This window comes from Homalodisca vitripennis, chromosome 5, assembly GCF_021130785.1.
Source record: "Homalodisca vitripennis isolate AUS2020 chromosome 5, UT_GWSS_2.1, whole genome shotgun sequence".
Classification (NCBI taxonomy): domain Eukaryota; kingdom Metazoa; phylum Arthropoda; class Insecta; order Hemiptera; family Cicadellidae; genus Homalodisca; species Homalodisca vitripennis.
Genome location: NC_060211.1, coordinates 1,208,653 through 1,352,831, shown reverse-complemented (window position 1 = coordinate 1,352,831; position 144,179 = coordinate 1,208,653). Strand labels below are relative to the sequence as shown.

General features: G+C 34.0%; 1 protein-coding gene across 1 annotated transcript; it reads right to left on the bottom strand.

Annotated features, from left to right (window-relative positions):
• Positions 1-78,381: 78,381 nt before the first annotated feature.
• On the bottom strand, positions 78,382-137,931 carry LOC124361718 (laccase-6-like). Its single transcript, XM_046815644.1, has 12 exons — positions 137,779-137,931; positions 136,733-136,763; positions 128,539-128,753; positions 127,346-127,556; positions 126,349-126,476; positions 124,579-124,737; positions 116,911-117,034; positions 115,168-115,379; positions 97,403-97,556; positions 96,476-96,691; positions 84,470-84,688; positions 78,382-80,002 (listed from the first exon to the last, which is right to left on the bottom strand). The coding sequence occupies exons 1-12, from the start codon at positions 137,851-137,853 to the stop codon at positions 79,755-79,757; spliced, it is 1,992 nt and encodes a 663-aa protein (XP_046671600.1). The 5' UTR covers positions 137,854-137,931; the 3' UTR covers positions 78,382-79,754.
• Positions 137,932-144,179: the final 6,248 nt, after the last annotated feature.

Sequence of the window (144,179 nt, the reverse complement as noted above, 5' to 3'; positions counted from 1 at the left end):
AGAAGGACAGACCCTCATAAGGCAATTAGTATAAGCCTACAGAGTGATCAGTTCAAAACTGCAAATCTATAGCACATTTCATTCTTGACAGCTAGAAGGACAGACCCTCATAAGGCAATTAGTGTAAGCCTACAGAGTGATCAGTTCAAAACTGCAAATCTATAGCACATTTCATTCTTGACAGCTAGAAGGACAGACCCTCATAAGGCAATTAGTGTAAGCCTACAGAGTGATCAGTTCAAAACTGCAAATCTATAGCACATTTCATTCTTGACAGCTAGAAGGACAGACCGTCATAAGGCAATTAGTGTAAGCCTACAGAGTGATCAGTTCAAAACTGCAAATCTATAGCACATTTCATTCTTGACAGCTAGAAGGACAGACCGTCATAAGGCAATTAGTATAAGCCTACAGAGTGATCAGTTCAAAACTGCAAATCTATAGCACATTTCATTCTTGACAGCTAGAAGGACAGACCGTCATAAGGCAATTAGTGTAAGCCTACAGAGTGATCAGTTCAAAACTGCAAATCTATAGCACATTAAATTCTTGACAGCTAGAAGGACAGACCCTCATAAGGCAATTAGTGTAAGCCTACAGAGTGATCAGTTCAAAACTGCAAATCTATAACACATTTCATTCTTGACAGCTAGAAGGACAGGCCGTCATAAGGCAATTAGTATAAGCCTACAGAGTGATCAGTTCAAAACTGCAAATCTATAGCACATTTCATTCTTGACAGCTAGAAGGACAGACCGTCATAAGGCAATTAGTGTAAGCCTACAGAGTGATCAGTTCAAAACTGCAAATCTATAGCACATTTCATTCTTGACAGCTAGAAGGACAGACCGTCATAAGGCAATTAGTGTAAGCCTACAGAGTGATCAGTTCAAAACTGCAAATCTATAACACATTTCATTCTTGACAGCTAGAAGGACAGGCCGTCATAAGGCAATTAGTGTAAGCCTACAGAGTGATCAGTTCAAAACTGCAAATCTATAGCACATTTCATTCTTGACAGCTAGAAGGACAGACCCTCATAAGGCAATTAGTGTAAGCCTACAGAGTGATCAGTTCAAAACTGCAAATCTATAGCACATTTCATTCTTGACAGCTAGAAGGACAGACCCTCATAAGGCAATTAGTGTAAGCCTACAGAGTGATCCGTTCAAAACTGCAAATCTATAGCACATTTCATTCTTGACAGCTAGAAGGACAGACCCTCATAAGGCAATTAGTGTAAGCCTACAGAGTGATCAGTTCAAAACTGCAAATCTATAGCACATTTCGTTCTTGACAGCTAGAAGGACAGACCCTCATAAGGCAATTAGTATAAGCCTACAGAGTGATCAGTTCAAAACTGCAAATCTATAGCACATTTCATTCTTGACAGCTAGAAGGACAGGCCGTCATAAGGCAATTAGTGTAAGCCTACAGAGTGATTAGTTCAAAACTGCAAATCTATAGCACATTTCATTCTTGACAGCTAGAAGGACAGACCGTCATAAGGCAATTAGTGTAAGCCTACAGAGTGATCAGTTCAAAACTGCAAATCTATAGCACATTTCATTCTTGACAGCTAGAAGGACAGACCCTCATAAGGCAATTAGTGTAAGCCTACAGAGTGATCAGTTCAAAACTGCAAATCTATAACACATTTCATTCTTGACAGCTAGAAGGACAGACCGTCATAAGGCAATTAGTGTAAGCCTACAGAGTGATCAGTTCAAAACTGCAAATCTATAGCACATTTCATTCTTGACAGCTAGAAGGACAGACCGTCATAAGGCAATTAGTGTAAGCCTACAGAGTGATCAGTTCAAAACTGCAAATCTATAGCACATTTCATTCTTGACAGCTAGAAGGACAGACCGTCATAAGGCAATTAGTATAAGCCTACAGAGTGATCAGTTCAAAACTGCAAATCTATAACACATTTCATTCTTGACAGCTAGAAGGACAGACCGTCATAAGGCAATTAGTGTAAGCCTACAGAGTGATCAGTTCAAAACTGCAAATCTATAGCACATTTCATTCTTGACAGCTAGAAGGACAGACCGTCATAAGGCAATTAGTGTAAGCCTACAGAGTGATCAGTTCAAAACTGCAAATCTATAACACATTTCATTCTTGACAGCTAGAAGGACAGGCCGTCATAAGGCAAGAGTGATAGATTTCAACGACGCTCAGCCAAATTCCGAATCAACACCATATAACTCAATATTGTATATTTAACTTCAATCTGCAGATGGAATCTTTCTCCAAATATCTTGCCAAATGATACATCTATTTTTTTCTTTAAATTGGATTTAATTTCAGTGCTTAAAATAGTTTACACACAAAGTTACTATAAAATGATGTTAGATTCGCTGGAATAATTAGGTTTAATTTTTTTTATATGCCAAACATTAACACTTTCACTGCCACCTCCTACTAATTTTGACAACTTTCTTACAATGCCGCCCGATTTCATGATTTTTTAAATATAACTTGTTAAGTAATTAAGAGAAACCCATGGACTTACATTTGTTTAAAGCTGAGTTCTTCCTCTTTCTACGCAAACGCTCGTGCATAAATATTTTCAAACAGAAATTTTTGTTTTAAGTTTACCAAAAAAACTCACCATATACTAGTCTATAACATAAATATATTTCTCATTATTTTTGCCTGTAGCTAAAATCATTTACAATTAAAAACCACTTATGTTTAAATATTCTTAGTGTGGGGGCCTAACCCAGTTGTTCCAATGCCATCATCAAAATCTTTATCAAAAGCTTAAAATAAATAAAAACTATACAATTCTGTAATAAACCAATTATTTGTAAAACCAGAATAAAATGTTTCATTACTATTATAGTGATATTTGTTTTTTGAGTAAAAAACAATGTCAACAAGTCCATCGGTAGTAAAATCAGGGTCATTATATAAATCATCTTGTAATAAATCATCACTTTCACTGTCACTTGGAAATCTGATTGACTCTTCTAGCACTTGATTGCCTCCAATACTGTCACGATTCATTTTATTTAGTCACAAAACAAACGTTGTAAAATAAAGTACCATCAAGCAAAACAATAACAATGCAGACAACGAATTAGCAGAACGATAACAAACGGTATTGTCAGCAGCGAAAGTGAATTCTCTAAAGATTATACTATTTTTGTTTACAAATTTATTTATTTAGCTATTTTCTCATTGGCATCATGGTTACCCATAAAACCAATATAAAAATTTACGCTAACGCTCAGCGAAATTCCTTGAAGTGATTTAAAACTATAGTTCAGTTCTTTTTGAATATTTAATACAAACAGGTATACAGATAAACAAAAATTAAATGTTTACCAGTTTGGAGGAATCGTAAGGTCGGAGCCAAACTGAGAGCACCTATGATGGAATCTGATAGAGCCATGCGATAATTTTAAAAATCAGAAGGAATAATTGAGTTAGATATTTCAGTTTTTATGTAATGTGCCAACACATTCTTACATAGTACTTTTTGTACAGAACCATATATATAAATCGTATCAGTTCTTTCGTTCAGCGTTTGAATTATTCATACATAGATTTTATTGACCTTATCTGTATCAGATCCTTCAGTCATTTTAATGCTAATGAAAGTTACAAAAGTGATTGTAAAAAAGTAAAGTACATATTGATTATTTAGCAGTCGAATTTAGGACTAAAAAGCCCTTTCTAACACTTAACATTGGGTCCAGCGGCTTAAAGGTGACATTAGAACCAATGACCGGGCTTTCAAGGACAGGATCGTTCAGCGCTCATCCATCTAAGCATCGCGTTTCTTGATCTGGTTATCTTGCGATAACCGTTGTACCCGTTGTACACTGCGCCAATGGCAACTGTAATAATAACTTATATTTCTTATAGTAATAAATGTAATATAGTACAGGTATTACTAAAATAAACTTTCCGATAATGTAAAATAAAGTTCCTGCAACTGTTTTTTAAAATATTTTTACGTAGACGAGTGAAAAGTATTTTCCTCCTAGTAATTCTTTTTAATCATATTGGAAAATATTTATTTTTTTTATAAAATTGGGCATGTAATATTTAAATTAAAAAATATATAATCTATAAGAATTAACAAAGACGTTGTGGTCAGTGGCTGGACGCATCTTCCAATTCTTTGGAATGTGTTCATGGACATGTGTTCGCCTGCTATCAGGTTATTTTTTAACGTCACTGTAAAAAAATAAGTTAATTTTTTTGGTTGATTTACATTAAAGTACATTAATATTAAAAAATAAATTTTTGTTTCATTCAAATGACGACGAAAGATTGAATACTTTTTACTTTAGGGGCCGCAACACTTGTCGCGCGTACCAGGATTCGCCGAGGAAGCACAGGTATACAAAATATCAAGTCCATAGCTACATGAGTGTGTTTTTTTTTTTTTTTTTTTTTTTTTTTTTTAAAAAAAAGGAGAGGCCGATCTCCTTGTAAGCCTTATTCTGTCCGCCCTCATGGGCCACGTGAGGATCTTATCAAACAGAAGAAGGGGGAGAGTCGATACAGTACAAGGCCAATGGTACTGATAAAAAGTGCAATGGTCACAGACAGGATTTGAACCTACGTTATCTCTAACTCAGACCCAAAGTCCAACGACTTAGACCGCTCGGCCATCGGCACTCCCAAAAAAAAAACCTAACCTAACGGCACTCCCTCGACACATGTTGAAATATCACACGATTATACTCGGTTTGTTACAAATATATTTATTTTACCATTCCCTCTCATTTCTTACATCGTAGCATATAATACCAATTTTAAAATGTTCGCAAGTGCTCAGCCAAATCCCATGGACCATAACAAAGTCGATTATAATAGTGACAGAACAAATCGAATAAGGTGCACCATTCACATAGTCTTACAATTTTTGTAGCAGTTTCAAAAATAGGTCTCAAAAAGTTATTGTTGATGGGAATAACCCTCTTTTTGTGTATTTCACATAGTATTATCACAAATAAAACTCTTTCCGAGTTATTTTGCAAAAAATATTAAGTTCAATACGAACTAAATTATTTAGTTTACGTACATGTTGCAACTTATTAATGTCACTCCAAATTGAAAAATCATTACACTGTCTGTTATGAAGAGGTCTTTTAGAATATAGTAACTGGTATATCATTTCACAATTCTGAAAAATTCTAGATTGACAATAAATAGCTCTGGAACCTCTTCTCTTAACTAATTTAATATCTATTGTGCCGCGCAACTCAATTACCCTTTCATCCACCGTCTAATTATAGCCTCTACATCACGTTTTCCTATAATTAGCTCAGGTTCTTCTCAATGGAATAATAATTGTCAATAAGTTCTGCAGGGCAATCGTATTATACAAGCTCTAAAATATACAATACTAGCAGTTACCGGCGGCTTCGCAAGCGATTTCATAGGTTTTGCACTTGCACGAGCATTTCCGATTAGAGTACATTATATTTTCAACGCCAATATTGAATTTGAATTCTTCCCATGATCAAGGAAATATGTTGAAAGGTGTATATTTATTGCCATTTTAATTTACTCCGGTCTTACTATTTTTTTTTCCAAAGGTGATTTTGCCTCTCTTCCAACGAAAAAAATATATATTCCTCTGAGAAGCTTACTTTTGTCAAAATACAATTTATATAAGATTCATAACACTCTTTAAATGTATATTAAAAGTTAGACTACATTTTTTCTGGTATCTGAACTGCTAGCAGTTACTCGCTTCTTTCCACTCAATTTAGTAGGCTTTGCACGTGTATGACCACTGATGGTTCTAGTAAATTATATTTCCGACGCCAATTTTGAGTTTGCCTTGTTGCCTGGACCAATTAAATACGTCAAAAAGTTTAAATTACGCCCATTATAATTTACTTCGGTCTTAGTATGTTTTATCCGTAATTGATATGGTTTTGGTTTTCGTTCAATAAAATATAAATATCACGGATCAGAGAAGCCTACTTCTGTCAAAAGAGAACTAAGATGGGGTTTATATGTCTTTAAATTTATGGTAACAGTTTATATTTTTATTTTAGGACACTTAGAGCTGACACGAAATTTCATCTAGCATAGTTCTTGTCGACTGCTTGAAAGGGAGTCGTTGGAGTCAAATTCTAACTTTCTTATATGTTAGGACATTTTATAATGTAGATTAGTAATGTACCTAATAGCTGAGATCTAAAGTTAAAGAATTAGGGCTCTGCTTAGACAGTGTGCTCACTATAAATGTTACCTGAGACGCCCCAGGGCATTGCTGGACGACTTTACCTAGGCACTTCACTCATTTAGACTTGCCATCTATCCTCAACACCGTCGACTAAGTTATAACGTCTTTATTGTTCATGGACTTGACTCCAATAACTACTTCAGCAAACGTATCATTCTCCCCCAGCACTAAAATTTATGCTAAAATGCACTGATACTTCTGTTCTCCAGTAGTCATTAGGACATGTGTTTCAGAAGCTGCTCCGAGGAGAACCACCCCGTCTTCCATGGTTCAGTTCAGTTCACTCGTTATAAATGCAAACAAATGTAAATAACAAAACAATGTTTACACATAACATTTGATTCCATTTTACAGACCCATCCAATTAATATTACACAACTTCAGAGAACAATGTGGCATTTTTCGCTGCTTTAATAACAAGTGAGGCGTATCCCGGAGGGATTTGCAAAATATGAACAGGCATATATTTATCCCGGGACCATAAGAATGTCCATCTAAAATGTCAGTACAATCGGTTGAGTAGTTTACGCGTGAACGAAAATCAAACATATAATGCCTCTTGTACGTTTCTAATATGGTTAGGATTCAGACGTGTTCTTAACACTTATTGGCTGACCTATAGAGAAGCCTTTTAGTCGTAGGGCTGGAAAAATTTCTATCTGGTTGTCTGTCTTTCTGTTTGTCTGTCTATCTGTGTGTCTGTCAAGATGATGTCTTGAAAGCGAATTGCAATAGACTTTAAAGTTTGCAAGACGCCTCATTTATATACGAGGAAAACAGGTTTTATGACGGTAGATATGTGATTCCATGGGACTTAACTGAGCGTTAGTGAATATTTTTACATTCGTCTTGTGGATAACCATGTCTATCCGTCTGCAGAATGAAATGAACTATATAGGTTTGAAATGTGGATGCAAGCATAGCTTTACATTCGTCTTGTGGATAACCATGTCTATCCGTCTGCAGAATGAAATGAACTATATAGGTTTGAAATGTGGATGCAAGCATAGCTTTACATTCGTCATGTGGATAACCATGTCTATCCGTCTGCAGAATGAAATGAGCTATATAGGTTTGAAATGTGGATGCAAGCATAGCTTTACATTCGTCATGTGGATAACCATGTCTATCCGTCTGCAGAATGAAATGAGCTATATATGTTTGAAATGTGGATGCAAGCATAACTTTACATTCGTCTTGTGGATAACCATGTCTATCCGTCTGCAGAATGAAATGAGCTATATAGGTTTGAAATGTGGATGCAAGCATAGCTTTACATTCGTCATGTGGATAACCATGTCTATCCGTCTGCAGAATGAAATGAGCTATATAGGTTTGAAATGTGGATGCAAGCATAGCTTTACATTCGTCATGTGGATAACCATGTCTATCCGTCTGCAGAATGAAATGAGCTATATAGGTTTGAAATGTGGATGCAAGCATAGCTTTACATTCGTCTTGTGGATAACCATGTCTATCCGTCTGCAGAATGAAATGAGCTATATAGGTTTGAAATGTGGATGCAAGCATAGCTTTACATTCGTCTTGTGGATAACCATGTCTATCCGTCTGCAGAATGAAATGAGCTATATATGTTTGAAATTTGGATGCAAGCATAGCTTTACATTCGTCTTGTGGATAACCATGTCTATCCGTCTGCAGAATGAAATGAGCTATATATGTTTGAAATTTGGATGCAAGCATAGTGAAGACTGCCATGTAATACGTTGTGTGGCGTACTCGTACTCTCTTTATTTGAAAATTGAGTAAAACTATATTTCAGATACTAAACAACTCTACACTGAAAAAATAAATGTTCTTGCTCACATGACAATAAAAGATTATATATAAAATTATTACGTTATTGGCTGAACAATAGCGAAGCCTATCCAATCAAGGGTCGGAAAACTTCATTTATGTCTTTATTACTGTCTGTCTTTCTGTTTAACGACATAATAGCTGTAGAACGAACTGACACATAGATTTTAAATTTTGAATGGAGTTTAATTGATATAAGCCTCATCGATTTCTAATATGGCGCATGTCACTCCACGAGATTTTATTGAGCGTAAAAAATATTTGTCTTACGGGCGACCATGATGGCAACGATATAATCACAGAATAAATTAATTATGCTAAAAACTGAGTACAATCAAAAGACACTGTATATTGTGATTAAAGATAATTTAAAACGTCACTAATTTAAAATTTAGAGTAGAAACAACATTGTAACCACTGTGTACGAGAGTTGTGAGAACGGTCGCCCAAGGAACCTAGGTGAATAGATTACCGGAATTATAAGAAACATCCAATTCCTTTCCAGCTGTGGCATCGAATAATTGAAATAATGCACGAAAAACCATTGAGATTTTGCACAATTTATCTTACCCTTCTTTAAATGGGTTTGCCAAGTCTCTCAATAGCTGGCAACATTCAGTAATCAAATTACTACATTTAGCGAGAGCAATAACTAACAAACCAAATGACTATTCTAAATCACATGAGGAAAATACACTTGAAATAGTATCATTTGATCTTACGTACCAATTTCGGATGTGGCAAATTCGAAGTGATCTTTTTCGACCATAAAATGTTAAATTATACAAGGGTAAATTTGGTATAAGGTTTTAGAGCTACATTGCATATAAATATTTCAATAATATTTAATCCTTTCAAATTATTGTAATAAATATAATATTACATACATTTTACACAAATTCGATACTTTTATATTTAAAAAATATAGATTATTTACATTCAGAAGATTCTTCAAAAGCAATTAAATTCCTAATGCCATCCCAAACAACCATAGCTACTCATAATTTAATGTGATTAGCCCTAAAAATGAATGTTTTGAAACAATTAAAGCAGTAGTAACAGTATTATAGTGGAGGTTTAAGCTATGTGTTTAAGCGAATTTATTTTAAAGTGATTAAAAAATACTTTTTATTATAATTTTACCACATTGGGGATCTTATACTGATTAAGACATTGTAAGTTTCATTATTTCATTTTTTAAAGCAAAATTAAGATATATTTGTGTATCTTTCTGAAATAGTTCATTCTTTTATTTTCATACATATTAGTTTTTAGACCTTTAACATGGTGTTATTACAGGTTTATTTTTTCTCACAGCTCTCCAATTTTGGCACATGCAGTATTTTAAAATAAATGTCTATTTAATGTATCATATACACCACTTTTAGCATGTTTTTAAATATAATATATAATTATTATATTTTTAATACACTATATTTATGAGTGTAAACGAATAAATATGTATATTATTTTTAATATATTTAAGATCAAAAAAGGGACAAAACTATTAATATGATATCAAATAATTTTGTATTTAGTTTTCTAAATTAAGTTTGGAAATTCTACATGTCACGGTCCATCGATCAGGCACATGTCGGAACATGTATGGAATTTCCACTAATAAACAGTTTGCCGCATGTTCTTTTACAGGGATATTGGCTGCATAAAAAGTACAATACAAAAAGTTGAAACTATTACTGTATTTATTGAATAATTTATATTAAACAATAAATTGTAATTTTAACCATCACCTTGGTTAAGACGGTATGAGTACTTGGTTGTACTTACTACTTGTTGTTTTTATGTTTCACTACCACTTTCTTCTGTGGACAAAGTAGAAAATAATAGATATAACTGTATGTATTATTCTGTATTAAAATTACACTACCATTAATGAAAATATTTAGTCTCCGACATTATAACTTTGATAAGCTGTACTAATGTCTGTTCATGAGTAATCAATGTCAAGGCCGCTTATAACTCTCGTCTCCTGCAATTAAACCGATATTGTTACATTGCAGTATACATGCAGCTATACATGCTCTGATAAGCTGTACCTGTTCATGAGTAATCAATGTCTTATAAGATATGTTACATTGCAGTATACATGATTGCTCGCCTAACTATTAACTGTTGGAACAATATAGTCTCCGACATTATAACTTTGATAAGCTGTACTAATGTCTGTTCATGAGTAATCAATGTCAAGGCCGCTTATAACTCTCGTCTCCTGCAATTAAACCGATATTGTTACATTGCAGTATACATGCTCTGCCCTGATAGCTCGGTTAACTATTAACTGTTGGAACAATATAGTCTCCGACATTATAACTTTGATAAGCTGTACTAATGTATGTTCATGAGTAATCAATGTCAAGGCCGCTTATAACTCTCGTCTCCTGCAATTAAACCGATATTGTTACATTGCAGTATACATGCTCTGCCCTGATAGCTCGGTTAACTATTAACTGTTGGAACAATATAGTCTCCGACATTATAACTTTGATAAGCTGTACTAATGTATGTTCATGAGTAATCAATGTCAGGGCCGCTTATAACTCTCGTCTCCTGCAATTAAACCGATATTGTTACATTGCAGTATACATGCTCTGCCCTGATTGCTCGCCTAACTATTAACTGTTGGAACAATATAGTCTCCGAAATTATAACTTTTATAAGCTGTACTAATGTCTGTTCATGAGTAATCAATGTCAAGGCCGCTTATAACTCTCGTCTCCTGCAATTAAACCGATATTGTTACATTGCAGTATACATGCTCTGCCCTGATAGCTCGGTTAACTATTAACTGTTGGAACAATATAGTCTCCGACATTATAACTTTGATAAGCTGTACTAATGTCTGTTCATGAGTAATCAATGTCAAGGCCGCTTATAACTCTCGTCTCCTGCAATTAAACCGATATTGTTACATTGCAGTATACATGCTCTGCCCTGATTGCTCGCCTAACTATTAACTGTTGGAACAATATAGTCTCCGACATTATAACTTTGATAAGCTGTACTAATGTCTGTTCATGAGTAATCAATGTCAAGGCCGCTTATAACTCTTGTCTCCTGCAATTAAACCGATATTGTTACATTGCAGTATACATGCTCTGCCCTGATTGCTCGCCTAACTATTAACTGTTGGAACAATATAGTCTCCGACATTATAACTTTGATAAGCTGTACTAATGTCTGTTCATGAGTAATCAATGTCAAGGCCGCTTATAACTCTCGTCTCCTGCAATTAAACCGATATTGTTACATTGCAGTATACATGCTCTGCCCTGATAGCTCGGTTAACTATTAACTGTTGGAACAATATAGTCTCCGACATTATAACTTTGATAAGCTGTACTAATGTATGTTCATGAGTAATCAATGTCAAGGCCGCTTATAACTCTCGTCTCCTGCAATTAAACCGATATTGTTACATTGCAGTATACATGCTCTGCCCTGATAGCTCGGTTAACTATTAACTGTTGGAACAATATAGTCTCCGACATTATAACTTTGATAAGCTGTACTAATGTATGTTCATGAGTAATCAATGTCAGGGCCGCTTATAACTCTCGTCTCCTGCAATTAAACCGATATTGTTACATTGCAGTATACATGCTCTGCCCTGATTGCTCGCCTAACTATTAACTGTTGGAACAATATAGTCTCCGAAATTATAACTTTTATAAGCTGTACTAATGTCTGTTCATGAGTAATCAATGTCAAGGCCGCTTATAACTCTCGTCTCCTGCAATTAAACCGATATTGTTACATTGCAGTATACATGCTCTGCCCTGATAGCTCGGTTAACTATTAACTGTTGGAACAATATAGTCTCCGACATTATAACTTTGATAAGCTGTACTAATGTATGTTCATGAGTAATCAATGTCAAGGCCGCTTATAACTCTCGTCTCCTGCAATTAAACTGATATTGTTTCATTGCAGTATACATGCTCTGCCCTGATTGCTCGCCTAACTATTAACTGTTGGAACAATATATTCTCCGACATTATAACTTTGATAAGCTGTACTAATCTCTGTTCATGAGTAATCAATGTCAAGGCCGCTTATAACTCTCGTCTCCTGCAATTAAACCGATATTGTTACATTGCAGTATACATGCTCTGCCCTGATTGCTCGCCTAACTACTAACTGTTGGAACAATATAGTCTCCGACATTATAACTTTGATAAGACACCTTTATTGTGTCTAGCTTATATTTACAGCATGTATCCTCATCGGTTAGACATATTTCATCAATTCTAAACTGTTCATCAAATTCCTTAATAAATTTATTTTCTATTTGATGAAGGTATTTACTTCTTCAAAAGTTATGTTCCCCATTTATATAAGAAAATTTTACTTCATGTTTCCGTTTCATTTTTTAATTTATTAACGTATTTATTATTTTTAGGTTTTTTTAATTGTATATTTGTAAGTTAAATTAAGAGTTCATAATCCGTAGTATTCTTTCCAAATTTTATCACATAATTCGTTAAATTTATGAAAATAATATCACATACATCATTATTTTAATTTTCGCTTAGTATAGTGATCGTATTCTTTAAAAGTACATGACATATAAATTATTTCTTATAACTTGCTTATCAACCTTTGAAAAACATTGGGAAGATAAATACAAGATATATTTTTATTACGAGGCATAACGAAATATTATTTTTTAACATCTTGACTTTCTAAAATACAATCATCGAAAACGATTAGAGAATTCGGAGTACATTCGCTTAATGAAGCAATATCCTCAGGAGCATTAAGCAATGTTATATCGTTATGCTTAAATTTTCTCAATATTTTCAATCTATTGTAGATTAAATTCAATAATAAAGTTGTTTTTCAACATCCGGTTGAACCAAAAATTAATAATCTGAATGGTTGATCTCTCTTTTTTTTCTTTAAACGTTTGCAGTTTTCTTTGATCCTTATCCTTTAAAAATTTATCCATTTAAATGAAAAGATTTTTTCTAACATCGCTCAGCGGAAATGAAACTATTCAAATTGAATTGAGAAAATTGTAAATTAGTTTTAAACTTAGAATATCCTATTCATTTATATGAAAAATCGAATTATTTTATTGATTTAAATTGTTTTTATTCTGATAGTATTGTAACAAATATTAGTACAGATGTTTCTTATTGTATAGGATTTAATGAAAAAACATAACAATATATTTTATCCGTTTTAATAACGGATTTTATACTTTCGATCGAATAAAAATGCCTTTATGAATTAACAGGAAAATTTTAAACCCTTAGATCATTCTTTTTAATTTAATAAAAACGACCTCCTATTGAACACAGTTTTCAGTAAAAATTAAAAGAAAATCATTTGCTGCAATTATTTTATTGTCAGTTAGAATTAAGCTAGCAACAATTGAACCTAATCGAACATATTTATAAAATAAAACTGCAAAGCTTAGACTATTCAAGTAATTACTAGACTATTCTATGTAATTTAAATACATTGTAATCGAGCCAAGTTTTGAAAATCATTTGCTGCAATTATTTTATTGTCAGTTAGAATTAAGCTAGCAACAATTGAACCTTTATGCAAAGCTTAGACTATTCTATGTAATTTAAATACATTGTAATCTTATCGTCATTGCTGCAATTATTTTATTGTCAGTTAGAATTAAGCTAGCAACAATTGAACCTAATCGAACATATTTATAAAATAAAACTGCAAAGCTTAGACTATTCTATGTAATTTAAATACATTGTAATCTTATCGAGCCAAGTTTTGAAAATCATTTGAATTATTTTATTGTCAGTTAGAATTAAGCTAGCAAACATTGAACCTAATCGAACATATTTATAAAATAAAACTGCAAAGCTTAGACTATTCTATGTAATTTAAATACATTGTAATCTTATCGAGCCAAGTTTTGAAAATCATTTGCTGCAATTATTTTATTGTCAGTTAGAATTAAGCTAGCAACAATTGAACCTAATCGAACATATTTATAAAATAAAACTGCAAAGCTTAGACTATTCTATGTAATTTAAATACATTGTAATCTTATCGAGCCAAGTTTTGAAAATCATTTGCTGCAATTATTTTATTGTCAGTTAGAATTAAGCTAGCAACAATTGAACCTAATCGAACATATTTATAAAATAAAACTGCAAAGCTTAGACTATTCTATGTAATTTAAATACATTGTAATCTTATCGAGCCAAGTTTTGAAAATCATTCTGTTCATTTACGTAATAAATTTGAAATTGTATACGTTTTATTTCCAAACGTAGCATATGCTTCAAAACTTAGTGAGAAACCAAATGAAAACGATTACATTCCAATTAAAAAGAATATTAAAAGAACTCAAAAAATTGTTCTGACTATTCAATACTCAAGGAAATTTGTTAATATCTACAGTAATACCACAATTTATTTAAGATTGAAGAGAGAGTACTATTTTAGTACAAAGTTTTAAATATAAAGAAGGAGTTAAATAGCCCCTCTCCACTCCTCAAAGCAAAAACAAAGAACATATTTTACTAGAACGAGTATATTTTCAATGTCAATCCATAAAATTCTTCTATAACTCCGCTATTGAATTCATCTTTGAATTTTTCTGCCACTTTCTTCTTTTTATTAGTGAAGCATTCATGATTTTTTGGATAAAATATTGTTCCAAAATCATTTATATTTATATATACATTTTTCTACATTTCAATTAAATGACTGTCAGTATCCTATACTGATTCAATTCTTGATCAACTTTCTTTAAGTTATCATAATAAAACTCATTCATAACAATTTTTTATAGATCGAGAACTGATAATGCAATATAAATTGGTTTGTTAAAATTAAACTTTTGTTTTGTTAAACATTTGTCATATGTACATGCAATAAAATTTTTATCAAATAGAAAGTATGATATCGAATTTATTTTGCACATTTTCCATGCTTTTTCAAAAAACTGAGTTGTTCGTTAACTTATAAAAATCTTTCTCAAAATCACTTGTAGCTTTCGTTCTCATATTTGTATTTATATCCATTCATGAAAGATTTCTGATTTTATCAAGTGCAATATATTCACATGCTTTAACACCATTCCTTGTTACAGATAATATTTCAAATTTCAAGAATAAACAAATTTCAGTTTTATCAAAGAAAGTCATGCACAGATTTTTTTTATAATGTTGTGGAGAAAGAGGTAAATATTTATGATTTTCATGTAAATTTGTTGAATATGGAGGTTAACTTCGAGAATGTAACCATAATCTTCTCCTGTAAGTTCTAAAACTGTATCTTGTATTTATTATTGGCTTTTACATTGGGTAACTTCACATCTGATTCTTTTTTCAATCATTAAATGCATGTTATAATCAATAATCAATTGAAATTCTATATTTGTTCATTTTAGCATTGCATCATAAGCAAGACTTGGAGCAGACAAGTAATGTGGTGGATCAATTTTATAACAATTTAAGCAAGTGTTTCTGCAATTTTCAAATATTTCAGCAAGCAATAGAACATCTTAAATATTTTATAAATCAGAGCAATTTACTAGATATTTCTAATTTAATTTGTACCATACATTTAAGTAACTTTGACAATCTTTGTAAGATATTTTTTTGTCTGTCAAGAGTGTATATAAATCGTTATTTTTAAATTCTTTGAAATCTAGTTTATCAATTATATCGATAAATTCATAAGGAAATATACCTTTACCTGATAGAATTTGACAAATTTCTTCGTTGTAATCTGAATGCCTTTCTATAATTTAATTCCATATTCGTCCATCTTGTATAAAATGATTTGTATGTTTGAAATCTTTCTTGAGATTTTTAGCTAACATTTCAATAGATGATGCCATAACTCTAAATGTATTTACAAATGACAACTTTACAAATTTATTTGGATTATCATTGTCAAATTCATAACCATATCCAAAAATTACTGGATATTTTATATATTTTTCATCTGTGTTTGCAATCAAATCAACATTTCTATATTGTTTTTCTAATTCTTTTATGTACAAATGAGTATCATAATTTGACATATTATGGCAGAAAACAAATATTCTGTGGACTTTTCAGATTCAGATTACAAATTCTATGAGCTGCTTCTCGAACTTTTCCTCTTAAATGGCAATGATCTCTACATTTCTTGTACCAATCATCTGGAATAAAACCTAAGATTTTTGTGTTTGTTGATACACAAAAAATCACATTTGCTGTTGTTACATTTTATGTATTTCTTCACAAAAGTGACAAAGATCTGATTTTTTACACATAACCTCTCCCTCTTCAGATAAATTCATAGTCTTCTTGTTCTTTGAATGATATTTTTAGCCGTATATTTTGATAATTGAGCTCTTCAAATAGCTCTTCTGGAAAAGATTGGTAATCCTTCTTCATTATTTTCTCTATAATATATCGGTTTGCACATTTTATTTGTTACATTTGACACTAAATAAAGAGTAAAACCTTAAGGGATATGCTTCTGAATCTTAGTTCTAGTATATTTTTGTGGATTGTTCTAATATATTGGGATTTTCTCTAATATGCTTTAAAAATCCATGTAAATAACAAGGATGAGGAAATTCTTTTTCATAATTATTATATTTAGTGGTTTGACCTGGATATACCATAATTGGTTTACAAAACTTCATGTTGCTTACAAATTCCTAAATAATCTGTTAAATCTCCAGATTTGTTAAAAAATTATAAACATCTTCTACAAAACAATTTTGTTTCTTTATGTGTAGATAACTGAAAACTCACTAATCTATTTAAATATGTTATTAAAACATAATGAGATTCATCATCTTTTTTCAAATACAATTTAATTTAACATCATAAAATTCTGATATTTACTTTGGAATAATACGAAATTTTTCATCATAAGTAAATATTTATAGACATTTTCAGATATTTATATTTTGTATCAAAATCTCTTTTTTCAAAAGCCTTCACATCTATTAATGAAAATGGATATTCAAACCCATAAAATATTTCATCTCTTAAATAAATATGATACTTTTTAATTCTATCTAAATCGGCAACTTAATATATTATCCAGCATTCCGATAATTATGTTTGTTAAGTCTTAAAATGCTTTGATTGCATCCCATCAAAGTCCATCCAGATCCTTTATTTGGTTGATTATTTCGTTCAAGACATATCAATTTTTCAAATTTACTCGGAATAAATCATCAACATTAAAGACATCCCCAGCCTTCAATTTAAAATACATTGTTGTAGTTTGTGTATCTTCATTTACTAATTTTCTATCAAATTCACACTCTAAACATAACTGACCCTTTATATTTGTATTATCTTTCAACATGTGCTTAATTAAATTTTTAATGTAATCTCTTCAAAATTCTAAATGTAAATAATGTCAACAATTGTTTAATCTAAATTAGATAGAATAAAGTATTTAAAATGTCCTTTAACGGATAACGATGCTTCATCATTAATAATATTTCCTTTGGTTGTGAAAATTTCTTATGGAATTGAAAGCGATCGTATAATTCATCAATCAATTGTTTTCGAGATTTTGTAGAAATCATCAAACCATTCTCAAGTGTAAAATCTGGAATATATCTATTACTTCTCAAGCCAACACGATCTCAATGTTTCTAAACTTTTTAATGTGCTTTATCAAACACTTGGTTGTGAAATATTAAAACGTAGTATCAAAAAAAGCAAAGCGTGTTAGAATGAGCAAAGGCTGTTGTGAGAAGATTTAAATAGTAGGTTCGATTGGCCTACACCCTCAAATGAACCCCCAACACATATTTTATTTGTAATAGCATCTCATTATATTGACTTAATTTTCAAATAACAATGAATATCATCAACAGACATATTGAACACAAAACTTTAATACCAATCATGAATTATGTTTAATATTAAATTATTAATTACAATTCGTGTTTAATTTATTTTTTCTATAACATTTATTAGTAAATATTGTAGTGTTTCAATAATTATGTATCCATGAATTAAACGTGAGAAAACATTCTTTTAAAATATCTAAACATTTACATAAAATTACATGATTAAAACAAATGAGTGACTTTTCCACATGAAAAACATTTGCATAAAATAAATGGAATAGGAAAATTTGAATTTCAATATTAAACTATTAATTTGATTTCCATATATGATACCCTTTTCTTTTTATCACTTTAGGTACAGGCACCTTGGAATTTTAAATGAGACATATTACAATGATTAATGGGCCCTGATATATAATAATTTTTAAAATTAAATACAAGATTTTCTTAACTTACATTTTGTTTGCACTAGACACTATTTCGTCTAAAAGTTTTTTCCCCGCACTGGCACTCCCGAAACGTGGCATCCCGAATCTACTCTCTGACTTTTCTCCTCTCCCTCGTTGCTCCTGATTTTTTAAGTTTCCCCCGCCAGCTCTCTGACCACGCCTATGCCAAATCTCTCAATTGTAATTGGTGAGTACCAATTTTTGATTTCAGCATGGCTGTCTCTTAAATCGTCAATGATTTTTAGAAAAAGCATTTCCGCTGCTTAAACAAGCATTTCTTGCTTGTTCACCATCGGTCTCTGGGCGGATGTGCGTATCCACTTACATCCGAGGATGTTTGTTTCGAATTGTAATAGAAGACTTCCTTTCCAGCAACTATCTGTACATTGAATCTATGAATTTTGTTATACTAATAATTACGTATGTCTTACATACATTATCGACTTTTCCAATTGAAAGTTTGTTGGTAATACCTTTTTGTTGAGGAGAAATCTTATTTCCTTTAAAATATTTCTTTAAATCCTTGAATTTTTTCTATTTAGTTTTTCATAGCTATAAATTTGATTTTCCTTTGAGATTCCCAATCTCTCAAATAATTAAATTCAACAGGTATTTTTTATTTTAGAGATGCTTCTTAGTTTTAGTGTCCATTATAATTTTTTTTAAGATGTTGATTGCAATATGAATGGTTAATTTTTCCTTGGTCTTTTATTATAAAATAATGTGATTGAAAAATATTTAGTAAAATATCTTTTTATTTAAGAAAAATAATTTGCTAAATTCATGATATTTTCCAGTTTTTCATACTTCCTAATATTTCAAAAACATACTCTTTCGCTGATGAAAATCCAGATTTCTTCCGTTGTAGTCTTTATAATCATACTAGCCTAAACCCGCGGCTCCGCTCGCGTGGCAGTAGAGAGGGCTACATCAATCAAGCATCGAAAAGAAATACTAATTTTATTATACGTTTTTCCAATTAATTTATTGCTCTACTAATAAATCGTAGCATATCATAAAATCTATTATAAAAGTTTTTTGTTTATTTTAATGCGTTTTGGTAAACAACGTTATTAGTTGTATTATTTGGAGCATAAATATGACGGCTTAAAGCACTTTTTTTTCTTGGCGGCATTATGTTATTTTCCAATAAAATTCGTCAAAAAACTGCTCAAAGGAATTCTGTAAAAAAAAATGTTGAGAAAAACATTCTTCAAAGAATATTTACATGAGAAAACAAAAATACTTGCCTATTTTTTTAAACCTTTTACTGATGGAAAATAACACTGTTCTTGGAAATTGTAAAAAAGATATCAAATCACGTTTATCAAAAATTTGACATTTGTGACACGTTGTAAATGTCAAAAAATGTTTGTTTACATAGAAACGTCAAAAATATTTATGTTTACTTAGTTACTGTCAAAAATAACAACAATTTTTTGTCGCATTATATATGTTTACAAAGAACAGCTGATTAAAAATTTGAAAAGACTCTTTCACTTAATAACATATGTTTGCTGCAATGCATTTCTTACGGGTATTTCTGTAACCAGTGGGGCGGAATCCTGAATCGGGAAAGGGATAAAAAGTATCCTATAACCTTCTACAGATCAAGACGAACAAATTAAAAAAAAATTAGGCGAATCCGTCCAGCCGTTTGTGAGTGATGCTGTTACACACGAACAGTTTCATTTTTATATATATAAGAAGATACATAATAGCCCAAATTGTTTTATAATAAAGCGAAATCATTTTTATTTATATCAGTTGTTGAAATATATACATACACATTTGTACTTAGAAGATGTAGTTCTATAGTTTCTCTTTCCATTTAAAGTAACAATTTATTAAATAAATGAATAAATTATTACAAACTGTTGTAAATTTTCCAATAGAGGAGAAATTATTAATCAAAGATATTACTTTTCTACAAATTGTAACTTAATATTTTATGATAAAAAGGTTAAAAAATGTCGAAATAAATTAACACATTTGAATAATCTGCTTAAATAATTGAAATATGAAGGTGAATACAAACACATTTTATAAAATAATTTAGAATAAAGAATGAACATTTGTAATTATCTCATGAAAACATTAAAAACATCAATGTGCTTTTCAAAAAATACATTATATTTGTAGGTATCAATACATACATTTATTATAAGAAGATACTACCTGTTTTTTTTTCATTATCTGAATTTGTTTATGATTTTAAAACAGAAATCCTCGATGATTTTATAGTTCATTTAGAGGAAAAATTTAATGAATATCTTGATGAAACCAATACTTTTTTTGAATAGTTTTAAACTTCCTTTTCTATTAATTGCACTACATTCTCTAATTTTAATAAAGAAAAAATTAATTAAAATAAAATTATCTTTATTGTAACATAAATCATTAATAATAGTAAAATCACGATTCTGAATAAATTTAGAAAACTGTTTGTGAAATTAAATATCTTAAATAAAAAAAATTCCATGTTAAATAGTCGAGGTTGCCCAATAATGAACTTGCCAAGCTCTTTAAAATTTCTAGCTTTTAAAGAATGTTTAAAAATTATATAAAAGAATTTAATGAATTTCTAAAATATGTTAAACAACAGTTAAAATCTTCCTTAAGTAACAAAGCATATGTAGAGCTTATTGATTCAATTTATATGCCATTAAAACTGAGGTAAAAGACAGATATAGGGTTGAAACATACAACCAATGACAAATGAGTAGGATCAATTTATTGGTAGATATTTCAGAAATAGTTTTAAAGATATTGAAAGTAACATAAAAATTCAACAGTCAGAAGAATTCCATAAATTATTTATGAATGTTTTGATGCGTCTGTTAACTAAGACTTACTTGAGATTTTTTGTGACAGGTTTTGTCAACAAAATTAATTAAAGAACACCATGAAATCCTCATATTCGAAAAGAAAGAGAAGCTTTTTCTTAAACAATTATTGATTTATTTAACAATCCATGTGAGTCCGAGATGGCATTTAGAGGAAACATATGACCGTTATGATTTTAAAAACCTATTTTATTCCTGAATATTTAATTTTACTACACTCTTTGGCCTAAATTTATTCAGAATCATGATTTTTTTACAAAATTCTAAATCACTTGTGAAAAGTACAATCTTAATTTGACATAAAATAAGAAAATGTTATTTCAATTAAGTTTTCTTATACAGTATGTAAATGGAGTTCTTGAAATAGTTAAACAAGGTTGGTGAATTTAAGTTTAAATAAATACAAAATTTTAAATTTAGAAAGAATAAATGATAAATTTTGATTAAAAATAATTGCAGAAGTTAAGGATTTTAAAAATTCATTTACCACATAGATTTTTTAATAAATATTGGATGATAAAAAATCAAATAAATTAACAAAGAAGATAACATACATTCAAGATTTATTGCAACGAAAAATATTCAAGAAAAAGAATGTAATATGGTTAATATAGTAGAGTGAAGATTTTCATTAAACAGGTTAATAATATTAAAAACAAACTTTGCGAATCTGTATCAACATCTAATTATTTCCATTTGAATTTTTTATTGTATCTGAAATTGTTTAAATGTTTGTCTTTGTAGAGCTATTATAGCTTTTACATGATATTTTCATTCGTTTTGGCTTGTTTCTCAATTTGACCATCTGGCTCTTAAAGTGGCCTAGCATCCACAAATACATACATTCCTGTTTCCTTCATCTCTCTGCCTGTCTGTCCACAAGGTATCACAACAAACTTACCTACAGACTTTATACAAAGCTTCATTCGTATGTATGTATAATCGAGTTCGGTGGTTGGTGAAGTCACTCCATAGGATTTGTCTGAGCGTTAGTGAACATGTTTACAATTCCCTTATGGCTATCTTATCTTAATCTTATTATGACAAAAAATGTAACTGTAAATTTCTTTACGGAAGTGTTTCTTTCATGGGAGATCTAAGAATTCTTCCACTTTAGTCCAAATGAGTTTAGTAAAATGTAGATTCAGTTTCTTATTCAATTCTTCTACAAGAGCCAAAACATCTATTAATATCGTACACGATAACTTGAAATCAAAGAATAAACAATGAACCAAAACTGTGAAGTTTCATTTAGAAATAAAGTGTTGCTTAAGACCGAATTTCCCCAACAGAAATGGGGAAGGGAAAAGCTAAATGTGTTTAGTGATTTAAACAAACGACCGTTTTACTTAACTTGATTTTTAGTTAAAAAAAGTTTAATTAAACGTACTTCAACAATTTACTGAACAATTTTAAATATAGTACTTATTAATTATATCCGGCGTATCAGTATCACTGTATCAACTACCAGTAGCTTGCATCGTCTATATAAATGAACACTATAGAAATGCCATTATTAACCAACTCCAACAACACAGTGGGTCGTTTCTCCTGCTTTTTCCACGTACAATCATAGTACATAAACAAAGCAGCTTTTTCAAATCGCATTACTTCCATGATCAATAGAATATAACAACACAGCAAAGCCATTATTAACAAACTTGAACATCTCAGTAGACCTGGTCGTTTAACCTCCTTTGATTACATGGATTCACACAGTACGTAAACATAACAACTAAGCGCTTTTTCAAATCGCATTACTTCCATGGTCAATAGAATATAACAACACAGCAATGCCATTATTAACAAACTTGAACATCTCAGTAGACCTGGTTGTTTACCCTCCTTTGATTACATGGATTCACACAGTACGTAAACATAGCAACTAAGCGCTTTTTCAAATCGCATTAGTTTCTTTTTCTATGGAATACCATACAGCAATGCCATTATTAACAAACTTGAACATCTCAGTAGACCTGCTCGTTTACCCTCCTTTGATTACATGAATTCACACAGTACGTATAAACATAGCAACTAAGCGCTTTTTCAAATCGCATTAGTTTCTTTATCTATGGAATACAACACAGCAAAACTTGCTTTTTCAAATCGCATTAGTTTCTTTTTCTATGGAATACAATACAGCAATGCCATTATTAACAAACTTGAACATCTCAGTAGACCTGCTCGTTTACCCTCCTTTGATTACATGGATTCACACAGTACCTAAACAAATAACTAAGCGCTTTTTCACATCGCACTAGTTAAGATCTATAAAAGACTTTACAGCAATTTCTAATGAACTAAAGTAAAACAGGAGGCTTAAACGGTTGTTCTGATATAACATACTCGTACCACAGCACCAGATTTAAGTAACCTCACTCTCTTTTCAACCGTCATTAGATAACATCAACTATTGCGATGAACAATATAACGACTGTAATTATTAATCTAATCTAAAAACATTGTGCATAAGGTTAAGCATTAATTACATTTTTCAAATATCAATCCTTCTTACTAAGCACAACTAGGTCGATAAACAAAACATTCTGATTTATTAAAACGTTTTAATTATTGATATAGTGAGATCATATTTTACAGGTGAAGTTAGAGATGAAACACTCTCTATACGTGACTTCCGAACCACCACCAAGCAGATGGCTGGCTAATTGCAATACTGTAGGCCGCTATCCAAGGAACAGCCATACTCAACGTTTTTTACACGATTATCTTCCGATAAACACTTAGACTGGTCCCCTATTGGCGACAATTAATACTGACGAATACAATGATTATGTGAGGGAATCTTTACTTAAATAATCTGAAACATTTCCTCCACGTCACGTTATTATTGTCGTGGAAACCTCTATTTTGACCACTATGCATATCTAATTGATCGTTTTAAAATTTGTATGAAAGTGGGACTTGTATTTGGAAACGTATTTTATTATTTATTGAAACTACTATAAATTTTCCAACGAAATACTGTATTTACCTGATATTATCAATATTTTTATGTTTGAATAAAACTGCCTTTAGCTTAAATACTATTAATACTGTATTAGTAATAAGAATTATATAACACACATACTTAGTAAATTATTTTGTCTGCAATACTTTTGAATGTTAAACAGATTTATCAACATTCCATTTTACATTAGGACTGGTACATTATTATAAACTATAGTGATAAACTAAGGAAATAGGATCTGTTCCATGTAACATATGTACCAAAGATGCTAGTAGAGATCCCTGAAATAATAGGGAGCATTTCATCAACCAAGTTATAATAATAATAATAATAATATTCTTTATTATAGGAAACAATAATTGCATTGCAAGCGTCATACAAAAATAAAAGTCCTGATATAATAACCGACACAATTTAATTATAAGATTATAAGTAAAAATAATAGATAAATATCAAAATAAATTATTTTATGGATACGTGACACCTGTCACAGGTTCCTCTATTGTAAAATAAAAGTCCTGATATAATAACTGACACAATTTAATTATAAGATTATAAGTAAAAATAATAGATAAATATCAAAATAAATTATTTTATGGATACGTGACACCTGTCACAGGTTCCTCTATTGTAAAATAAAAGTCCTGATATAATAACTGACACAATTTAATTATAAGATTATAAGTAAAAATAATAGATAAATATCAAAATAAATTATTTTATGGATACGTGACACCTGTCACAGGTTCCTCTATTGTGGCCAAATTTAATTGCATATCAGAAGGGGAGTTAGAAAAATTATTTTTTAAATTAATAAGCTAAATACTACAAAATGTTCAATGAACAGAATTTTACCAAATTGGGTAAGATGTTAATGCATGGAGCAACCTTTGAACAGACACTATCAATATAATCGTTCCATGTCAATCCTCGATCAAGATGTATCCCAAGAATCTTGGCGGATTCTTCTTCCTCTATTATGGTTCCATCCACCATCACAAATGGTTGGATTTCGAACACAGCTTGACCATAACTGGTGTTAAGAGTGTTTCTTGATGCACACAGTCGAAGGCCTTTGAGAGGTCGAGAAATATGCTAAGCACATGTTCCCGACTCTCCAAACCATCGGCAATAGAATCAATTAGACACGTGACAGCATCAATAGTCGATTTGTTTTTTTCTAAATCCTAACTGTTCATGACAAATAACTTCAAAGCTCTTTAAGAAATCTTATAATCGTCGAAGGAAGGAGTTTTCGAAAATTTTGATGAGGACCGGAAAATGGAAATAGGACGATAGTTACTTAAGAAATAAGGACCCTCCTTTTTAAAAATTGGAATGACTTTCACTGTCTTCAAAGTGGACGGGAAGACGCATTTGGCGAACGGCAAGTTAATCAATTTTGAATATTACTAAAATGTGCTTAAACAGCGCTTAATTAACCACACAGACATCCCGTTGATGTCACCAGACTTTTCCGACTTCAGCTTCCGCTCTATACGGACCTAGTCCGCCTCGCTTACAGGAGAGATATCCCGAGCCTTAGCGGCTTTTATTTCTTTGCGGTAATTCAGCTTGTATGCTTGAAAGAAATTTCAGAATTCTTCATTTGTCGATTCAATGTAAATTGATCGATAAAACTTTAGCGTTCTTTTCTTAAATTGAGAATGATTTGATTAATCCAAGTGTTTTACTTTTTCCGACCGCTCTTTGAATGGTTTACAGGGGCAAGTGAAGTTCAACTAAAAGTTCAAACGGTCTTGAAACGCAGAAAATGCTTCCTCTGCATGACTGCATGATCGAAACTATCTAAGTTAAGAGAAATATATTAAATACGGCCGCTTCATAGTATGCGACCAATTTTTTTCGATTTTGGTATAATTTATTAAGAGAGCTGAAAAAATATATTATCCTAATCGATTTATGAAGAAACATATATTATAGTAATCTCTGTGAGCCATTTTACAATATTTACCATCAGTCACCATTAGGCCTACGTCCGGAGTGTGCTAGCGCCTGCAATCTCTTTAACGGACTTTATTGTTATTTTGGACTTGCGTCTAATACTCTGTAGGCATTAATGAATTAATTAACTTTTTGACATTCTAGTGTTATAGTGCAACAAATCAGCAAACATTATAACTATGATAATTGCTAAATTGTATCTACTAGGGATAGAACAAAATCTCTCCCTCAACTTATTGAGGATATTCTTTGTGATTCTTTAAATTGGGCGATATAACTGAGGAGCTAGTTGCTGATTTGTCTGTTGATAATAAATGGCCTCCAGCCTCCAAGACTCACTCGAAGCCTGCCTACGAGAGATGGTCGAACTTCTGTCTTGACGAGTAGCCACGGAGAATCTCGAACTTCAACGGTTCTGTTACTGCTCAGGATTTGATTAGCGAAGAAAATTACTGTTTAACTCATAAAAATAAATGTCTGAAATCTAGTATAGACTCTTTTAGGGATAAACTTAATGCAATAGAATCTAATAACACACATAAGAGAGTTTTATCTTGGATCATAAACGCTGGTTAAATTGAGTTAAGGTCTCTTCACTCTGGTTTAAAGCTCAGCTTAGAAATATTGAAGAGAAGTCATGTCTGAGAGGCACATGGTTAGATGACAAGATACTCGATTCTTATTTTGATTGTTTTGGCAGTGGTTTGATGAGTAAGAATTCTGAAACTCTTTTTCGGCCCATTTATCTCACAAATTTTAATTTTGGTAGTGACAATGATGTCTTGTTGGCCCTAGAGCAGCTTTCATTTAGAAAGTCAAACTATGCCCTTTTCTGCGTAGATAATAATCAAGATGTAACTAAAAGTGATTCAGGTGATCGCTGGAGTTTGCTATTTGTAGATTTTATGGCCAGACAGGCTTACCATTTTGACTCGCTAGGCAGACATAATCTCTCTAGTTAAAAACTTGTCATCGACAGTTGCTTTTGCTATTTATTATTGACATTCATCAAAGTGTTAATGACTTTAACTTATTTTTGTTTGCGGATGATACTTCCCTCGTCATCTCTAATAGCAATCGAGTCAGCTCGAGGTCCAGACCTTTATCAAAGGTAGCTCTTTGTTGCAGTGGTTAAGTTATAATTCTTTGTTTGTAAATAGTGCTAAAACAAATTTGCCTGATTTTGGTTTAAGAAAGTCTTTCATAAGTTCAAGTATTGTTATAGGTGATTCTGAAATCTTTCCTTTCCAAAACGTGAATTATCTGGGAATTGTACCTGATCCTAAATTAAACTGCTTTGATCATATTAGCAAAGTTTTAACAAAATTAAGCAGCTGCTTATTTTTAATTTACAGACTGACTCGTGCTAGTGAGAAAATTCTTTACTCACCTATTATGGATGTTTGAATCCTTACCTTAATTAAAGATTGCTATATGAGGAACTGAGAGTACAAAACCTCAATACATCTTCTGTTAGAAAAAGAAACTATAATGATCGTTGTTAAATTAAGTCGTGCGCATTCATGTAAAAATGTCTCTTGCTAAACCAATATGACCTTACCGTCTATTTACATTTTTCAATGTCTTCCCTTTAAAAAAAAAGTATCCATAAAATTTAACTGTCACCGACACTGCTAATCATAATTACCATTTAAGGATTATAAATGGCCTTATCTTACCTCGCCACAAAAAAAATCAATTTGAAAATCAGAGCTTTATACCTGCATTCGTCTTTTTAACTCTTTTTACTTGAAAAGTGTTGCTAATGACAAGGAATTCCTGAATAAAGATAGTTCATTATTTTAAAAGAATACTACTGTGCTCGAGAATACATAGAAGAGAAAATATGTATATCTCCATAATTATTTTACCTTATTTTAAGTTACATTGGTAATTCTGTTTTGATTTATTACTTTTATAATTATATCACATCGTATATACGTCTATTTTGATGATTTTCCACGCATTTCATGTTTTATAACAATAAACTACTTGAGTTGAGTGAACTTTTTAGTCACTGTTACAACTATGCCCATTTCCCCAAAATGGGATTTTATAAATGTATCAAAATTAAATGTTAAGACCCATTAGATGACACTTCATTTGAAAGGTCTTGATAAGAGAAGAAGAACAGTGGAAACTAGAGCTCCATATCTCAACCTATTACAAAATGTCAACTCATTGAAATTAATTAAGTTAAGAGCATGGCCTTCAATGGACAAAGGTAGAAGACTGAAACTCAGGACACCCCTCTGGAAAATAAAACCGAACCATTTCTAAAAAATGGACGTTTTGGGGGCAGTTTATACATTTTTTTAAATTAAAGTCACAGTAGCACTTGTAATTACAATTATATTAAGCAATAAAACTGCTAAAACTTGATAACCTGTGTTTGGTATATCAGATATTCAAACTGCTGTCCCAGAACAGTTTCACAATGTCAAAGTCAGTTGTTGAAACTTTAAACGGCACGCAGAATTGCTTAAAGGGGGGTTTTTGAATTTCCAATAAACAAAACTGGTCATTAATGTACTGGGGTTTCGTTTTATAGACGGTTTCTTTTAATTGCATCCCACACAAAATAGTCAATTGGAGATAGATCTGACAATCTTGGTGGCCACTCGATACTTTCTCGTCTGCCTATCCAGCGATTTGGATAAATTTTGACTAATAAAAGTTACTAAAAAGTTCAATTCTATTTCCTATAAAAGTGTTCAGATTTCCAAATTTCCATCTATATCGATCAAAAGCTAATTATTGTGTATCCATACTTTAATCCTACACTGTATAGTAATAGTTCCACCCACTGTCTGTTAGTCTTCATTCCCTTGTGGTGAAATTAATTTATGAATTTTTTACGTGGCTAGTACATTTTAGCGAAGTAGTATTTCCGTGGAAAAGAAAACTATCTAATAAGTGTTTATTTATATGTAACTGATTCCAACCAAACTTAACTGAAAATATCTTTGTCTAAAAAAAGAAAATATCTAAAAAATATTTACCTGAGGATGTCGCTCTCGTGTTTAGTTAGTAATACCTTGAACAGAAATCAAAAGAATATTTCCTACTAAAATCACGTTGTAGACTAATGTGATGGAACAATGCCTTGAGTCGCTTGGGAAATTCGTTGAAACAAGTCGAACGAAATTTTAACATGAAAGAGTACATCAATGTTTGCAAACGTGTATTTTTGAGTTCCATGATAACAATAATCCTTTTATTGTAAAGGGACAGTTACACCATTGCACTGCAACCATAATTATACTGAATGGGCCATAAATATACATCATCATAACGAATGAAACTGCAATCATTATTACATATTAATATAGTTACACCTGCGTTTACATCATGATTATGCACCCAAACCTATTATTTTCTATGTGCTCGTTATAACAAACAGGTTTACATTTTTCTTATTCGTTATTTGTTTGCTTTTTATATGATTGCTCGTGATATGATTTTATTATTAAATTCCTTTAGAGGCCTTATTTATCCGTCAATTCTGTGTTCCGCAAGCTTTGCTTATGTGCTCAAGTTGTCATCCTACTTTAATTGATTATTCAGGGTCACTTACAAGATGAGGTGATCTATAGAAACACATGACAAAACCGATAACTGCAACTCCCTCGAAGCATTTCTACACGGCTATATGTTGAATTTGACAGTTAATAATTTCGAAACCTTTTTCCCAAATTGAATAATCTATTGAGCGTATTCAAAGCACACTTAACACTGTGCCTTGAGGCAGACTAAGTTAGCAACACGCATTATCTTTAAATATCAAATATAAAAAGTGATATTTCATCACAACTGCAAGCTTTACTTCATCACTCAAAGGACTCCTACATATACTTCTTGGCTACTCTACTTAAATACATGAAGATTGTTGCATTGTTCTAAAGTCCTTTACTCATACCCCTCATGCGGCAGCGAAGATTTTATAACAGATGAACTTGTTTTTTTAATTATTTATTTTTATGTCCTCTATTTCACGTTTTCTTACTAAATGAAATATTGATAATATTATAACTGGACTCTTTTAATGTATTTTTAAATAATTTATATACACATATAACTATTAAAATTCATTCACTTTTCATTCTTGGTAGCCATAAAAAATATAGCCTTAATATAAAACAGGTTCATCATTCAATCACGTGCAATGGGCTTTACAAGATCACTAAAGATGGTTAGAAATGTTGAGGATGATATACATTCGAATAATATCAAAACTCAGTGTGTTAAGGCTTTAATATCTTATAGAATAATATATAAAAGATAACAACAAAATAATTTAATGTTTATATCATGTGATCTAAAATAATTTATCTGTATTACAAACTTTGAAAGTTGGTGCATGAATATAACATTGGGAAGTGCTTTAAATTAATAATTAATTTTTTAACTAAAAATTTTTTTAACTTAAATTATTTGCAAAGTTGCAAGTTGGTATTAATAATTAATTAACTCTAATAAAATTGATAATAATAAAAGTAAAAGATTTTCAGTTTATTATTGGCCAATCAAATCAAATCTTTTATTGCTCGTAACAACTGCACATTGTATAGCAAACGGCATAATTTATTCTAAATTTTAAACTCTCACACCACATTATCACCACTTCCAACCTTACGCCATTGTTCATACATTCAAGTCTCATTCATCCTTCGCCAATCTCAACCCACATACAGCGCTGGAATCAGTCACCGAAATGGGCGATCTCCCAGTTAGATGCCAGAAACTCGTCAACGATGTAGAATGCATTTGACACCAGAGAGCCCTTCAAACGAGATTTGACACCTTGGGCGTTCGGGCCTTTTTCATATAATTGGGCAATTTGTTCATGAAATGAACACCTGCCTGCGAAGGTGTTCATAAGCCACTGTTATGTATCTTCCAATACGGTAGTTATCTCTGCCTCAAGTCTCATACCAGTGTATTTCGCGTCCCCTGGTTAGGACACATTTAAAAAAACAGAACAAAGTTGTTTCACAATGTAAAGACTGGGCAAAGTCAACAGTTGCCAATTTGTTAATGCTGTCCTGCACGACTCTCTGAAATTCAAATTTGCGATAGTACGAATCTTTTTTTTACAATTTGAACACCCTCAGAAAATTATTGATTGGACAGGCCCACAACAACACCACTCAATAGGAAAGGTGTGGTGAATTAGCCCATATTTTGTCGCAATCAGAACCTGACTAGGGCAGAATCGGGTCAAGGACCTTAAAACATATATTGCTGAGGACACCTTAGCACACACACGGTCAATGTAATTATTCCATGTCAACCATCGATCGAAGAATATTCTAAGGAATTTCGAGGAGTAGACTTCTTCCTATATAGAATCTGCAATATGATGGCTGGCCCATATGGGGAGTCCACTGAGGGCAGTGCAAAATTTAGCACGTTGGATTTTGAAGAATTTGTTTGACGGTTGAGGCTATTGAAGTATTAAACACAATATTTGAGATCGACAAGGGTTTGTTGCTCCAAACTTCTTGTGAGTTATCTCTGAAACAGAGATTCGTGTCATCAGCATAATGCACGATTTACCATGCAACAGCGATAAATGTACATCGTTGACGTATAACAAAAAAAGGATTGGATGAGTATTTAAAAAAATTTGCTTGAGATCTGAACCACTTGAGGTCTCTGAATTAAAATTTATCTAATCAATAAGAGCTGCACCGCTCGGATGCCATGAGATTCTAGTTTGGTAAACATTATTTTATGGTTACACACTTAATCTGTGATCCTGACGTTCTAATGGTGCTAATCTCTCGACGTCCATATCAACCAGTCTCAGCACTGCGTCTTTCATCGATTTATTTCCCCTGAGTCCAAATTGGTGTTCAGAAAGCTGGTTGTGTTTATTTAAGAAGTAAAGCATTGTCGTCAGAATGCGTTTTTTGAGTATGTTGCTCAAAACAGGCAAAATTGAACGGGATAATAGTTATTTTCTTGAAAATTGTATTCACTTTTGTAATTTTTGGTATAGAGGGAAAAAATCGTGAGTTAATAGACAAATTGACCAATTGAGTCAACTGTTGAACATTTTTATTGTAACCACATGGATCTCAATTGTAGATCATTTGATTTTTTTTCTGGGAGTTGAACGACTCGATCGTACTCTTCCTCAACTACGGAAGTCAGAGCTATTAAGGCTATTGGACTCTTTCTACACGATGGATTCCCCTGTTGCAGTGAAGGACTGTAGGTCCACGCCTAGTTTTGGCGAGGGAGGCTGAAGTCCACACCCGTGGACTAACTGTCCTATTTTTCAAAACTGACCTGGCCGTGCCTTAGTTTTTTTACCTGTACTTATTCTACATTCTGATCAGTGATGCTTCCACTACATTAGCATAGCGTACTTCTAAAGCAGTAAATATTAACAACAGTTTACAGTTTACGTATGAAGTGGATTTCTAATTGGGATTATATCTAAACGAATTCCACATAGCATTATATTACTATCTGATCAATTCGGCACTATCCTAATGAATCATAAACATCTACATTAAGTTAGTATTAATTAGTCCTTATCTTGATCCCTCGCTTGTATAATACTGTATATGCGAGTGGACACGTTACTCTTAGTGAACGTTAATGGATGGTTTATTGTTTTATTACCACTGTTAATAATTGAAACAACTATTTACTTCATATCTAATATATGACGTTTATAGTTGTATCAAATTAAGTTAAAGAGAAGAAAAAATATGTTATCACCTTAAATAGTGGCTCTTGGCATATAAACCAAAACTTAAACGAAACTAATCTGCCTACTAACTTACTAATGACACTAACCTACATAATTATAGACCATATGCCGCTAACGATAGGTTGTTAATATCACTCAAACAGCAATTCGATGAAGACATACAGAATTTATCTAGTTTCATTCTAACTTCCAGTTGCTATTCATCGCTATATCCCGCTGCGACATAGTGTAAAGTTAATTCAAATAGTGATTCCGGAACGACATGAGATAATATGTACTAGCAGTTACCAGTGACTTCGAACGCAACAAATTCTTAAATAAATCCTTAAACACTGTTAGTTTAATTTCCCCTTAAAATAAACCGTTAACCATAAAATTTGGAGTTTAGTTAATAAAAAAACACAAATTCTGTAAGGGTTTTAAAAGGTACACGGTTCATGTTAAAACTAGTATTTCCCAGTGGTTTCGCACGCAATGTCGTAGGCTTTCGTATGAGCATTTCTTGTTCGAGTGAATTATATATCTGACACCAATATATAATCACAAAAATATATACATAAAAAGGCTGAGAAGCCTACTTCTGTCAAAAGTTAACCGGACTTTGAGTTTTATAACAAACTTTAAATTTATAGTCAAAGTTATATAGTAATTTTCTCTTTGATTTCCTGCATTACAGTACTCACCAACCATTGCACACTTATTATTTGCTCAAATGCAGAATTAAAAGCAGAGTTTTGCTAAAAACTTTTATTTTCTTATTTGAATATTTTTCTTACTCTGTTCTCAAAAACGGGTGCGGAAAAGGTTGAAATAAGAAATTTTGTTATTACCAAGCTTACTCTATGCTTTCAAAACCAAATGTTAAACAATTTTTTCTTCTTTTTTAAGCCTCAGCTGAACTATGTCGGCTTCAATGGTTTATTTTTCAAAGTACACACACACACACACACACACACTGTTTCGTGTCTATACACTCCCGGGGGTTTGAACCCGTGATCTCTAAGTAAGAGAGCCGAGACTATAACCATTAGTATACGGAGGAGGACGTAAAACATTTAAAATAGTGGTTAAATTAATTACATATATGATTGTGCTACCATAAAACAATGTTTACACAAAACACTATTACTATTACTATTATTATACTATTATAAAAAAGTCTTGTTCTCTTTACTTAATTTGTTCCGTGCATGTTTACGATACTTTAATCATTGTTCTACTAGTCGGGGCAAACACGTACATAATAAAGCAAAGACCATTATAATCGTTACAGCCCCTCTTAAGTTGAAATGGTGTAACCAACCCGACTTTGTTTTATTTATGCAGATTCTGTTTAATTCTTTCTGTACCTATCTTCTTCTGTCGCCTACTGAAAAATATGGCAATAGATCTCGGAACATGCCTTCAAGTCTTGCAGAGTGAGTATGACGATCCCTTGTCAACCCCTTGTCAAAAGAAACCCGTGAGTCGGACAGTGGGTTCCAGGCCGGGACTGTGGACCCATTTTCCACTCCTTAAGAAGTAGGTAAGAAATGGTCCCGACAGTTCTACGATGTGGACCTACAATCCGTTTACCGCGAAGGACGAGGGCCCCGTCCACAAGCGATATACACAAAAAATCCGTTAAACTCGTCGGCTACCCTAGAAGTATCACTGACAAGTGTATCCCCATTTTCGACTTGATTTGCTTGAATTCTTGATTCGTATAACTAGCAGTTTTGTATACGTTTTTGAGAAAAAAATGATTTTGAGACATCGCTTTCACAGCTTAGATCACCTTTATCTAAACTTTTTTATACTTTCGGACAAACAAATTTTAAACTGTTCATTGGCTGTTTTTCTGTTCATTTCGAAGAAAAAATTGGGTTCTTCTCTCGAAAACATAAAGCCTTTGGTAATCCAAGTATTGTTTGCCTTCTTTAGACAAACTTTGATTGTTTTTGTAGGGCAGCAGGTGTTGAGATAGAAATTCAAACATTCATTGAACATTCGAAATTGCCGCTGTACGGGATGGGACAAATTTAAAAAATTACACTTTTTTTAAGGGAAGCGTTGAGGAGAGCAATATTTTCTGGCCTTGTATCTCTTATTGTTTTGGTACTTTTTGACTCACTTGAGATTAGTTTTCCACTAATGACAGCTTCTTGGCCTGAGTGGTCCAAGATTGCTATGTTGATCACCCACACAGTGACATTTTCAACGTTCGTGATGATGTTGTCAATAGCCGACTGTGTTGTAGCCGTCACTCTCGTTAGAGTTTTCACCAACAGTTAAAGGCTAAATGACCTCAGCAGATCGACTAGTCGCTTGGTGGATAGATGATTGCTGTCCATCGCATTTATACGTTGAGATCTCCCATCAAGACGTAATCGTATTGATGGTTTTTCAGGTCAGTGAGTAACGCTTCGAATTTTGAAATGAACTGATCTTCATTTCCACTGGGAGACCTGTGAATCCCTATCACAATTAATGTTGGTCTGTTTGTTTCGACTTCGATCTCAACTGCTTCGAAATCTTTTCTGTTTCTTTGATTGAACATTTTGTGAAAAACTAAATTTTCTTCAGAAAATTTGCTACAAAACCTTCCTTTGAGACCTTGGCGACATTACGCACCTTCCAAGTTGTAATTTGGAATTTTTCAAAGTTCAAGGTTTTCTATGTTAAAACCGTTCTCGGTTACAATGAGAATGTCTTATTTCAGCTCCTCACATAATATGCTCAATTCCATCCAATTGGTTCGTTGCGTACTGAGTATTTTGGTGGAGTACTCTTAGTATAATGTAGTACCAAAAAAGCTTCGTAAAAATTCTTGCTTAAATTTCTAAATTAACATTTATTCTACCTAACAGAATAATATATAAGTTATATGTCCTATATCATACTCTATACCAGATTATATTAAACTTGTTTTGACTGTTATCGTTCCCACGAATATTATATAATACTGGAATTGAGGTATATTTATGAAAATTATTAGTTAATTCTAAATTATACATTTGATAATGATTCCAATAGTCTTTTCAATATATCCAATCTACTAAATCACAAGGTAACTTGACTTAGACGGAAATGTGGCTATTATATATACGTAAAAGAGTACACTGATGCAGTATGTATAAAAAATCAGTTTAGTAGTTTAAAATCTTGAATATTTATCGTCAATACTAGAACTGCTGATTTCATTTTTATTTATTAACCAGTGATAACAAAGAGTAACTGTTTTAGGCCCTATCAAATACAATACATAATTCAAAAGCGCCATACACATTATTTGTCGATAATAAATAAACTAGTTAACTCTTTGATCTTTCGTTGACAGTCATATTGGAAGTGAGCAGCATATTCTGTCCAACATAACTTCCCTGCAGCATTAATCGAACATTTCATTAATTGCAATAGGACTAAAAACGTAATTTTGCATCTGGTAGTTCTATTTGCTGATGTGTGAAACAGGGATATTCGTAAAATATGTAATCATAAGTTTTGTAACAAGAAAGATTAAAATAACTAATTACTACATACCATTAATATAAATAACTAGCTGTTTCCCGCGGCTTCGCACGCGTCTCTTAAGCTTTGCCCGTATATTTCTTTGCCTTCAAATAGTGTTTGGATATTTTAATATACGTAACTACTGTGTTGTAATTGCAGTTTATAATGTGCAGGCGCTTTGATAACTTTTATATCTTGCAGTACAGCCTGGTGGTTAGTTACATCAATGGGCATTGCGTATAAACCTTCTACATAGAAAAATACAAATTTTCATAGTGATCGGTCCAATAGTTTCTGAGTCTATAAAGGACAAACACACAAACATTCATTTTTATATATTATGATTGCAGAAACAGTTTAAACAAAATTTGTCGTTTCTCTTAAGCTTACTCTATGCTTTAAAACTATAAGTGTAAAGAAATTTATATATAAATATATTTTTTGTCGCATTATATATGTTTACAAAGAACAGCTGATTAAAAATTTGAAAAGACTCTTTCACTTAATAACATATGTTTGCTGCAATGCATTTCTTACGGGTATTTCTGTAACCAGTGGGGCGGAATCCTGAATCGGGAAAGGGATAAAAAGTATCCTATAACCTTCTACAGATCAAGACGAACAAATTAAAAAAAAAAATTAGGCGAATCCGTCCAGCCGTTTGTGAGTGATGCTGTTACACACGAACAGTTTCATTTTTATATATATAGATGTAGTAATACTCATAATAATAATAACTTCCACATACAGTACATATAGGGTTTTAAAATACATATTTTTTAACCCTTTAAGTGGCAAGAAACCGAGGTTCATAAAATGTTATATTTTTAAGTGTAATATTAATGTGATACCTTATGTTACCACTAATACATTATAGTTTTAAAAATATTTTTACGTTTTTTGAGATTTTTAGGGTGGGAAATTATTATCCCAATGTATCTCTGGGCAATGAGTATTTTTTTGTCTTGCCTTGTATTCACTGGGATAATATATTCCCACTTCAAAGGGTTTGTAAATAAACACACATAAATGTAAAAGGATCATAGTGAATGTTTATTACATACAGTATAAATACTATGGAAAATATTATTCCTAGAATAGCATGGTTGGGATAACAATTCTTGTCAAATCAATATGAAACAACATTGTAGATACTAACCTAATCTAATACAAGTGAAAACAATAACACTCACTTTACTTATTCACATGAAACAAAACATACAAAACACTCAGTTTTACACGTATGTTGTTGCAAAATGGTCAAAGGTTACATGGTCTTGTGGAATAAGGAAAAGCAGCCCTTGCATAGTGCGACTTTACAGCCACTACAAATCATATCGTTTCGTTTTTCTGTGGTTTTAGTGGAGCAGTGCGCACATCTTCTGTATGTGTCTATCTTTTGTGGAAGGTGATCTTCAACATTAGTAAGGCGTAGACTGTTTTCCACAGTTGGTTTTCTAAACAGACTGTTTCGTTTCCTGGCTCTAGACTTTCCGGAAGTGTAGCCAACTTTTTTTCTTGATGTAAAAGTGCCTATCAACTGATTGACCAACTTTGACCTAAAAGTCAAATGCGACATTGGTTTTGATGCAGCGTCCTTACAATCTTTACTGTAAAATATGAAACTATTGACAATAGCTGATTCAAAAAAGAAATAAAAAAGCTTCATCCACCAGCGTGTAGACTTTTGTGCTAGATTGCAGCTAGACATGTGTTGATCAAAGCGATCTACTCCACCCATGTACTTGTTGTACTCGGCTACTGCTTCTGGGCAAGTGACTTCTCGATCTCCTTTACCATTTGACTGCATGACTGTGGCTTTTTTGAGGAATTGGACATTGTGGATGTTACTGACACACACTTTTTCCCTATACGCCCATTTCACAACACTTATATCACCACTCTGAGTGATATTGTTTATTATATCTTTATTGTTTTATTATATATCACTTCCTGTTGTATAACCTTCCTGTTTCATAATATTTTCAATTATGCCTTATTCGTGTTGAATAACACAATAGCTCAAACAGTAACCTAACTTTTACAAGACTGCCAGAGTAACATCCAAATAACTGCTTTGCCAGAACATGGACAAAATAGTTTATTACTAATAAAAAAAGAGTAAGTTTTTGTTGTTATTTATAAATATAAATCTCTCAAGCAAATATAAAATTTCTATTTTTTATATTTTTTGAAAAAAGCATTACATTTTTAGCTTGTAGCTCAAAATGCTACATTTTGATTAATAGAAATTTTTACATTGCAAAATACAATGTGCTTAACAACTCAGCTGTAAAAATGTTTTACTTTTGCATCATATTGTGTAACAGTCGAGATAAAATTTTGACACAAATGCCAACGGCCACCATCTTGAAACTGATTAGTGAATAATACTTTTTCTAAAGTAAGTCTTAAAAAGGCCTATTATTATGTATATTTATCAAAACTTTATATGAAATCCATTTTGAAATCTTAGAATATATAGCATAAATTTATGGACGACAATTTTATAAAATCGTATCGTGTCTAAAACATCGTAGTGCATACAAATGTGCACCTAATGACACAATGACATGATTACAGTTTTTTTTTTAATCTAGGTGTACGTGATGTAGAAATGACGCAAAATGTTCGTTTTGCACTTGTTTGTTCTCAACTTATTTATGATCCTTTCACATGGACGTAGAGACATAGCGTCTGATTTCAAACGCTGCATTAAGTAGAAGTGAGCTGAACTCAACATATTGTGTTTTCTCAACATATCAAAATTGAATTGAAAATATATTTGTCGTTTATCAAGTTAATATAATATAGACGTTTTGCAGGTAGCCATTACGCATCTATACATCATACTCAGCGCACAGATGGTGCCATTATTTACTGTTGGCTGCTTCTTGTACAAGAGGTGATGTATTTATACTCTAGTTTTTCAAATATAACCTTCCTAATCTTGTAGTATTAACACATAAATATAAATATGATGAAAGCTATAAGCTTCGTAGTTAATGCACGGTCAGTCTGTAAAAGTAAATAAAACATCTAAAAATAAAAATACATGATGGAGATAATTCAAAATAATCTATACAATATGTGGGTATGTTCGTGTGTATTTTACCCGATTACGTAAAAACTACCTAAGTAATTGTAGTTAAATTTTACATGTCCATTCTTAGGGTTCCTAGTATAGACGTATTCTCATTTCAAAATCACTCTGGGCTACGCGCTACTAGTCTATAAAGTTACAAAAAATTCTATCTTGGTCTCTAAATTTGTAATAGGGCAAAAATAAATTAATTGAGAGAGTTCGTTAAATGTAATCAACTGTTCTGTGTAAACATTGTATTATAGTAGCTAAATCATGTGCTTCATTAATTTAACTACTTTCAATTTGCTTACATTCATAGTCATGAAAGCATGAATAAGCTTTACTATGAAGTAAAAATACTTCTAATTTTAACCTTAACTGCAACCGCTATTGAGCACAGAGTAAGAAATTTTTTAGAGAGAAAGTATTATCTGTAAATTTGAATAAAATTAAATGCAGAACTTGGCTAGTACTGTGATGCAGATTCCAAATAAAAAGTTACTATCTAATTTTTACTTTAAATGTAAAGACTATTATAAAATCCATTACAGATGAAGTCTTCTCATACCTGTATATGTATATTGTGTAAATATGTATATACACGTGTGTGCGTTTTTTATAGAGTTTGGAGAAAAATACTGTTACGTGGGTACGTAATTGTAGGATCAGTCGTTTGGCCTGGGTAAGTCGAACTCAGGTGTCAATACCGACTAAGAACGTCCTCTTTCTCTGGCCTGTGTATCCCCGCGAAACCTGCCGCTAGGTACTACTCCACGGGTAAAAGATATAGATCAGCAGCTCCTGCTTCAGGTAGTTCAAATGACTTCTTCCATGTCTTTGGATCTTTTTCTTTCGATGAACCGCAGCTCCTTAAGAACTTCCGTGGCGAAAGTACTGATCGCGTTCCAGGCAGCCTTCGATCCCAGCATCGCTTCTACTAGGCTTTCTGGTTGTAATGTCCGGTTGAGGTCCATTTCCAAGTCATTACGCTGTAAACTGAAGCGTGGACATGTAAGGAACACGTGCTCCACGTCTTCGCTAACTCCGGGACAGGACGGACACTCTGCGGAGTTATCGTGTTTGAAACGATGACAGTACGCCCTGGAGCATCCATGTCCTGACAGCATCTGTGTGAGGTAGTAGTTGATCTCACCATGATCTCTATTCATCCAAGCATCCACTTATTGTATTAGTCGGTGCGTCTACCTACCTTTATCTGCAGCATCCCACTGCGTTTGCCATCGACGCATGCTATGCTGCCGTTCTTCAGTGCGAAGTTCATCCGGATTCCGGCGATAACGCACACCGCTTCTTCATATATTGTACGAAAAGCACAGTTACTCTTCCTGAATTGGATAGACCGTCAGCCCAGATGGAAGTTCCACAGGTCAGCACTGAAGTGACTATTGATGAGAGAAATTTCCTCCTGCTGTGTGTGTGTGTGTGTGTGTGTGTGTGTGTGTGTGTGTGTGTGTGTGTGTGTGTTTATATTGCAATGCCCATAAATATAAATTTTTATACATATTCTCCTGGTCGTGGTAACAATGAAAACGCGTTGCCGTCGGAAATACTGCTCACTCGAACTAGAAGTGCTCATAATAAGCATGGTTGTCTGCAGGAACACTTAATTGTTTTCAATGCTAAATTCTGTACACATTAGATTTATTATCACTTGATTTTCATTTGAATAAGCAGTAACAACACGTCAGGATATTAAATGTTTGAGAGCTTCTTGTATAACACGATTTCCTCGCAGACGTTATTAGCAATTATCACTCCATTGAGAAGAACCTGAGCTAATTATAGGAAAACGTGATTTAGAGGCTATAATTAGGTCAGCAGCGTTGGATGAAAGGGTAATTGAGTTGCGCGGCACAATAGACATTAAATTAGTTAAGGAATGAGGTTCCAAAGCTATTTATTGTTGATCTAGAATTTCACAGATTGTAAAATGTAATAACACATATTGTATTTTAAAATACCTGTACCTATTAACCGATAGTATAATTATTTATTTATATTTGGAGTTTTTTATGCGTTTCAACTTATACGTAAGGTACGAAAATGTATGAATCTATCTCTCTGAACTATAGACTTGAAATTTTGCAAGAAGCTTCATTTCTCTATAAGCAGCATCGAGTTTTTAATTCTTAACCGATTCCAAACTAAGTACAATTAAATGGAATTTTAACGTGTGTCATAGTATCACATGTAGCCTAATGAAACGATTTATAGAAACAAACGCTGCACGCAGTCTCAGCGATGCCTGTTGCGACACGTCGTGTAGCTCGTTAAGTTAAGTATGTTTTTTTCAACTTCTCCATTAATAAAAGCTTTTTAAAAATAAAAGCAGTTAAATTTTCAGAAACGCCCTAAGATAATTTTATTTTTTGGTAATACTAATGCAGTAGAACATTCAAAATACGTGTATTTAAAATGAATAGGACACTTCAGGTTCTTACACAGTGAGTGCACTGAAAACGTTCAAAATGTCATTTCTACAAACATTTACAAATACCACGTGTGAGTATTCTAACTGGTTGAATCTTTGGCATTATAACATGTTCAAGTAAACATTCAACCTCTTTCTTCTTTAAAATACCTCCTACGTTAACATTTACTGAAATTTAAATTTGATCATATCGTTGATGGTCTATTATTATCTTAGAATTACACTTATGAGGAGAAATATGTTACTGGGTAAAACTTAAATGTAAAGATATTTCCAGTATAGGAATGTGCAGCTCCATTTTACCATTCGCATATTGGTGCGTCTGAAATCTGGCTCTGTTGCAGACTTGACTCATGGAATATGGAGTCAGCGTCATTCTAAAGAGATCCAAGAAAAGCCAGAAAATATGAATGTCCCAACGAAATCCTTACGACGTTTCAAAATGTGAGGCACCTGGACTAAAATATGTAAACCATATGAAGGGGATTTCTCATTGTCTCATCAAGTGCACAATTGAGTGCTCATTTAGATGATGAGAACACTTATACTGTGTATGAGCACTACAATGAGCTACGTTATGTGTATTCCCAGTACACTTTGGTTAAAAATACAGTTTGCTATCGACTTCTACATATGTATAATAATACATTATACTCCAGATAAATGTGTTTTAGATATATCGTTTGGATAGAAACAACCGAATACAGATAGACATAAAGTTTTGTTATTATCACCTGAGATATGTATTTCCAATATAAAAATTAAATGTTCTTTACAAGATGAACAACGAATACAATTTTTTTTATAAAAATCTATCATTAATTGTATTTGTCGTCTCAACTTTTCTAATTAGTTGAATTTGAATTTAATTATGTTTCGTAAACATGTTTTCATCAAAAGTTAGGCATTTCAAACCAAGTAATTTTGCATTTAAAACAGTAATGTAAATTACAAATCTACATGCAGTTAACAGTCGATCACTACACAACTAGGCGAAGAAACATAGCATTTATGTATCTATTCTTTAAAATGATTTTAGCAATGGTATGATTTCGCTGAAAATTCTTGTTTTAATTCCCAAAAAGGTACGCTAGATGCTTTATAAACGTAGATTTCGGAACATGGCTTATCAATTTAAATATTTTTGTTTAACTTTTTAAAATTGATAAATATACTTTCATTATAACATCAACCGTTCAATACAGTCAAAAACACAGGGATTATTTTCTGTTTTAGATAGAAAATATGAATACATAAACATTAATCAACACATATGAGGGTAAACAGTATACATATAAAACCCTTCGGACGAAACACAAACAAAGAAATGCCTTTGCGTCGGTTGAATTGGTTCTAATCCATCAAAAAGAGGGTATTTTGCTTCTGGTACTGTGCAATAAACTGAGCTGTATCTAATTTTGGGCAACCAATAAATTTGTGACGTAATATCATAACAATCGTGTGAAATATCTGCTGGTGTACCTGATTGTGCTAATTATTTCAAGCTAAGTTTGTTAGACGAGCATTAGCATCGCAATTAACACAACTGTTTCCATCAGGTAAAACTTTCTTTCACAACATTGCAATTTAATTTGTGACGTAATATCATAACAATCGTGTGAAATATCTGCTGGTGTACCTGATTGTTCTCATTATTTCAAGCTAAGTTTGTTAGACGAGCATTAGCATCGCAATTAACACAACTGTTTCCATCAGGTAAAACTTTCTTTCACAACATTGTAATTTAATTTTTATAAACCGGACTTTTAACAAAGTTTCATTCAACTTTATATTTTTACTTAGTTTAAAGATGTGTTTTTTATTTAAAACCGTAAATATAAAGACAGACGGTAAACAAGCGAGATAGGACTATACTTTATATGATATTTGTTACTTATGTTGATCTGGCTATCCAAATTTTAATGTTTAGCCCTTACAGGTAGGCCCTACTAATTTTTATATATATATATATATATATATATATATATATATATATATATATACATATAATTTTTTCCTAAAAGAAAATAAATAGGTACACTATGCGAGATAGGACAGTACGTTATAAGACATCGTTTTGAAGTAATGAAGTAAATTTAAAAGTTTGATAGTGTAATTTATGAACAACTTTTATAGATATTAATTTACATACATGTACCAAATTCTATTATTCGAATAAGTCGAATAAAGAATATATTTTAGAATCTGTATTCAGATGATGATAGATAAATAAGAGGAGGTGTAGAATTATGTGATACTCACCAGAACTGAGTCTCACTGTAACTTTGTCACTTGTCTTTGGTAAAGACATGCAAATTAATTATCGTGTACTACAGTATAACGGAGAAAAATTAATCAGTTTCATGTCCTTTCCAAGAAGAGATGTGTAAGAAACATTAAATTTAACACCTATTGGTGGTTTGGGGTGGTTATTTATGTTAACATTTCCCATCAACTAGACCTTTTATTCTCATGGTGCTCAAGTACGGAAATAATTTCAGTTTGAGCCTGGCTATTGCATCTAGTCCAACTATGTCGAGTCATATTTTCAATGTTCTCAGTATTTGTTGCAGCTGTAAAAAATTAATCATTTTTTTTCCTTTTATGCTATTTATGCTTCTAGGACTTACACCGTCACAGATTTGAGCTCTTTAGTCTGGTGCCCACAACCGTCTTCATATAGAGTTCATTGAATTTCTGCTGGGTGATCGAGACGGAGCTTTTCTGTGTCTCTTATGTCGAAACCATGTAAAACGAAAATAACTAAGAACTCATTATGCTGCCTAGAGTACATTTTGAGTACTGAAATTATGAAAGGTATAAAGTAGTATCACCAAAGTACTTTACTGTTTTAGTCGTCACTCCAGATTCCAGGAATCAAATCTGTGGTAGTGTGAAATCTCGGGTCCTGTATTAGGTGAAAGGTGAAATGGAGCTAAAATGGAATCAAAATTTCCCGCATGTGTAACGTAGAGACCATCTGGTTAACTAGTGGTAGGGTAATTTATCTCATTAGTATGTATCTATGTATGTAGTAGTGTAGTGGTATTATAGTATGTAGTAGTATGTATCTATGTAGCCCATTAGTCATTTTGAAACAAGCTGTGAACTACCTAGCTCCTGAAAGCCTCTGATTTCTGAAAGTTCAGAATACCATTCTGGGTCAACTTTTTTATGTATAAACTTTAAGCTACATAAAAGAGAACACATGAGATAAATTATGACAGATTGGTAAGTGGTTAACCACAATACCCTAGATCGATCCGAGGAAGAAGGCTCAAGATTTACCCTGAAACACAGTAACTGCTATATAGGCCTACATAACAGTAAAGTGCCGTATAAGTTACACTTCTTACTATCTTGCGTATCCATATTCTAATAAGACCTGTATATAAAAGCAAACAAGACAAAACAGCCGTGTTCACAAGTACTAAGTTTTACTCGAAGACTGATTGATCTGGATATAAATTCTTGAGAGATATAGTTGGTGTCATAGTAAAACAACCAGCAGTATAGTGTACCATCGTCATGCTGTACTGCACAACAGAGGAACAGACTTTATTGTGGTTGTTTCGTACCATGCCATCTACTTATAGTAAGGAATATGTTTGTCTGTCATCAGTGTACCACCGCCATGCTGTACTGCACAACAGAGGAACAGACTTTATTGTGGTTTTTTCGTACCATGCCATCTACTTATAGTAAGGAATATGTTTGTCTGTCATCAGTGTACCACCGCCATGCTGTACTGCACAATAGAGGAACAGACTTTATTGTGGTTGTTTCGTACCATACCATCTACTTATAGTAAGGAATATGTTTGTCTGCCATCAGTGTACCACCGCCATGCTGTACTGCACAATACAGGAACAGACTTTATTGTGGTTTTTTCGTACCATGCCATCTACTTATAGTAAGGAATATGTTTGTATGTCACAATAGAGGAACAGACTTTATTGTGGTTGTTTCGTACCATGCCATCTACTTATAGTAAGGAATATGTTTGTCTGTCATCAGTGTACCACCGCCATGCTGTACTGCACAACAGAGGAACAGACTTTATTGTGGTTGTTTCGTACCATACCATCTATTTATAGTAAGGAATATGTTTGTCTGCCATCAGTGTACCACCGCCATGATGTACTGCACAACAGAGGAACAGACTTTATTGTGGTTGTTTCGTACCATGCCATCTACTTATAGTAAGGAATATGTTTGTCTGTCATCAGTGTACCACCGCCATGCTGTACTGCACAACAGAGGAACAGACTTTATTGTGGTTGTTTCGTACCATGCCATCTACTTATAGTAAGGAATATGTTTGTCTGTCATCAGTGTACCACCGCCATGCTGTACTGCACAACAGAGGAACAGACTTTATTGTGGTTGTTTCGTACCATGCCATCTATTTATAGTAAGGAATATGTTTGTCTGCCATCAGTGTATCACCGCCATGCTGTACTGCACAATAGAGGAACAGACTTTATTGTAGTTGTTTCGTACCATACCATCTACTTATAGTAAGGAATATGTTTGTCTGTCATCAGTGTACCACCGCCATTCTGTAATGCACAACAGAGGAACAGACTTTATTGTGGTTTTTTCGTACCATGCCATCTACTTATAGTAAGGAATATGTTTGTCTGTCATCAGTGTACCACCGCCATTCTGTACTGCACAACAGAGGAACAGACTTTATTGTGGTTTTTTCGTACCATGCCATCTACTTATAGTAAGGAATATGTTTGTCTGTCATCAGTGTACCACCGCCATTCTGTAATGCACAACAGAGGAACAGACTTTATTGTGGTTGTTTCGTACCATGCCATCTACTTATAGTAAGGAATATGTTTGTCTGTCATCAGTGTACCACCGCCATGCTGTACTGCACAACAGAGGAACAGACTTTATTGTGGTTGTTTCGTACCATACCATCTACTTATAGTAAGGAATATGTTTGTCTGTCATCAGTGTACCACCGCCATTCTGTACTGCACAACAGAGGAACAGACTTTATTGTGGTTTTTTCGTACCATGCCATATCTACTTATAGTAAGGAATATGTTTGTCTGCCATCAGTGTACCACCGCCATGCTGTACTGCACAATAGAGGAACAGACTTTATTGTGGTTGTTTCGTACCATACCATCCACTTATAGTAAGGAATATGTTTGTCTGCCATCAGTGTACCACCGCCATTCTGTACTGCACAACAGAGGAACAGACTTTATTGTGGTTGTTTCGTACCATGCCATCTACTTATAGTAAGGAATATGTTTGTCTGTCATCAGTGTACCACCGCCATTCTGTACTGCACAACAGAGGGACAGACTTTATTGTGGTTGTTTCGTACCATACCATCTACTTATAGTAAGGAAAATGTTTTTCTGTCATCAGTGTACCACCGCCATGCTGTACTGCACAATAGAGGAACAGACTTTATTGTGGTTGTTTCGTACCATACCATCTACTTGTAGTAAGGAATATGTTTGTCTGCCATCAGTGTACCACCGCCATGCTGTACTGCACAACAGAGGAACAGACTTTATTGTGGTTGTTTCGTACCATACCATCTACTTATAGTAAGGAATATGTTTGTCTGCCATCAGTGTACCATCGCCATGCTGTACTGCACAACAGAGGAACAGACTTTATTGTGGTTGTTTCGTACCATTCCATCTACTTATAGTAAGGAATATGTTTGTCTGTCATCAGTGTACCACCGCCATTCTGTACTGCACAACAGAGGAACAGACTTTATTGTGGTAGTTTCGTTCCATGTCATCTACTTATAGTAAGGAAAATGTTTGTCTGTCATCAGTGTACCACCGCCATTCTGTACTGCACAACAGAGGAACAGACTTTATTGTGTTGTTTCGTACCATACCATCTACTTATAGTAAGAATATGTTTGTCTGTCATCAGTAATTTTAGTTATTGTTTCAAACTCTTTATTTTACAAGATTGTAGATAATCTTCTATTGGTTGCGATAAAGCAATTAGCACACGAATAAACTAAAGTCTTAACTATAAAAGAAAAAATGGCATATTCCTTCTTCATTGCGGCATTTAGTGGCATTAACTAAGCACAATTAGAAATGAAATAACACTTATAATCAATCCTCTGGGTTATGTGCTGCAAAAAAATAATCAGAATTTCACAAGTATAACTATAGTATCATATATAGAGACTTTTGTTATGTAATTGAACAATCGATGCATCCTATCCTATTGTCTTGTTTAATTTTTATAAATATCAGTATATACCCTAAGTTTTTTTCCTTAAAGTTGTTTATTGAATTACTATACATAATGAAAAATCTAGATAAACATAACTTGAAATAAACATTGTATTTCGTAGTTATGATGACGAAATTTCTCCTGGAACTTAAAACTTAAAGCAAAAAGGTAAAACTATGTTTAACTGATACCGTTTTCACTGATGAAATGCCTATATAAAATAATTGTCTACCCATGTCTGTGCCAAGAAACCCAAAACTTTTTTTATTTCAAATTATTTTTGGCTTTAAAAGCTGGCACCTTTACTACACTACATTTTTATTGTAATAAACTCAAATATTTTGTTTGACCACCACGAAAAGTTATATTTGTGTCAAAACACAACTAAACGTTTATCAGCCAATTCACACAGAAACGTCCATTCAAGAACCTTTAACTGCCGACATACTCGTATAAGCATGATATGAAATTCGGCAAAAATGTAACTTTAATCAAATCAATATCAATTTATAGCAATTTTCAGGGTTTTACCCAATTTATCGCCTATAGATTAATATAAATTACTCGTATTTACACGAAACCAGTTGACAATGTACTGTATTGTACAATACGCTTATGGACAGAAAACAGCTTATTATATAATTTTGTACTCAACCCATTACGGGAAACGCAGGGTTCTACTAGTATAATATATTGGTTGCATTTATAAATTTAAACACTATGTACAGATAAATAAAACTCGTTGAGCTTTCTCTGCAACTATCTTATAATCCTTAGTAGTATGTGGCTAAAATTATTAAATGTTACATTGTAGACTTTTTTATATCCATTTTTTTGCTTTTTTTTAATGTGCTAACACAGATTTTTAATCTATGAGAACATATTTTAAGACAGTTAATCAAATAAAACTAATTTAACTACCTATAATTTTCCAAACTTTCAGACTGTATACCACAAATTAGATCATTATTAATAACGTTTTTAAAATAAATCTATTCATAGTTGTTTTCCCGAGCGAATGATTATCAACAAATCCTTCCGAATTTATTTATGTAGTTTATTTAAATAGCAAGTATGGTATCCATTGTGACATAACATATTTACTACAATCTATATGTCCAAATAAGTCATCAAATAAAAAATTGAAAAGTTTGTTCTGTAGATACTCGGCCGTTTGATACCTTAACTTAATATTTATAATAGAGATCAGTGTATATAAATGTCTGAACAATACCGTAAACATTATAAGATACCCGACTGAGTCTGAGTTTGACTAATAGTACGGGGAGCCACACAATAAAAGTCACAAAATTCTACCCTTTGTTGCTTCTGTGATTCACAGCCTCAAGGAAGAGTTACGACGACACTCTGAATACGTGTTTACTATCTTTATTTATACAGAATCGTATATCTTCTGAGTATCTTCTCAATCTTTGCTTATCCAATCAGTTGTTTATTGGATCAGCAGTGTAAACCTCCGAGTATAAAGCAATACCTCACTTCAATCAATTACCAGTGCCAGTGTCAGCGTTAACTGGTTCATATAAGTTATGATATTTATTACATTTTATTATTTAAAAGAGCCCATCTACCGGAAATCAAATTCTGATACAGTACATTATCAATTATATACATATTACTATCCGACAACAAACACAGGAGATATACAATTTATATTTTCTTTTTAAGCCAATTTTTCAATCTGCTCATTCCAGAATATAAAATATAGAGGTATTATGGCTGAAATAAAATGTTTCAAACAGCAATATCTTGGCATACCAATTATTGTACTTGTTTAATTATTTAGCAACTTGTGTAAAACAATCTCTTGGGACTAACGTGGGGGCCTCTAACTCCGGAAGTAGACAATAAGACATCCCCCTCAAAGGATTTTGCGACGTCTAGATTCTCTCTTCACAAAGGCTTAGTATTTCTACAGTTATTCATTTGTACCACATCACTTTGTTTTAAATAGATCTTCGTTCGGAATAGCAGGCTATATTGTTCCGAGTATTCAAAATTCTTATTGAATACTCTTCATAACAATTCTTAGGTTGAGTTGTAACTTTGCGAGCAATTTCCTGACAGACCATGACTTGATATACTTCAGGGTTTTCTAGCGATGTTACAGTGACTATTTTATGTCATCTTTTATCACACTATTTGGGACATGATATAGAACTAATGCACACCTAAATCATTATTTAGTGATTTTATATTGTTTTCATTTGTTGAATGTACGCCCTTATTCATCGAACTAATGTGCCAAGTGTTTTTATAGAAAAACACACACCTCATATGACTCAATACGCGTGGGTTATGTCACTCTAATACGACCATGAAGAGACCTCCATAGATTATAACAGCTCCAGCAGTAGTAAGAAATCAAAGATTTCTCAAGCAGAGCAGGCACACAATAATTAGAGTCTAAGGTATTTCTGTATAATACTCGTGGGTTATGTCAGTCTAACACGACCATGAAGACCTCCATAGATTATAACAGCTCCAGCAGTAGTAAGAAATCAAAGATTTCTCAAGTACAGCAGGCACACGATAATTAGAGTCTAAGGTATTTCTGTATAATACACGTGGGTTATGTCAGTCTGACACGATGATGAAGACCTCCAGAGATTATAACAGCTCAAGCAGAAGTAAGAAATCAAAGATTTCTCAAGCAGAGCAGGCACACAATAATTAGAGTCTAAGGTATTTCTGTATAATACTCGTGGGTTATGTCAGTCTAACACGACCATGAAGACCTCCATAGATTATAACAGCTCCAGCAGTAGTAAGAAATCAAAGATTTCTCAAGTACAGCAGGCACACAATAATTAGAGTCTAAGGTATTTCTGAATAATACACGTGGGTTATGTCAGTCTGACACGATGATGAAGACCTCCAGAGATTATAACAGCTCAAGCAGTAGTAAGAAATCAAAGATTTCTCAAGCAGAGCAGGCACACAATAATTAGAGTCTAAGGTATTTCTGTATAATACTCGTGGGTTATGTCAGTCTAACACGACCATGAAGACCTCCATAGATTATAACAGCTCCAGCAGTAGTAAGAAATCAAAGATTTCTCAAGTACAGCAGGCACACAATAATTAGAGTCGAAGGTATTTCTGTGTAATACACGTGGGTTATGTCAGTCTGACACGATGATGAAGACCTCCAGAGATTATAACAGCTCCAGCAGTAGTAAGAAATCAAAGATTTCTCAAGTACAGTAGGCACACAATAATTAGAGTCTAAGGTATTTCTGTATAATACACGTGGGTTATGTCAGTCTGACACGATGATGAAGACCTCCAGAGATTATGACAGCTCCAGCAGTAGTAGGAAATCAAAGATTTCTCAAGTACAGCAGGCACACAATAATTAGAGTCTAAGGTATTTCTGTATAATACACGTAAGTTATGTCAGTCTAACACGACCATGAAGACCTCCATAGATTATAACAGCTCCAGCAGTAGTAAGAAATCAAAGATTTCTCAAGTACAGCAGGCACACAATAATTAGAGTCTAAGGTATTTCTGTATAATACACGTGGGTTATGTCAGTCTGACACGACCATGAAGACCTCCATAGATTATAACAGCTCCAGCAGTAGTAAGAAATCAAAGATTTCTTAAGCAGAGCAGGCACACAATAATTAGAGTCTAAGGTATTTCTGTATAGTACACGTGGGTTATATCAGTCTGACACGACCATGAAGACCTCCATAGATTATAACAGCTCCAGCAGTAGTAGGAAATCAAAGATTTCTCAAGTACAGTAGGCACACAATAATTAGAGTCTAAGGTATTTCTGAATAATACACGTGGGTTATGTCAGTCTGACACGATGATGAAGACCTCCAGAGATTATAACAGCTCAAGCAGTAGTAAGAAATCAAAGATTTCTCAAGCAGAGCAGGCACACAATAATTAGAGTCTAAGGTATTTCTGTATAATACTCGTGGGTTATGTCAGTCTAACACGACCATGAAGACCTCCATAGATTATAACAGCTCCAGCAGTAGTAAGAAATCAAAGATTTCTCAAGTACAGCAGGCACACAATAATTAGAGTCGAAGGTATTTCTGTATAATACACGTGGGTTATGTCAGTCTGACACGATGATGAAGACCTCCAGAGATTATAACAGCTCCAGCAGTAGTAAGAAATCAAAGATTTCTCAAGTACAGTAGGCACACAATAATTAGAGTCTAAGGTATTTCTGTATAATACACGTGGGTTATGTCAGTCTGACACGATGATGAAGACCTCCAGAGATTATGACAGCTCCAGCAGTAGTAGGAAATCAAAGATTTCTCAAGTACAGCAGGCACACAATAATTAGAGTCTAAGGTATTTCTGTATAATACACGTAAGTTATGTCAGTCTAACACGACCATGAAGACCTCCATAGATTATAACAGCTCCAGCAGTAGTAAGAAATCAAAGATTTCTCAAGTACAGCAGGCACACAATAATTAGAGTCTAAGGTATTTCTGTATAATACACGTGGGTTATGTCAGTCTGACACGACCATGAAGACCTCCATAGATTATAACAGCTCCAGCAGTAGTAAGAAATCAAAGATTTCTTAAGCAGAGCAGGCACACAATAATTAGAGTCTAAGGTATTTCTGTATAGTACACGTGGGTTATATCAGTCTGACACGACCATGAAGACCTCCATAGATTATAACAGCTCCAGCAGTAGTAGGAAATCAAAGATTTCTCAAGTACAGTAGGCACACAATAATTAGAGTCTAAGGTGTTTCTGTATAATACATGTGGGTTATGTCGGTCTGACACGATGATGAAGACCTCAAGAGATTATGACAGCTCCAGCAGTAGTAAGAAATCAAAGATTTCTCAAGCAGAGCAGGCACAAAATAATTAGAGTTTAAGGTATTTCTGTATAATACACGTGGGTTATGTCAGTCTGACACGACCATGAAGACCTCCATAGATTATAACAGCTCCAGCAGTAGTAAGAAATCAAAGATTTCTCAAGCAGAGCAGGCACAAAATAATTAGAGTTTAAGGTATTTCTGTATAATACACGTGGGTTATGTCAGTCTGACACGACCATGAAGACCTCCATAGATTATAACAGCTCCAGCAGTAGTAGGAAATCAAAGATTTCTCAAGTACAGTAGGCACACAATAATTAGAGTCTAAGGTATTTCTGTATAATACACGTGGGTTATGTCAGTCTGACACGATGATGAAGACCTCCAGAGATTATAACAGCTCAAGCAGTAGTAAGAAATCAAAGATTTCTCAAGCAGAGCAGGCACAAAATAATTAGAGTTTAAGGTATTTCTGTATAATACACGTGGGTTATGTCAGTCTGACACGATGATGAAGACCTCCATAGATTATAACAGCTCCAGCAGTAGTAAGAAATCAAAGATTTCTCAAGTACAGCAGGCACACAATAATTAGAGTCTAAGGTATTTCTGTATAATACACGTGGGTTATGTCAGTCTGACACGATGATGAAGACCTCCAGAGATTATGAGAGCTCCAGTAGTAGTAAGAAATCGAAGATTTCTCATGTACAGCAGGCACACAATAATTAGAGTCTAACGTATTTCTGTATAATACACGTGGGTTATGTCAGTCTGACACGACCATGAAGACCTCCATAGATTATAACAGCTCCAGCAGTAGTAAGAAATCAAAGATTTCTTAAGCAGAGCAGGCACACAATAATTAGAGTCTAAGGTATTTCTGTATAATACACGTGGGTTATATCAGTCTGACACGACCATGAAGACCTCCATAGATTATAACAGCTCCAGCAGTAGTAGGAAATCAAAGATTTCTCATGTACAGTAGGCACACAATAATTAGAGTCTAAGGTATTTCTGTATAATACACGTGGGTTATGTCAGTCTGACACGATGAAGAAGACCTGCAGAGATTATAACAGCTCCAGCAGTAGTAAGAAATCAAAGATTTCTCAAGCAGAGCAGGCACAAAATAATTAGAGTCTAAGGTATTTCTGTACAATACAGGTGGGTTATTTCAGTCTGACACGATGATGAAGACCTCCAGAGACTATCACAGGTCCAGCAGTAGTAAGAAATCAAAGATTTCTCAAGCAGAGCAGGCACAAAATAATTAGAGTCTAAGGTATTTGTGTACAATACAGGTGGTTTATGTCAGTCTGACACGATGATGAAGACCTCCAGAGACTATCACAGCTGCGGTGCTAGTAAGAAACCAAAGATTTCTCAAGCATAGCAGGCACAAAATAATTAGATTCTAAGGTATTTCTGTACAATACAGGTGGGTTATGTTAGTCTGACACGATGATGAAGACCTCCACAGACTATCACAGCTGCGGTGCTAGTAAGAAACCAAAGATTTCTCAAGCAGAGCAGGCACACAATAATTGGAGCCTAAGGTATTTCTGTACAATACAGGTGGGTTATGTCAGTCTGACACGATTATGAAGACCTCCAGAGACTATCACAGCTGCGGTGCTAGTAAGAAATCAAAGATTTCTCAAGCAGAGCAGGCACACATTAATTAGAGTTTAAGGCATTGCTGTACAATACACGTGGATTATGTCAGTCTGACACGATGATGAAGACCTCCAGAGATTATCACAGCTGCGGTGGTAGTAAAAAACCAAAGATTTCTCAAGCAAAGCAGGCACACAATAATTAGAGTCTAAGGTATTGCTGTACAATACACGTGGATTATGTCAGTCTGACACGATGATGAAGACCTCCACAGATTATCACAGCTGCGGTGGTAGTAAGAAATCAAAGATTTCTCAAGCAGAGCAGGCACACAATAATTGGAGCCTAAGGTATTTCTGTATAATACACGTGGGTTATGTCAGTCTGACACGACCATGAAGACCTCCATATATTATAACAGCTCCAGCAGTAGTAAGAAATCAAAGATTTCTTAAGCAGAGCAGGCACACAATAATTAGAGTCTAAGGTATTTCTGTACAATACAGGTGGGTTATGTCAGTCTGACACGATTATGAAGACCTCCAGAGACTATCACAGCTGCGGTGCTAGTAAGAAATCAAAGATTTCTCAAGCAGAGCAGGCACACATTAATTAGAGTTTAAGGCATTGCTGTACAATACACGTGGATTATGTCAGTCTGACACGATGATGAAGACCTCCAGAGATTATCACAGCTGCGGTGGTAGTAAAAAACCAAAGATTTCTCAAGCAAAGCAGGCACACAATAATTAGAGTCTAAGGTATTGCTGTACAATACACGTGGATTATGTCAGTCTGACACGATGATGAAGACCTCCATAAATTATCACAGCTGCGGTGGTAGTAAGAAATCAAAGATTTCTCAAGCAGAGCAGGCACACAATAATTAGAGTCGAAGGTATTGCTGTACAATACACGTGGATTATATCAGTCTGACACGATGATGAAGACCTCCAGATACTATCACAGCTGCGGTGGTAGTAAGAAACCAAAGATTTCTCAAGCAGAGCAGGCACACAATAATTAGAGTCGAAGGTATTGCTGTACAATTCACGTGGATTATGTCAGTCTGACACGATGATGAAGACCTCCAGAGACTATCACAGCAGCGGTGGTAGTAAGAAACCAAAGATTTCTCAAGCAGAGCAGGCACACAATAATTAGAGTCGAAGGTATTGCTGTACAATACACGTGGGTTATGTCAGTCTGACACGATGATGAAGACCTCCAGAGACTATCACAGGTCCAGCAGTAGTAAGAAATCAAAGATTTCTCAAGTACAGCAGGCACACAATAATTAGAGTCTAAGGTATTTCTGTATAATACACGTGGGTTATGTCAGTCTGACACGATGATGAAGACCTCCAGAGATTATGAGAGCTCCAGCAGTAGTAAGAAATCGAAGATTTCTCATGTACAGCAGGCACACAATAATTAGAGTCTAACGTATTTCTGTATAATACACGTGGGTTATGTCAGTCTGACACGACCATGAAGACCTCCATAGATTATAACAGCTCCAGCAGTAGTAAGAAATCAAAGATTTCTTAAGCAGAGCAGGCACACAATAATTAGAGTCTAAGGTATTTCTGTATAATACACGTGGGTTATATCAGTCTGACACGACCATGAAGACCTCCATAGATTATAACAGCTCCAGCAGTAGTAGGAAATCAAAGATTTCTCATGTACAGTAGGCACACAATAATTAGAGTCTAAGGTATTTCTGTATAATACACGTGGGTTATGTCAGTCTGACACGATGAAGAAGACCTGCAGAGATTATAACAGCTCCAGCAGTAGTAAGAAATCAAAGATTTCTCAAGCAGAGCAGGCACAAAATAATTAGAGTCTAAGGTATTTCTGTACAATACAGGTGGGTTATTTCAGTCTGACACGATGATGAAGACCTCCAGAGACTATCACAGGTCCAGCAGTAGTAAGAAATCAAAGATTTCTCAAGCAGAGCAGGCACAAAATAATTAGAGTCTAAGGTATTTGTGTACAATACAGGTGGGTTATGTCAGTCTGACACGATGATGAAGACCTCCAGAGACTATCACAGCTGCGGTGCTAGTAAGAAACCAAAGATTTCTCAAGCATAGCAGGCACAAAATAATTAGATTCTAAGGTATTTCTGTACAATACAGGTGGGTTATGTCAGTCTGACACGATGATGAAGACCTCCAGAGATTATAACAGCTCCAGCAGTAGTAAGAAATCAAAGATTTCTCAAGTACAGTAGGCACACAATAATTAGAGTCTAAGGTATTTCTGTACAATACAGGTGGGTTATGTTAGTCTGACACGATGATGAAGACCTCCACAGACTATCACAGCTGCGGTGCTAGTAAGAAACCAAAGATTTCTCAAGCAGAGCAGGCACACAATAATTGGAGCCTAAGGTATTTCTGTATAATACACGTGGGTTATGTCAGTCTGACACGACCATGAAGACCTCCATATATTATAACAGCTCCAGCAGTAGTAAGAAATCAAAGATTTCTTAAGCAGAGCAGGCACACAATAATTAGAGTCTAAGGTATTTCTGTACAATACAGGTGGGTTATGTCAGTCTGACACGATTATGAAGACCTCCAGAGACTATCACAGCTGCGGTGCTAGTAAGAAATCCAAAGATTTCTCAAGCAGAGCAGGCACACATTAATTAGAGTTTAAGGCATTGCTGTACAATACACGTGGATTATGTCAGTCTGACACGATGATGAAGACCTCCAGAGATTATCACAGCTGCGGTGGTAGTAAAAAACCAAAGATTTCTCAAGCAAAGCAGGCACACAATAATTAGAGTCTAAGGTATTGCTGTACAATACACGTGGGTTATGTCAGTCTGACACGATGATGAAGACCTCCATAAATTATCACAGCTGCGGTGGTAGTAAAAAACCAAAGATTTCTCAAGCAGAGCAGGCACACAATAATTAGAGTCTAAGGTATTGCTGTACAATACACGTGGATTATGTCAGTCTGACACGATGATGAAGACCTCCAGAGATTATCACAGCTGCGGTGGTAGTAAAAAACCAAAGATTTCTCAAGCAAAGCAGGCACACAATAATTAGAGTCTAAGGTATTGCTGTACAATACACGTGGATTATGTCAGTCTGACACGATGATGAAGACCTCCATAAATTATCACAGCTGCGGTGGTAGTAAGAAATCAAAGATTTCTCAAGCAGAGCAGGCACACAATAATTAGAGTCGAAGGTATTGCTGTACAATACACGTGGATTATATCAGTCTGACACGATGATGAAGACCTCCAGATACTATCACAGCTGCGGTGGTAGTAAGAAACCAAAGATTTCTCAAGCAGAGCAGGCACACAATAATTAGAGTCGAAGGTATTGCTGTACAATTCACGTGGATTATGTCAGTCTGACACGATGATGAAGACCTCCAGAGACTATCACAGCTGCGGTGGTAGTAAGAAACCAAAGATTTCTCAAGCAGAGCAGGCACACAATAATTAGAGTCGAAGGTATTGCTGTACAATACACGTGGATTATATCAGTCTGACACGATGATGAAGACCTCCAGAGACTATCACAGCTGCGGTGGTAGTAAGAAACCAAAGATTTCTCATGCAGAGCAGACACACAATAATTAGAGTCGAAGGTATTGCTGTACAATACACGTGGATTATGTCAGTCTGACACGATGATGAAGACCTCCAGAGACTATCACAGCAGCGGTGGTAGTAAGAAACCAAAGATTTCTCAAGCAGAGCAGGCACACAATAATTAGAGTCGAAGGTATTGCTGTACAATACACGTGGGTTATGTCAGTCTTAGTTTAATGATGATGGATCTTTCTCGTTGGCATTTGCTTGAGCGTTAGCGAATATTTTTACATTTGTGTTTTGGGTAACCATAATTTAACAAGATAACTCGGAATAGACCTATATAAAGAAACTGAGTTCAATCATTTTAACCTGTGGCATAGCAGTAGACGAAAATATGGTGAGGCGTATTTATCATATTACTGCCATTATTATTGACACATTATCGCTTTTAAACAGAAAATTAATATTAATTTGTTACGAATAAACTTATAGCCCAAAATTTGATGTGGAAGGACAGTAAATAATAACTAAGAGGTGGTACCATCTTTGTTATTGTTATTTCGCTTAGTACCATCAAATGCGAATTTTTCGGCTAAATATACCTGGTAAGCAAAGTTCCCACCTTAAAATATTTTCTAACTCCGATAAACTGGTTTAATGCCTATAAACTATCCTTGGATCAACGCCCTAGCTACAAGTTAGTTTCTTCTATTAATTCCAGCTGATTGATAAATATTACTTACCTTCAGGTATAATATAGCTGTTATAGTCATGGAGCCGAAAGCTGTTTGCATTGTATAAGTACACAGTCTGGTTTTGTTCAAATCGATAGTTATATTAAGGTGACAGTTCAAATATTTATGCTTCGACCATACAAACAATATTTTTATTGCAGATTTTCACTTATACTTTTTTAATTTGCTGTTCAGATAATACAAATATTTGTTTGAAACAATTTTTGGTGAATTACTCAAAATAATTATTTTCATAAATTAAAACAAAAACAATTTTAAAGAGGTTTGTAAAAAACATAACGTGTTACTCATTTTGCAGTAGTAGTCTTTAAATTAAAATTACACAAATATTTTCCTTCTTTTTATTCCAGTAGCAATAGCATCGAATTTAATTTATATATAGTCTTCTGTATTCGATATGTTAATGTTAACTAACAGGTCCTAGGTAAAGCCTATCTGTTAAACATTCATCAGGTTTTTTTTATATCCTCAATAAAAAGACCCTCAATCCCTTATCCATTTTATGGAATATTGCTCACAAATTTTACAAGGAAAACGTTTAGTATAATGAATCTTATCCATGACGGAAGAAAGGAGAAAGTTATGCTTTGGAGAAGATCAAATAATCTATTTGAATGAAGAGACTCATGTTTCATGCAAAAAACAAGAAAATAATAACATTTACTCTATTGACATTCGTCCTGTTGCTTTCAACATTGTATTACGAACGGTGAACATATTTATTAACAATTAGTGAAATATTTGTCATTCATCTGATTCAACAAATGAGGTAATATTTATTCGTTCAAGTAAACTATACTTACGGTAGATTTCTTTATAAATACTTTACAATATAAGATAAGGATAACTGCTCATTTGCTAACGGTTATCAAGAATCTAAAAACACAACTTTGTTTCGAAAACATATATTCCATTCCCTCCACTACTTCATCATGATTTTGAAGTAAAACATAGGCGGCTTCCAATTTTCCATTATCATTTGTAAAATTGTTAAGATATTTCAGTATTACAAATAAAGTTTAAAAAAGTATGATTTTTAAGGTTAAATCCAAATCACTTCGGCATTTCTTACATTTAATGTTATAAAATCTCTGATAAGTCATTTTAAATGTTGTTTTAACGATAGTAAATAGATTAAGTTCATTCTATCGTTTAATTTAATTAACCTATTAAATCTTATATTATTTTTAAAATGTTATAAAACATCAAATGTAATATATGGTCATGAAAACAATCGTAAATATTTGTAATGTCGCAACAGCAGATAAGGTTTATGTATAATCTGTAACAGGAGAGAAAATATGTTGGCAGCTACTGGATCTAAAAGGCAGGATAAAAGCCCATTTACGACGACGAATGTTTTTGGCATGGATTTCCTTTAGCAAGCGTGTTCAAGATGACGCATCAGAGATCTGTATTTGAAAACATGTGATACAGACGAGTTATATATAGTTTCCTGAGGTCATATACAAAATATTCATGATAATAAATTGTTACTTTTTACTATAAAATTATTGAAACCCATTCCGTCAACTGTAAAATATGTTAGAAATGTTTTAACACATCCGATAAAATATAAAAGGAGTTAAAATGGCAAATATTTTATTTCTTTTTATTTCTCGTTTGACACTGATCGATTACTATGCTATGGAATATTTTCGTTGCAACTGTATAAAACATACATCATAAAATATTATGGTTATGTACAGACACTAGCGCATTCGACCAAATATTCAATGGGGAAATCTTTTGTGCACTTGATAAATCTGTTCTTGTACTTTGTGTAATGATTATATAAGTAAGTAATATGTTTTGTTATATTGGCTCATATTTTCGTTGAAATTAAATACCTGATAGCAGCCGACCCATTTATTCTAGCATTTCTGTCGATCTACAACAAAACATACCGCAAACATTAATTACTTTTTTGCTCCCTTTAGAGTGCAAGTCACACTCAAGACGCAGTCTCTTACGACGCAAGACCACGAAGGAAGCTCACGAAGCAAGCCCATGAAGCAGTCTCTCTCGAAGCAGTCTCTCACGAAACAAGACCACGAAGGAAGCTCACGAAGCAAGACCACGAAGGAAGCTCACGAAGCAAGCCCACGAAGCAGTCTCTTACGAAGCAAGACCACGAATGAAGCTGACGAAGCAAGCCCACGAAGCAGTCTCTCATGAAGCAAGACCACGAAGCAGTCTCTTACGAAGTAAGACCACGAAGGAAGCTCACGAAGCAAGCCCACGAAGCAGTCTCTTACGAAGCAAGACCACGAAGGAAGCTCACTAAGCAAGCCCACGAAGCAGTCTCTCACGAAGCAAGACCACGAAGGAAGCTCACGAAGCAATGAACTATCTATTAAAAATAATGTAAAATCTGCTTGAAATCAATGTAAAATCTGTTTGGAAGCCATGTATAATATATTAGAAATATTGTCAAATCCTCTTCGAATCAATGTAAAATATACTAGAAATGTAGTCTAATCTACTTATAATCAATGTAAAATCTATTGGAAATTATTTTAAATCGGAAATGTTGTCGAATCTATTAGAAATTTTGTCAAATCTATTGGAAATGTTGTCAAATCTACTGAAAATGTTGTCCATCGAAAATGTTGTTGATTTTCTCTTACTCCACAACCGTATTTTGGTCTAAATCTATATTTAAACAGTAGGCATCCAGAAATATTTTGTAACTCATCTATATCAATTGTGCTATTGATAATCTTTTTGACAATATCAGATTTTTTTCTTCATCTTCTGTATCGAATGTAAATGAATCTGATTCTGCATTGTTTAATGTGTGTACAGTACTCTTACCATTTTTGAACTGTATCTCTACAAGCTCTGGTTTAAATTTGTCGTCTAGAAGATTGTATAAGTTTATTCTCAAATTCTTAAAGTTTGCTTCTGCATTTGGTATTAATTCTAAGATTTTTATTTCTATCTTCTTCTATTTTTTTCAGTTTCGCTTTTAAGTAATGTTATTTCACTAGCTATTTATTTAAGAAAAATATTAACAAATTTAGTGATCTATTTAAAATTTTAAGTTTTCTCCTATAAAATAACCTGATTCTCTATATTGTTTTAACAGATTTATAGCTTGATTGGTATGTAATTGTGCGCGTCTGTGATCAAGACTGTTATCGTTTTTGTCATAAAATTCCAGGCCTTTGTTATCATTTTTATTTTTCTAATACCGATTTAATCGTTTTTTATTTATACATTTTTATAAGATGATTTATAAGTTCAAAGCAGACATAAGAACACTGACAATATACTTTACATTGATTCGAAGCGGATTTGACAATATTTCCCATTTATTATACATTGCTTCCAAACAGATTTTACATAATTTTTAATAGATATTTCATTGCTTCATGAGCTTGCTTCGAGACTGCTTCGTGAGCTGGCTTCGTGGGCTTGCTTCGTAATCTTGATTCGTGGGCTTGCTTCTTGGTCTGGCTTCGTTGTCTGGCTGTGTGGGCTTGCCTCGTGGGCTTTCTTCGTGGTCTGGATTCGTGAGAGACTGTTTCGTGAGAGACTGCTTCGTGAGCATGCTTAGTGATTTTGCTTCGTGAGCTGGCTTCGAAAAATTAAATCTGAAATAAAATAATATAATTTGTTCGTTGTAAATCGCACTGTTACAAGAGTTGAATAAGGTTGGTGATTTAGAGTTCAAAGAATATAAGAAATATATAATTTTGAAATTGGAGAGAGTTAAAGATAAATTCGGGTTTACAATAATTGCAGAATTGGAAGAATGTAAAGTACACTTACCGAACAGATTTTTTTACTGTTTTGGATGAAAAAAAAAGAATTAAATAAAAATGAAAAATTTCAGTCCGTTATTACTGGAAAGAAGACAATAAAAGATAAAGAATGTGTTACAATTAACTTCAAAGAATAAAGATTTTTAATTGAGATTTCGAAGATTTTCATTAAAACCATCGAAGAAATTAGAAGCAAACATCTATATATATTCGGTTATTTTTCATTCGTCATTTATGGTACACTGAACAAGAATTTACATTGAATTTCTGTTGCACCCAAAATTGAGCTAGAAACCCCATATTTATATCGTGTATGTACGTTTTTTTATTTAAAATAAATAAATATATAAATATATATATATATATATATATATATATATATATATATATATATATATATATATATATATAGAAAGAGAGAGAGAGAGAGAGAGAATACGTGTGGTGTGTGTGTGTCCTGCTATTTTCCCCTTTTGTAACATGCTTTCTACTTGATTTAGTATATGTTCCCAAATGAGCCTGATCACCTCATTAGAATATCTAGTTAAAGAGCTAGCCTTTAACGTTTGGACGAAATACTCAAGCCTGGAAGTGTTGCATTTTGCCTAACCTACCATAAGGGCGCAGGAGAAATTCATTTTGCGAGTGAAGGACATCGGCTACTGCTAACAGTAGGTCAACAGCTGTTTACCGGTAGGGCAGGCTGTTGATAGTGATATTGACATTGGTAGATTGATAGCGGCATCCCTGTTTAGACATGCTTACCAGTAAGGAACATTCTAGTGGCTTCTGGGCATTGATGATACGACATCGGGACTAGATGAACCCTCTACACTACGGTGGATTACTTTGGTTTTCAGAAGAACATTTTAGAGGTAAGCAGGTGTCCTTATTAATAATATGTATAATCATGGACAGAATATCCATTACCGATTTTATAAATTCAAGCCCCAACCATAATTAAAGTATCTGTAATATTTTGAGTAAAGGGTCGATTGGCCGTAGTAGGCGGAAGCGTCACCTCGTGGCGTTGCCGAAAATATTTTCATGTCTGGAAAAGATAACTATATATTCACAAAATATATCCCAATAATTTCATAAAGGTGTAAAAATTCATTTATATAATAGTTTTTTATATAATTTATATAATTGTTGATTTCTGTATGTAAATTATTAATGATTATGTACGTTGCCTTGTTAATTATGGATGTTATAATATTTTCCCATTGTGGCCTAAGCAATTTAAAGCCTAATAAAATTAGATAATTTTATCTTGATCGCCAAAATTTAGAAAAGATAGTTTCTGTTCATATAATTTTATTATTTTACTGAAAGCCTCCCATTACTTCATGTAACTGCCCTACTTCAGTAGGTTAAAAATAATTCATCATGGTTGTAATAATTCATTTTACTTCTAGTATAAAATCCATTTCAAATGTTATAAAGAAATCATAATGAATACAATTAATCAGTCATGATAATTACAAAAATGTTTGTCTAACCTAATTAATTATATAGTAATTACAAATAAATAAATAAAACTAAATCTGTTTTATGTTTAGTATACATGCCATCTAAATTAGTAGTATACAATAGCACTCTTATTTAACAATACATTTAAAGTATAGTCATGTCCAAGTACAGTGTGCAACTTAGGTAAATGCTCAGATGAAAGTAGACATATAGTTCACTACTTGTTTCAAATATAGAGAACTTTCATTAAGTTATCATTGGTTGAGATAAATTAATTAAGTAATTTTAGTTATACGATCGTTGTAACAGGAGGATTAGAAAACCTATTCAGAGTTGTTGTGTTAATGTAATTTATTTAACGGTTGTCGTACAGTAGATGTTAAACAAGATAAACTATAAAACAACTTTGAATTAAAGCTTAATTAATTAAATAATTATTAATGCTAATTTGATTAAACCAATTTATAATTTTTATGTCTTGTAAAACAATGTCGTCATGTCACAAGTCTATATATCACCATAAAAAATCTTTGTAAATAATAATTGTGTATTCTAAGCTTATTTTCTATGTCACTAAATTTAATGTTTGCTCGCTCAGTAACATGGTAATTCCCTCGAAAATAATATATACCTGTATAATCTTTTAGTATCTAGTATTGGTATTGCACTGTGCAATGTGTGATTGATTGTTATTTTAATAAAACTGTTTCTTTGAAAATAATTAATAATACAGGCAGTAATAGTGCTAAACTTAGTAAATACTAAAAGCAATTTAGTCCAAAAGCACTCCATTTTTAGTCACAAAACTATTTCCGCTCTGATACTTGTACCTTTTAGTAACTGTAATTGATGTTGCAATCCCGTAAAGATGCTGTGACTGTTACTTATAAAATATGTATATTACTGTTGTCTTGAATTATTATTCGTTATGGTGCTTTCGTTATTGTATTTAATATTCAGTGTAGTTAAAAACTTTGAATACGTTGTATGTGAAGTAATTTTAAGAGCTGGGCTATCATCTTTGTACATTGTGCAGGGTTTTTATTCCCTGGAGTCTGATCGTGGCTGCTGGACTGAGGATAATCTGTTAGCTCCACTGTTGCTGCGCTCTCCGAGTTGCTGTTGCCGGCAACCGCCTGTTCGTCTGCCGTGCCGTACCGACCGACACTACCGTACCGCACATCCGGTTCACCCGCGGTCGTGTGCTTCCTCTCGGTTCGGTCGACTTCGTTGAAGTTACCGGGCGTGGACTTGTCGTCTTCTGGTGAGTGACTTACAAATTTTTTGGTGATCTCTCAGGTTATACTGTATTCCTCTTCGAGACGGGGACCATTCCTCTCGATATACCTCTCGAAGGATACTCAGCGCCTGGGACTCCACAAATAAGAGTTGCATCAATTATTACTCTTTTACTGTCTTTAGGTAGTTAATTTGGTTTATGTTAAATGTTTAATTATATATCTGTATTGTAAGAAGGGTTTAATTATCTTAAGGTATCTTATCTAAGTCTGTGTGGTTATATCAGTAATAGTCTTGGTTATATATATGGAGTTGTTTTTTTGTTTCACTGTAGCGCAGATTAGAGGCAATACTGTCTGTAACTGTTATAAAATAATGTAGGATACGTTTTGCCCTTTACGGGAATTATTGCAATAAACTCGAGTCTGTAAAGTTCTGTAGTCTTGAGTTTTCCCGTCTTCACAGCTTAAATTTATAGTTATATTAATATAGTTGGAGTCACACCAAACATTTTCCTACTTACTAAATTTATAAATATATTCGTATTCTCACAATTAAATTTAACTTTTATTGTAAACGGTTCATCGACCTTTGGTAATTCTCTTGGGTCCCTACACCTGCTTACCCTGGTGAAGTCCCGGAACCTGGAAAGGACTGGTTCCTTGTTACAGTCCCTGGAGTCTCCTTCCAAAACAAGGTGGCGCCCCAAAATAAATATTGAACATTTTTCGTCGTTGTTGTGGACTTCGCCTAGGACTTGGAACAACTTACCCCCCCCTTTCCCCTGAGCTAACCAGCATCAGTAACAGAGACTGGTGTGGACTGTTACAAATGGCGCCCAACGAGGGGCCTGTGTTCCTTTTAAGTAGTGTAGAAATTAGAGTGTTTTAAGAAAACGTGTCCGGAACTTTGAAGACATCCGTTAAATATTTCTAGGATTGCTTGGGAATTATGTTTTGATCCAAGTACTGAAATTTAAAAGTAACTTACTGGTAAAACCTTGCTTAATCTAAAACATATAAGATTCTTTATATGATGTTTGAACTTTTTTGTAAATATTTGTGTTGAATTTTATGTACGTGTCCGTGATGTAAAAATTTGTTTGTTTGTGTTCCTTGATCGTTTTGGCTATTGTTTATGAACAATTTTTGAACTGGATGGATGAACTTGTCTGTTTCGCTGTTTAACTTGGTTTCTTGCATCACGATGAGTGCGTACCACTTAAGAAAATCTGAGGTGGAATATGAACTGAAAATCAGGGGTGTTTCTTCAGAAGGTTCGGCAGGAGAGTTAAGGAAGCGCTTGTCACATTGTCTATCTACGAATGTTCCAGTGGATGCGGCAGTTGTAAATAATTTGGATGTGGAGACGGAATTAGAAGAGTGTGAGGCTAAGTTGTCTGACTTGTCATCTTTGGTTTCTGATTATGATGGAAATCGCACGGACAATGAGTTCCAACGGCTTTCTGCAAGGTTGTGGCATCTGTACTACCGTGTTGAGAGAATTCCTGATACAGCCTCTACTGATATTGAACCGGGACAGCGGAAATCTGAGTTTCTTGTGAAAACAAAAACTTTTATTGATTCTTTTATCAGTACGGTCCCTCAGAACATTCCTTCTACCTACCAGGACTCATCAAGATTAACACAGAAGACTACGAAATCTGTTGAGACATCCGAGGTTGGAAAAACCATTGCTTCAGCTGATATGAATGTCCGGAACACTCAATATCTTCCATTAGCCCTACTTCCCGAGACAGTGATAGATCAAAGCAGGGCTGGGTATTCAACTGATCAAGTTCCTTTTCAGGAGTCTCGTGATGTCAGTAGTAGATCTCGAAGCAAGTCAGTTCCTGTGTATAAATGGGGTGTACAGTTTGACAACTCATCAGGGCAGAGTATTGGAGCATTTTTAGAAAGACTCGAGGAGCTCAGGAGAGCTAGAGGAGTTACACCTCAGGAGTTGTTTAATTCTGCAGTGGACCTATTCAGTGGTTCTGCACTGATTTGGTATAGATCAACTCAGTCAAGAATTTCATCTTAGGAGGAGCTATGCAAAGAAATGCGTATTGTATTCCAGGCCCCTGATTATGACTTTCAGTTGAAAGTCTGTAGGTAGTGGAAAACCAGAGTGATAGACAGAAACGAAATGTCGCTAGGTCTTTGAGTGATTGGCTTTGCCGACGCTCAGCTGTCAATTATTTTCTGAACTATTTGCCAATACCCTAATTCGTGAATATAACTATTTTAGTGTTATAATTCTAACTAATTGTCGTTGATCTGTAAGCAACACTGCAAAGCGTTTGCAGTGTATGTTCATTTGAACAAAATCACTCCACTACCAATCAAGCCACACAAGTTTATTACAAGGCTTCAGCTGACGTAGGGTTAGACTCGGTTTAATTACTCGTACATGATCTCGACCTTTGTAAGGGACTGTGGTACTGTGGACAGTGATGGTTTTATTGCCGACTTAACAAATAAAAATTAACTATGATTTCAAACCAAACAAAGAGCATCTTTTACCTTTGTAAAACTGGTATTCAAATTTAACTACGAGTTCTTGGAATAAGGCGCGCTTTCTTTTAAATTCTAATGAAATGTAAAGTTTTAAGTCTCCCAATTCATCATACTATGTTTTGGTCTCCTTTTATATTTTTAAAAAGGCCTTCTATTACTGATGGTACATTGTCTTCGAATCAAATTTCGAAAGCAAGTCATTTAAAATGAAATGAAATGATTTTCAGACATACGATCTTTTAGTGAAAATTTAAAATCAGCTGAAATATTAATTAATTCATTCTCATGTTTCTGTTAACCTGTTTCTAATTATTTAAGAACTCGTGACCTATACATTATTTTAAGAATGACAATATTTGTATGCTTATTTAGAATTTTTACATTACTTCAAATCAAATCAAAACTTTAATTGCTCGTTACAGCACATGGCAAACGTCATAATAATTTCTAAATTTTAAACTCTCACACCACGTTACCACCACGTCCAAACTTACATCATTTTTCATACATGCCAGTCTCATTCATCCTTCACCAATCTCAACCAACTTCCAGCGCTGGAGTCAGTCATCGAAATGGGCGGTCTTCCAGTTAAACGCCAGAAACACGTCAACGCTGTAGAATGAATTTGACACCAGAAAGCGCTTACGACGAGCTTTTGACGCCTTGGGCGTTTGGGCGTTTTTCATAGAATTTGGAAATCTGTTGATGAAATGAACACCTGCCTGTAAAGGCAAGTTCTCATAAACCACCGTTCTGTGTCTTCCAGTTCGGTAGTTACCTCTGCCTCTAGTCTCTAACCGTGTATGTCACGTCCCCTGGTTAGGGCACATTTAGACAAACAGAACAGAGATGTTTCTAAAATGTTGAGACTGGGCAAAGTCAACAGTTGCAAATTTTTGAATGCTGTCCTGCACGACCCTCTGAAATTCAACTTTTCGATAGTACGAATCGCTTTTTGCAATTTGAACACCCCCAGGATATGATTGCCTGCACAGGCTCCCCAAAACACTACTCCATTGGAAAGGTGAGAGTGAATTAGCCCATAATATGCCGCAATCAATACCTGACTGGGGCAATACAGGGCAAAGGACATCAAAACATATATTCCTGAGGACAGTTTAGCACACACATGGTCAATGTGATTATTCCATGTCAACCCTCGATCGAAGAATATTCTAAGGAATTTCGAGGAGTAGACTTCTTCCAATATAAAATCTGCAATATGACGGCTGGCCCACATGGGGAGTCCACTGGACACAGCGTGAAATTCAGCACGTTAGATTTCGAAGAATTCGTTGAAGGTTGAGGCTGTTGAAATATTGAACATAATTGTTGATATTTATAAAGGTTTGTATGTCCAAACCTTCTCGTGAGTTATCTCTGAAATAGAGAGATAACGTTGTTTCTGATGGTGATCCAGCAGAAAAAAAATAAATATTTATAATTAAAAAGTACATTCAAGGTACTCTTTTATGGGATTCTTAAGTTATGGAACCCTCTTATGAGGTGCGCCAGTATTTCGTCTCAATGTAAATGGTGACAACACTCTAAAGGTTCTTGTTGCTATCAGCATCTTTTTTAAGTTATGAGCTTTGTCTAGGAAATATAAAATATATTTTCGACCGATTTATCATCCGTATGCCAAGCAGATTATTTTTTGATATAATTTGAATATCTATTATTACACTTCTAATCCATTCAACCTATTCTTTGAAGCTAACTTCACCCATTCATTACTAACTCATTTTAATAACTTTAAAGAGACCTTTAAGTGACTTTTAATACTTAAAGTGTCACTCACTTCGATGCTCAATAACCTAAAGCTAAAATATTTTAAAATATATTCTATATCTTGCTAAAAATTTTAGTATGACAAAAAATATTAAATTCCTTAAGGGTAAAATTGTTATTAAAGGTTTGTATCTCCAAGCAAACAAAATTTATGCATGTATATTTATTTGTAGAAAATGTACTGCAATTCCAGCAATAAAGTCTGTACACGTTTAGCGATCTAATCAACAATTTTAATCATTCTTGATCTGCTCGTTGGCGAGAGTTAACAATCTAAAATATTAAAACAGATTTTTGACCTTTAGACTCGGTAACGCTGTTGGTTGTTTGGACAAACCACACGTGAGACCATTAATGTGCTTGAAAGTGCGGACGTGCCGCGTCACGAAAAGGATAAATCCGGATATACGAGAGCCAGGCCTGCCGTTTTATGTGAAAGTGAATGTGCTCTTTGAATTATTTGTATGCTCGTAGTGTTGACTGACTCCGCGGTATTGTTTAGTTATTTTATCATTTCAGCTCCCTTTAGTACAACATCAGTCAATTGCTGATACGGTTATCAAGAATCTAAAAACACAACTAACTGTGTTTAGAAAACATTTATCCCCTCACCTCCACCCCCTCCATCATGATTTTGAAGTGGTTTTAAACTTTCAATTTGTCATCATCGTTTGTAAAATATTTTTAGATATTTCAGTATTACAACTAAAGGTAACAAGCTTGAGTAAACGCGGTACATAGTACGCCCAATAATATTTTTCTTGCCAACAAAATAAAGGTATGCAACTGAAATTTATTTCCTCTTCTACATAAAGTACCTACATTCATAACTGCAACGCACTCTTCATTTTATGTAATTGATGTTATAGTTTGCCATAAAAGACATTCTTACTGAAATTTCAGGTGGCATTTCAGAAAGTATAAGGTCTGTGGTATTTTAATAAATTCCCGTTTTAACATCCAAAATGTTCAGGGCTCGGAAAGAGTTGCCATTTTCAACCTGATGCAGACGACTATCCATTCCAACAATCCCTGAGATTAGTGATTTTTATTGGGCGATATCCCATCCCAATCTATACTGTAGACCTTGATGCTATATCAGACCAGGAACTTTGTTGATTCGAACAAGAATATAGTCTGAAAACGACCTGGGTAGCGATATGTCGTTATATATCCCATCCCAATCTATACTGTAGACCTTGATGCTATATCAGACCAGGAACTTTGTTGATTCGAACAAGAATATAGTGTGAAAACGACCTGGGTAGCGATATGTCGTTATATATCCCATCCCAATCTATACTGTAGACCTTGATGCTATATCAGACCAGGAACTTTGTTGATTCGAACAAGAATATAGTGTGAAAACGACCTGGGTAGCGATATGTCGTTATATATCCCATCCCAATCTATACTGTAGACCTTGATGCTATATCAGACCAGGAACTTTGTTGATTCGAACAAGAATATAGTCTGAAAACGACCTGGGTAGCGATATGTCGTTATATATCCCATCCCAATCTATACTGTAGACCTTGATGCTATATCAGACCAGGAACTTTGTTGATTCGAACAAGAATATAGTCTGAAAACGACCTGGGTAGCGATATGTCGTTATATATCCCATCCCAATCTATACTGTAGACCTTGATGCTATATCAGACCAGGAACTTTGTTGATTCGAACAAGAATATAGTGTGAAAACGACCTGGGTAGCGATATGTCGTTATATATTCCTCGAGATAGAACTATTCGTATTGAGGCAAACAGGTCGTAGGACACCTTTAATCTCAAAATGTGTCGCATAGTTAATTCGTGAGACCAAGAGTAAGATAAAATGTATAATAAATGCACAAGTAAGTTACAACTTTGTTGTGCGCCTTGCAGAATATAATCATATGAGTCGTTATATATTCCTCGAGATAGAACTATTCGTATTGAGGCAAACAGGTCGTAGGACACCTTTAATCTCAAAATGTGTCGCATAGTTAATTCGTGAGACCAAGAGTAAGATAAAATGTATAATAAATGCACAAGTACAACTTTGTTGTGCGCCTTGCAGAATATAATCATATGAGTCGTTTCGTTTGATTGTGTAGCTACTATTGTAAGTCCCGTGAATTAATCAAACTGTGCTCTTATAATGAATTTCTTTAACCCCAAACAAAATCAAAACAGGAAACAGAAACTGTTAAACGTAATTCAATCCACAGTTGATTGACGACATTCAATTATGTATAACATTCAAAATATAATACAACGTTGCTATAAAGAGACATTCAAATGCATAAAAGGCAAACAAATAACAGTATAATATTCGTACAAAACTAGATCTATCTGGTACTAAAACTCGCTAAGTTAATGATAGTACGTATTATAGATAGTAACATTTTAAATCATAACAAACGAAGGTAATTTTGAGCTATTACTGGATCATCTTGAACTGGCGTTATACTTTTAAATGAGCCTTCTAGTAATAAAACGTGAGGTGATATTCAAAACTGAACGTGGTAAACATAATTTTATTCCACAAAAGGTGATATGAGATTGGAAGTATAGACAGTACGGCACGGTACAGCACGGCACGGTACGGTACGGTACGGCACGGCACGGCACGGCACGTTACGGTACGGTAAGGCACGGCACGGTACAGCACGGCATGGCACGGCACGGCACGGCACGGCACGGTACGGTACAGCACGGCACGGTACGGTACAGCACGGCACGGCACGGTACAGCACGGCACGGCACGGTACGGTACAGCACGGCACAGCACGGAACAGCACAGCACAGCACGGCACGGCACGCCACGGTACGGTACGGCACGGCACGGCACGGTACGGTACGGTACAGCACGGCACGGCACGGTACGGTACGGTACGGCACGGCACGGCGCGAGACTGTATTTTACCTGCAGGAACAGTTACCTGGTTAAGTGTGCATTCAAAATATCTTCGAATAAAACGTTTTACTGTATAACTGTTCATTAGTTGGGCATCAACCGTTGTCTAAAACATAGCAAGTGCCGTAAGACCTGTACTAGTCGTTTTAAAACTTTTACCCAGTAAGTGGCAAACGAATAGTGCTACAGTTTATAGTCATAAATAATAATTGTATCTTTGTCAGATAACTAGATAAGAGACTGAAATTCAACATTTTTACGGTGATATGATGTTAATTTAACATTTATAAATATGTCTGATGATTGCTTGGTTTCTAATTTGCCAAGCTAAGAAAAATATGTTTTTGAACTCTTTTGATACTATCCCATTTCGAGCTCTATCAGAAGTAGCATGGTTGATAATCAACTTCTTCTTAGAGTAAATATTTGGTTTCAGGAAAACTCAGGTTTTGTTCATCCCTCGGCTTCTCGACTATTAAGCCTACAAGTACCAAATAATGCCGCAACGTAATGTAACGTAATATTGTAAATATTATAAACTCGATTTATATTTCTTTCCTTTTTCAAATTGTGAAACAAATACATTAAAGCAAATGAAAAATTAACGATCTATTATTAAACTTCAACCTTTTGTTTGGAAGTGAAATTAAAAACATGTTATGTATGAAAACAGCACAAAAGTTAATTTAAAAAAATAATAATTTATAATATAAGTATTAGGACTCTAGTATAGACTACAGGTATAAGTATTATATTTTCAAACCAGAGATAAGAAACTAACATCCCATTTGATAGAAGTCGGATTGAGGCCTGAGATACATAAACTGTTTAATCTTTGCATAAGTATTGTAGATTAGATTAGTAATAAAATTATTAATTGAGCCCTCTTTATATTATTAATAAATAATGGTACGTGCAGTGATGTGTCTATACTGTGTGAACGTACTATATTTAAGTGATAACTTATTATGAATGAAGTTTTACAAATGATTAATAAACAAACCAAGGATATTGCACAATTCCTAGAAATTGTAGATCTTTATGTAATGTAACTTATTACATTAAAATGTGAATTAATTTGTTACTTTGATTGGAAATAATAATAACTGTATATTCAGTTTCGATGTGAGACTCTCAACAGAATTGTAGCCCACCGTCAAGCGACACTGTAGGGAGGAGCGCTTGACATCGCGAGTGAAAACTCAAACTAACATTGATAAAACTATGGTAGCCAAGCTAATAACTGTATTTTCAGTTTCGATGTGAGACTCTCAACAGAATTGTAGCCCACTGTCAAGCGTCACTGTGGCTGAAGCGCTTAACGTCGCGAGTGAAAACTCAAACTAACGTTGAAAAAACTACGGTAGCCAAGCTAATAACGTATTTTCAGTTTCGATGTGAGACTCTCAACAGAATTGTAGCCCAACGTCAAGCGTCACTGTGGCGAGAAGCGCTTAACGTCGCGAGTGAAAACCCAAACTCACATTGAAAAAAAAACGGTAGCCAAGCTAATAACTGTATTTTCAGTTTCGATGTGAGACTCTCAACAGAATTGTAGCCCACCGACAAGCGTCACTGCGGCGAGAAGCGCTTAACGTCGCGAGTGAAAACCCAAACTAACATTGAAAAAACAACGGTAGCCAAGCTAATAACTGTATTTTCAGTTTCGATGTGAGACTCTCAACAGAATTGTAGCCCACCGTCAAGCGTCACTGCGGCGAGAAGCGCTTAACGTCGCGAGTGAAAACCCAAACTAACATTGAAAAAACAACGGTAGCCAAGCTATTGGGCTACAAATCACAAAGTTTTTTAAACTCAAATGTTTAATAAAAACACATGTCATAAAGTTAGTCGGCTGCGACGTTTAATAACTCGTATAGCAATTTCGAGTTTATTTGACTATATAAATAACTGTTATTTACCTTTTGAGTGGTAACATTATTTTACTTTGTGTATAAATTTATTAATTCAACGTTTTCTTTACTCTTAAAAAGCGGAATCTTGATTTATTTAAAATAGGAGCATTGATATTTTGCACCATTCTGAGGCGTTTCTTGCCTGATAAGACAGCGGTCGTGGCTTCAACTGTTTTAACGCTACATATGATAGGCATAGTCCGACTTTATTCTTGTGGAGGCTATGGTCTCTGCATTAGAAAATTAAAATTCTCTAAAGTGCTCCAAAGAACGGTGAATTACGCAACTGTTCTAACTTTTCTAGCTCATCTATCAAATACTTATACGTAAAGAGTAAAAGCTCATATCAAACCTTTGGTTCATAGCACTCGAAGTTTATAAAATGTTTCTTTTCACCATATTCCATCACGATCTCCTTTTCTTTCAACTTTTGACAAGGGGAATCATTTTCGAATTTATAAGTATTTAGGAAATGCTCTCAAATATTCAACTCTCAATCTACTAAGAAAACCCGTCTGATCATGATGTATTGTGATATAAAATATTAATATTACAACAGAAAAGTAGTAATCAAAGTTTTCTTTGTGGCACGTCCATATTTAATCGACAATGTAAAGACTGTTATGTACACATTGGCTGTTGCCTGTTAGAGAGGGAGCCTCGCTCTATATTCAGCTTTATTCCTGTCGTAACCTGTCACGTCCACCTTTCAGTAACGGGCTCACGAATGCTTTGTCCACCCAACACCGAGTCGTTTGTGACGTCACTAAACCTTTCAGCGCCCTCGATTACACATATTTCAGAGCATCCTTATCGCCTTGTTGTTACTCCATATGGTCAAATGCATTGTCCTTAACATATTCCATGAAACTCGCTTCTGTTCATATGTTTATGCATAACCACAAATCATTGTGGCTGCCAGAGTTGTCTTCCTTCTTTTTTATAATAATCGTTGTTAATTATTCTATAAGATATTTGTGTACGTTATGTCATAAATATTTTTTAAATATACTCTTACTCTAACTAGTATGACCCAATTGTGTTTTTTTATAATACGCTTTTCATTATCCTATAAGATATTTGTGTACGTCATGTCATAATTAATTTTTAAATATACTCGTACTCTAACTAAATTGTTCTAATTTTGTCTTTTTCATCAGTGCATACAATTGAAAGTATTATAAAATCTAGCTTAAACAATAAATCACTCTAAATGTGTGTGACCAAAAGAATATAACAGTAAAATATCCTGTAGACTAAACTTAAAACTTGGTACTGTAATACAGAAATCGAACCAATTACAGTTGAAAAGCAAGTTGATTTTTCATGTAGAAAATAAATTGTATTTCGAGTATTTATAAATGGAAAATAGTCTATCGTCTATTTTTTAACTTGATTGTCTTTTATATTATCAAAAGCCTTCAACACTGCCCTTTCTTGTGATCCATCATAATCTTATAAATCCATCTATAAAACTAATGATGGTCACAATTTGTTATTGCTTTTGTTATTAAAAATGTATAAGTAAAACTAATTAACGATTATTCAGTAGTAATGGAAAAGTATATGAAATTTGCAAAAAAATAAGTCAAATAAAACATTAAATAATACTTATGCATTACATATTATTATATACTTGTTTGTATATTTAAAGGTTTTTCAATATTTAAGTATAACATGCAAAGTTTTTAATGCCATTTGTATTCAATCGTGTTTCCCATGTCATAAAATGTCACCAGAGTTACTTGAAATTAAAGAAATTTCCAAGTGTCATCGTGCAGCAAAAAATAGCTGGTTTTAACGGTTTTGTTGAACAATAATGTTGTTATAAATACTTTTAAAATGTACATATCATTATTATTTGTTCTGTAAAGTTTATTATATAACTTATAATCTGCTTATAATTATTTTAATAAATTAACTTATTGTCTATGAACAGTTTTGAATTAGAAGTCAGCTTGTATAAAATGTCAAATTTTTAATGTTTGTGATGGTACAAAAATTAAAATAACAGTTGTAGAAATAATAATATATCCTAAAATATTAAAAACAATTAATTATGTACGAATATATATAATTAGGATTATTAGAATTAAATGATAATAATGATAGTAACAATAAGAATTGCTTCATTAGCGTATACAATTTAAGATCATGTAATTGAAATGAGATTAAATACGTAATTAAAGGCAAATTTCCCTACTCATTGACCTTATAAAAAATAAACTAACATATTTACATTCATAAATAAAAATAATTCCATTCATTTAAATTTTTACAAAGTTAAAAAATATATGAAATAAACCTTAGCTTAGAAAATAAGCAATATTAACTATCACTTTATAAATATTTCTACTACTGTTACCAGACACAATCAATTTTATTCACGTAACTTTACAATACCCCTATGCACCAAACCCCGCTGCCAACTACTATACCACTTGAGCCTCGAGCACCAAGGCCCTGACCCTGCCCCGAAGCAAGCGCGCTTATCGATGGCTCTGATGGCAGAAACTGTAAACTATTTACTAAAAATAGTTCTTCAATTCTTTGTCAAATGACTGGTGCAATGTGTATTTATTTAGAAGAGCGTGCAACAGGGTGAGTGAGTGATAGGTTTGAAGGTATTTTAATTTTAAGATAGATCGTTGTTTAAAGTAGTTAGGGCGTTATATGATCATAACGTCTGAGATCGAAAATTACTCTAATTCAAAAGTTCTGAGTACGCTGGAGTTTATTAGAAAGCTCCACAGTAATGTCATCAATGACTATGTAATAGTAGTTGAAGTGAGGCATTACAGGAGTCTTTACCAGCATTATTTTATCCAGCGGCAGATGTAAAGGAAAGGCAGCCCCTTGAGGTTGTGATCACTGACAAAGACTCTATTATACATCAAAGAAGTCTGTTCAGCCCGTCTCAAGTGTTTGTCAATAATGAGTCCTAGATATTTTTACTTTCTCAGAGCATTCTAGCTCCTGATCATTTGCTTAATTTAGGAGCCGTATTGAAGTCATTTTTACGAAAAACTTTTAAATTGCTTGTCGTAATACACTAAGTAATGCATTTTATGTTCAACAACTACTTATGAACTATTTGGTTATCCTCCTCCGTTGACTAATGGGTATAGTCTCGGCTCTAACTGAGAGATCACGGGTTATCCCTAACTCCTCATGCATGGATATGAATAAACAGTGTACTTTTGCAAATAAATAAACAGTATACTTTGCAAATAAACAAACAGTTTAATTTGTAAATAAATAAACAGTGTACTTGGAAGCCAGAATAGCTAAGCTGAGGTTTAATACACTGTTTGGTTGGAAAGCGTAAATTGTAAATCAAATGTTTCTGGTTAAATAAATAAAAAGTGTATTAAAGTGTAACTACTGTTTAGTAAAGGACTGGGAATTTTCATTTTTTAAATATAAACTAACTTGTATAGGGTATAAATATTATTTAAACATTAATAGAAAATATAATTATTGCTTTTGTAAAGAAATTAATGTTTTGAATGTATTTTTAGGGAATACTATTGAGTAACGAAATAATATTTACATTTATAAAATAATTTTATCATTTAACAATAAATATTTAACAATTATTAGAGTAATCTTTTAGAAATGTGGCTTTTTGACCATAAATTGTTTTAGGAACAAAAATATGTAAAAATTAAAATAATTTTACCTACTTCCACAAACACGCACGCAAATATCACACTCATGCACAAAGGAAATTTTTCCAAAACCACTACTAAAAGAAATTTCAAAACAAATATTTCCATTGAAAATCAAATCATGGCAATTAAATAATTTATCTAACTACGACATTCTTTCCATTACACTGTATGTGGGAGAAGGTATGCAATGTGTGAATAATCATTTCTCGTAAGTATTTTAATTTATTCCCCACAAACAAGTAAGTGTACAACAGTAATAATCTAAGACGAGAATATTCTTGGCATCCAATTCTTGGTAGTTTGAAACAGTGTCAAGTCTCAGTTTGTGTGGAGAACCTGTCACATCTCAGAACTCTCCATTACAGACTAGAAATCAATTACCCCTCCTCAGCCCCTGACATAGCTATTGGTCTCGTCATTGCTGTACAGTCACGTTTTCTTGATTAACTTGAATTAATTTACACATTTAGGGTTCAAATGCAATAAAATAAAGAAATATAAATGTTCCCAAAAATAAGTAATATTACGTTAATAAGCAATGCATGTTTTTCGTTCTAAAAGACAACATTTTTAGAAAATATGTTCCTGTACAAAATATGCATGGTATAAAATTAATTTCAAGTTAATTTTGCTATGAAGAACATACCATGTAAGTTAAATCTATTTATACCGAAACATTTACTGGGCTTTATTTATCAAAAGTTTTAATAAACATAATTATCATACTCGGTTATTCTCTTTACCTTTCTCAAAATAGTTTTAAATTATTTTACTCACATTTACTGGTATAGAAAAAACGCCAAGGAATTTTTAAAATCAGCAAAATTATTTCACATTAAAAAATACAATAACACGTAGTAATTCACATATCTTTGTGTGAATTTATTTCTCAATGTATTATTTGTATAAGTATTTTTCCGTTTCTATTTCCATCCCATCCATTTCATACAAAGAATAACTTCTGTATTTATATACACTTACCCTTTGGATTTATAGTGTATAACCTTTAAATTATTGTTTATTTATTATAAAATTACTGTTTCCTTTGGAAATAAGCTAAATAGATTCAACTGATGTGAAATCCAAACAAATAATATTTGTTTTTCATTATTTTCAATATCCAAAAAACATGTTTGACTATTGAAGTCTTTAAGTGTCTAAAGTTTCATTCAATCCTGTACTTCTTTCCATACATGAAATGAGACATCTCTTTTATAGAGGCAAAGTTCAAACTTAAAACCGTTTTCTTCCAAGTGGAAGAAAACTGTTTTAAGTTATTGGTAAGTACCCTCTATGCATAAGCAAATAGAATAAAATGTAATAATTGTAAAAAATCTCAAAATATGAACAAAAATAAACTAAATATGATTAATACCCTAGTAATTACTGTAAAACTAATATCCAATAAAAGTGTTCTTAAGCTAATAACAAAAAATCGCAAGATAACAACAAATTTAATCAAAAATGTAAATAAAGGAAATCTTTTCTTTAATATTGTGGAGCCACATTTTAAAAAACACATTGGACTGAATTCAAAACGCTTCATAAATATACTAATATTGGATAGTAAATTATTTATAGATAGAATAGAATAGTAATGCATGTCGCCAGCATAGAAATAATATTGGAATGGACAACAATGTCTCCAATGTCTGAATGGAGTGGATTCCGCAGTTCTTGAGCGATAGGATCGTAGAGAGAATTGCCGCAAGTCGGAAAGTTAGGGGGAGTGTCAGGCATCTCATGGTACTCCCCTACCTGCAGAACCATGGCCATGCCAAGTACCATATGGTTAGTGACATGACAGTGAAACAGCCAGAATCCTGTAACATGCCACGGATCCATCAGTGGGGTAACTACAGGTCTCAAACATATAATATTAGTTGGTCAGTACATGAGGTTAGTGACATAACAGTGTAACAACTAGAACCAAGTAACATGTCACTGCTCCATTAGTAGGAGAACTAAAGGTCTCATACATGTAATATTAGTTGGACAGTACATGATGTTAGTGCCATGACAGTGTAACAACTAGAACCAAGTAACATGTCACTGCTCCATTAGTAGGACAACTAGAGGTCTCATACATGTAATATTAGTTGGTCAGTACATGATGTTAGTGACATGACGGTGTAACAACTAGAACCAAGTAACATGTCACTGCTCCATTAGTAGGACAACTAGAGGTCTCATACATGTAATATTAGTTGGACAGTACATGATGTTAGTGACATGACAGTGTAACAACTAGAACCAAGTAACATGTCACTGCTCCATTAGTAGGACAACTAGAGGTCTCATACATGTAATATTAGTTGGTCAATACATGATGTTAGTGACATGACAGTGTAACAACTAGAACCAAGTAACATGTCACTGCTCCATTAGTAGGACAACTAGAGGTCTCATACATGTAATATTAGTTGGTCAGTACATGATGTTAGTGACATGACAGTGTAACAACTAGAACCAAGTAACATGTCACTGCTCCATTAGTAGGACAACTAGAGGTCTCATACATGTAATATTAGTTGGACAGTACATGATGTTAGTGCCATGAAACATGCCACGGTTCCATCAGTGGGACAACTAGAGGTCTCATACATGTAATATTAGTTGGTCAGTACATGATGTTAATGATATGACAGTGTAAACAACTACAACCAAGTAACATGTCACTGCTCCATTAGTAGGACAACTAGAGGTCTCATACATGTAATATTAGTTGGTCAGTACATGATGTTAGTGACATGACAGTGTAACAACTAGAACCAAGTAACATGTCACTGCTCCATTAGTAGAACAACTAGAGGTCTCATACATGTAATATTAGTTGGACAGTACATGATGTTAGTGCCATAAAACATGCCACGGTTCCATCAGTGGGACAACTAGAGGTCTCATACATGTAATATTAGTTGGTCAGTACATGATGTTAATGATATGACAGTGTAACAACTACAACCAAGTAACATGTCACTGCTCCATTAGTAGGACAACTAGAGGTCTCATACATGTAATATTAGTTGGTCAGTACATGATGTTAGTGACATGACAGTGTAACAACTAGAACCAAGTAACATGTCACTGCTCCATTAGTAGGACAACTAGAGGTCTCATACATGTAATATTAGTTGGTCAGTACATGATGTTAGTGACATGAAACATGCCACGGTTCCATCAGTGGGACAACTATAGGTCTAAAACATATAATATTAGTTGATATTGACATTAGGTTAGTGACATGAACGTGGAACAGGCTGAACCCTGTAATATTCCACGGTTTCATCAGTGGGACAACTACATGTCTCAAACGTTTAATATTAGTTGGTCAATACATGAGGTGAGTGACATGACAGTGGAACAGCTAGAACCCCTTAATATTCCGCGGTTCCATCAGTGGGACAACTACATGTCTCAAACATATAATTATGTTAGTCAATACATGATGTTAGTGACATGACAGTGGAACAGCCAGAACCCTGTAATATTCCACAGTTCCATCAGTGGGACAACTACATGTCTCAAACATATAATTATGTTAGTCAATACATGATGTTAGTGACTTGACAGTGGAACAGCCAGAACCCTGTAATATTCCACGGTTCCATCAGTGGGACAACTACATGTATCAAACATAATATAATTATGTTAGTCAATACATGATGTTAGTGACATGACAGTGGAACAGCCAGAACCCTGTAATATTCCACGGCTCCATAAGTGGGACAACTACATGTCTCAAACCTAATATAATTATGTTAGTCAATACATGATGTTAGTGACATGACAGTGGAACAGCCAGAACCCTGTAATATTCCACGGCTCCATAAGTGGGACAACTACATGTCTCAAACCTAATATAATTATGTTAGTCAATACATGATGTTAGTGACATGACATTGGAACAGCCAGAACCCTGTAATATTCCACGGCTCCATAAGTGGGACAACTACATGTCTCAAACATAATATAATTATGTTAGTCAATACATGATGTTAGTGACATGACAGTGGAGAACCCCGTAATATTGCACGGTTCCATCATGGGACATTGTTAGTCAATACATAATGTTAGTGACATGACAGTGGAACAGCCAGAACCCTGTAATATTCCACGGTTCCATCAGTGGGACAACTACATGTCTCAAACATATAATTATGTTAGTCAATACATAATGTTAGTGACATGACAGTGGAACAGCCAGAACCCTGTAATATTCCACGGTTCCATCAGTGGGACAACTACATGTCTCAAACATATAATTATGTTAGTCAATACATGATGTTAGTGACATGACAGTGGAACAGCCAGAACCCTGTAATATTCCACGGTTCCATCAGTGGGACAACTACATGTCTCAAACCTAATATAATTATGTTAGTCAATACATGATGTTAGTGACATGACATTGGAACAGCCAGAACCCTGTAATATTCCACGGCTTCCATAAGTGGGACAACTACATGTCTCAAACATAATATAATTATGTTAGTCAATACATGATGTTAGTGACATGACAGTGGAACAGCCAGAACCCCGTAATATTGCACGGTTCCATCAGTGGGACAACTACAAGTCTCTAACATATAATTATGTTAGTCAATACATAATGTTAGTGACATGACAGTGGAACAGCCAGAACCCTGTAATATTCCACGGTTCCATCAGTGGGACAACTACATGTCTCAAACATATAATTATGTTAGTCAATACATAATGTTAGTGACATGACATTGGAACAGCCAGAACCCTGTAATATTCCACGGTTCCATCAGTGGGACAACTACATGTCTCAAACATATAATTATGTTAGTCAATACATGATGTTAGTGACATGACAGTGGAACAGCCAGAACCCCGTAATATTGCACGGTTCCATCAGTGGGACAACTACAAGTCTCTAACATATAATTATGTTAGTCAATACATAATGTTAGTGACATGACAGTGGAACAGCCAGAACCCTGTAATATTCCACGGTTCCATCAGTGGGACAACTACATGTCTCAAACATATAATTATGTTAGTCAATACATAATGTTAGTGACATGACAGTGGAACAGCCAGAACCCTGTAATATTCCACGGTTCCATCAGTGGGACAACTACATGTCTCAAACATATAATTATGTTAGTCAATACATGATGTTAGTGACATGACAGTGGAACAGCCAGAACTCTGTAATATTCCACGGTTCCATCAGTGGGACAACTACATGTCTCAAACATAATATAATTATGTTAGTCAATACATGATGTTAGTGACATGACATTGGAACAGCCAGAACCCTGTAATATTCCACGGCTCCATAAGTGGGACAACTACATGTCTCAAACATAATATAATTATGTTAGTCAATACATGATGTTAGTGACATGACAGTGGAACAGCCAGAACCCCGTAATATTGCACGGTTCCATCAGTGGGACAACTACAAGTCTCTAACATATAATTATGTTAGTCAATACATAATGTTAGTGACATGACAGTGGAACAGCCAGAACCCTGTAATATTCCACGGTTCCATCAGTGGGACAACTACATGTCTCAAACATATAATTATGTTAGTCAATACATAATGTTAGTGACATGACAGTGGAACAGCCAGAACCCTGTAATATTCCACGGTTCCATCAGTGGGACAACTACATGTCTCAAACATATAATTATGTTAGTCAATACATGATGTTAGTGACATGACAGTGGAACAGCCAGAACCCTGTAATATTCCACGGTTCCATCAGTGGGACAACTACATGTCTCAAACATATAATTATGTTAGTCAATACATGATGTTAGTGACATGACAGTGGAACAGCCAGAACCCTGTAATATTCCACGGTTCCATCAGTTTGACAACTACATGTCTCAAACATATAATTATGTTAGTCAATACATGATGTTAGTGACATGACATTGGAACAGCCAGAACCCTGTAATATTCCACGGCTCCATCAGTGGGACAACTACATATCTCGATCCCCGTAAAATGTCATCTTTACTTAATTAGGACATGTAACCCAAATATAATAATTTGTTTATTAATTCTGGGATTGCAATTTTTTCGCGATGCAATTTCACCTTATTTAAGCAGGATTAATAAAAAAACTTTGAAAATTTTACCTAGCAAATGAGTAAATTACATATTATTTTTTTTTAGTGAATCAAACGGGGGTGTTACTCTCTAGCGTTTGTGTACTAAACTGACCATGACTTGTACATTTTTTATTTCTAATATCTTAGTACGTTATGTTATGTATAAAAGTTCAAATAATTGTAAATGTCACCTGGATTATTAGCCCTGAAGCGAAGGATAGTATATCCTGCATTAGGCACAGATATGGTATCCTTGGCAGGAGCGTTGATTAGTTTCTTCGGTATAAGGTGCCTTTCATTCAGATCCCTCACGTAATCCAGACTCACGTTATCCCCTATAGTTCCCATGGCAACTACATGGAATTTGTAGCCGTGCATGTGGATGGGATGATCCTGTTCTCTAAATACACCTGTAACCATCATATCTGATTGTTTTTCATCTCAATGCTTTGAATCACTTAACATTTTGTTTTGGTGTTCTGCTAGTACCTTTTAACTAGTTCTAGTTCGAACTAGTTCATTAAAAACAATAAGGACAATGTTTGTTAAATAAACTTATGTGTTAGTTATGCCAAGTTTTTAATTTTGGTTTCCTAGCATTTTAAGGACCATATGTTTAATTAAACTTATGTCCTGAAACATATGTCCTGGCTCACTTTTGGGACAGTCCGTAAATCAAAGTAAATTACTGTCTAATGAACCATAAGCTAATCCGTAAAATCAAACAGTAAATCTCGAATGTAAAATAACCGAATATGTAGCTGTTCAGGTTTGCTTCTAATATCTTAAGGGGGTTCGGCTCGTCCTATCCTTTCCATGTTAAAAAGCACAAACTTAGGAACACACACAACTCCAAAACCATTAGAGGTAATAAGCTAATTTTTTTATAATTTGATCCTTATCCTTATACCTAACATTTAAGTGATGGGTTTTTGAATTAAATGAAAATAATACATTTTTAATTTTAACCAAAAAAATGTTGAAAAAACATTCAAAATTAAAATTTATTTTTAATAAAAAATATATTGTAGCATAAATAATGAATATCCCATCATTCATATTGTTCATTGTAGTGTAAATAACAAAACAAAACCAAAATAAATGCAATAACTCAAGTAGTTCAGGAGAAAATTGTTCCTAAGTGTAAAAAATCTGTTTTTTTTGGAAAATCGCTAGTAAACATCATTTAACCACAGTGACATAAGTACCTTAGTGCATGCCTGGTCCATATGAAGGGTTGTCTGGATCTTCCTGCTCTTCATACATGTCCTCTAGTCTTTTCTTAGCAATCTCTCGCTGTTTCCGGCACTTTTTCTCGATTTCCAACATATCTTTCTCAGCGTTTTTAATCCGGGTCAAGTCAAAGTTCTTCATTGTGTTTATGCACATTGGGCCAGGGGAAATACCAAATTTACTCAGGATTTTACACTTTGTGATATTGCCATGATTGAAGGTAGCAATGGCTTCATAAATTCCCAAGTCAAGTGTGTTCTTCATCACAAAGGTTCTATATTATGCTGTTCAGGCTCTCGCAAGGATTTTGTGTTCTACCATGGAGGCACTTCCGCAACAAATGTTCTTGAGATAAATATCTAAAAAATGGGCTTTATCTCTGCCATAACTGTAGGAGGAAGGTGAGTGTGGTCACTATGTTTGTAGTCAGTACCCAAAGATTCAGATTTTCTAAATTTACACCATGTGTCAGTGTCTTTTGGGCACAAACCATGTGCTGGTTCTTGGTCAGTGCTTGCAAGATGAAAATAGGTAACACAAATAGCTCTTTTCATATTTACTAAACTATTTGTGTTTATTAGAATGGCCAGACCATAGTAAGTCTGAATCTCATCAATAATAACTTTAGTCAAACGACCACGACCGCCAATTTTTTTACCGTCTGAAAGTTTGGTGTTTCCTTGTTTTTCTTTTAACTTCCTAAGACGAGTGCCCACTCTTTTTCTAACTGAACTGAAGGTAACCAGTGTTGCCAACAGCAAAAACAAACAATATAACCTAAAATAGTAGGTGTGTATTATATAAAGTGTGTTCAAGAGCACAATCAAGGTTGCTAACCAACGGTACCAGTAAAAAATGCACACAAACTAAAATATCAATAAAACCACTAATACTCATCCTATTTAAATGAAATTTTGTGTTAAATTAAAGGTAAAGAGTTGTAGAAAACAATTCACAAATAAAAAAAAAGTTTAATTTTTTTTGCTAAATTTGAGCCGAACCCCCTTAAGCTGTTTAATGAATATTCAAAAAATAATGTAAGTAAATTTCAAAATCTTAATGAAAAGCTTTGATTTCGAATGAACGATTATTAAAAATATATGAAAAATGTTTTAAATCAAATGAAAAATCGTTAAAAATCTAAATAAGTGAATGGAAAATCAATATTTTTAAGACGAAATTCATCTATGATTTTCAACTCATCTGTAAATTAAAAGCATTTTTGTTGAAATTTCATTATTTGGATAGTAAAAGTAAAGACATTTGGAGAAATTTTCTTTAAATTTACTCAAAAAGGAAACAATTTTAATTTTATGTACAACACTTTTTTGTAAATCAACAGAAACTCAAAAGAAATGTGCAAAGTGTCCAGAATTTAAAGATTTTTATGTATTTTATAAATATAAGAATAGAAAAGACGTATTAGAGTATATTTGTAAAGATTATCATAATAAATATGAAAGAGAATTATACGAAAAAATGGAAAAAATTTGCTTAGGAAGATAAAGAATATACCCATTGTAAAGAAATCAAGAATATTTCTAAATTTCACAATTGGCATTATAGTAAAGATAAAAATCAAGCATATTGTAAAGAATGTATGAGAGAAATGTTTTATAAACCATTTCATTGCGCATATGGGAGAGATATCCATATGTATTATTGCTTGGAAAAGCATTTAAAAACAAAGTATTGTAATTCAAGAGTTTTATCAAATTTATCATAAAAATAAATAAATTTACATTTTTAATTCGCGGGTTCTTTTCATGATCTTAGAAAATAATAAAATTCATGTAAACATTACAGATATTAATCTGTGTTATTTCATTCTATCTTCTACTTGTTCGTTTTAATTTCTGTGTCTATCTATATTCTTCAAATTTACTAATAACTAATTTTGTAACCCACTTTTGAAAAATGATTGCCTCGTCCTTTTAGATTTCAAAATTAAAGCATATAAACCAGATTCATTGATAAAAATTGTCTTTTCTTGAAAGTTTGAAGGGAGTCGCAAATCGCGAATTCCTTTGTAAATGTTTTTTTCTGTATTTTTCTTTCACGTGTTCAATAATAGCTTGTATCGTATTTTTTAATTGTAAAATATCTGCAACATCTTTTGCTTTAAACCATAAATCATTATTATTCTCAATAATTATGAGAATATTTTTATCATTAAATGTTCATTAAATATTGTTTATATTTATGATCGACTGCATTTAAAACAATATATTTTAAATCATTCTGAACACTTATTAAACAAATAATCAGATATATTATTGTTTTTATAATTAAATTGATCATATAACGAATCATTACTTCTCTTCATTACTCAGGAAATAATTTTCTTCATCGTGATCATAATTTATTATACATCAATATTTGAAAGAATATATTTCAGATTTATTAATGAAACAGTGATTCTTCGATATTTTCTACGGGGTCCTAATATATGATATTTTTTTATCTGATATTATTTATCAAATCACAATAATAATTTCTCCATCTCTGAGTATAATACTTATATGAAGTAATTATTCTAGTGTTACTCATTATTATAATTGAAGTGTAAATATATTCTCTAATTCATTGGGGTGATAATAATTATTCCAATAATTACTCATGATTGATCCAATATTAGAAAAGAATGATTTCCTGATTAATGAAGAATTAACTAATAAAGACCTGACTCATGAATGAAAATAGTGTGTTTTTGAATATTTTCACGGCAGGGAATTTAGGCATTCGAATGTTAATTTATCATCATTATCGACCCATCTTGATATGTAGTTACAGATTTTGTGTGGGTAAAAAATCGATCCTCTTGTAATTTTCAAGATTCTTTTTTAAATCTCAAATAAACAGTTGTTACACTGTCATTTGTTAACAAATTTTCTTCAGAGTCTTGAACACTTAGAACAATTTTTATAATTCTTTTAATATTTTTCTAATTGGAGTATAATCGATTTCATTTGTGTTTTCGCTAATTTTTATCCAAATGCAACGTTTGGAAAGAAAATGTACAAAATTTCAGATTCTTTGTATGCAACTTCGGAATGATTTTCTAAACTTGGTTCAACAAGATTGCAGTGTACTTCAATTACATCGAACGGTCCAAATTTTGCAGCTTTATTTCCTAAATATGTTCGATTTGGTTCAGTTCTTACCTGTTCAAACCTTAATAATTCAAATATTACTGACGATAAAACAATTCTAACATGTAATGTTATTTGAATTTTTTTAAGACGGTTTACATTTAAAATTTTTTTGACATTTTGAATGTTTTCAGTTAATTTTAAAGATACTTTTTTATTCGATAAAATGTGTAATATCCTTTATTAAAACCATAATATTTTGTTAAGTTTTTCACTAAATCCTATATCATAATGAAATTTTTCACTAATATTCATCACAAAATTATCAGAATAAAAGCCTCTTAAACCAATAAAATAATTCGATTACTCATCCAAATGAATAGGATGTTCTAAGTATAAAACTAATTTAGTTTTCTGGAGTTAACTTAAACAGTTTCATTTTTTTCTATTTAAATAAAGAAATTTTTAAAACAAAAATATCATATAAAACTACAAACATTTGAACAATACACGAAAGATCAACCAATCAGATTGTTAATTTTTTGCTTAAGTGGAAGAATTGTTATTGAATTTCATCTACAATAGGTTAATTCCTTATTCATATTTGTATGTTTTTATTAAATCTTACGAACAAGACGCATACAAAAAATTATAAGAAAGATTTGAAAATATTGAGAAAACTTAAGCAAAAAGATATTATATTTTTATAATGCTTCTGAGGATATAGTTTCATTAAGCGAACGTAAACCATATTCTTTAATCGTTTTAGATTTTGTATTTATAAAATCAAGATTTAATTAAAGCTTATTTCGTAATTTCTCGTCATAAAAATATATGTTGTATTTATCTTTCTCAATGTTTCTAGAAAGATTACGAACAAGTTATAAGAAATAATTTGAATGTGTTGTGTATTTTTAAGCAAGATGATCACTATACTAAAAAGATTTTCAATAGTTTTGTTAGCTCTGATATGTGTTTTGATCAATGTAATGAGATATGTGATAAAATTTGGAAAGAGGATTATGGAGTTTTAACTGTTGTACCGTTTGACTGGCACATGAGGGGTTAGCTTTGAAATTAAAAATAAACTTTTGTGTAGGTTTAAAAATAAAAGTAAATCTTCTGAAATAAATAAAGTTCAAACTAAAATAAAACTTCTTAAAAATAATAACTGGAATTAAAATTAAAATAAAAACTTCTTGATGGATATAGTGGATTAAATTCAAACTTGTAATATATTCTTCACTTCCAATATGTACAAAGTTCTTACAGCTTGTCTTTTATTCAATTTTCAAAATTCAAACATTCACACTCTAATCTGATCTGGCAATTATTCACTTTAATTTATCTTCAAAATTCAATTTTTATTTTGTTACTAATTTTCTGTACTTTACTTTACAAAATTGTTCTTCAGTATTAGAGATTTAATAAATCAAAAAAATAATATTGCTGAAAGCATCTGTAACAACCACAAAACTCTTTTAGTATTTTTACATAAAATATTATATACATGTGCTCACTGCACCAACAAATTTTATATTGCACAGATCAAAAGGACAAGTTCCTAAATTCCCATTAAATTTAATTTGTACAATATCTCTTTCTCAAAATTCCAAAATAACTAAGAATGCATATTGACTGGATTCTAGTTAAAAAGTTCACTTACCCGCAGGTTCGATGACAATTAGCAAAAGATTTATTCTAAGCACTATTTAATCTACTCGTTACAATCACTTCCGATTAACTGAGACGGAGGTACGGCACGTATACCTCACCCCACCTCTCAATTTCGTTATCAGACACTGCCATCTGCGATGCGCGCCTCGCCGATAGCATCCTCTATTGTACAGTCCAGCCTTTATCATTCATCTGGGCCTACTCCTTCCACCGGTAATCCAGTTACCCCAGAATTATTATTTATTACAATCGGTACACTGTTAATCTAACTTTGAAGCCTAACAATGGTAAATATTTTAATACATTTTCTAGCGTATAAACGAGTGATAATCTCGATGGTTTTACGTTTTAAATCTTTTATAAATAAATGGCTAACATAACTTCGGAAGAAGCAAACACACTTGATCAAATTCAAAAGAAATTATTCAAAGAATTTAAAGAACCGAGCAGAACTGATAAAAAAGAACAAGAAATTACTAAAAAAATTAATCAACATGTACTTCTGCAATTAAAAATGTTGAGAGCAATATTTAAAATGTTTTAAATCAAAATATGATGGATGTAGTTTCATGTGTACGACAATTTGCTGATCCTGACAAATTTCTATTCCAGAATCTGAAGTAGAAGAATTTGAATTGCCAAAATTACGATATGCAACACCATTATACCCAGAATCATTGAAGAATCTACAATAGTTGAACCAATAAGTTCTATAACAATGGATATAATATTTGGTCCAATTGGTAGAAAGTTTCTTCCTAGAGCAAAGGATGATAAATTTAGTTTGTATAGGGATGGAAAAAAGTAAAGTTATATGATTGTAAATTAGCCCGTGAATTTCGAACACAATGAGATAATTATTAATGAAAAAGTATATGAAGATAATCAAGGATTGTGGAGATTATTAACAAATAATGATGTACCAAAAGACAATTTAATTTATATTCTGAAGAAGATTTAAAAAATTATACTGAAATTTTATGGAAATCTAACTCAATTTATAAAAATAATGATCCTTCAACTAAAAAACCTAAATCAAGTAAAAGTAAAAAATATATGAATTTAATTAAACGAATTTGGAAAAATAAAGATCAAATTGAATAGTCTGGTGGAATAAAATACAGTGATAATAAGATTGAATACAGATATATCGATGATTTGACAAAAGTTGATTGAATTAATAATTATATTTATGCTCACGAAAAGGCTTGAAATAAAAATTTTTTGAATGGAAATAAAGAAATTAAAGATTTTATTTCGAACAAACTTGAACAAACTAGATGAAATGATTGAAAAACCCGATGAAATTAAGTATTTTAAACGAATTTTGCCTCAAATAAGTTCTCCAATTTTGACTGAAGGCAGTTTACTTTTAAATTATTTTATCAACAATTTACTCTTTTGAATTACATGTACCAGGCTCCTGGGACAAAACTTGAAAAACGAATGAAAAGAGGAGATCCTGGTATAAATAAATTATGAAAAGCTGCAATGGAACACGTTATTATATACAAAACATATAGATACAAATTCTAGGCACATTGCATATAAATATTTGTAAGATGATCAAACGATAATAGTTTAAGTGAAAGATTTCTTGCACTTCCAACAGCTGAAGCAATGTTTTTGAAGAGAAAATTAGGAATGGGCATCGAAGAGAATTTGAAGTTTTAACTATACAAATGGGGACGAAAGTTAGATTTAACCAAAAATCAGAAATATAAAATAAAATTCGCTTTGAAGAAGAAAATAGCTGTTATTATTCAATTTAAAATAAATCAATTAAAAAATGGAAACGATGAGATATTTTCAACAAATAGACAATACAATAAACTCGAAGATACAAGAAAAATAATAAAGGAATCAGAATAGAATTCTCATATAAACAGTTTTAAGAACTTAGAAATTGCGGACTATTGAAACATTTATTATATTTTGGAGAAGGTGTTCCAATTGTTAAAAATGTTGTTCCATATGTTAGAAAAGCTCCTCCAATTGTAAAAAAGATGTGATTCCTATAGTTAGAAATATTTTAAATTGGTTAGATATAAAGTCAGATGTTACAGGTTTTCGATTAGATGAAAGAACTTTGAATTATATTAAATAAAACATTAAAAAAATGAAGTTAAGGAAATTAAATTAAACATCAACTTTCGGAGAATTAAAAAAAACTGTAAGAAGTTTAAATATTTAAGAGTAGTTTTCATGCGAGATACTTTACCTGAAAAGTTTAAGAAATTTAAAATGGAATTATGAATTTAGACTCGATCGATGGAAGTGGAACGCATTGGATTTGCTATGATAAAAATGACAAAAATGCATTTTTTTTATTCATATGGAAGAATTGCGGACAAACCACCAATAGAATTAAATATTTGAAAAAATCAAGCATTTATTATAACGATTCTCAAATTCAAGACTGTAAATATCCACCAATCTGTGGACATTTATGTGTTTTTGAACGAATTGACTGATGGTAATGATGTTAAAGAAGTTGTCAAAAAACTATTACTTAATAAATATGGGTTTACAAAATCCGTTTGGTGTTATTGTAAAAGAGCAATTAGATAATCATATAAAAATGTTTGATGAACTAAACAAAATATATGAGAATCATAAAGAACGTGTAAATGATTTAACAACAGAAGTCTATGAAAAGTTAGAAGCTATAAATAAAAGATCTAAAGGCAATTGTGATGAAATTAATGGAAAAATAACACAATTTATAGATACTGTAAATATAAATGGTAATGTGAACAAATTATATAAAATATTATGCAAAAAATAATGGATTTAAAAGAATTTCTGAGAAATATCCTAAATGTAATACTAAAAAGAGCCATTTTACAAAAGCTTCATTAAAAATCTTTTCTTACTAAATAGAGATGGCTGGACATTAAAGTGCTTTCGATCTTTTTATAATGCAACATGAAAGAGATTTAAAAAAGAAACATTGGGATGACATTTCTGCAAAATAATAATCATCTGAAGATATGATGAGATTGTACATTAATAAATCAAATTGGTTTAACATTGCAAAAAATCTAAATTTCTCTTTAGAATTTATTAGAAGTAAATATTCATTTTCAATTGAAAGAACATATGTCTGTTATTTGTCGTTATCAAAATTTGAGTCCGGATTTGTTGGAAAATTAAAGATTCAAGTTGATTGGAATAATATTATAGACCTTGGAGATTATCTATTAGATGCTTCCTATATTGTTTAATTATTTATAGGAATATTTTTATTTTTATTAAGAGAATTGTGAATTTATAATATAAGTGAATTGAAAGAATTGTGATCCTTCCGGCAGGGCTGAATTTCTTGTTGATTCGGGTTCGAGGAATGCCTAGAAGCTTCCTTTTGTCTCTAGGTATTGGCCATAAGATACAGGTCTGGGTTGGATAGGTGCCATCCAGTTCAGACATTGTGTTTGCTCAATTTTGATTGGCCAATGTTAGGTTGATCATATGGTGGGAGGAACTTCTAGATCCTTCCGGTGGATTCAAGTGGGTTTTCAGAGGAGTCTTTGCTGTGTGCTCAGAGAGAGAAGTTCGTGTAGAAGTGATTAGCCTACTCTTGCCGTGTAGATATTTCGGTAGGAAGGTTGAGTTTTAAGATTAAAATTCTTTTCAAAATTTAAAGTTTGTATTTTCAATTAATTAATCTATAACAGTTATTTTTGTTGGAGAAGTCTTCTGGGAATGTGTGAGGTACTGTGAAAAGTTAGAATTTAACATTTCAATATAAAATTGCTTGATGATATTTTCCTGTTCAAGAGGTTAAATCAGGAATAGCCTACTGATAAAGAAAATTTATTTTATTTTCTGAGTTTATATATATATATATATATATATATATATATATATATATATTACAAGCTCCTAAATTTAATATTCAAAGCTAAGCAGATTATTCTGGATAATTCGATAACCTTGTAAATTGGAAATTTACTGGAAATAAGTACTTTGTAATTGATACAACTTTGAGTTTAACTGGTTGGACATTTTCTTTGTTCCTATATTAATTATTAATATTACCTTAATTTGTTTAATTTTTATTTTGAGAAGAAGTCTTATTTTATTATTTGTTTCATGTTATATTTGAAGAAGATTATTTTATTTTGAAATTGAATGAAGATTTTTATTTTGAGTTTGTGTTGAAAATATTAGCACTGAGAACTTGAAGGACACAATTATTGAAAGATTTGATTGATTGTTAATTTTAAGGCTGGACATGTGAACATTTGATGGCTTATAGATACGAAATAGTGAGAATAAGTTAAAAGTAAAAAAGATAGCTTGGCGTTGGTCAATTATTGGTGTTGGTTTTTATTAAAATTTCTGTTAATTTATACTGAGTTTAATTATTCCATTCCATTGGAACTTGTGCATTGTTAAAATAAAGGGCTATTAGTTTACAGCCCAATTGATCGCTCTTATATTAAATCAAAAAAGTTGTAATTGGTTTATAGAAGATAACCTTCCTATAGACACGTTACATTATCCTATGCAAATTTTATTGAAATATGTAGATAAAATTGCAAAATTTAAAGAATAAAATCCTGAATATGATGAAGTTGATCAATAATTTATTAAAATCTTTATAAAAACTTGGTTATGAATCAACTATGAAATTTAGAAAATTTGTAGCAGTTGGCTATTGTAGCGTTTTTAAAGCTACATTGGCTAATGTTTTAATTAAAACTTAAATTAAATGAAAATTTTGGGAAAGAAATATTGGGATTTAATTTTAAATTAGATTGTGAGAAGTTGGGATAAAAACGAATATGTAATCCTTTGGCCAGTTAGTACTGGTAAATTTAAAATTATTAGGAAGGCGGTTCTCTACCTTGAATTTATCAGAACTTGTCTTGTTCTGCAGTAGATTTGGCAAGGCTATTGTTCTCCTAGTTGGATACACCTGGGCCAATGAGAAAACACCGCGGATGTCCAACAGAATTGGTGAGAAGGGAGAGTATAATAACCGCCAGCTCGTAATTTTCGCCCTTCTTTTGGTAGGCCTAATTTTCGTGAATTAAGTTGATTACAGTGCGCCGTGTTTCTAATTTTTTTCCGCGAGGGATTTTGAGGTATGCACCAAATTTATTGTACGTTATATTGAAATAGTCTGCCAGATCTGATATTAATGTTGTTGTTTTTCTTTTTCATAGGAAAAATTAAATAAATTCATATAAACTACAGAGCTATCTGAATAACTGATTCTCGATGAACAATAGAGTACAATAGAATCATACAAGTTACATTTGTTTTAAACTTGCAAGAAAATTGAAGTAAAATTGAACTTTGTTAATATCTTTAATTGAAATTTATAAATTTAGTAATTTATTAATATTTAACTGGAACTGTTTTATTATGGATTATTACTTGGTAATTAATTGAAAATTATTAATTGTTTGACAGAGTTGTATCTGAAATTGCATAGACTTGAAAGTTGAGGTACAACTAGTGGAAAGAAAAGTTTTAATTTTTATTTTGTATTTTGATTGAACTTAGAAGTGAACATTTTTATTTCAGTTATTTTAAAGTGGTATTTTATTTTATTTGAAACTTTATTATTTTATTTTAGAAGAGAGCTCTGATTTTTAGTTTGATATATTTGATTAATATTTTTATTTCTTGTTAAAGGACCTTTAAAAATTACTAAACGGTTTGTCAAATTCTTTGTAGAAAATAGAGTGATGAAAAGTCTTAAACTTTGAAATTATTAATTTGCCAGTGTAAAATACTTAACGTACTGCACTTGTGGTCTGCGTCACCTGGTGTATGTATATATACCGTATAGAGAGAGAGATTTATTATTTTGTATACAATTACAATTTAACAACAAGCGTTTTAATACAAAACTGTCTTCAAAACTTGAATATTCATGTTCATACAATATTTTCTAAATCGAGTTTTCAAACGTGTTTAAAATTTAGTTCATATAAATTTAAGCAATTATGGTATCTTTGGTATAAAGGTGACAATTTAGTTCCTAAAAACATGAAAATGATTATTTTGTGTACAGTAATAGCTTTCTGATTATTTCGCTTCTTTCTTTACTTTCAAATTCATTTTGGCTGATATTACTTTTGGTATATTCCAGATATATAGGTTTAATGATTAGCACTGAATCTAATGGAGATATTTATGTTTGAAATTTGTGACTGTGTTTGTTTTGATCATACTCACTTATGTCAACCAGTACAATTTCAACTAAAGCGTAGAGGGGCACCTTCTTGGTGTAAGGACAGACACAGAACGTGCCGATGCAGTGACGAGAGTCAGGAACATCGTCACAGACGACACTGGCACTCAGCATCTCCCGCTGCGTCAGCATGCTGAAGGGGGTGAACTCAAACGTGATGTTATTAAACTGCTGCCACGGCCCCGGTGCATCTGCTTCAACTGTATGGTAAAACATTATTGGGTTTAAATACTGTGGATCGAAATTAGAACCTGTAATACTGATGTACGAGTAAACACTAGATATTTTATCATTATAAACATCGATACATTCAAAATTGATACTTCAGTGTTAGGCTATTTCAGTCTAATCATTAATTAAAATATATTCTAAATGTTTCTTAGGTTATGGGAATGAAGATTGATATGGCTTTATATGAATCTGTTATAAAACGTTTGCATCTGTAAAGCGAGAGTATGTTTTAGATTAAATGCAGTAGTTAGGCCTAACTCCAAAATTAACTATGCTTGTAAGAGCACTTAAGAAAGTTTCAAAACTAATCAAAATGTTTGGCACACTCTGAACTGCTATGAAGAAAAAAAATTTTTGTAAATAAAAAGATATCAACTAAACTTATTTATTAATACATTTTTCTTTTGAAATCTGTTTGCAATCTTGAGTTTTTGTGATTATTATAAATATAATTAGAGAAGAGTTTCAAATTCGTACACTACAAATATTAACTTTTTTTTAACCACACATATACTATTTGAAACTATTATAAATATTCAGTTGAAAATGGTAATGGTAAAAGGGAAAAAACTAATATACAATGATTATTTCAAATTAAATCCCTTATATCTGGGAGAAATAAAGTATAATATATGGTGGCTATTTATTGCTCACTTTTCAACAATGGAAACTCTACTTACAATAAAGTTGGGCATGCTGTTGAATGTAAATAGTTGTGTCCGGAGTGCCATTATAACCGTACTTCTCTGGGTCCATACCCGTTAGATTACTTAGAAGAATCAGTTCGTTGTTAGAGTAGTCCTCGCCTTTAAATACTTGAACAGGGTTCAAAATCTGAAATTACAGCTTTTAATTGTATTGTCAACTGTTTGCTCATTTTTCTATTATAATTAATTTAGCATTTTTATAAGTTTACATAATTATGTATGTTTGTTGCCATAAAACATTTACAGCAATTACGATTATGTATTGATGCATTTTTTACACTAAATTCTCTTTCCTCTCTGATAGGAAAATTCTAATTGATCTTATTTTATTTGTATATTATCCTAAACTCCTATATATATACATATTGTTCAATGGACTAAAAGTAGCTAAAATCTAAAGACAACCGATGGTTTGTCTCTTTCCGTTTACCGTCTGTCTGTACCAATGGGCTTTTTCATTTTCATTTGTAATTCTAAAACCAGTAAAAGTGTATATTTGGTACAATTATTTTTCTACCTGTCTAAAATCATAAGGCAAATATAAATATCATGACGTTTCAAGAAGGCGGTTTGAGGTTGAAATTTTTTGATCTTAATGCCGTAAAAACATGCCATTTGACACCTAGATCATAAAAATAAATCATGTAGATATAAGCTTTTAACAGTTTTAATGCATTGTTACTAATACCATAATAGTGTAAATAATGAAAACTTTGCCGTAAGTAGGACAGGCGCGACTATAACCCTGGCCTCTGATTGGCCGAGAGCTATGTAACGTCACACAGCCCTCCCCCCCCCCCAAGGACAACGATGGCGAATGGTATCATGGCGACGGTGACAGCGTGTGTGTTAGATATGACGGATTACGGCGCAAAAAGTTGTATCTCAGGCCGCCGGTATCTTATCGCGGCCTCCTGATATCTCGGGACCCAGCTAGACCTCGAAAGCGAGTATTGTGTGTGTGTGTGTGTGTGTGTGTGTGTGTGTGTGTGTGTGTGTGTGTGTGTGTGTGTGTGTGTGCTGGCGGTGACCTCTTGTCACACATTCCAACGTAAGCAGTCACACAGGTTCGGAGCGAGCTGTACATTCCAATGGAAAATGGTTCGCCACATGATGCACGTGTGCATTCCAAGGAAGCGGCGTGTGTGTGTGTGTGTGTGTGTGTGTGTGTGTGTGTGTGTGTGTGTGTGTGCGCTGGCGGTGACCTCTTGTCACACATTCCAACGTAAGCAGTCACACAGGTTCGGAGCGAGCTGTACATTCCAATGGAAAATGGTTCGCCACATGATGCACGTGTGCATTCCAAGGAAGCGGCGTGTGTGTGTGTGTGTGTGTGTGTGTGTGTGTGTGTGTGTGTGTGTGTGTGTGCGCTGGCGGTGACCTCTTGTCACACATTCCAACGTAAGCAGTCACACAGGTTCGGAGCGAGCTGTACATTCCAATGGAAAATGGTTCGCCACATGATGCACGTGTGCATTCCAAGGAAGCGGCGTGTGTGTGTGTGTGTGTGTGTGTGTGTGTGTGTGTGTGTGTGTGTGCGCTGGCGGTGACCTCTTGTCACACATTCCAACGTAAGCAGTCACACAGGTTCGGAGCGAGCTGTACATTCCAATGGAAAATGGTTCGCCACATGATGCACGTGTGCATTCCAAGGAAGCGGCGTGTGTGTGTGTGTGTGTGTGTGTGTGTGTGTGTGTGTGTGTGTGTGCGCGCGCTGGCGGTGACCTCTTGTCACACATTCCAACGTAAGCAGTCACACAGGTTCGGAGCGAGCTGTACATTCCAATGGAAAATGGTTCGCCACATGATGCACGTGTGCATTCCAAGGAAGCGGCACGGCGGATTGTATTACCTCGTTAATAACAGTCGCGCATGCAATATACCATCACTCATACAGGCGCTTTGAAGTTGACAATACGCTACCATAAATTAATACGCGTTTCAATAAGAAAGACCGAAACGGATGTTGATGTTTTGTGGAATTTCATCACAAATGGAACGAATGACAGGCGATTGATGGTATTTTAATCTTTTAATACTTTTAATCTTGGCGGACGATAGTATTAAAAGAGTGCCAACCTCAGACCAACGCACATTTGTGTTTTGGTTGCTTTTCACAGTGGTAAGTTTTTCCTCTCTAGTTTCATGCCAATTACTATTCTGCAAGCTGCGTAACTACTATCTCATCGTAGGCCGGTATAGAGTTGTAATTAGTCACTAAAATAACCTTCGGATTTCATCATGTAAGCAAGTAATGTAGACCCGGTACATATTCTAAACACAAATGAAACTTACATCAGAAAATTCAGGTTGCATGGATTTAAAACTACGTTCAAGTTCAACAGTCCCCCTGTCGGAAACGACCGAGTTAGATGGGGTCAAGAGAAGATTTGGAGAAGTTGTAGAATGTATGATAGCTAACGCCTCAGACACAGACCACAGACACAGATCTAGGTTTCACACTGACCAGATTAAAATTAAAAACTGTAAGGGTTCAATTTTAAACCCCGTTTTTTTTTTCTTAAATGAGAAAACTTTTATTTTGACAAGTAGGTGTGTCGATTTATTTTCGTCGATAGTCGTCGTCGTCGTCATTCCATTAAAAGGAGTTGATTTCAGGTTAGGGAACCTCTCTCCTCGGGGCAGTGCAGTTAGCCGGAGCTCCGATGTGGCCGCTGCGGCGTCTGGCGACGACTGACGAAAACGCGTTTCTGCGCATGACCGGTTGGCGGTCTACTTATACAGCCGACCCGACAGGGGAGGAGAGTTTTTGCTTGTGGACGTCGTCGTGTTAGGTCGAGTCGAGGAGAGAACGAGCTCCTCCCGTTTGTTTTCAATGGGGTGATCGTGACAGGCGGAGAGAAAAAGTGGGGATGGAGGGGCCCCTCCTGCCAACTAGAGATAGCCCGCGTATTAGAATAGTGGAATAAGCAGTCCGCGCGTTCTCGCTCTGTACTCCTCTGAATTTAATAGAGCCTGGTGGTGTAATATGTATATGTATGTATATGTATAAATGTAATATATATATATATTACATTTTCAAAGCTGGATGCTGCAGGATGCAGCGCAATTAAATTTATTTTACAACGTAATTAATGGCAGGCAATTACTCTTGTCTACATACAAATAAACCAATACAACGGAGTATCGAAATACCAAAAAAGACGTAAGGAAGTCTAATGTAACAAAGTAACTTCGTTACATTCAGTGGCGTAGCTATAAAACATTCGAGGGTGGATTAAACATCCAGGAGGATTAAAAAGAGCCCTACTTAGCATAGTAGTTAAAGAATTTATCTTCAGGGTCTCCAAACACAAAATCAACAATTATGTTGAGTTTTTTAATTGCATCTTTCGTATTAAAATGTAAACCAATAAAATTGTTTCGTAACATTATATTTGGTTCATTGCATTTTCCAACTGCCTTAATCAAATAAATATAATTTGTAGGTTACATTACTATTAGTTAGAAATTATTCGATAATTTCCATGTACTATAGATCAGATCAGCATTATAATCGCGTACGCCAGACGACACAAAATGACACTTATCAGGCTTGGTCGAAGTTGCATGCACAATTTCAAGTCTATAGCTTATTTCTCATTCTCTATATATCCAACAAACAGACAGATTTGCCTGGACTTAAGCCTTCTGAGTGACAATGGCAGACTTCAATAAATTGTATAAATTTGTATAATTGTATCATAAATCTGTACAGTAATATAATATAATTAGGATAATTTTGTATTTATTAATTATGTCACGTGCTATGTTAGGTATTTAAGTCAGGTAGTTGTCATTGATTTTGTCATATTTCTATAATTATGTTTTTGGTTAAGTAATTATTAATTTATTTACTACAAATTAAGGACTCCACATTATAATATGTTGCTTTTGTCCTATTAATTTGAATATATTCCAATATCACAAAAAGATAACTGGATATGGTTATAATTTATATTTATGGCATTTTATGTATACTGAATTAGCTTTAGACTTTGAAAATTATATAATGTGTTTTTTATTCAAATTTGTTTTATTAAAGCTTAGTTTAAATGGGTAGATTTATCGTATTTGAATTTATTTGTTAATTTCATTTGCTTGAGTGTTGTTTTCTTTTGTTTTTCTAAGAAAGTTGGAGCCTCTACACAGGCAGTTCCTTGCCTTTTGAGGTCCTATTTTGTTTTCTTGAATTTTGTTTATTGATGTACCCTAGCTGTATTAAAATAAAAAAAGACATGTTCATATTTCTTTAATAAAAAGTAACATTGTTTTATTTTTATTCTCATGTCAATTGTGTCTACAACTAAGGAGCAATGTTTGTGTTTGTGCTTAAGGTATAAATGATGTTTATATAATTTTACTATTGTACATATTTTCAAGAAAATAAATAATTTTTCTATTCTATTCTAGATTATGACATTTTATTCGTTGTGCACCATCTCACATTTTGTAAAGTATCTTTGGAGTTATAAAGAAAGTTCAATATTAATATAATTAATTCGATATAATTTCTATGTTTTGCAGATATGTTCGGATATAAAACGACTCATTAATTCGGATATAAAACGACTCATTAATTCGTAAGATAATAGAAATCAGAACCGTTCCGAACTGAGGTCGCTATCAGCCGCATGTACAGGGTTTGTCAGGAATGTTCGGGATTTATCGGTACTGCTCGGCTCTGCCCCCACTCTTTCTCTCCGCCTGTCACGATCACCCCATTGAAAACAAACGGGAGGAGCTCGTGAGGAGAGAAGCCCTGTAAGAGAGAATACGCAGTCGGAATACATCATCTGTTTGGTGAGTCACCCCGAATTGTAATCATTAAGGAAATTTGAAAAGAGTAGGAATATCAAGTGTTGAAGATTAAATATAAAAATTAGTACTGATTCGTTAACCTTGAATTCTACGGAATCTATGAAAAATTAATAATTCGATGCGTAGGGTAGGTTAAGACCAGCTTATGAAATATTGCGTTTAGTGATAGTAGTGTATCTTTTAAATATAGGTCCTACTACCCCTCACTACCTTTCCTAGTTTGCAAAAGGATATTTTGCATCCTATAAGCCGCATAGGTTTGTGATCCTACTCCTAAAACTAATAATTTGGTGCGTAGGATAGGTTAAGACCAGCTTATAGGTTATTTCGTTTAGTGATAGTAGTGTATCTATTAAATATAGGTCCTACTACCCATCACTACCTTTCCTAGTTTGCAAATGCATATTTTGCATCCTATAAGCCGCATAGGCTTGTTATCCTATTCCTAAAATTAATAATTCGGTGCGTAGGATAGGTTAACAGCAGCTTAATGAACCGGGCTACGTAACCTATAGACCAGCCACTTGACATATTATGGCAGATATTTGGCGGAATAGTGCAAAGTAATGCCGAATCCATTATGTTTATTAACACGTTTCAGATACTGTTGTCAGTCTTCCTGTCGGTTTAGGAAGAAATTGTCGTTGTAGAAAATAAGGACAACCTATGTTTACCCAGAGCTCTAGTCATACGTAAAGTGCATGCAAAGAAGGATTAAGAGTATAAAGCTATACGTCAAGACAAAGCACATAGACAATCGAACAAGGTAACCAAATTAATGGCAAAGGACCAAGTCAATATTGCTGAAGAAGAAGGAGTGGGAATAGCAAAGGATGAAAACTTTCATGACCATTGGAAGAAATACAAGATAACAGTTATAATACAAGTATTATAGTTATAATACATAAGGCCGTGATATGTACTTTAGAGGACACAATAGTGACGCACTGTACAACATCAAGCTTTAGTTCCACAATGGACACTACAATGTAATTACCTATTTTACTGTAGCATGTTCATGTCACTTTTAATGTGAAGCCTGCCATGCGCCATACGAAGATAAAGGAGATCGCAGATGCTCAATAATTTGCTCTGTTTACAATGAAATCTCACCCCCTTGCAAGCTAGAGCATTCAGGAATAGCTTGTTTCGAGTATAATCGTCACTTTATAACCAGTGCTGCTTTATTGCCCATCAAGTTGACCTGTGTAGGAACGTGCAAATGTGCCTAGACTGTGTTAAAATTATAAACAGAAAACAAAGGAAAACACGCCACGAGTGCGGTGAAGTGTATTACAGCATTTGCGCTGCCTTTAAACCATCAAACATACAATTTTACATGCGTCTCAATAAAGCAGTAGCGGATAGAACCGACAGTTTCTTGTACATATTCTTCGACTTGGAGCCTCGGCAGGATGATCGCCTGGAGAATGACTCTAACGTCAAGGTACATAAAGTTAATTTGTGTGTCTGTTAATAGTACTGTAACCTGTGTATACATAGCAACGAGACATGTGAAAACTGCCTGCAACGAAAAATCTTTAAATAAGACCCGATACCTAATTTTATGAACTACGTGATGGAAGTACGCAAACCATTCAAAGACATGTGCGTTATTGCCGACAGTGGAAAGGAGTTCATTTCCAGTTTGCATTGGAAAAAACAAAGTTTACTCCATAAGACATTTTTTTCTGCTCTGCCTAAGGAATTTCGCTTAGGTTCCGAAACGAAAAAGGCTACTTTCCGCGTCTCTTCAATACTCTCGCGAATCAGAACTAAACAGGTCCTGTACCTGCAAAAGAGTATTATTGTCCTGATTCAATGTTTGAACAAAGTAACAATTACACAATGGCACAACGAGCAGGTATTTAATAACTATGTACTCGACTTTCAGAAGAAACTGATTGAATATTACGTATCCAATGTTGACATCTTGGCTAAAGCTTGTATTAAATTTAGATCCGAATGCAATGTCGATCCATTTTTAGAGGTTATCACTATAGCTCGCGCATGTACCATGTATGTGCATGCATGGTTATGTGCTTCGTGGCATTTAACCGTAATTTCCTGAAGCTGGATACAATAAGCGTAATACCAAAGACAGGATACAGGTTGGTGGATACCCAATCTTCTGCTGCACTGCAATGGTCAGCATGGGAGGAAGAGCAGCGAGGTATGAGGATCCAACATGCTGGTCTACAGTGGTAGTTTAAATCAAACGGAAAAGGTGGACGGTTTTGACGGAGAGCGGATATATGAGTTTTAAGCTTGCTACTACCACGAATTCCGAAAGTGCTCGAACAAAAGGGAAGAGCTGCTGAAAGAAGACCTTTCCGACACACTTGAGTTGAGATACAAGAGGAGAAGAGCCAAAATGGAAAAACTCTCCAAAATCCCTTACGAGCTGGCGGACATGTGGATTTAAAAATCTGAAAATAGATCAAGATCTCACACATTTGGAAAACCATCCCATATTGAACACTTTACCGCTCAATCTCCGAGACGCCCTCTTCAGAGGAAGGACGGAAAATGCCATTGCATACATTTCAGAAGACGAGCCGATCCAATACGTTGACGTCTGCTCCCTTTATCCGTACGTATGTAAATATCAAATATCCTTTGGGTCATCCAACAATTTACTTAGGAGAAGAGGAACGTCGTGAACGAAGGATGCAGGAAGAGGGTCTGCTTAAATTCAAGGTAGGCTACTTCCCTCTAAAAAAAAAACTGTCCCATCCGATACTCCAAACTCGAATGAACAACAAACTAATTTTTGTACTATGGAAAGTCTGCTGTGAAGCACTCAACAGCGCAGAATGCGAATACACTGATGAGGATAGAGCTTAGATTGGAACATGGAGGATGCTCGAAATAAGGAGGTCTGTAGATAAAGGCTGCGTTATTCTTGAAATGCAAGAGTTGTGGGAGTTCAAGATGGTCACCTTTAAAGAAGGTGGAATATTCACAGACTTTATTGATAAATTCTTAAAGATAAAATAAGAAGCATTAGGTTATCCCTCGTGTTTGGACATAGGTGAGGATAAAGAGAGGTTTGCTCTACACTACTATGAGCACGAAGGGATCAAACTGGATCTAGTTAACATAGAGAAAAACTAAGCTCTCTGTTCTATCACGAAATTCATGCTTAAATCGTTTTGGGGCAGGTTTAGACAAAGAGACAACCAAACAAAGACTCTCATAACAAGGGATCCTGAATAACTATTTAGATTATGCATGCACACAGGTGTTGTCGTCAACAGAATACAGGAAGTCAAGGAAGACGTTGATTTGATTAGTTGGCAATTTTAGAAGAATTTTGCAAGTACGGTAAACGTAGTCCTAGCCACCTACACTACAAGTCAAGCTTGCCTCAAGCTCTACGACCATTGGAAGCGTTAGGCATTTATGTATTTTATTATGATACCGATAGTGTAGTGTAATTGTATAGAAACGGTTTGTACAGAGTAAATAACGGTGACTATCTCGGGCAAATAACAGACGAGTTGGCTAAAGACTCCGGTTCATATATTGTTGAATGCATATCTTGTGGACAAAAGACTTCCTACCTCGAGTTCTCAACAAATAAAAACGATTTGGTATATGTCTGAAAAATCAAGTGTATAACACTTAACCTAAAGACTTCGCAGCAAAATGTAAATTTGAAAAACTTAGAGGTATGGTTCTTCCTGTATGACGTTTGGTATTGAAAAAAGTAGGATAAGGAGGACCAGGGAGGGACAAATAATAACAGTAAGAGCCAAAAGTCTTACCGGTTCAAAACGCAAACGCGAAGGTGAGTATGCTATTACTATACGGTTATTGTAAGATATCTAAAACAATCTAACGCTGAAACAGAGATGGTATCTTCAGCTACCATTAAGAGGTATTATACGAACAATACATGGAAACATTATCACAGTAAAATAGGGTGACCTGTTAATGATAATCGGAGACAAAAATAAAAATTACTCACTCCTTTTTGGAAGTCTTAGTGGTCGTTCTCTTAGTATTCCCTTGAATTGTTCCACCCACCTCTACCACCCAAACTCTAATTAAATCTGTCTTCCTCCTCTATGCCGTCTTCCCCTGTATAGTAACCACTCTCAGATTTGGATTCCGTGTTTGAATCTGGAATTACAAATTCGCACCCGCTACTCCCACTTCCACCACGACTGTAGAGGTGAATGTTAATGGCTGAGTCAACACGTTAATAATGCACGAGCAAAACAATACGCAGCAATTATAACAGGTACCTTCCCGAACCGAAAATTGAAAGGTCTTGAGAAGAAATAAAGACAAGGTGCTAGGTAGATGGACAGGTTTTAATAGTACAAGTGACACATGGATTCACATAAAAGTCGTTCTTTGAGATAATGGTGCCTATTTTTAAATATAGACATTCCTGTGACGCATTCAGTACCTGTTGCAATTCGGGTGGTAAAGCTATCCGTAAAGCTTCCCGTGTCTATTTCGATCTGTTTGTTCCTGAAATCAAATTATGTAGTAAGCACGGCCCCTGCTGCAAAATTCGATACGGTTTATTATAGCCGGGACTTCCAACTGTGGCAAAACCAACGTGCTGTTGAACCTCTTCTTTAATCCCAACGGTTTGGTTTATGAAAACATATACTTTTTCCAAATCACTGTATCTGCCTAAATATACATTCCTTGCAAAGGTGTTACCTAAAGAGATCTGGTACTTTCTATCGGATGTTAACAGTGCTGTGATAAATCCCAATGACGTCAAGATAATCTCACTCATAGCGTTTGATGACATAGCCTGTGAAAAGCATGACAATGTTAGAGCCTATTTACGATGAATAGACACAACAATATTGATGTGTTCTATCTCGGTCAGACCTACAGTCGTATTTCTAAGCAATTGATACGCAATAATATGAACTTTATCATTATTTCAAAGCAGAACTATACGAATCTGAGACAGTTTACACCTATCATGTTAATACAGACGTACGGCATACGACCAGTTTAAAGGCTTATAACAACAGTAACCACGGGTTTCTAGTAATTGACTAAGACCGGGACAATTATAAAGGGCGGTATCGTATAGGTGTGGCAATTTTTCTTGAGTCACAATGAGTGTGCGGATATACTACTACAATAATATTAGAATGAGCGTTAGCGTCAAAGAGTCTATGAACTCATTGTCTCGATTCCGACCGTTTCCATACCTCTTTGGTAAGTCAATATTGATACTCAGGAACGCTCACAGTAGTCCAATCTTTACTCACATATTCTGGAGTCTGCTGATGTGTGGGTGTAGTATTCCTCACGCCGCCAAGTGTATAGTTTTAACGGGACTTAGTATTCCGATTAGATCACTCTATAGACGTGTGCTACGTTCACAGTGTTACATAAATATTAGCTGCAACGTAAACTACGAGTCTACTCCCGGTAGCATACAAAAAAGCGGAGCAAGCCGTTCGAAACAGAGTTCTTAGAATATGCTTTACCCACAGAACCTTTAGAGTGTGAAACATTCGGTCTCTCTCTAGTAGAGGAAACCGGTAAGTACAGAGTTACGATACCGGAGCTATTTAGTAGCTGGCACGAATTTGCAGTTTCTACTTCTAAACTTGTATCTGCTGCATGACACTGACGTTGAAAGAACGATTCAGTATCTGAAAGGGTATATGGATATAACAGTGACGAACGACCAGTACACAATTGCCAAAATACTCCCTATAGGCGGTATCAAAAGGACGTTTATCTTCAGAGACCTGTCACGACGAGAAATATTCCTAAATTCATTCGTGAAACTGACGGATACTATTCTAAGACTATCCGCTGATGTTTCACTTAAAGAAATAATTTGGAACATATAAAACATAAAAGGCTAGCATTGTTTTTTCAGACAAGTAGATTTTCCATGGAGAAGTTGAGGTTGACGACAGAATGAAGCTAAGACTATTTACAGGAGTACGATGAGTGCAAATTAGTCGATACTTTATCACTACATGAGTAAATGCTATATAAATAAACAGATAGCAAGCGTTGAGTTCAGTGTCAATCATGAGACGAAACAAGACACAGCTTATGACGGAGATATCAAAATTGAAGAAAACTATAAAACAAAATACAATCGCTTTCAACTGGATGAATTGGAGTCTGAGGAGATGTTTGAAAAGCGATGCCAGCTATTACACAGCTGTTACAGCTCTTATGTGGAAACCCTTTACTTGACTCAAATGCTCAATCAGCAAGATCGGATAAATAGTTTTCAAAATATTAACGAGGGAGTTATAAGACGTCTAGCTGTTCAACTATTTTATTAGGTCAACAAGATACATTCAACCATACCTCCAGTCCGTTTCCATGCCGTCTTTGATATAGACGAAAACCCATATATCGGATAGAATAAGATATGTATAAAGATTAAAGGTTAGGACTATTCATCAATTGTACAATTAGTGTGGAGAATTTTGGACGACGGTCAAAGCGTGCAAAGCATAACTGGGACCGAAAAGTGAGGGATTCAATCTGACTTCCGGAGATGACTATGACATTCGGATCCCGGGAGATTCATTAGACGATGTTAATCTAGAAACATTGATCAACAAATTAGGAGCTCTGCAATCTGAACGACAAGTTAAACAGTTTGAGACATTCTTACGAAAATTCTAAGACTTTTAGCTGTTCAATTGCTCCATTGGATCAATAAGGTACGCATGTAGATGTGCCATTGGGTAATTTGGAGCACGCTTTAAACGTTGATGAATATTCATTGACTGGGATAAGATATTTATAAAGAGTAAAGTCCAGGATCGTCATCACTTGCACGATGAGAGTGGACAAGTTTGGACGACGATCCAAGCAATTTATTAAAGGGGAATTGAAAGGTCCCAGATGAATTCAAGCTAACTCTCGGTAGTGACTACGAAATTAATGAAAACCGACTAAGGCGTGTAAAAAGACTAGAAGACGATCTTGACGCGGTAAATCTACAAACACTTACCGGTAAATCGGTGATGATCGAGAAAGATGGATATGACGGTTGGAAACAAGGATTGAACAATATGAGTATAGCTATTAGACCTACGACGCTTTGCTTCTCGCTCAACTGGCAGAACACATACAGTTAAAAGATTCTAAGGATAAATCTTACAAATTTAATCGCTTTATATTACATCAAGTGGCATGGAAACAAGAGGTTAAAGTTGATGACTAATCCTGTTGAGCTCCCTGTTCAACTTTAGGTGAAAGAGCAGATGCTTTGGCTGTAGCAGGTGCGATGAAAGCTTACACGGAAATCGGGGGGGAAGAGCCGAAGGAAAGAAAACAAGCAAGACGAAAGGTAGGGGTCTTTACTTTAAACCGTATCCAAAGAGGTGACGTAGTGAAAAAAAGAGGGGATGTTGTAAAAAATCTCAATATATCCAAATAATATCGTTGAAAATTTTCGAATTGATCCACTTCATTGAAGAAATATGCGTCCCTCATTTTAAAGGGGTATTCATGCGGAACTCGTTACCTCAAACGGGTCCCCGAAAATACGAGTCCGTTAATCTGGACTCACGTTACGGCGACGTTATTCATTTGGTTTGCTATAGAAAACGCGAGCATAATGGAAGCTATTTTCACAGTTTTGGTAATCTGTGCCCTCCTTGGGAGCTTATATACTATTTTGGATCCACTACTGACATACAGTATAAATTATCAAATCAGTTAGGGATTCGATTAAGTTATATGTGGACATCAGTGCGACAGTATTACGATGGATTGTAAGTTACCAGTGGACAGCAGTTTTTCAGTGGTATAAATGCTTTGCTTCAGCGGGGAAGGTTCATGAATAACATGTGATTTGTTTCCTCCATGCGATACCAGTGACGGCGATTATGTCATTGGATTGATACATCTGAGCACATTCAATTCAATTTCCAATATTGAAAAGAATGTAAACGATAAATTTTATTACGAAACCATGTCGGTGTGATATTTGAGGAGTTGTCTTATGAAATAGAAGATACATTGCGAATTACATACAAGCCAGACTACCAGAGGGTATCACAGTCCGCTTGGAGGCTAATCAGGCTGAGATCAAAAGTAACGATTAATTTAAGCAAGAATATTGCTTCAATATTAAAATTCAGCAGATATGTATTGCAAGCTAATAAGGTACACTCTTCTGCCTTACCTGTGAACATTCTCCAGGTTAACAGCATAAGAGTTGAGTGCAACATTATTCGTGGGTCGTTTGATAACGGTGTAGAGAGTTTGTTATTCACAAGTTCTTTCCACAAGTACAGCCGGGGTATGAAATAATCGAGACACCTGGTACAGTGGTTTACTTACCACTCAAATTTTAAAAGGTACACACTATAACTGTTGAGCTTAAAGATCAAGGCAACGATCCTGTGAATCTCAGAGATGAAACGATATCGTTGAGGTGGCATGTAAAGAAAGTGGGTTCTCATAGGTCTAGTATTTAAGGAAAGGCCTAACATAATTCAGATTATTAGGACTTCGCGACTAGTAGTAATAACTCCTGCTAAAGCAAAGTTCTTGCGCTCTCTTGGCTTTAAGGCCACGCTTTTCTCTTTGATGATATTCGTTAGGAGATTTTTTGTGTGTGAATTGATCACACAAAAATGGTGGTATAGCCAGTTCAATAAAACATATATTATTTGTTCTTATATTACTATACAAAATATATTATTCTACCAAATGCTGAAGACGAGAAGAACCTGGAAATACATGCTGGTTTGGCCCAGGTGAAATAAAAGATATGCAAAAATTCACATTTTCTGTCATCTTAAGATTGTTGTTGGGATTCACAGAATAATATAAGCCAATAGTTGTGAATGTAAAACCAGAATTGATACTGTTGGGTCGGCAACAGATGCCAACGCTTAATAGTGGTGAATTATACGTGTCCTGTAGAAGCCTCAGCAAAGAGGTTTACCAAATACCAAATTGAAAGACTTCACCGAGTACAGCGGTCTGAATCAACGTGTCAACAACCGATTCTCTGCGAGTGTTTTGGAGATTCACATTGAAAGGCCTTTCTGAATAAAGTGGAAAACTTGCTGAAAATCGGATCTTGCGAATAATAAACACCCTATGTAATTATATGACAGGTCACATTGAAAGGTTTCTCTGAGTAAAGTGGCTTGTCTGTAACTTGCTGGGAGTTTCAACTCCACCTAGATAAGTCATGTTCAAAGCATTGACTGAGTAAAGTGACCTGTAGCGTTTCTCTTAGACGAGACAATGTAGATTAGTAAATAAAAGCTTTTCTCGGAAGGAGGGGTGGTTCCTAATAGGGGTAGAGCTAATAGGGTAAGGACTAGTTCTATTCGATTTCAGCAAAGCCTTCAATACGATCATTCATAACATTCTATTTAAAAAGCTTAAAAATTTAGGTTTCTCTGAAAATGCTTTAGCATGGATAAAATCATATCTGAGGGACAGAAAGCTGTGTGTGTGTGCTATGAAATCTCAATGTCTGATTTCAGAACTGTGACCTGCGGAGTTCCGCAAGGAATAATTCTTGGCCCACTACTTTTTATTTTGTACATAAATGACATTAACACTGTATTGCGACATTGCGAATTTCACTGTTATGCTGATGACTTAGAAATCTACTCACACTTTAAAATTATCGACACAAACCAGACTGTGAAGTGGATGAATGAAGACATACCACGACTTGTTCAATGGGCTTTAAAAAATGGACTTAAACTTAACCCGGATAAAACCCAACCCATGATTGTCTGTCATCATCGACTTGCCAACTCCTTTGCCTTCAAAATACACCGACAATAACTGTAGACGGAAAACTTTTACCATATGTTGAAGGGGTAAAAAGTCTATTACTAATCATAAGCAACACACTTGGATGGACCAATGCAGTGGTGTACACCTGTTCGCTGTTGTGAACACACTGAAACAAATGCAAGGACTTCTACCATTTCACATTAAACTTCTGTTGATCAAGTCACTTGTGTTTCCTTACTTTAACTACTGCAACTCTGTAATCAATGACATGACTGTAGCCCTTAGCACTAAATTGCAAAGAGCACAAAATTACTTCATTCGCTTTCTGTTTGATTTACGTCGAAGGGATTATGTTACATCATATTTTATTCAATCATAAATTATAATATTAGCTGATTCAAGATCTATTCGAATTTTGTCATTGTTGTACTCTTTTATTAATACGGATTCACCAAAATAGGCTATTTATCTGAAAACTTTCAGTTCTTGGCTGGGAGTGGCGCAAGAGAAACTCGGTCTGGTGCTCTAAGTCTCAGAATTCCAATAAACAGAACCAAAACCTATAACCGATCCTTCACCGTTACCGCCTGTAGATTATGGAACTCCTTACCAGATCCTGTCAAACAAATTGAGAGCCGAAAACGGTGTGTGGCGGTGCTGAGACGAAAATAAATGGACCGGATGATCGTGGTGGGCGGCGGTTCTACTCTTTGAATCGTGACTGTGTGAATGGAAGAGTGAATTGAATACCGTAAGTGTAAGTTATAGTTAATAAACCTTAATTTTTATTATTAAGATTAATTTTTAATATGGTCCTAATTTCGCCTCAATAAAGAAGTGTTTCTTTCTTCTTCTTCTCCTTTTAAAATTGGTCTTTTCTGATGCTTTTGCATTTTAACCACTTGGTGTACAGTCCATGAAAGAACCTATTTCGCTACAGAGAAGCGTGAACAGTGCTACAATATGAGGATGTAATCATACACACTTTTTGCAGTGGTGAGGGTCCAGCTCGATCTTGTGGATCTGACACGCTTCGTAGACCAATTTCTGGCATCCGACATCGAGTTGGTGTTCGCATATTATGTGGGTTATACTGTATGTGTATTCTCGGAGACACTACTCGTGGAAGCCACTTAAAGGGTCCAAGCGGAGCTGCGGATAGTGATATTGTAGAGGACTGGAAGGGAGTAGGAGTCTGTTAGACAGGTTGCGTGCGGTAGGACTGTCAGACTGCACTTTCACCGTACCTCTGAGAACCAGCAGCCAGGTTCTGTGCTTATCGTGCAGTCATCGCCTCTGCAGGTATCCTGTATGCAGGGCTACGATTGTGGCTGTCCTTGATCTCTTCTTCCCTTAGGGATCACTCTAGACCGTTCTTCTCAAATAATAAGGGAGGGAGTATTACATGGTACACGAGGTGGCAACCAGTCTCTTTGGACCATCCATGCACACAATGTAATGCCTAAACCTGAGGGCATTTTTCAAAGCCTCCAGCCGTCTGGGGCGCCGCACCGTCTCGCCATCTCGCTTTCGCGGCCTAGTGGTCAGAGTGACGGTCCTCAGATATGGGGAACGAGTACCGGCCGCCGTAGGTACAACTTTTTTGCGCCGTAATTCACCCTCTTTCTAACACACACACACCGACACTGTCGCCATGACAACATCCACTATCGCTGTCTTGTACCGTCACGGGGCTCTCGGGCAATCAGAGGTCGGAGCTATAGTGGCACCTGTCCTCCTCCACCTCATCAACCACTCACAGATGTTACCCCCTTCACCTCATCAATCACTCACAGCTGTTACCCCCTCCACCTCATCAACCATTCACAGCTGTTACCTCCTCCACCTCATCAACCACTAACAGCTGTTGCTCCCTACCCTATTGCGCAAACTGCGTCTTCTAGTATACATACAGTACAGGACATTGCGTCTTATGTTTTGTTGCATCGAGACCCTTTATTAATAGTAGCTATAGGGCCACAGATTGATGTGGGGGCCTGCATTCATCTGTCTCTCTGCTAGTAATTTATTGCTTTAAATCCTGAGGATTTTAGTGACTTCAACAAAAATTCAGAGACATTGGTACTTAATAAATTAATGCAGTACTAAAAATTTGTAAGAACCAAAAAAATCATGTCGGCCACATGCGGTCCGCGAGCCGTGTAGTGATTACAGCTGATTTAAGTTATTAATCTCAGTCATTTCCCCTTAGAAGAAGAGAAAGCCAGCTCTGAACCAGCCTCTCCAGTCAAGACAGGCAGGGGTGGCACGTCTTTATGTCTAAGCTAGCAAGAACCTTTGACTCTTAAAGAACTCAACCAGCTCCAACAGTCACCTCCCGCAGTAGAGTAGACCTATCGAACTATCCTTCCATCCCATAATTTTGCGGTTAGTTCCGCTCTTGGATCCACCCAGATTTAAGTGGCACATTGGTCTTTGCTATGCCAAGTGTATGTTCAACTACAAGGTATAAACCAACCAGAAGTAAACTCTCCTGGGTAGGTCACCTTAGTCGGTGTCGTCTATAATTTAGTGGATACCAATATTGATTTACCAACTAATACTAACTAACAAAAAAACCAACTTTTTTGTTTCATAGTTGAAAAAAGAAACTAGCAACATCAAATCTTCGATAGCAAGTGTAAATCTGAACTAGGCGAAGTTTAGCATAACTGCAAACGATTTACTTCCAAAAACAAACTTTGAGCAAATCGACTATCTATACTTTATTCAAGATAATCAGCCAAAGACTTAAAGATGCGTCCTTTAAGAATATTTCTTATAATAATAGCTTTTAATAGACTTTTATTATATTCAGCTGGAAAATATCACATTGTGTTGCGTTCAGTGCCTGCTCGATCCACAACTTCAATCAAAATATCTACCTATCCATAACCTATTTATATTACATTCCCTTAGCCTTCAATAAATGTAAATCCTGTTTTTATCATATGTTTTTCTCAATTAAAAAGTAAATTTACAGAAATAATTAAAATAAATATTCATTAATAGATGTACTATCTAATATAACAATGTTATACTGTAAAAGTGAATGGGTTACTGCTAAATAAATAACAGATTACTGTATGCATTAACATATTACGCCTTAAATAATATTAGTTGCATTTAAAAGCTATTAATTTTACGTCAGAAGCATTTAAATGTATGAGAAATGTCACCTTGCCCGATCTTCTTCCTTCGTCATAAGTAGGTATATCACTGGGCTCTGTCGTTGCTCCATTGTAGCAGACAAATACCTCACCATGAGTGCTTGACTTCTTTGGACCACAATCCCCCAGTCCTCTTAACCTCATCCAGTAGCAGCCTGGTGTTTGGTTCGCTTTCAGCACAAAACTGAACCGTTCTCCGGCATTGACCATTAGAGAATCAACTGTAATAGCGTGAGTACATGAAACGTTTGTTTTTCAAACCAAGATATGCATTGATAAACAGGATTATTCGAAATGGTTGTTACAGTATAGTATTATTTGTATATTATAAGGTATTACTTTATTTCAGCTATCATAAAATCCTATTTGTATAATTTTTACATAAACTAGTGAACCAGTTGAGAAATCTTACGATTAAAAGAAATGGTAAAAAAAGTTAAAAAGGATTGGACGTCAAAAAGGGTAGCTGATTCAGTGCAGGTAACTTTAAGGAATAAATAGACTGGGGTGGACAAAGTTATTACACTTATAACTGGGAAAACTATACAACCATTTCAGACTTCAAATAAATTTCAATCTTAAGGACATATGGGTTTGTCCTACTAATTTGGCAAATTATGATGCAAGGGTTTCCAATATGCCTGATTGTAGGCTTATTTTTCTATTAAAAATATGTTCATGCCATTTAATTAACTAAATATTCTTCTAAACATTTGCAGTCTAAAATAAAAGTTTAATTCTATTTACTTTAATCTACATCTCAGGTTTGGAAATATTTTACAATAAAATCATTAATTTATTCCTGCGTAGATTGGAATGTCATAATCATGAAATTGCAGTTTAGTGAAAGGTTATAAAATAAAGGTACAATTAGAAAGATATGAAAGGTTTGCAGGCGCTGTTCAACTATGTCTGGTGGCATTTCTTTTGCAATAATAAAAATATAAGCTACCACGTTGATCTTATACTAAATCAATTTCTAAAACTTACTATGAACAATAGCCTTTACTTGATTTATAATAGAGTCGGACTGTCGTTTTGAATATCACCACCACTATAATAGTTTCATCATAATGTCACTAACAAAACTTTCTCCAACAATAACATATGATTCCCCACTTTATTCTCCAGCATTAAAATGTGTGCACCTATATGTACATGATATAACCCAATTTTGAATTTCATTCCATACAACTTACTAATCCGCCAATTCAGAAGTATGCTGGTGTTCTTCATGTATCAATACTGATTTAGCAGTAAACGGAAGAATTCATTGTTACATTTTTTATTCAAAAGGCTTTTATTTCTTTTTCATACAGAAACAAATAATTACAAGATCTATGTCACAAAAAGGTGGATTTTCGCTTCATTTTTATACTCAATATTAATAGAAACAAACATAGATAAATTCATTCTATTGGAATCTATAATTATTACATATACACAAGTACTTAGCAGGAGTGACTCCATTACTATTCATATGGCAACAACAGCAGCACTATAAACAATGTCACTTCATAAAGTGCCTCACAACTTAAAATATTGTATGAAACATTCAGTCCCAGAGCTTACACAAACTAACTCCCAAAATTATACATTGAGCCTCTTAGGATCCAATATGTATCTAAAACCCGTTGTATTTCATATGCTGTATTTTGCAGTGACAAACTAAAGGATTGTTTATTTCATATTTGATATCAGTAAAGTGACCACATTAAATAGTTTTAGATTAGGTACATGTTCATTACAAACCTTCTAAAGGCTGGAAGGAGTTTGTGTCACTGGATATCATCAGGAGTGTGTGATTGTCGATAGAGACTTGCACTGGACAATAGATTGCACTGTTTACAATCAGTCGAAATCTGTACCGCTTACCCTGCAATACAATTTTATTTGTTAGAACTCAAGAACAGACTTAGTTGTTCACTCGGATGCTGTCTTTACAATGTTATACTGTTGGGCTATCTGATACTAAAATACCCTAGGATCAAAAGTACGGAATATTACATCTACAATGACAGGAGTAAAACCACTTTTAGGATTTAAATCTAACTTATTTCTGAGGCTTTACAATGTTATACTGCTGGGCTATCTGATACTAAAATACCCTAGGATCAAAAGTACGGAATATTACATCTACAATGACAGGAGTAAAACCACTTTTAGGATTTAAATCTAACTTATTTCTGAGGTTTTATAAAGTTTTAGAATATTGGGCTAAACATTCTAAAATTATCCTATTATAAAATAATAGGATAGTTATAAAAATATCCTGTTATAAAATTTATTACAATATGGTATATTTATACTAGCCACATGTATTTCATTCATAATCATAATCATTCACAGAGAAGATTTTACAATTATTTCATTTATAATTGAAAAGTGGACAAATGAAAACCCAGACGAAAGATTCTATGGCACGTAAGAGTTTTGTCGTGTAAAGTCAATTACAATGAGCAGCTTACAAAATGTCTTGTCCCATATTTTAATATCACAAAATGTTACTATTTTATTAGTTTTATGTTTAGCCTTTTTTAGATTTGTTAGAATAAAACGTTAAATCAAGAAACTATACAATATATTTTACTAGTTAACCATTATAAGGATACTAGAACTGAAGAACTACTTAATAACTATGCACATTTGCAATTGTTATGTGTTTGAATAAAAGAAAAACGCCATTTCGAAAATTTATATTTCCTCACTTATTCACGTTTCAAATCATAAAGTTAGACTTAATAATAAGTAAGCAACTCAAACGCAACAAAATCAAATCAAAGAAATTCGAGAGCAAAATTTAAAACTAAAAATATAAAAGAACAAGTGAGGAGAGCTCTAAAAGAAAAATCTTAATAATACATGTTTATAGCCATGAGTTTGAAATTTGTATTGGTATGTTTCATTTAATTTTTTAGGGAACCTGAAGAAGAGAATAGATATCAGTTCTTGAAATGTCGTATTCTATTGCTATAACACGTAACTGTGGATAAATTAAGTTTTCTTTTTATCCTTCTGTCATTTATAATTAATAATCAATTCTTAAGAAATAGGCAATATCTTCTACATAAATAAAATAATTTTTTGATTATTTAAAGTCAATTTTACGTAAGGCACTTAAAAATATTATTTTATATACATATTAAGGTATCAATCGAAAGCTCTTACGCCCTAGATGTGCCTTTTGCGGATATTAAACACATAGTTAAAAGTTCCATATTTAGAGTTACGGAGTATTTTTGTTTAGTTTAACAATGGTAACTACTACATCACAGCTGTTGCTCCTGTAACTATTTTATTCTCAATCTGCTAACCAAGTTACCTCATACACGTCTGTATAGTATTGCGACTCTGATGGCTAATGATATAATACTGAGGTGTCCTATGTACGTACAGTAGGATAATGTGGGTTTTATCATCTGATTAGTTATAACCAACTTAACTCACTCACGTCTGTATAGTATTGCGACTCTGATGCCCAATAATATAATACTGAGTTGCCCTATCTACGTACAGTAGGATAATGTGGGTTTTATCATCTGATTAGTTACAACCAACTTAACTCACTCACGTCTGTATAGTATTGCGACTCTGATGGCTAATGATATAATACTGAGGTGTCCTATGTACGTACAGTAGGATAATGTGGGTTTTATCACCTGATTAGTTATAACCAACTTAACTCACTCACGTCTGTATAGTATTGCAACTCTGATGGCTAATAATATAATACTGAGTTGTCCTACCTACGTACAGTAGGATAATGTGGATTTTATCATCTGATTAGTTATAACCAACTTAACCCAATTACGTATGTATAGTTTTGCGACTCTGATGGCTAATGATATAATACTGAGGTGTCCTATGTACGTACAGTAGGATAATGTGGGTTTTATCAGCTGTTTAGTTATAACCAAACTTAACTCACTCGCGTCTATATAGTATTGCGACTCTGATGGCTAATGATATAATACTGAGGTGTCCTATGTACGTACAGTATGATAATGTGGGTTTTATCAGCTGATTATTTATAACCAACTTAACTCACTCACTTCTGTATAGTATTGCGACACTGATGCCTAATAATATAATACTGAGTTGTCCTATCTACGTACAATAGGATAATGTGTGGTTTATCAGCTGATTAGTTATAACCAACTTAACTCACTTACGTATGTATAGTATTGTGACTCTGATGGCTAATAATATAATACTGAGTTGTCCTACCTACGTACAGTAGGATAATGTGTGTTTTATCAGCTGATTAGTTATAACCAACTTAACTCACTTACGTCTGTATAGTATTGAGACTATGATGGCTAATAATATAATACTGAGTTGTCCTACCTACGTACAGTAGGATAATGTGTGTTTTATCAGCTGATTAGTTATAACCAACTTAACTCACTTACGTATGTATAGTATTGTGACTCTGATGGCTAATAATATAATACTGAGTTGTCCTTCCTACGTACAATAGGATAATGTGTGGTTTATCAGCTGATTAGTTATAACCAACTTAACTCACTTACGTCTGTATAGTATTGAGACTATGATGGCTAATAATATAATACTGAGTTGTCCTACCTACGTACAGTAGGATAATGTGTGTTTTATCAGCTGATTAGTTATAACCAACTTAACTCACTTACGTATGTATAGTATTGCGACTCTGATGGCTAATAATATAATACTGAGTTGTCCTATCTACGTACAATAGGATAATGTGTGGTTTATCAGCTGATTAGTTATAACCAACTTAACTCACTTACGTATGTATAGTATTGTGACTCTGATGGCTAATAATATAATACTGAGTTGTCCTACCTACGTACAGTAGGATAATGTGTGTTTTATCAGCTGATTAGTTATAACCAACTTAACTCACTTACGTCTGTATAGTATTGAGACTATGATGGCTAATAATATAATACTGAGTTGTCCTACCTACGTACAGTAGGATAATGTGTGTTTTATCAGCTGATTAGTTATAACCAACTTAACTCACTTACGTATGTATAGTATTGTGACTCTGATGGCTAATAATATAATACTGAGTTGTCCTACCTACGTACAATAGGATAATGTGTGGTTTATCAGCTGATTAGTTATAACCAACTTAACTCACTTACGTCTGGATAGTATTGAGACTATGATGGCTAATAATATAATACTGAGTTGTCCTACCTACGTACAGTAGGATAATGTGTGTTTTATCAGCTGATTAGTTATAACCAACTTAACTCACTTACGTATGTATAGTATTGCGACTCTGATGGCTAATAATATAATACTGAGTTGTCCTATCTACGTACAATAGGATAATGTGTGGTTTATCAGCTGATTAGTTATAACCAACTTAACTCACTTACGTATGTATAGTATTGTGACTCTGATGGCTAATAATATAATACTGAGTTGTCCTACCTACGTACAGTAGGATAATGTGTGTTTTATCAGCTGATTAGTTATAACCAACTTAACTCACTTACGTATGTATAGTATTGAGACTATGATGGCTAATAATATAATACTGAGTTGTCCTATCTACGTACAATAGGATAATGTGTGGTTTATCAGCTGATTAGTTATAACCAACTTAACTCACTTACGTATGTATAGTATTGTGACTCTGATGGCTAATAATATAATACTGAGTTGTCCTACCTACGTACAGTAGGATAATGTGTGTTTTATCAGCTGATTAGTTATAACCAACTTAACTCACTTACGTCTGTATAGTATTGAGACTATGATGGCTAATAATATAATACAGAGTTGTGCTATCTACGTACAGTAGGATAATTTGGGGTTTATCAGCTGATTATTACCTTAAGGATCTGAAGGACTCAGATTCATATGTGTGTGAAAAGCTGACTACAAGGTTTAATGGTTATAGCTCATTTAAGATTGGCGTGCCATTTAATTTAAGTGAAGAACTGATGCATCCAAACTTGTGGCCTGAGGGATGTATAATTGGAAAGTATAAGCCCCACAGGAATAAAACCGAGGATATGGGAACACCTGGTGATTTTTTAGCACAAAACACGTATGTAACCAAAGGGTCCTAGGTGCAGATATGAGTAGGCCATCAAAGCCTATAGACTTGGACTATAAATCTAAGGACAGTGTAAATATTGTACATTGGAATGTGCAGGGTTTTCTTGGAAAGAGAGATGAAGCTAATTTGTTGGCAATGAAATTTAATACAGACATGTTGTGTGTTTGTGAACATTGGTTGAGCAGTGATGAACTGATAGAGGTGGGTCTACCAGATTTTAAATTGATCAGCGCATTTTGTAGATCTTCGGGCCAAAGAGGGGGCACTGCAATATTTTTAAGATCCAGATGGCTGGGCGAGGAGATGACTTTTTTAACAGAACTGTCTAGTCAATATATCTGTGAAGTAGCTGCTGTATTTATAAAGGAGATTAACCTAGTTTGTATCGAAATATATAGAGTTCCTGACGGTCAGAACTTTGACAATTTTATTGAGCACATGTATGAATTGTTGAGTAATTTTATGAATAGTAATAAGAATAAGGCATCAATTATGCTGTGTGGTGATTTTAATATTGATATTTTAGTCAATGACTTTAGGAAAGCTAAGTTTTTAGATTTACTTTTAGGTTTTAACCTTTGGACAACCATTTCTGATGTAACTAGGCCTAGTACGAATTTTGTGGATGGCGGATCATGTATTGACAACATTGCCACTACTGTACATTTTGACAGAATTTAGAATGCTGCAGTGGAGCCTATAGTTATGTCAGACCATCATGCGATTGTTCTAAAATGCAAATTGTTACCAAGGAAAGATAACGTTACCAGTCATGTAAATAGTAGGCTAACCAATGTAAATAGTTCTAAGCAAAAAGATTTTAAAATTGTCAGAACAATTGATTATATCAATTCATTGTATTTTGTCACTCTAATGAGTAAAATTAACTGGTTGCTTCTGTATGAGTTAAATAGCATAGATGATAAATTTGACTATTTTTTAAATAAATTTATGAACATTGTGAATATTGCTTTTCCTATTACGTATGTACCAGCTGTTAGGGATTATTGTAAACTTCCCTCTTGGTATAATACAGACCTCAAAGAACTTAAGGAAAGTTGTTTATATATGTATGCTCAGTATAAGTCTACAGGCATAACCTACTTTAAAGAATGTTATATGAAATTAAAGAAGAAATATAAAAGCGATGTTAGAAGTTGTAAGCTACGTTTTAATTGTGAGAGGGTGTCATCTGCTAAAAATAAACCTAAAATTATGTGGTCTATTATTAATGAAAATATAAGTAATAGTGATAGGTCTAAAAGTACAGAAGTTGGAAGTAGTCTAACAGCTTGTGATTTCAATAACTTTTTTGTGAATAGTGTAAATGATCTCATTGCTAATGTGCCTTTTTCTAGTCAGTCTATGTCATACTATTTAAGTAAGTTAAGTTGTAATGTGTCTAACTGTGAATTTAGTATTACTGAAGTAAAGGTTGAACAGATATATGATGCTATTAATTTGTTAAGTAATAGTTCATGTCTGGATGTGTATGGTTTTAATTCTGAGCTGTTGAAACTTGCTGCACCTTTTATTGCCGAAGCTCTACCTATCTCTTGAATCTTTGTATTAATAATGGTACATTTCCAAGGTGCCTTAAGCTGGCAAAGGTTATACCACTGTATAAAAAAGGTACACTGAAAGAACATAAGAGTTTTAGACCTGTCTCGATAATTCCAATTGTTTCAAAAGTGTTTGAGGTAACAATAAATAGGCAAGTAATTCAGTATTTTGAAAGTAACCTATTGTTATCAGATAGTCAGTTTGGTTTTAGGCCTAAGAGAGGAACACTAAATGCTATTGTAAAATTTATGAAGAACTGTATTCATGGTGTAGATGATAAAAAAGTGGTCATGGGCAAGTTCTTCGACATGTCTAAAGCCTTCGACACGGTAAATCATGAAATTTTGTATTATGGTTTTGATGATCTGTCTTTACAATTTTTTAAATCATATCTCAAAGAGAGATATCAAATGGTTGCTTTTAATGGAAGCTCTTCTCAATACAATGCAGTTACAGCAGGGGTTCCACAAGGATCCATTTTGGGACCTGTATTATTTATAATTTATGTAAATGACCTGCCAGCCTCCATAAATAACAATGTGACAAGATCATACATGTTTGCAGACGACCTAGCAATCTTACTGAATTGTAAAAATCATAATGTAGTAAATGATTCTCTACTAGTCGCTAACTCAATTGTGAATGATTGGTGAGCGGCGAACGTCCTCTGTGTAAACCATGAGAAAACTCAGGAGATTAATTTTAATTTACAACATAAACCAAACCATGATAATGTAAAGTTTCTAGGTGTTCACCTCCAAGAGAATCTGAAATGGAACAGGCATATAGAAGTTTTATGTAAAAAATTAGCAAAAGGCATTTTTGTGTTGTTAAGATTGAGATTAATTGTAAATATTGAAACATTAACTGCAGTATACTATGCACACATCCAGAGTCATTTGTCCTATGGAGTTATTGTATGGGGCAATGATCCTAACACCAAAAGACTTTTGATATTGCGGAAGAGAGCTATTAGGATAATGTGTAATGTAAACAATAGAACCCATTGCAAACCTTTGTTTAGACAATTAGAGGTGTTGACTGTGCCTTCTATATTTGTTCTGGATGTATTACTGTATGTTAAAAATAACTTGCAGACAATAACAGTAAATAGCTCTATACATAATTACTTTACTAGAAATTGTTCTAATCTTAGAGTAAACTACTGTACCTACCAGTGTACCAAAAATAGTTTTGTAGAGATAGGTATTAAACTTTATAACATGTTACCAAATCATATTAAATGTCTAGATTTTATTAGGTTTAAGAAATGCTTAAAAAATATCTTAGTAAATCTGGCAGCATACAGTTTAGATGAAGTTATAGATCATATTGAAGCTAACATAGCCTAGTTATGAATATTTTACTTTTATAATACAATTTGTTTTGTATGTGATGACGATGCCATGCATACCACATTTGTAACGGCAATAAAATTCTGATTCTGATTCTGATTAGTTATAACCAACTTAACTCACTCACGTCTGTATAGTGTTGTGACTCTGATAGTTAATAGTATAATACTGAGTTGTTCTATCTACGTACAATAGGATAATGTGGGGTTTGTCAGCTGATTAGTTATAACGCTCACTACACAACTTACGATCACTTTATTTCTATATCATGGTTTGACTTCGTCTTTATTACAGTTACATTTTTTATTGTTATGATATTATAGTGTCTCATAAATTTGAAATTACCAAAGAAAGTTATAAAATAAGGAAATAGGAAATTTGGTTTCAGTACTAAGAATTCAATAACTAGTTTCAAACTTATTTTTTATACAAAAAACAAACCTGTTGAACAAAGAATTTAGCTCTGGCAGTCGAAATTACTTCTGATGAATTAGTTTTAGACCTGAACCTTCCAAAAGGAGCATGTCCATTTACTAAGAGGCCATACCCATAGACTCCTCCGTATGTGTCAAGTACTGGCGGGAGAATACTTGCATCGGTCTGGAACAGAATAAAATTAATATAACCATATTACTATAATATACTCGTAATATTTATATCTCTGAAGCTTTTCAACGTGTGTTAGTCAGCTTTAAGTTCATATTTTTAGTGATTACCCTTGGCTTTTGTTACAATTAAGGCACTCTCTTACGAGCTCCCCACCTTTCAAGCAACCACGGTGATGATATTTATTTAAATTTTAATCGTTTAAGTACTGGGTTTTATAAATGTACGTATTTTTAAAGTTACATATGTTTGTATTTACAACCCAGAATTTTACATTTTACTTTATTTGGTCATAGATTACGCAAAATTCTTTCATTTCCTCAGTAGCTCAGACCATCCCATTTGAGACCATAATGATATTCTGTTAAAAGAAAATTTAGAGAAAGGAGTTTGTTAATAAATGCTTAAAATTATAATTTTTACAGAATTGATAAAAATGTGTCATTTGATTATAGCAGGATTTCTGACATTTTTCATCGTCAGATGTTACAAAAATAGAAGTACGTTACGAGGATTAAAATCTATCCTCTTTTTCAGGTGTAAACATCCATAATACATAACGCTTTTGACAACTGAGGAAAATTTGTCATTTGATTATAGTAGAATTTCTGAAATTTTTCATCGTCAGATGTTACAAAAATAGAAGTACGTTACGAGGATTAAAATCTATCCTCTTTTTCAGGTGTAAACAACCGAAATATATAACGCTTTTGACAACTGAGGAAAATGTGTCATTTGATTATAGTAGAATTTCTGACATTTTTCATCGTCAGATGTTACAAAAATAGAAGTACGTTACGAGGATTAAAATCTATCCTCTTTTTCAGGTGTAAACATCCATAATACATAACGCTTTTGACAACTGAGGAAAATTTGTCATTTGATTATAGTAGAATTTCTGAAATTTTTCATCGTCAGATGTTACAAAAATAGAAGTACGTTACGAGGATTAAAATCTATCCTCTTTTTCAGGTGTAAACAACCGAAATATATAACGCTTTTGACAACTGAGGAAAATGTGTCATTTGATTATAGTAGAATTTCTGACATTTTTCATCGTCAGATGTTACAAAAATAGAAGTACGTTACGAGGATTAAAAGCTATCCTTTTTTTCAGGTGTAATCAATCGTAATATATAACGCTTTTGAAACTGAGGAAAATGTGCCATTTGATTATAGTAGGATTTCTGACATTTTTCATCGTTAGATGTTACAAAAATAGAAGTACGTTACGAGGATTAAAATCTATCCTCCTTTTCAGGTGTAAACATCCATAATACATAACGCTTTTGACAACTGAGGAAAATTTGTCATTTGATTATAGTAGAATTTCTGACATTTTTCATCGTCAGATGTTACAAAAATAGAAGTACGTTACGAGGATTAAAATCTATCCTCTTTTTCAGGTGTAAAAATCCGTAATATATAACGCTTTTGACAACTGACGATGAGGATAGATTTCAATCCTCGAAACATAGTGTTCTATTTTTGTGACTCATAAGTACGGGACATGTCTGAAATTCTACTATACTTTTAAACCACCTCTCTTCAATAACAAACTTTGAATAAATAACTTTTACTGCATTATAATATAAAATTACTTACTAGATTGTACCAGTGCCAAATAGTGATGGTGTGTTCTAACAAATCATAGTCATACAGAGAACTGATGTAGTCTGGCTCCTGCCGTCTCACGACGAGGGGCCCAAACAGTCCACTGGAATCATGGTAACCTAGAACATCAATATTTTTAAGTAAATGTGAGATTTTGGAAAAAAATAAAAGTTCAAAAAACATGTAATATCATTACGATAGAGTTACAGAAATCAACCGTGAGTCCACATCAAATAAATATTTATGGTTCCATTATCACTGCTTGAGGTATTCGTTATTTGTTAAATCCTACATATGTTTGTTTTTTTAGTACATGGCTATTTTAATTAAATGTCTATACAGAAGTATGTTTTAACAGTAATGTACGGAATAAGCAATGGTTTTAATTTACACTCATATCTTTACTAATAAGTATAATGAGCAAATTATATGAAAACATATTGAAATTCAATAGTGTACTAATTACGAGTAGTAACGTTTTTGATAGTATAAAAAATGAACGATAGAACGGAATCATATTACTTTTGATTCTTTCATTTATGATTCTACACTGTATGATCTTGATATGATGACTATTGTACATACACGAAAATAGTCCAATGATATCGAAGAGGTGCTGGTCACCAATATCACCGCTACGTCGCGACGCTGTCTTATACTGTCTGCTTGATAAATTGTTGGGATCCATGATTAAAAGGCAACATCTAGTTGCCTGCAAAAACAGATTATTGAAATTAAAGGCACTTTATAGACAGTTTATAGTAATATTTGATGATGTTTTTATTGCCACAAATATTGCACGAACCAGTAATGTTCCATACTAGTAAAACTGACAAGAGTAGATATAGGGGAGACGCGCATCATACTGTTATCGTGTTGGCGGCTCTAGCCGCGCCTGTCATAGTCAGACTATTAGTAATTGTTGTTTCTAACCTGTAAAGGTCATCACGGATTATCTGGACCGATGTAGGACTACGGAGGGACTCACCGACATGTCCGTGCCACATATGAGTACCATGTGGGGAGGCCAGAAACTGGTAACGGAAGGAGTCACCCGGAGTAAGAGGACACTGGGTCACATAAGGGCCACCGTCCATGAAGGGAGAGCCCACCTGATGCACCCCGTGCCAGTGGATGGTCAGCAGCTCTTTGTCCATGGCGTTGGTCACATCTACTATCACTGTATCGTTCTCACACACCTGCCAACACCAATACTCCTCAACTGTTGTTCAACTGAAGAAAAAGTAAGTAACAATAGATCAAAAATCTGTTATTTACAATTCTCCGTCTACAAAATATAGTCAAGCAGAGATCATCATGCGATTCGCAAGCTTGAAATTTGTAATGCCAGGAGAATTACAAAGTTCATTCATCAGAACCAACATCGTGTTAGGTTCCCATTGACGGATAGCACAGCACATTAATCTGATTAATTGTATATTAAAACATACTCATGCTACTGCGTATACCATTGCGGTTCGTTATGAAAATGTGCAAACATCTCGTGATGAACGTAGCTATAGAACGCTAATTGTAATTTTAATGTTATAAAACGAGTGTGACGAAAATTTTCATTGAAATTATCGCGAACTTTCGCAGATTTCCACTGTTAGGCTGCGAAATTACCAGACATACTCTTAGCGAGGACGTACGATGAACTTGTGTACAAATTCCTTCTAAATCCTTTCTGTAGTTTCTGAGATTTGTGATAAATCGGCCAGTTGTGTTTGGCTTTTATGTATATGCAACTTATTAAACTCATTTTCCAAGAAATTACTGGTAATCCAAAGAATAATCAAGAAAGGCTCTTGTTGTTTTAAAAGAATAGCTACATTCAGCCTTTTACTATCAAAGAATTAACTATCAACTCAAAGATCATAAACTTTAACTGGTAGCTGACAAAAGTTTAAATACATTAGTTTACACTTTGCAGGGATTTAGTTATATTTACTTAATTCTTTTTTAATATTGCTTTGAAATTTTGATTAATATGGATTTCAATCTTCCAAGTTTGTTATTGATAGACCACAACAGCTTAACCAACTAGACTGTTTAATTTATATTTTGATGTGTGTGAGTAGAAAAAGTTTAACGCAGTTGTAATTTAGACATACCAATGTTACGATCTGCATTTGATAATTATGAAATACATCTGATGAAAAAAATATTCAATTGATTTACCAAGATAGCAGGTCCAGGAGTTCTACGGTTGGCAGAGATCACAGGACGCACGATGCCACCACCCACGATACAGCCAGGATTGGAGCAGGCTGTAGTGTTGAAAGGACAGTCGCCACACTGCACACTCATGCTGGTGTACCAGTCCACTATGAATGTGTAGTAGCAAACCATATTGGCTCCATAGATACATTCTCTCACACAGGGATGGCTGAAATCTGTTCCAAACAAACATTCTCACAGAAATAGCAGGACCAGGAGTTCTACGGTTGGCAGAGATCACAGGACGCACGATGCCACCACCCACGATACAGCCAGGATTGGAGCAGGCTGTAGTGTTGAAAGGACAGTCGCCACACTGCACACTCATGCTGGTGTACCAGTCCACTATGAATGTGTAGTAGGAGACCATATTGGCTCCATAGATACATTCTCTCACACAGGGATGGCTGAAATCTGTTCCAAACAAACATTCTCACAGAAATAGCTGGACCATGAATTCTACAGTCGGTGAATACAACTGGATACACGATGCCACCACCCACGATACAGCCAGGATTGGAGCAGGGTGTAGTGTTGAAAGGACATCGCCACACTGCACACTCATGCTGGTGTACCAGTCCACTATGAATGTGTAGTAGCAGACCATATTGGCTCCATAGATACATTCTCTCACACAGGGATGGCTGAAATCTGTTCCAAACAAACATTCTCACAGAAATAGCTGGACCATGAATTCTACAGTCGGTGAATACAACTGGATACACGATGCCACCACCCACGATACAGCCAGGATTGGAGCAGGCTGTAGTGGTGAAAGGACAGTCGCCACACTGCACACTCATGCTGGTGTACCAGTCCACTATGAATGTGTAGTAGCAGACCATATTGGCTCCATAGATACATTCTCTCACACAGGGATGGCTGAAATCTGTTCCAAACAAACATTCTCACAGAAATAGCTGGACCATGAATTCTACAGTCGGTGAATACAACTGGATACACTATGCCACCAGCCATGATACAGCCAGGATTGGAGCAGGCTGTAGTGGTGAAAGGACAGTCGCCACACTGCACACTCATGCTGGTGTACCAGTCCACTATGAATGTGTAGTAGCAGACCATATTGGCTCCATAGATACATTCCCTCACACAGGGATGGCTGAAATCTGTTCCAAACAAACATTCTCACAGAAATAGCTGGACCAGGAATTCTACATTCGGTGAATACAACTGGATACACGATGCCACCACCCACGATACAGCCAGGATTGAAGCAGGCTGTATGTAGTGTTGAAAGGACAGTCGCCACACTGCACACTCATGCTGGTGTACCAGTCCACTATGAATGTGTAGTAGCAATCCATATTAGCTCCATAGATGGGATGGCTCTCACACAGGGATGGCTAAAATCTGTCAGACATTAAATGGATGAAACAGAAGTTTAAAACAAATGGACTGAGAAGTATTAAGATCTCTTATCCATTTAACCTCAGTAATTTTATATATTTCATGAAAAGAACATCAATATCACAAATAACATTTTCCAATCAAATCAAATAATTCAGAATATAAAGAAAGTCAGCGATAAATAGTTTGCGTAATGTGATACAAAGTTTACCGATATTGACTGTGTGCGGGTTGGTGCAGGGATTGATAAGCTATTACCAAAAGAAGCGGCTCACTATTTAGTAATCTAAAACACTATTTAGTAAGGTAATTTAATTAATGATTATGAGCGAGTACTGAGCCTGATGGTAAGTATTCATTTTCTATATTGTATTCCAGGGTTGGCGCATGAGTACTAAACCCTTCCCCTCAATCTCATGGGTATAATTATTGCTCTATGAAAAAGTGGCTTGGGAGCTGGAATTGCCGTGGTGTGACTACGGAGAGAGCTTATGGTCTCTAACATTCTTTCCTCTACAGTTTGAAAACATAGATCAATGCCGTTACGGGATGTACTTTTGAGGATCTTCGTCTGTGGAATAGAGAAAAGACCCTTAATTTTTTCACTGAGCCAGGCTGGTTGTAAGGCCTAGACATTCTGTATGTTCACCATGAAACTTGTCTTATTGATATAAGGTCGCTTTCTCTCTCTCTCTCGGCAGGAAAATTACTGCTACGTGGATCACGAAACATGAGAAGATCGTATAGGCAATGAAACTGTGTCTTTGGAAAACATCGGTTCAGTATCGTATGAGCAGCACCTTAAATATTTTCTGTAATTTATAGTTGTTTAGTTTTCAGAGTTATTTCAAACTGTCTATTTTTATAACACTAAACACTGAAGGTGTAGAATGTTTCCACGATTAAGTAAGGTTTTGCTTTCAATTTTGAATAGTTTACTGCTTCCATTTAAACCTACACTGGGTACAGCAAACCCCTATGTGTTTCTTAAATCTCGGTGACACTTTAGATGTCCAGGAATGACACAGGACTAACCTAAAGTATCGAGATATTGCACTCCATTACAAGGATGGATCAATACGTCTAGTCTACTGCCGAGAATGTTTATCGGAACGGGTGGAGATAGGTTGGTATTAGCCTGTGTATGAGAGAATGTTGTTTCACTGCACTTTAACATCGTTGATATCCAGTGCCAATATGTGCCGCCACTCGTCCTCACAGGATCTCACCAGGAGATGGTCTCTACTCAGTGGCGGATTTCCCATTAGGCATGATAGGCAACTGCCTAGGGGCCGCAGGTCTAAAGGGGCCGCAAACCCCAAAAATAAAAAAAGATTTTCCTCCAATACATAAAATTGTTTTATTCATATAAAACGAGTTTTTCAATGTACAGAAGACTAGACTCCCGATTTACCGCGAGCGGGTTAACCGCGATGCTATCCGCCACGAAAATAAAAAACCCGTAAATTTACGCTACACAAGAATTGTAGTAATTTAAATGCGCGATCGCCTTCGTTCATATTTCCGCGCCCCGTCTATAGGGCCATCCTTCCGTGCGCTCAGTATAGTTGCCGCGCCCGCGCCAGACGACCAATCGCAGAGTGGGGGAAGCGGTTAAGCCCGACACGACACGACAGTAAGATGCTCCTGCTAGCTCCCGCTTGACAGCTAGTGTAGTGATCGGCAGGGTTGAACGTTGTTGTTCACTGTTCTGTTCGAGTGTAGTTGTTGGTATATGTTTTAAACGTGCTGTTACATTTAATCTATAAAGTACGAGTATATTACTAGTATACTATCTATTTTTGTTTTAGTTTAGTAACAGTTCAGTCATTCGTATTTCAGTGAGTATGCCTATTATGAGTGAAGTGAATTACTGAACAGTGAACAAAGTACCTAACTGACGTCCATCAAAGATGTCTCAAAATTTGCATTCAGCGAGTGGTGCTTTCAAGCGTAAGTTAAAAAAGGCAAAAGATGATGCTGCCTCTAAATTATTAGATAAAACCCCTAAACTAAACACATTTTTCATAACCTCCAAAACACCTAAATTTGACAGCAAAGCGACTGGAGAAGGATCAGGGACAAATGCATTACAAGACGTGTCTACACGTAGTTGTAGCTCCGAAACAAGCCCTGAAAGTAGTTTTTTAAGTAATGAACAAGACGCCCTTTACGATGATGATAAATACAAACATTCAGTTATACACAGCCTTCCGGATTCAAATCCACAAATACAGTCTACCAGTAGTCTTAATGTACCAGAGAAGAATGTTAACTTTGATTTAACTGATCCAAATTGTTGGGGGCCATTGACCAACGAAATGAAAGACATTATAATTAAAAGCTTACCAAAGCACCTATCACAAATTACAGATTGTGACTTTTCAACATCTAAGCGTGTGTATTCAGATAAAACAACGCGTTATGCCAACAAGAGCATGCTGTTTACGCGCATGAAAAATGGACAATTAAAAAAGAGGGAATGGTTGATGTATTCACACTCTGCAGGTTGTTTTTATTGTGTCCCTTTTACCCTATTTCACAATGAATCAATTAATTGTGACACTGCTTTTACAAATGGATTTAATGATTGGAAGAATGTAAGCCGCCTTTCACAACATGAAAAAAGTTCAGCTCATAGAAATAACACCCTTTCTTTTGTTAAGAGAGGAAATTTTCTTGGTAAAATTGATTCTGCTTTGCATCAACAGTACATGAAAGAAGTGGACTAATGGCGTAAAGTTTTATCACGCGTTATTCACATAATAAAGTTCCTTGGGTCTCGGGGATTTGCCTTTCGGGGTTCTAAGAATGAAATGTTTGGTCCTTTAACAAATGGGAACTTCATGGGAATACTAGAGGTTGTAGCTGAGTGTGACGATTTTTTAAAAGCACATCTTCAAACGCATGGCAATCCTGGAACAGGAAAAGTGAGTTACTTGTCAACAACGATATGCAATGAATTGGCTGAAATAATGCATAAAAAAAATTGTTTCAACCATCGTCGAGGAGTTAAAATTAAGCAAATACTATTCTATCAGTATTGATTCTACACCCGATATAACTCATCACGATCAGTTAACATTTATTGTTCGTTACATTTTAGATGATGGGTGTCCAATAGAAAGATTTTTAAGCTTTATCAGAATAGACGATCACACTGGTGCCTGAATGGAAGAAGTTGTTTTGAGCATGTTGGCTTTCCTAAAAATACCTTTAGATGATATGAGAGGCCAGTCGTACGACAATGCCGCGAATATGTCTGGTCAGTACTCAGGACTTCAATGAATCAAAGGCCACAATCAACTTGCGGAATTCATTCCATGTTCCGCTCATTCATTGAATTTAGTTAGGAACACATGCAGCTAGCTCTTGCCTTCAAGCAACCAAGTTATTTATGTTTGTACAAGAACTGTATGTTTTCTTTAGTGCATCAACTTCAAGATGGGTGACCATTGAAAACCTGATAGTAAACAAAAGCTTTTACCTAAGAGACTTAATACTACAAGGTGGTTAGCCAAGTGGAATGCTTCAAGAGCTTTAACTGTTAACTACTGGGAGTTTCATGCAGCACTTGAAAAAATAGCGGAGAACCCACAAGAAAAACCAGAATGTAGAGTTGCAGCTGAGGGTCTATGCAATTCGTTTGGCAAAAATGAAATAGCAATACTACTGGTAGTTTGGAATGATATCCTTGAACGTTTCAATGCTGCTAGTAAAACCATGCAAAGCACAAGTGCTGACTTGGGAATGGTTTGTAATCTGTAAAAATCACTTAAAGATTACGTACAGACCCTTAGAGAGAGATATGATTACTATGAACAAAAGGGTATGGAATTAATAAAAAGTGAGGTAGCTAACTACGAGGAAGACACAAAAAGGAGAAGGAAGAGAAATAGAATGTCAGACGAAGAAGAATTAAATGGCACTGATAATGATACCAGTAGATTTGATGGAAGACAAAACATGATAGTAAATACATTTTATATTGTTATTGACAATATAACCCAGGAATTAGACAACAGGTCAAAAATGTATTTTGATCAAAATGAGGTTTTTGGTGTTTTGTATAACATGGACAAACAAAATGATGAAGAAATTCGTCAAAAAGCGGTGGTTTGGTGGATAAATATTCCTCGGATCTCACATCTGAACTTGGGGAAGAACTGATCCATTTTAAAGCGTTTGTGGAAGAAGCTGAAGAAAACGCAAAAGAACATCATTTACCTGCATACTATTTAAAATTTATCAGGGAGAAACAACTGACAACATTCTTCCCAAACATTGATACTGCACTAAAAATCTTATTATGCATGATGTCTTCAAATGCATCGGGAGAACGGTCATTCAGTATTTTCAAACGTGTGAAGAATTACCTACGCAACTCAACCACTGACACCAGGCTGTCCAGCCTAGTTGGGTTTTCTGCAAATGCTGAATTGTTGAATGAACTGAATTTTGATGATATTGTAGACGAGTTTGCTGCATTAATAGCTAGAAAAGTTGATTTGTAAGGAAATATAAAACATAAAACTATTCATGTAATCAATGTATAATGTCACTAATATGATTTGAATATTATAAAATGTACAAAGCCACTAACTTAGTTTTAATTGTAAGTCCCAACCTTTTTTATTTTGTGTAGTTCTGTTTTTTATGGTAGGGGGGGCCGCAAGTTAACATGTGCCTAGGGGCCGCTAAGGTCATAATCCGCCACTGTCTCTACTGCTAACACTACCATTCCCGAATATCATGTGGAATATCATTAGGCATGTAGTACTAGCCTGTGTATGAGAGAATGTTGTTTCACTGCACTTTAACATTATTGACATCCAGTGCCACCAGTCGTCCTCACAGGATCTCACCAGGAGATGGTCTCTACTGCTAACACTACCATTCCCGAATATCATGTGGAATATCATTAGGCATGTACTAGCCTGTGTATGAGAGAATGTTGTTTCACTGCACTGTAACATCGTTGATATCCAGTGCCAATATGTGCCACCAGTCGTCCTCACGGGATCTCACCAGGAGATGGTCTCTACTGCTAACACTACCAATCCCGAGTATCATGTCACTCAAACGTAAGCACTAAGGGCTTTGTAGGACTATGTGCAATGAGAGGTTTCCCAGCTTCTTGTCCTAAGTGAACAAAAAAGCTTGTTTTTAATTCGCTTCTCCGTATTGTGAGCTCTAATGATCATTTTTAATTTATCAAATTTATAGATTAAAGGCTGAGAATCTGATTATTTTGCTATCTTTTTTATATTTGTAATCAGCCATCTCAAAGATTTTATTTATTTTACAACATAAAGTTCAACAGCTTATATTCTAAGATAATAAGTACCCCAGGGAGTTATGTTAAGACTTGGCTATATTGTTGGTATGTTTAGTTTCTCATACACCATGCTATTATTCATAAATTAGCCAAATAGTATGTGCTTTTATTTTGTTGATATAACTTTACAATGACTAGTAAATTTGTGAATGAATTTTAATGTTCGTACTTTACTTATGTAGCAATAGTGTACAATTTTTATGTAATTATGACCTACTTTTCTGTGAGGTCGACATTATTAGTTTCTCAGCAGGAGAAAAAGCACTGAAGGGTATTTTTAATACTTAGTAGATAAATTCATTTTAAAAGAGGAGAAAATAAAGTATCGTTATATTTAATTATTAACACATAGGCTACATGTAAATGAATACAATGTAAATGTAATTGTGAATACAAAATGAATACATGTGCTATCAGTATGCAATAACACTTCTGTCTTACTTATGAGTTTTTTTAAAGTACAAAATAGAAATAAATATTTTTAGAACTCATAAAACGACATATAAATCTTTTATGGGTTGTGTTTTTATATAGATCAACATTGACTGTCATTCAAATCAAAATTCCCCTACTAAATAGTGTTACAGTTTAAGTGGCATGATTTAGAAAGTATTATTTAGGAATACATTTTAATAACAGTATATATTAATTTGTAAAATTACACTAGGTGTAATTTTAGTAACTAAGTTGACATCAAACTATCCATACTGTAAATATATTCTATGTAACTCAACACTCTGTTCCTTGTCATTTCCAATAAAAATTATTATTTTTGATTTGCCGGATAGAATAAATAATATGCAATACACTTTAAAATACGAGTAGCAAATAAAGACCTATCGCTTATTCAAGGTCCAACGATCGAGCTGAATAATCACCAATTTACAAGTATCATTAATTTTATAAGCTATTTCTAATTACTAGTGAGAGCACTCAAATATTGTAATGTACATAATTTTATCTCAATATATAAAGCATTGTCAATTACTCTCACCCTACGATCACCTGTTAACGTGTGTTAAATATCAATAATATTTAAGGAAACATAAAAATAGAAAATGATGCTGTAAACATCAATGAGGAAAATTAGTTGCAGGTTAATAATTTAGAGTGAATATGCTTTACAAATTTGTACATAAACACAAGTATATTACTATGTATGGGTACCCGTGTCCATTATTTTGTCCATAAGTGACATTTACAAGTTTCACAAAGCTAGCTGCGTGTAGCTATTTATAAATACTTCACTTATTTCACAATTTTAAATCGGCCATGGGTGAAAGCAGTTTATTAATCAAAATCACACACAGACCCAAAAAATTGGAATTTGAGAGCCTTCACAAAGGCTTAGCAAAATAAAGAAATATTTATCATTTATGTAGATTTATAGGCGTGGAGACATTATATAAATCGCTTACAATTATGGTTGGGGTTGGCGGTTTTCCTTACCTGAATCTACTGTAAGCTGTCTTTGACGTTTCTGCAACAATCAAAAAAATGATGGCATAACGTGTAATATCGAACAAAATACTACATTTTTTTAATCATGCTCATTGGTAAAATCAGTATAAAATTTATTTGGGTATAACTATTATGTTGCAGTAATTGGATAAATCGTTTATTATTTATTTTGAGTTTCCATCGGATCAACCATTAGTAGTGGATAAAGGAAGCTACTTAAAAAGCTAATGGCTTCACCACTTCTTATTTGGTAGCGTTGCCCCTCAGGCCCACAATGGCCTTGTGTTTAGTTCCCTATAACCAATATTAATTTCAAACAATCGGTTTAAATTGCCCAAACGAAATACTTTGACGAAACAAAAAGTATTTTAAAGCATATGTTCGTATAAAAGGAATACTGTGAACAAAATGTGTATGTTCAATTTACGTAATTACAAATTAATTAATTAAAAATATAATTAAAGAACGCTTTAAAACAAAAAACAAAACAATGTAATGGCGCGTAACACATTTTCTGTGTACATTGTTTTGGAAATTTAATAACTGGATTCACAAGATTATACGTATGTCATCGTAATTTTTTAAATAACTTTGTACCGCCGAAAACCAAAGCCAAATAATTAAGTAAGTTACGTTTAAAATTATTAATGTTTATTTTTTGCGTGTGTTAGAGATAGTATACATGAGCGGTTCGGCATGATGTGGTTATGTGTTAGGTTAGTTGCATACCTCAACAAGATATCAGATTCTTGATCCGAAACGAGATGTTACCTTAACAACCCTTCATCACCAAAAAACGCTTTATACAAAGAAGTCATCTACACTTAATGTGTTGCATGCTGTTAAGAAACTATACAGATAACAAATGCTTAATATATTCAATGGATTATACAAGATCTGTTGGATGCATTATTTCCTTGTATTGCCGTGTATGAGTAAAGAGCATTATTTTTGTTGATTGAATAAAATAAATAACTTAGTTTTCTATTATCAAAAGTTAACATTAAATCACACCTAAATTAAAATCTTCTTACCGTTGTATCTACACTTAACAGTGCTGAACCTGTAAATATAAAACATGACAGAAACAGAAATTTAGTGAAACACATTATAATGTTAAACGGTGCTTCTAATGACAATGAACATCAAAGACGGTACTAAGACACTTACTGATATGAAAGCTACTACAATCTCGGTGAGGTAAAATGATAAACTGTAATCTAAGTCGTTTAAATCTGTAGAGAGGGATAATCCATCTGATATACCTGTCATTTACAGCCAGTTCTTATCACAGTATACAACACCAACCTAAGACACTTTCATTCAATGTCTTTATTGTACACTAACTGGTCTAGGGGCTACACAAAACTGCTCTTTTATTTCTTTTCATCGATTATATTTATTTTATTTATTTATTTTCTAACACATGATTTTACAGAATCATGGCCCCACCAAGTCAACATACCTTATCGGTGAGGTCCATAATGAAACTTTGAAAAAAGCAAGATATAGAATTCTATTTCAGTTTTATGAATTATTTGCTTTGCTTAGTTTAGTTTATGATTTTACAAAAAAATTAATCTGGTTGACCGCTGAAATAACTAAGCTTTACCCAATTATTAATTTATTTTTTGCATGTGTATTTACATAGTGTATGTGTTTGTGTGTCTGTTTAGTTAGTTTGGATGTAAGCTAAGTAGTCAGCTCATTGTGTGTTGTGTTAAGCCATCTCTGCACTGCCTCTCTAAAAACCCTCAAGCTTCTCGTTTTCAATTGCATCTGAAAGTAAGTTAAAATAATATGGAATATAAAACTCGGGCAACCTCTCCGCAAATGTTGTGACATTGTAGGTATAGACTATTTTGTGGTGATTCGTGTGTTTTGTGATCATTGCTATTGATTTTAACAGTTCTTTGTGTTCAATTATGTCAAATGCTTTACTTAAATCAATGAATAATATATAATAATATAATACTTTGATTTACTTTGTTTGCAAATGATTTTAAAGAGTGGAAGGGGAGTCGGTTGACTATATAGCGGACATGTTAAATTAGATGAGTTTAGGAACATGTTTCTCAATAACCAATAAACATATCAAGATAAGGTTTTTTTATTTGAATCTTCTATTTCTTATCTACATTTACAGCACAGCAAATTTCCATAGCATAAATTGAAGTATTAAAAATATGTTTTTTATAAAAGTCAGTTTTTATCATTTTTTTAATAAATAACTTTTTTTAATTATTATTAGACTACATACAACAATTTGCTGTGCTATAAACATTGCTCTAATTACGAGGAACAACATTTTTTTTAAATCATAAAAATATGTTGAGTGGTTCTAGAGAAACGTGTTCCTAAACAAAGAAAAACAATAATTTTCAGAAAACTCTTTTAAAGATTGCATATGCATTAATCAGAAACATAACTTATATTTAATGCATTCCAGGACCATAACTAGGGTTGTCAGGATCCTCCTCTTATTCATATAAGTCTTCTAAATGTCTTTTAGCTTCAGTTACTTTCTGCGACACTTTTTCTCGATCTCTTCCACAGCTTTCTGCGCTTTGTTGATTCGGGTGACATCAAATTTTTTCATTGTTTCACAGCAATAGCATCCAGGTGTGATCCCTAGTTTGCTCAACACTTCATATTTTATTATGTTGCCTTATTTGAAACTTGCCACAGCATCAAATACACCTAGTTCTAATGTTTCCTTCATCACGAAGGTTGATTTTGGAACTCGCGACCAAATTATATTGTTCAGTGATTCACTGGGGTTTTGAGTACTACCCTGCAAACATTTTGATAACAATGATGGATCTGATAAATCTCTAAATATTTGTTTCACCTCTTTCATGACAGCAGGAGCAATGTGATTGTGATTGTTGTGATCATAAGTTTCATCATTTATTTTAGCTAGTTGGTACTTACACCAGGTATCGGGAGTTTTAGGGCAGAGAGCGTGGGCTGGATGTTCATTTGTTGATATTAAATGAAAATACCTTTTTACCACCTGGATTTCTTGTCCCTGTAAAGCACTTTGCTTTGTTTTAAACAATAAACTACACAGTATAACTAAATATTATAACTTAGACTGAATGAAAGCAAGAAACACAATGTATGTGACAATAATAAACAAACAACAATTAGGGTTATGTCAAATCTCAACTGACTGTAAACAGATGGGTTGACAACCTTGTATATTCAAAGCATCATAAAGCAGGTTAGCCACCATAAGCATAATAATAAATATGCGCTTCAATAAGGATTATGTATGACAATGACGCAGAGTACATAAATATTACGAGCCAAAATATGCTGAAGCCATTTACATAATATTATATTTGGATATGATAGTGTTGGCCGATTTGAATAAAAATTGCGCCAAATTAAACAGGAGAGTCTAAAGATTAAATAAAGCAAATACAATTTTTTTAGATTTTTTGTCAACCGTCTCCCCTTCAGTTAATTTATTTTTTAGGACCAATATTGGTTGGGGTTCAATATGTTGTTTTCTTTCAAATATTTATTCAGATAATTCGAGACATACTTTTCAAATATTTTATGATGGTTGGCAATATAGTTATAGTTCTATAATTACTAAGCTGTTTCTTATAGTTACTCTTATATATCGGCCTTATTACAGAAATGTTTAGACTATCAGGGAATACTCCATTTTGCAATTTTGTGTTTATCATTCTAGCTATCACGTGTGCAATTTTTCCAGAAACATATACATCTTTAGCTCTAATTTTTTCACTACCAAGGGACTTGTCAATTTTTATAGTTTCTATTATATCATTTATGGTTCTAGAAATACCGGGTGAGTTTTTGAAAGTGATCCAATAACTAAATTTTTAATTGCACGACTTAGCACCACACTTTAAATCTGGAACTTACTCAATTTTACGTTTCACTCAGGAATACACTTTTAAATTTTTTGAAAATGCCCAACTTTAAAATCTTTTATAGAACAGCCTGTATTTTATGTTGTTTTTAGATAACTCTAAAAAATAAGACATTTTTACTATTGAGAGTTCTTTAATATCTCTAATGGTTCAGGAGCTACGTGGACTCGAAGTTTTCATCATCAGTGGCATGAACTCTTAAAGCACGTTCCTCCAAACTCCCATTCCTCCAAAGATAGCAACCAGATAGAAACAGAAGATCGCTCACGTTCGTCGGAGATTTCTTCGAATGGTGTTGTGACATTGCGACAGAACACCAAATACATGACTTGGCAGACAACAAGGAAGATGTCTACACAGCATTCTCAACACAACAACACTACCTACTCCCCGAGCTACCTGCGCATTCACCTGCTTCGTTCACAATCTACAAAGACAACACCACTTCCAGCTAAAACACGACGACAACAACATAGTAAACAACACGGAACTCATTTTGTACATTTTGCTAGCCTGGACTTCTATATTAACACTACTTCTTTTTATAGACCTCTACTTCATCCACATTAACAACATCAAAATAAAATTCCTGAAGCCTACAGTACATGAACGTGACTACCCAATGGATAACCTTAATTAGACAATAAGTACGATTCGTAGGTAGAATCGTCATTAAGCCAGGGGAATGTAAGACATACGTAATTATTAGTAAAATAAAATTCATAGAATCGATGTACAGATAGTTGCTGGAAAGGAAGTCTTGTATTACAATTCGAGACAAACATCCTCCGGATGTAAGTGGATACGCACATCCGCCCAGACACCGATGGTGAACAAACAGGAAATGCTTGCTTAAGCAGCGGAAATGCTTATTTATAAAAAACCGTGCGACAATGTAAAGGACAGCCATGCTGATATGAAAAATTGGTACTCACCAATTATGATGGAGAGACTTGGCAGAGGCGTGGTCAATGAGCTGGCGGGAGAACAACATCAAAACTGAAGAAAAAGGAGGAGAGGAGGAAGTCGAGGACGGGAATTCGAAAAAGGAAGTTCGGGAGTGCTAGTGTTGGTGTTCGTGTGTGGAAAAATATCTCTAGGCGTAATAAGTGTGAAGTGGAATAAAATGTAAGTAATTTTAAGAACTTAGTATATTTTAGGGTTCATTAATCATTTTCAATTCCATATCTATTTAAATGTTCACAATTTCGAAAATGTAAATTCATGTAAATGTTTAGCTATTTAAAAGAAAGTTTCTCACGTTAGTCCATGAACTCATAATTATTGCAACACTACAAAATTACTAGTAAATGTTATAATAAATTAAATTAAAATAAATTGTAATAAATAATGTAATATTAAATATGTTTTCAAAGTATTAAGGTATTAAAATTTGTGCTTAATATGTCGGTTGACGCAATCAATTGTGAATTAAAAATTTTAATCAATTTAATGAGATATCGTCAAAAATAAAATATGTGTTGGTTCATGTGAGGGTATTGTACTGCCAATCTAACCTATTATTAAATCCTCTCACAGCAACCCTTGCTCATAATATGTCACAACCTTAATCTTAAACTAAACCAAACTTACAAACCTTACAAACTCCTTCTTCATATTTCCCCCATTCTAATTTAAATGTGATTGGATAATGGTCTGACATTTCTGATAAGATGATTCCAGTTAAGTTTTAATTAGGTTTGAGTTGCTTCGTTGTGTGTGTGTGTGTGTGTGTGTGTGTGTGTGTGTGTGTGTGTGTGTGTGTGTGTGTGTGTGTGTGTTTATGTCAAGGGTGGTAACATTGATTCACTGTACCATTTTTCATATTCTAAAATTGTTCACGTTAAATCTGTAGCACTCCAAAACGAGGCGGAGGTGTGGCAATTTTCGTTAAGAAAAGACTGATATTCCAACCCTTCAAGGTTGATTACAGTTGTGATCTAGACTTTGAAGTGGGAGGTATAAATTTAATCTAAATTCCATAGGAAAAATTACAATCATTGGCTTATACAGATCCCCAAATGGTTGCTCAATAATTTTTTTTTTTTTTAATTTGAATCCCTTCTAAATTTTCTCTGTTCTAATTCGTTGAAGTTTATCATTTCAGGTGACTTTAACATCGATGTTTTGGACCACACCAACCCCCTGACCCAGCGGCTACGCGATATTCTCACCTCTTTCGGCTTAGTTTGGTCCGTGAACACGCCAACACGAGTGAGTGCTACATCGAGTACGGCCATCGACAACGTCATTACAAACGTATTAGACGTTTCGGTTTCCGTTCTGGACGCGGCTATCTCCGACCACTTCGCGCAGGAGGCCGTGATCGGGAATCTCAGTCCGAAGATCGACCCTCTTTCGGTAAATATAAGAAGAGATCTTAAAATTCAAAATATTCAAATTCTTAACAGATTTCTCCAAGAAAATCCTGGTTTTTTATTGATAGTTTTGATAATGCGGAGGAAGCGTTTTCTGCATTTACAGACCGTTTTAACTTTTATTTGAATATCACTTGCCCTTATAAGTCATTCAAAGAGCGATCAGACAAAAAACACAACACTTGGATAAATCAAAACATTCTCAATTTAAGAAAAACATTAAAATTTTATCATTCAATTTACATAGAATCGACAAATGAAGAATTCAAAAATTTCTTTCGAGCATACAAGTTAAATTACCGCAAAGAAATAAAAGCCGCTAAGGCTCGGGATATCGAAAATAGACTAATGAATTCTGAAAATGTTTCAAAAAGTGCGTGGAATATAATTAAAATACCACTCAAACACAAGTCCTAAAACATTTCAAACCTAACCTTAAAATACAAGGTAAAATAACAAAAAATCCGCTTGAAGTGGCAAGTGAGTTTAATAACTTTTTCTCCACGGTTGCTGGGCCGGACCCATGTTTTAGTGGGAACAGCACCCGAGAGGACTCATTTATGGGACCGGTCTCGTCCATGGTCCTGTCTCCTGTGAGCGAGGCGGAGTTGGTCCGTGTGGTGCGGGAGCTGAAGCCGAAAAAGTCTGGTGACATCAATGGGATGTCTGTGTGGTTACTTAAGCGCTGCTTTAAGCACATTTCAGTACCACTCACAAAATTGATTAAACTGACGTTCGCCCAAGGCGTTTTCCCGTCCACTTTGAAGCCAGCAAAAGTCATTCCAATTTTTAAAAAGGACGATCCTCATGTCGCAAATAACTATCGTCCAATTTCCATTCTTCCGGTCCTCAGCAAAATTTTCGAAAAAGCCTTCCTTCGACGATTAGAAGATTTCTTCAATCGCTTTGAAGTTATTTGTAATGAACAATTTGGATTTAGAAAAAACAAATCGACTATTGATGCTGTCACGAGTCTCATTGATTCTGTTGTCGATGGTTTGGAGAGGCGGGAACATGTGCTTAGCATATTTCTCGACCTCTCAAAGGCCTTTGACTGTGTGCATCATGAAATACTGTTGCACCAGTTATGGTCAAGCGGTGTTCGTGGTTTGCCTCACAAATGGCTCTCGTCATACCTAAATGATA

Bases quoted from the DNA above. Each gene is read 5' to 3' on its own strand.
- LOC124361718 (XM_046815644.1), bottom strand. From the start codon at position 137,853: ATGTGTTTCACTAAATTTCTGTTTCTGTCATGTTTTATATTTACAGGT. The intron at 136,764-137,778 runs GTAAGAAGATTT...TGATTGTTGCAG, and splicing joins TGTTAAGTGTAGATACAACG to AAACGTCAAAGACAGCTTAC. The intron at 127,557-128,538 runs GTAAATCAATTG...TGGTGTTGGCAG, and splicing joins CTCCTGGACCTGCTATCTTG to GTGTGTGAGAACGATACAGT.